Source organism: Eptesicus fuscus, chromosome 15, assembly GCF_027574615.1.
Source record: "Eptesicus fuscus isolate TK198812 chromosome 15, DD_ASM_mEF_20220401, whole genome shotgun sequence".
Classification (NCBI taxonomy): Eukaryota; Metazoa; Chordata; class Mammalia; order Chiroptera; family Vespertilionidae; genus Eptesicus; species Eptesicus fuscus.
In genome coordinates, this window is record NC_072487.1 from 75,523,632 (window position 1) to 75,646,019 (window position 122,388).

Consider the following 122,388-nt stretch of genomic DNA (forward strand, 5'->3'; position numbering starts at 1 on the left):
ACACTGGTGGGTGAGACCCATGGAGGACAGGGACAGGCGAGTGGACTGTCATTGGCAGCAACGATTGTTAAATGATTGGACTATTTGCCCATTTCCCTCACCAGGGACCCACCACTCATGCCTCGCCACCGTGCCCACCAATGCGAGGGTAAAGCCCGCCGCCAGCAGCCCGTCTGATTGTTCGATATTGTGCATGTTACCCCAAGTGCAGGGGCTCTGAGAGCTCTGAAGGGGGCGCCCCTGGCCTGGTGGGTGGGGAGGAGGGACCTGCAAGGCTCCTGGAGGAAGGGACCTTGATTTTGGTGACATCTGGGGCTGCAGAGGCCCAGGGCAGAAGGAGCTGGGAAGGAGGGAAGGAAGGGATGCTGAAGCTGGAGGGGAGGTTGGCGCTGGACCTGCAAGACCTTGTGGGCCACGACTTGGTTTATATCCCAAAAGCCAGAAGGGGTTCTAGGCAAGGGAGGGGCCTGGCTTGGTGGGAGGAGCCAGAGGGGGGCTGTGGCCTTGTCCAGGGGGCAGGTGGCGAGTGGCCCAGACCAAGGCCAGGGAAGTGGGGTGCAGAGAGGGGTGAATAGGGGTAAAATGGGTTGAAAAGTGCCCCTCCCTTTTGTCCCCACCTGTCATGGTCCTGTGGCCGGAAGCTCAGACACTTCCTTGGAGCCCCAGAGCCCCCCAAATAGAACTTTCTGGAACCTACAGCAGGTTCTGAGGCTCAGACCTGTACCTGGCAGGGCAGGCTGGTGTGAGCATAGCCGTCTCCAGGCCGGACTCCCCGGAGCACCGACTCAGGAAATGACAAGCGGAGGCCCAAGGAGAAGGCTGGGCGTGGGCACCTGTGCGCCCGCCTGTGCACGTTGCGGGGTTTGGAGGCAGCTGAGATGAAAGGGGGCCGCACGGAGGGGGTGCCGCCGGGCAGACCGGCGAAAGGCCCAGAGAAGCTGCCGAAGGAAGCTGCTGGCGGCGGGCAGCGAGCAGGAGCCAGGGCGGAGGAGGAAGGCCTCAGGAGCGGGTGGGGAGTCAGGTCAAGGAACAGCAAAGGCAAGTTCAAGACCAAATCGACACACATCAACACGGACCCTCACAAGATGAGCTGTGGTGTGGCCGAAGATGGTGTGTGTGTGTGTGTGTGTGTGTGTGTGTGTGTGTGTGTGTGATGTGGACTTTGAGGAGCAATTCAAAAGCCTCCAGCCCTTAGCCCATCTGAACACCCCCTTCTCTCTTCACCCCCAACAGCCAAGAAAAAAAAAAAAAAAAGAGCAAGAGAGAGAGAGCAAGAGAAAGAAGGAAAACAAAATATCTACAGTTGTCGAGACAAGAGGAGAAAAATAGAGGCAAACATCCGTAATTTTCTCTGTGGGGCTTTGCGGTAATTGAGCCATTTGGATAAAAATAAAGGCAGCAGGCCCCTTGGGTAAGAAGAGCTTTTGCAATCTAAGAAGCTGGAATTATGCGTCTTGTGTCACTTGAAATCCCCCGGCCTCCCCCTCCCGAGGGCGACCCAAACCACTTTCCCTTTTCTTATTATTTTTTTCAGTCCGCTGTCAAATGTCGTCTGTAGAGCAGAGAATTTCAGCTGTCACAACTAATTTCAATTTTTCCACGTGCTTTTCCCCTCGGCGTCCCGGGGGAGGGCCCGGCTGAGCCCCCTTTCCTTAGCTCTTGGCTCTCGCATCCACTCGCTCTTTTTATTTATCGTTGTTATTTCAAAAACAGATTTATATCATGCGTTTGTTTGCGGAGTGTTTAAGGGCTGCGGTTTGCTCCTGTGGGAGGCGGGGCCTGGCCCTGTCGGGTGTCCAGCTTCCCTCCCCCCACTGCAATCCCCACCCCCCCATCCATGTCCCCACCTCTGCCACCTCCCACCATTCACCAGGGAAAATCCAGGCCTCAGACACAACGGTTCTTTTTTTAAAAAATATGTTTTTATTGATTTCAGAGAGGAAGGGAGAGGGAGAGAGAGATAGAAGCATCAATGGTGAGAGAATCATTGATTAGCTGCCTCCTGCACGCCCCACACTGGGGATGGAGCCCGCAACCCGGACATGTGCCCTGACTGGGAATTGAACTGTGACCTCCTGGTTCATAGGTCGACACTCAACCACTGAGCTACCCTGGCCAGATACAACAGGGAGTCCTTCCTTCCTTCCTTCCTTCCTTCCTTCCTTCCTTCCTTCCTTTCCTTCCTTCCTTCCTTCCTTCCTTCCTACACAGCACTGATCCTTGAGGTTCTGTCAGAACCAGGGGAACCACATAAGTCTCCTCAGTAGAGGAAAAGGCCAGAGGGGGCAAGCATCATTGGTGTGCCGCCCTCTCCTGCGTCTCCATCTTTCTTTCCTTCTCAGTTCACGCCTTAATTCTATGGGCATTGACCCAGGGCCCCTCCTGTGCGGGTCCTGCCGGGTGCTGAGCACACCGAGCTCAGGAAGGCACAGCCACTGCCTTGGAGGAGATGACGAGCTAATGGAGACACAGGCCGACAGGTCGGTGCTAAGCATCTGCAGTGCTGGCCGGTGGCCCAGGAGGGAGGTCACTTACCTCAGCTACTTCCTGTGAGGCCTCTGCCGGGACGCGTGCTCCAGCTGACTTCGGAAGCAGCTGGAAGCTGCCTGCTGGACAACACGAGGAAGGGAGTTGCAGGCCGAGGGAACAGCATGGCCAAAGGCTGGTGTTAGGAGTTCAATTGTGCTCCCCCCGCCCACCCGCCAATTCTTATGTTCAAGTCCTAGCCCCCAGTACCTCAGAATATGACCTCACTTGGAAATGGGATCATTGCAGAGGTCATCAGTCAAGGTCAGACAGGAGCAGGAGGGGACCCTAATCCAATAGGACCAGACGGAGGCACACACAGAGGGGGAGGCCCTGCAAGATGAAGGCGGAGAGGAGCGGATGCTGCCATAGCCCACGAGCGCCAAGGGTTGCCAGCAAACCAGCAGAAGGCGGGAAGCAGGACAGGTCCCCGCCGCAGCCCTCAGAAGGAGCCAACCAGGCCTGGCCGGTTTGGCTCAGTGATAGAGCCTCGGCCTGTGGACCGAAGGTCCCAGGTTCAATTCCGGTCAGGGACACATACCTTGGTTGCAGGCTCCTCCCTGGCCCGGGCCCTGGTCGGGGTGCGTGCAAGAGGCAACCAATTGATGTTTCTCTCTGTCTTTCCCTCTCTAAAAGCCAATGGGGAAAGATCCTCGGGTGAGGATTAGCCAAAATAAAAATACAAGAAGGAACCAGCCCTGCGGACTCCTCGCTCTCCGCCGCGTAGACTCGGAATGGGAGACAGTGAATTCCTGTGGTCGAAGCCACGCGGCTGTGGTGCTTCATCACTGCGGCCCCGGCAACTGACACGCGTGGAGATGGGAAACGTGTTCTAGGAGCGCCTGTCAATCAGCAGGGCGGGCGCCTGGAGTTGGAGAGGGTGAGGCTGGGGTGCAGCGGGCAGACCCTGCAGGGTTGGGGGCGTGACGTGGGGGGCAGTGGGAGCATGTTAAGCAGGAGGGAGGGGGGACCGGCTGAGCATCGTTAAATGCACGCGCTGCTTACAGCACCAGAGGGAAGGGGCATCTGTTGCGCCCCCTTCCTCTGCTTTCCCACCCTCCTCCACACACACTGCGGCTCGGCTGAGGGTTCCGGGGGCCAGGACAGGGCCTGTCCATCATGGGCCACAAACGGGGATTGTTGAGTGAAGAAACAGGTGGACCAGTTCCTGCTTCCCCAGGGTTAGCAGCCCTCGCCGAGCGCCTGGTCGACAGACGCTGATGAGTCAGGGCACTGCTGCCTGTGTGTCCACGCTGGGACCCCACCCGGTGTGAGAGCCGAGGCTGCTGGGTGCCGCTTCCCAATGCCCTGTTCCCCTTGGCCGGCCCACGTTCCCGGGTGCCGCTTGGTTTTCTTCTGTGTGGTCCTGCCTTCCTCTCCTGCCTCTGCTGTCCCTGGGAGAGAGCAGGGAAGGTCCCAGAAAAGGCCAGGACCTTCCTGGGGAAAGGGCGGACCTGAGGCACAGAGAGGTTCCACGACCTACCCCAAGTCACACAGCGGGTAAGAGGCGGAGGCAGGGGACTGATCCCAGGAAGTGTGAGTCAGGGCCTTCCCTCTCCACACGCACAGCCCCCACGGGGCCTGGTGGGTGCTCCATTCCTGCTTGTTTAACTCGCACCCACTTCCAGGAGGGGGCGCTGCCCGCAGGTTAAGGGCGTGCTTCCGGGGTCAGAGTGACCGCCTGAATCCCACCTGCCCCTCCAGCCAGCAGCTGGACCGCTCTCAGCTCGGTTTCCTCCATGCAAAACTGGATGCTGCTGGGTCCTACCAGTGGCAAATACTGGCTGCTGCTCACCAACTGCTCCCTAATCCTAACCCTGACCGTGACCCTAACCCTAATCCAACACTAACCCTAACCCTAACCCTGACCCTGACCCTGACCTATTCATAACCCTAACCCTTACCCTTACCCTTACCCTAACCCTAAACCTGACCCTGACCTAACCCTAACACTGATACTAACCCTAACCCTAACCCTAACCCTAACCCTAACCCTTACCCTTACCCTAACCCTAAACCTGACCCTGACCTAACCCTAACACTGATACTAACCCTAATCCTAACCCTAACCCAAACACTAACCCTAACCCTAACACTTACCCTTACCCTTACCCTAAAACTAACCCAACACTAACCCTAACTCTAACCCTCACGCTTACCCTAACCCTAACCCAAACACTAACCCTAACCCTAACCCTAACCCTAACCCTAACCCAAAACCCAAACACTAACCCTAACCCTAACCCTAACCCAAACACTAACCCTAACCCAACACTAAACCTAATCCTAACACTAACCCTGACCCTGACCCTAACCCTAACCCTGACCCTGACCCTGACTCTAACCCTCACCCTCACCCTAACCCTAACCCTAACCCAAACCCTAACCCTAATCCAAACAGTAACCCTGACCCTAACCCTCACCCTCCCAGACACTCCCAGCTAGACTACATTCCCCTGCAGGCACCATGTACTTGAGTTCTGGCTGCTGTCACATTGGAGGAAGTGATGTCACAACTCCCAGGCCTGGCTCCCAAAGCTTCCTGCCCCCTTTTCCCCATGTGAGCAGGAAACGAGCTCTGGTTATGGGTGATTCGTTAAGATAGTCCCTGCTCTCTGAACACACTCCCCATTGGGCTCTCTTGGGCGAAGTGAAGAGTGAATCTCTCCAAATGCTCACCCAGCTCCCTCCTGCTACAGGGTGAGCCCCGCACATGCTGGTGCCCACGAATCCACGCCGGACGCCCCTGTGCCTGTGTCTGGTGCTGGGTCATGTTTCCCCCTCCAGGCTCAGTCTCTCAGAGCTGGGCTCCTTGTGCCAGGGACACCTCCGGCTGGTGGCCGTGGCCTCTGCAGTCCCCCTCCTCCCTAGAGCTGTAGACCTAGCCCTGCCTCGCTCCCAGTTAAGGCAGAAGAGCCAGCATCCACTTCAGGGTCCCCCAGCGCGGCCATGCCTCAGGCCCTGGCTCGGGTTCTTATGCAGGGACAGGGGCTCTCCTAGGACTTGGCTTCAGAGTCCGCACTGTCCCCCAGGTCCTGTGCCATAGCCTGGGCTGTGCTAGCTGCCCCCTCCCCCTACACGTCTCTGCGAAGGCCGCCAGGGCCCACAGGGCTGCACTGCTAGCCGGCCCTGGCTTGCTAGCTTTTAGGAGCCCCTCAGGGAAATGGGGAGACTTTGGGCCATCATCTCTCTGAGCTCCGAGGCCTGTTGGTTACGGTGCACAGAGTCAGGGCTCAGCCCATGCGTGGGGTCAAGGCTCTGCCCACCTCTCTCATGGCAACAGACACTGGGAGGACGGGTGGAGAGCGCCCAGGAGCTGCTTCTGAGATGACGTCGCCACGGGCAGCACCAGGGCAGCCCTGGGGCGTTCGCTCCGTGCCAGGGCTGGACGTTGTGTGGCCAGGAAGTGGCATCCGCCGGCCCGAGCCCACGCGCGAGCTGCGCTACCATGAGGGAAATTGCCCTAAATGTGAAGCCACGTATGAGCCCGCGGAAAGTGATTTGGACGCTCAGGAGCACAGCGCGGCAGCCCTTCCGTGCACAATGTTTTCAGCTTGTCTGCCTCGCAATCACTCCGGAATAACATGTTTTCCTCGCCGCGACTGCTCCCGGGCCCTGGTCCACCCGGCCGGGGAAGCACCGCATTTGGAACCACATCTGCTTTCCATTTGTGATGAACAAATGGGCTGCAGACTCCCACCGCCTGCTCGCCCGGCGCCAGGAGCAGCCTCGCCGGCATCGCTTTGGGCCCCTGGCAGGCCCATCGCGTGGTTCCGAGGGTTCGGGAAGGGGGGACCCGGGCCGCGGCTGGGAAGCAGCACTTCATGCCGTTCGGGCTCGAACCCTGCCTCCTCCACTTCCCGGCTCTGTGACCTCAGGCTGCTCTCCCTCTCTGAGCCTCATTTCCCCAGATGCGGGATAAGGTCTTTGCCAACCAGTGGTCCCCTAATCCCCATTCCCCCAGCAGGAACCAGTAGCCGGCGTTCTTGGTTTGCCCCCACCTTGACAATGGCTTCAAAGGCAGCTTCTATATGTGTACACCTTGTTCACGGGAGCATTATGCTCAGTGGCGAAGGGTGGAAACGGCCCAGAGGTCTGCTGAGGGGTGATGGGTAGAGTGTGGTCTAGCCATACAATGGGGTATTTCAACCTTAAAAAGGAAGGAAGCTCTGGCCGATATGGCTCAGTTGGTTGGGAGACATCCTGTTTACCAAAAGGTTGCTGGTTCGAGTCTCAGTCAGGGCACATGCCCGGGTTGCAGGCTCCCTCCCCAGTGGGGGGCAGGCAGGAGGTGGGGGTGAGGTGTCTCTCTCTCTCTCTCTCTCTCTCTCAAATCAATTTTAAAAAATTCGAACTGTCAGTTTCTATGACGGTCCATCTCGTGTAGAAGTAGGCGCCTCCATAGAGGCCCCTTGCTGCTCAGAGATAAGGCCAAGGCCGCAGAGATAAACCAGAAAATAGATTTACAGACTTGCCTTGTTGTCAGCGGAAATGCTGAGACCTCTGGGGGGGGAGGGGGGGGGGGGGGGGGGGTTGTGCGGACTGGGCTGGCGCAGAGAAGTCTCCATTTATTTACTCATTATTTATTTGTTCACATGAGAACATAATTGAGCACCCACTCGTCTTCCTTCGCTGAAAATAACGACTCAGCACCTGCTGTGTGCTGGGCTCTGCCGCAGGCGCCTGGCTCCAGGGCCGCAGGGCCTGAAGACTCCCTCCTAGCCCACCAGGAGGCTCCCGTTGGGTTGGGGGCAACAGATGTGGAAGGGAATTTGCAAAGCACATCTTGGGACGTGGCCTGCTCTCGTGATCCTGGGCAGGAACTGGGACAGTCACAGACTGCCAAGGGTGGGGAGAGGGTAGTTCTGGATACGTCAGGGGACAGGCTCGTCCTTGCTTATTGATGTGTGGCTCCACACATGCAACATGTCAATGTCACAGAACAGCTCCAGCCTGTGTCCCGGGCCTCGCATTATCCCCACAGGTGTCTACAAGCAGGACTGGGCTCCATGAAGACAGGGACTCCACCCCCGAGCAGCACTGACCGGCCAGCCCGTACCCGGCCCCACCTCCACAACTGCCCTGCGGCTGCCATCTTGTGAGGAAGCCCAACCCAGCCCAAGCTTCTCCGTGGGCTTCTTTCCTCTCTGCCTGGGGCAGGGTGATCGGCCACATGAGAGGCAAACTGAAACCACGGAGGGGTGGGTGGGAGGGAGGGCAATTCTGAGGTGTGCCCCACGCGGTCACTCAGGGGACCCCAGAACAATGGAGCCCTAGGTCCCCCCTATTCTATTTACATTGCTGCAGAACAAACTACCCCAAAACTTAGTGACACAAAACAACCATTTTATTATGCCTGCAGATTTATGGACCAGAAATTCAGACAGAGCACATGCGGGAACTTTGACTCTGCCCCAGATATCTGGGACTCCACAGATGGAATGATTGCATAGCGGGTGGCTAGGGGCAACTTTAGTGCCTGGGGATTAGCATCATCCTCAGTGTCTTTACTCACACGTCTGGCTCTGAGCCGGGAGGACTTGAAGGCTCAGCTCAGGGGCTGCTGACTGAAGTGCACACACGTGGCCTCTTCATGTAGCTTGGGCTTCCTCACTGCATGGCAGCTTCAGGGCCGTCAAACTTCTTACGTGGCAGCTGCAGGCTCCAAAAGTAAGTGTCCCAGGAGCCCAGGCAGGAAGGTACATTGCCTTTTATGACCTCACTTCAGAGGTCATATAGTGTCACTTCTGCTTTATTAGTGAAGTAGATCTCACCTCTTCGTGGAAATTTGTGACCATTGCCAACCATCACCAGCTCAGGGAGCCTCTATCGGCTCTCCTCCTGCCCTGCTCCCCGTGGCCTCTCCCTCATTCTATTTGCACCCAGATCTTTGTCTCAGGGTCGATTTCTGGGGCAACTCAGCTACTTACCTAAGTCCCTAACCTCTCCTAGCCTCAGTTTCCTCATCTATAAAATGTGGACACAAATGGTCCCTCCTCCTAGAGTCGTATGAGGCTTGGATGATATAGTGAGTGTGAGGTGAGTGAAGCAGCGTGTCCGGCATGGAGAAAGTCCTCTGTGGGGGTGACTGGTTTTATGAACTTGGCCAGAGCCAGCCCTTTCAGCCCCATCCCCACTCAAAAGAAATCACTGATGCTCCACTGCGTTCGGGGTCCCCAGGCTCACCTGCCGCTGGCTGGCCACTCCCTTGAGGAGGACAGCAGGTGGCCAACCCAGAGGGGGTAAGGTTATGGCAGGATGTCAGCCATTGCTTCTTCCAACCATGTCTCTCACCCGGTGCGTACTGACAAGGTGACTGACGCTCATCAAGAAGTGTGTCCCCTCTCCTTGGATCTGAGCGGGGTTTTGTTCCTGGTGCAGCTCATAGAGGAGGGCAGAGGTGAGCTTCCTGGCGAGTTCAAAGAGGTGTGCAGAGCCTACCTCACAGGGCTGCCTCATGGGCTCTCTGTTCTCAAAGCCTCAACCACCATGTGACCAGTCCAGCTGCCCTGAGGCTGCCATAGTGTGCGGAAGCCCAATCGAGCCCCTGTGGAGAGATGTATGGAGGAGACTTGAGACTTCATGATGAGAGGAGGATGCTCAGTAGCCCCCAGCCGTCCCAAAACCACCCCCCCCCCCAGCAGTGGCTCCTGTCCCCACCCCTGCTGTTCCAGCTCGCCAGCTTCTGACTATAGCTGCCTGCACAAGCCCCTCTCCCTCCCGCGCCGCCCCCCCCCCCCCCCACCACACACACACACCAGAAACATCAGCCTCTCCTCTCCTAGATCCCTGGCCTGCAAATAGTGAGCAAAACAAAATGGCTGTTTTAAAGTGGGGACATTTGGGGCAGTTTGTTACTTAGAGCAACCAGAACCGAGATGGGGGGAGGGGGCGCGGGGGGGCATTCTGCAGCAGGGACATTGGTCAACAAAATCATCTCCCCTTAGCTTGCTGCTCTCTGAGACAGTCTGCCTACAGGAAGCGACGGAGGCTAACCTTCCTAGGCCCAGGTTACCCAGCCAGGCACCTCCACGCTCCATGGCCACAATGGTGCGTGGCTTTATGGCCTCCAAAGGGTTAAAATGTGCCAGATCATCTGACACCCCTGCAATTTCTCAGTAAGAGCCAAGAAATTGTTAAGGGCTTAGCAACCTGGACTGCCTCCCACCCAAAGGGAATCCCTGGGCCCCTCGGCCCTCCTGTGATTGATGGGGACGCCGCTGCAGGGCCTGGCATTGGCAAAAGCTGCTGTCTGTGTTGAAGGATGGTGTTCGGGGTCTGGGCCTTGGCCAGGGCTGATCTGCCCTCAGGGCACCTCCGCCCAGGAAGCGCCCTCAGGTGAGAGGCAGGCCTGGCTGGGACCTGGGACTGGGACGGGAGCGCCTCTCCTTGCTCCCTGCCGCAGAGTGGAGGGACTCGCAGTTTGGTGGCTCAGTCGCCGGGACCCGGCCCTCAGCCTTGCCGGTGATGCCAATCCCAATAACAGGCACGTCCAGCTAGAAACCCAGCTCTGCAACGTACCCACCTTGAGCAAGCCCCTTTCCCTCTCTGAATCTCAGGTTCCTCGTCTGTAAAATGGGGATCTCTAAAGGTACCCGGTTCAGAAGGTTATGGGCTTAAATTAGATAATAGAGATGGAGGGCTTTCCACAGCGGCTGCTCCTAGGCAGTAAGTATTCCCTGCCACGTCCCCCCACCACGCCCACGGTCTCCATGCCTGTGCATGTATGTGCACCCATCCTCCGAAATAAGCTGAGGGGTTTGTCTGGGTGGTGCGCTGGGTTTGTTTTTGCACAAAAGGAAGGGGGGGGTGTGGGGATCCCAGGTCTGGGAGCTGGGCAAGCACGGTGACCTTGACGTAGAGCCTGTAACACACACTAGTTGTTAGTCCCCGGGGGCACTTGACTTTGGCGCACTCACCTTTGCTCACCCTGCGGCTTATCTCTGTTATCTTTGCAAACAAACCACAGCCCTTCCCTGCCCCAATCACCCTCAAGCCTCAGATTCTAAAACAACATCCCTCTCTCCACTCAGCCCAGCTATCCATCAACTCTGGCCACTGGGAGGGGGGCTCTGTGAGCTGCTGTTTATTTCTTCTCTACGAGATCATGGAAAGGCAGGCAGCTCAGGGACTGCCAGGCCTGTTGTCAAGGACTCTTTCCTTGAGCCCCGAGTCTTTGGCAGCTGTGATAATCAGCAGGGAAAACCAGAAAGGCGCATGCACCGCTTAGCGTGGCCTGCCCACCTGTCACCAAAGCAGCCTGAGAATGGATCCAGCCAGGGGAGCAGAGCCCAGAGACAGAGGAAGCAGGTCTCAGAGGTCTCAGCGACACGGTCAGAGTCCTCGCATCAGGCTCCAGGTCAGTTAAGCTGCCACATGGATGCCACCTTTCCTTGCACCTGTGCTCACGCGGGTCCCTTCACCAGGAATGCCCTGATGCCACGTCTGCAAATGTCCACGTGTCCCATCTGAGATGCCACCTTTTTCATCAAATTTCCTCTGCGCGCGCTTGCTCTCTCTCTCTCTCTCTCTCTCTCTCGTGTGTGTGTGTGTGTGTGTGTGTGTGTGTGTGTGTGCCCATGCTGAAGTGACTTCCTCCTCTTCTGGGTGCTAAACATTATGAATGTCTCTTAGCGTTACTTATAACCATGTACTATCCCTATTATGCATTATTTTAAAACAAAACTGTCAGCTCATTTGTGCTTGGATCCGTGTCTGATCTTGGCTTTCTTCTCATAGCATGGCCTCTGAGAATATGTACTGGGAGAGATCTCTAGAGGTGGGACCACAGGGCACCTTAGTTTTCTGCGTGAGGCATTCCTGGGACGATTTATAAAAGCCAGGTGTTGCTTTTGTATTCAGAAATATATATATAAAGACTTTCCAACTCATTGACTGAATGAAACACTGAGTGCATTTAGTAGCTTTAATTCCACTCCCAGATTTCTACAGGATGCAACCAATGTTATGTTCCCTCTTGGAGAGCCTTCCCACTTGCTCACATCCTTTTCACTTTATTTTATCCCCCGTCGAGTTGTCCTTCCCTCCTGACAGCACAAAGCGGCAATCAGGGGCGGCTAAGGGAGGCGGACTGGTGCCTAAGGAGGGTGATCTTCAGCTTTCACAGGTCTGTTTCTTCAACTCCATGAGTGACCAACTCATCCCAATTTTCCTAGGACATTCCTGATTTTAGCACCAAAAATCCCACATTCCCTAGACACCATTTCCAGGCAAACCTGAATGGTTGATCACCCTCTCTACTCCTCCCAAACCCACAAGTCTAATTTTATGACATGGAAGAGAAACTTTCATTGGTTCCTGTGGTGGATGGGATTCTAAGATGGCAGAGCTCCTGTCCCCTCCTGTAGGCATCCTGTGTGGACGTAGAAGAGACCTATGCATATGGTGGGATATCAGTCCTGGGATTAGTTTACCAATACCCTTGGCTTTGTTTTGTGTTCATCAAAAGAGAGATTCTGCTGGGTGAGCCTGACCTAATCAGGTGTGCCTTTAAAAGAAAATGAATTGTCAGAGAGATTGCTCCTGCGGGTCATGAACACCAGCCTCCACGAGTTCAACAGCCACAAAGAAATGAATCAAAAAACCACGTGAGCTTGACCCCAAGCCTCAGATTAGGCCTCAGCCCCAGTGAACACCTTGACTTCAGCCCAGCTACACTGCAACATGATTCTCATCTACAGAACGCAAGATAACAAGTTCATTTGAAGATGCTAAACTTGTGGTCATTTGTTACACGACAAAAGAAAATGTATACAATCCCATAAAGGACACTCTTGCCATAGAAGAGAAAGCTGAGTGGCTGTGGCAAGTTCCTCAACCTGTCTGAGTCTTGATGTCCTTATCTATAGAACTAGAGGCCCGGTGCACGAATTCATGCACAGGTGGGGTCCTTCGGCCTGGCTGGTGATCGGGGCTGATGTGGGGGACCGGCCAGCCAGGGGGAGGGACCTCGGGAGGTTGGCCCCAGCAGCAAGCTAACCAATAGCTGATTCTATGAGTAATCAGACTCCCTCCTCCCTCCTGTCTGGGTCCAAGGTGCAGGTGAACCACATTCAGGGCTGTCAGGGTCCCAGCAGCAAGGTCTGGGTCAGTGCCCGTCAAGCTATGGGCCGGTTGGCCAGTCGTTTTGGTCATTCTGGTCATTGGATTGTAACGGTTGCTTAGGCTTTTATATATAGAGAGGAGGAGGCCAGTACCTCATTCTGCACATATTCCTTGGAAATCCACTCCCTCCACTATCCCTGGCTCTCTGCTAAGCACTTGCAAATCTTGAACAGCCAAGGTCAAAGGTCAGTAGTTGGCTTTGACTACCTTCCTTTGATGAACAAAGGTCTTTCTATCGCAAGTGGCAACTATTTTGCTAGCAGTGAATAAGAACAAAACCCCAAATGGTCAGGTCTGGCTTGGGGAGCATGGTCCTTAGGACAATTCCTGTTGCTAAGAGGACATGGCATTCAGTGAGATCTATCTCAGAACCTCCCTGTGAATAATCATAGGGAAGCCTGCCCATCAGACACCTAACCATGCCTGGATGAGGGTGAAATATGACCTCTTTCTATCCAGGTGCCAGTCATTCTTTTCTGAGTGCATCTCAAGGGACCTACCTTCCCAGAGAGCTAGTATGTGCTCATCCTATGAAAAGAGCACAAATTAAAATTCATTTTTATTGAAATATCAGAGAGATATTTGTACAACATTATTCACAACCCAAATGTCCCTCAACACACAAATGCATGGACAAAATATGGTCTATTCATCCAATGAAATATTATTCAATCTGAAAAAGGAAGGAAATTCTGACACATGCTGCAATGTGGATGGAACCTGAAGATACTTGCTGAGTGAAATTAGCCGGTTACGAGAGGATAAATAGCGTGAACCCATTGATATGAGGTCCCGAGAGCAGTCAAATTCACAGAGACAGAAAGGAGAATGGTGGTCACCGGGCCTCAGAGAGGGGGAAGCAGAGAGTTCAGTCTTAGCGGGGACAGTTTCATTCTGGAAAGATGAAGAAGTTCTGGAGATGGATGGTGGTGATGATTGCACCGCAATATGAATGCACTTAACGCCACTGAACTGTACACTTAAAAGTGGTTAAAATGGTAGTTTTTATGTTGTCTATATTTTACCACAGTATAACTTTTAATTTTAAAATTTATTTTTAAAATTTTAACTTGTTAGATCTCAAGAAATAAAAGCTCAGTCAGCAAGGAGGAGGAGTAGCAAGAGCTCACTCCAGCTGGTGGGATGTGTGCCGCCCTTTGGAGATACTGTCCGTGCTGGAGAGCAGTCAGCTTCTCTAGCAAAGGGAGGGCATATTCCCTACTCACTCTCACTCCCAGCAACTTCATCCCTGGGCACATAATCCTAGAGAATCTCTCCCACAAGGACATAGGAGACAAGTTCAAGATAGCTTGTTTGCAACATCATTTATAATGGATAAAAAATGGAAACAATCTAAATGGTTATACACAGGAGAAAGGATACATCATTTCTGGTTTATTCAGATAGTGGAATAATGGAGCAAAAGCAACTGAAATATGGCTCCATATGTGAACTTAGATAAACCTCAAAACAAAACAAAACAAAAAGGACTCAAACTACAGAAGGATACATAGAGCTTGGTTCCATTTATATACTGTTTAAAAGTACCTGATTTTTATACACATAAGAGCAAGCACTAAAAACACACAAGAGAATATATCCCAAAAGCTCATTGGTAAATGAAACTGCAATACCAAAAAATTTTCAAATAATCTACAATAAGACATAAAGGGAAACAGGTGACAATACAGACAGGGGACAAACAGAAAACAAACAGTGAATGGGTAGCCCTAAGTCAAACCAAATCAATAATTACATTAAATGCAACTGATCTAAGCACACCAATGAAAAGGCAGAGATTGTCAGATTGGATTTTTAAAAATTCATAGTTAAAACTTTAAAATGGTAACAACAAAAACACAAACAAACAAAGCCTTCTGGGCCCAGATGTCTTCACTAGCAAATTCTACAAAAACATTTAGGGAAGTAATAAGGTCAGCTGCATCTTCCAGTAAATGGAAGAGAAGGCAATACCTCTTAACTCGTTTTATGAGGCCAGCATTACCCTGATACCAAGCCAGACAAATAAATTACAAGTAAACTATAGACCAATATCCCTCATAAATGCCAAAACGCTCAACAAAATATTACCAAATCGAAACCAGCTAAAAGGATAAAATGCAAAGAAAGGGATAGTCATCATGATTCAGTAGGGTTTATTATGGGAAAGACTGATTCAACACTTGAAAATCAATCAATATAATTCACCACATGAACAGACTAAAAAACCAAAATGCTTATCGTCATCTTAATAAATATGGAAAAAGCATTTTGATAAAAATTCTCAACTGATTAAGAATAGAAGGGATATTCTTTAACTTGATAAAGGATGTCTACAAAAATGTACGAGGAATGTCAGCATAATGGTGGAAGAATGAATGCCATCCCCCTGAGATCAGGAACATTTCAAGGATGTGCACTCTCACCACAGACAAGAAATAAGTAGTAAAAGACATGCAAATTGGAAAGGAAGAACTAAAACTATCTCTATTAGTAGGTGACATAATTGTCAACATAGCAAAGTCTCAAGAAATCTACCCCAAAAGCCACTAGAAGTAATAAATGAGTTTAACAAAGTTTTGTTTTTGTTTTTAGTTTAACAAAGTTTAAGGATAAAAATTTAATATAAATGATCAATATTTATATACCAGCAATAAACAATTGAAAATCAAAATTTTAAAAGAGTTCCATTTACAATAGTAGAAAAAAACATAAAAATGTAGGTCTATAGCTAACAAAATATATTCTGGATCTTTATGCTAACAACTGCAAAACAATGGTGAAAGAAATAAAAGAAAATGAAAATAAATACAGAGATACGTAATGTCAATTGATTGGATGACTTGCAATTGTTAAGATGTTTCCCCAAAACTAACCTATAGATTCAACACAATTTCAATCAAAATCTCAATAAGATTTTTGTAGATACCAACAAGCTAATGTTTTGCTAAGATAAGGGAGCTTAAATAGCCAAGCAATTTTTTAAAATATATTTTATTGATTTTTTACAGAGAGGAAGGGAGAGGGATAGAAAGTTAGAAACATCGATGAGAGAGAAACATTGATCAGCTGCCTCCTGCACACCCCCTACTGGGGATGTGCCCACAACCAAGGTACATGCCCTTGACCGGAATCGAACCTGGGACCCTTCAGTCCACAGGCCGACGCTCTATCCACTGAGCCAAACCGGTTTCGGCATAGCCAAGCAATTTTGATAAAGAATAAATTTGGGGAACTTATCCTACCTAATTTTAAGATTTACTATAAATCTACAGTAATCAAGACAGCATGGTGTTGGTGAAAAGATAGGCATATATGTCAATGGAGAGAACAGAAATAGACCTGCACATAAGTGATTTTGACAAAAGTATAAAGGCAATTCCATACAGAAAGGCTCATCCCATTTATAATTAGTGCAGAAACAATAGGATATTCTCATGAAAAGGAAATTCATTTGACCCATACTACACACCTTATGCAAAAGTGAACACGAAATGGATTAGTGCCAACAAAATGCCAGGCATTGTGCTAGGTGGTAGGGAGAGCAATGATAAAGGCAAGCACGGTGTGTCTCAGTAGAGGTTTTATTATAATAGAAAAGACAGCTAATAAACAAAAAATTACATGGTGACGTAAAAGCGGTGGTGATCAACATTAAGATGATGAAGTCCAGGGTGATAGTAGAACATAAAACAGCAGACTTGAAGGGGTTTGCGTGATCTTCCTCTTCTGTGCCCCAAGAAATAAGTGAGTTGCCCAAAGTTGGTCAACCAGTAAAAGAGGGAGAAACAGAACCTTGTCTTCCTACCCAGACATTCTGTGGTCTTTGGAGCAAACTTTAATGTACCTTATATTTGGGCCAATAACCCTGATTTCACTATTTATACTCAGGGAGAGAACCAGCTGGAATTTGGATGAATAAACATACGAGATTTTTAAAAAAAATATTCAAAACACAAGTCTCACTAAAATTGGGTCAGCGAAACCACCCCTGTTCCTGAAGGCTGATGACGTGTCCTTGACTTTTACAAGTAGAGCGAAGTTAAAACCATCTACCCACCCAGGCGGGGCCCCAAACAGATGTGCTGGCAGGTGCTGGTCCTGCCCAGGAGAGCACAGTAACAGCAACGAACCCACTACCTGCTTTCCTACATGGGCTGAAACATTGTGTCTATAAAAGGATCATCTTCCATGTTGCAATTTTCCTAAATTCTTTTATTTCCCCATAATCTAGGAACTATTGTAATTTGGCATTACTCAGTTCTAAAGAACTTTCCTACACACCTACTATGTGCCAGACTCTAGAGATACAGGGAGAAATAAAACTCAGACTCTGTTCCTAAGGAATTCACAGTCTGGTAATGAAGTCACTAACAAATGAAGAACTGCTCTTGATTATCGGACAGTTATTGGCCTAGCATGCTGACACAGGGATCAAGAGAAGTCACAATGGATTTTACTTCTTTTTTAAAAATATATTTTTATTGATTTCAGAGAGGAAGGGAGAGGGGGAGAGAGATAGAAACATCAATGATGAGAGAGAATCATTGATCGGCTGCACGCCCCATACTGGGGATGGAGCCCACAACCCGGGCGTATACCCTGACTGGGAATCCAACCGTGACCTGGGTCAGAGGTGGACGCTCCACCACTGAGTCACACCGGCCAGGCGGGTTTTACTTCTTTATTTCCCTTTCTCAGTGCCTATCTGCCTGCGTAACTTCAAGTTAGGTGTAAAATGCTTGACATGACTCTCCATTAAAATCCAACTCCTTGGTATCATACTTGCCTCCAACAAGATGTATTTAGAAACTTCTAAGCCTTGTTTCTTTTCTGGGCTTTTGTTTGCTCATTTCTGAGATCCACCTCAAAGGCTCAGCGTGTTCCTGCAGTAGGACTCCTTCCCTTGCCTTGAAATATCTATACCCAGCTACTGCCATGGGAAAAATGCTAAGCATCCCAAGAAGCCCTCTTGCAATAACGTCAGTCTTGACTCAACAGGCACGCAAGCAAAGGTGGTCCCGCGGTGGTAGTTCCAGCTTCCTCAGAGTCCCAGAGAAGTAACGTGTAAGAGGCCGCCTTGCTGGTTTTCCACTGGGAGCGTCCCCGCCCCCAGCTGTGTCGCTAGGCAACCCCAGCTGTGTCGCTAGGCAACCCCAGGTGTGTTGTTAGCCCATCCTCCAGCAAACCGATGACGGCGCAGGAGCTCAGACCTGGGACTCCCTGCAAACACGGGGCACTGACATTTGTGGCCCTGTGTCCTCCAGCCTCCCTTTGGGTCCTCACGGTGCCATTTCCAAAAGCTCAGCTCCCAATAGTCCCAAACCAATGGCCATGCCTGGGAGGGCTGCCAGGGTCAGGCTCTTCGGGAGCCAGCACGGCGGGGCGCTGTCTTGGGAGAGCCACGTCACCCTCTCTCAGTTTTCAAGCGGCCGACAGCCGGACGCCTCGGGCCCCATCCGAGCCTCAAGCGCCCGTTAGCATCACGGAGCAACCTGGACCAAATCACGCCCGGGGGGCGGGGCCGCGACCAGTCCTTCCAGACCCGACGGCGGCCTCGCGCGTCGGGCCCGCCCCCCGCGGCCCCGCCCCCCACTTCCGGCCGGACCGCGGTCACGTGGCCTGACCGGTCCCTCAGACGCGACGCGGCTTCTCTCGCGTCGAGTGTCCCGTCTTCCCTTCCGCCGGAAGTGGGGCGACTTTCCCTTTCCGGCTACGGGTCCCCAAGCGGAGGGGGAGGCCGGACCGGGAGCCGAGCGGCGGCGGGGGCGGTAATGGCGGAGCTGGTGCAGGGGCAGAGCGCTCCGGTGGGGATGAAGGCCGAGGGCTTCGTGGACGCCCTGCACCGGGTCCGGCAGGTACGGGCGCGGCCGGCTGGCGGGAGCAGGGGAGCCCGAGGCGGGGCCGGCCCGAGTCCGATGGGAGGAGGGGGTCGTCTGGGGGCGGGAGGCAGCCCGGCTGACGCCTCGGTCGGGGTTGGCGGTTCCTTGGGGCTCCTGCAGCCCGAGGAGCCCAGGCATGAGGCGCCTCCGCGAGGCCCAGGCCCAGCCTGCCGGGCGGGTCTCCCGGGTGCCGGCAGCCGCTGGGGAAGGGGCTGCCCCGGACGCCTGGCCCCATCGCGTGGGGCCGGAGCTGGACCTTCAGGGCAGCCAGCGCGGGGTTCTGAGGCTCCCGATTGGGGAGCCCACGGTGAGGACCCGGGTGTAGACAGAAGGCGGCTGTCTCAGGCCCAGCAGCTTAAGACTTGGGGAACATCGTCTTGGGACTTTCTCTAATTCAGGAGTCTTTCATTTTTGAGGGTCCTCTTGGAGAGGGAAGAAAGAATGTTAAGTGGATGTGGGTGGTCCACAAGAGGTGGAAATTCCTTATGGGCCATCGTTTCTCCTCTCCGGGAGAATGTGATAGGGACTCATTCCAGCAATGAAACTTGACCATCTGACAGTGTAGTGCATTTTGTCAGAGTTAAATAAACTGATTTTAAGAGGTTACATGCTTCCCTGGAGAATGGATATCGGGCCTGCCACATGGGGCTTGGGGCAGGGGACTTTGAATAGAACACATCCTTGTATTGCGGGTAAAGCTCACAAGTTAGCTCTAACACTTCAACTTCTGCTGTGTTCATCGTCTCTTCCTCTTTAATTGTAGGCATACTAAGTGACATTTTAAAAGTTGGGCTGTAACTAATTACTGCTTGATTCCTAACAGAAAGCCACAGGACTCATTGTGTTAGAAGATCCACTCGGTCGCTTGAAGATGTGGTCTTTACATCTCTTTCCAGTATTCCAGGGGAGGGAACCCTCCCTGTGGTCCCAGATACTGACTTTCCATTTTAATACTGATGCTCCTGTAGACATTATGTTGGATCCCAGAACTTTCCAAACCTATGGTTCCACCTAAAATTTTATCCGATGACCTGTCACTTACTGCCTAGGCACCAACCAGTACGGTAGTGAGAATCCATCTTAGACTTCAGAGCCAACCAGTGGCTGTCATGGATGAACATGCCATCCCGTTCCCCTTCCACCACTCTGCGTGCCAGCGTGTTACATGCTCTGCTCTCCAGCACAAGGTCCTGCACCTTGTTTCTCACTGGCTGCTAACATGTAATGGCTTTCGCTCTGTGCTGATGTGTGACAGGCACCTTGTTGGCCTCCTGTATCCAGGAAGAATTCTAGTCACTGCCCTAAAGAGCTCAGATCCTCAGTTTGCAGAATTGGCCTATGTAGTTGAACGTAAAATGCATGTTGGATCATTGAGAAGACTTGCTGCTTCTCTTGAGCCAGTGGTTGGACTCATATTCTTGGACAACCTCCTCAGGAGGGAGGGAGACCCTCTGTTAAATGCTGACCTGATGTGGATTGTTGGAGCAGTAGTTGTATTCCTAGCAGAGGAACTTCATTGGAAATGTTCCCAGCTCTGAAATGCGCCATTGACTGGAGCAGTATTAAGCCCAATGAAGACACTGCTGTAAGTGTATTACATCTGAATATTAACTGCTGGAGGTCGATACTATCTCCAAGGATTTGATGGCCTTTAAAAACTAAAGGAAAAAAAAAAAAAACAGGTTTGTGGGTAATTTTAGATTTATTTATAGATTTACGTTGGGCGAGAATGGCATGTTGGAAGTCTAAGATATTGTATGCTTATAGTAAAACTTACCTGAAAGGATCTCATATTATTTGGTCATCTGGGTGATGGTGGTTCTACTTCTCTGTTGTATACACAGCATGTTGCAGAGACGTGATTTTTCCCCCAGCAGTAACTGGAAGTAAAAACAGTATTTATTTAAATGATTGCAAAGCTTTTCCTCTCTTATGTGTCCTCATAAACACCAGCAACAATCTATAAGGCCCTCATCAGTTTGTCAGAGAGCAGGAAGCTCTATGGTGCTCAGTTTATCTAGATCATAATAGCATCTGAGTTGATCCTGCTGGGATTTGAACCTGCAGTTTCTATTAAATATGGGTATTTAGGGTTCAGTACCCAATCTACTCAACTTCCCTGCTAGCATCTAGAAGCTTCCTCGTGCCTTTACTTACTTAATATATGATGTTTCTGACTCATAAAGTCTAGTGTGCTGAATGCTCAGTCAGTTTCAGTTATACCTCAATGTTCGGCACAAATGGATAATCCAGCCATTCTGTAGGGACATACACAAGTGTGGCAATGTGATCTGATTCAGTCCCAAAGATGAATATTGAAAACTGCTGGGTATTAAAAAAACCCATCATATTGAGTTCTGTCATTGGCAGGTTAGCAAAAATAAAGTACTATTTTTTCAACTTGTTTAGAGAGGGCAGGATCCTAATAAGGGTGGGATGTGGACTCAAAGCCAAAATAGATTATCCTGTTCTATAGCTTCGCTGCACCTCTACCCTGTCTGTCTCAGTGGTCTGCAAACTGCGGCTCTCGAACCGCGGTTTGCCGCTCTGTTGACTAATGAGTTTGCCGACCACTGACCTAGACTCTCGATTCCAATAATTACAGGCTGTTGTTGTTCCTTGTGATTAAGCCCCTATCCCAGTGGTCCGCAAACTCATTAGTCAACAGAGCGGCAAACCGCGGCTCGAGAGCCGCAGTTTGCCAACCACTGGTCTGGGTTATAAGGGGACCTCGTGGAGGTTATGGATGAGTAGATAAAAGTCTGTTTTATCTTGTTTTCTAAGCATATAAAACCTTTCCAGAAAGCCCACTGCTGGTTTAGTAGCATCTGTCAAGTGTCCGCACATTTGCCTGTTAACAAGACAGTGCGAAATCCACAGAGTATTACAGACTCCCAGCACCTTCCATCAGCTCTACCAACTGCCGGTCATCAACTGCTAGTAAATAGAAGAAAGGATCTGGCCAAACTGCTAATGTTTTTTAGGACTTGGAGGTTCTATTTTGATCTAGACCCAGTCAGTGCCTCTGCATTGCGTAACTCCAGAGTATTCTATCCACATGAATACAGTGTAATTGGTGCCCCAGGGAGTTGATTGAACATTCTGTTGATTCTGCACCCAAATGATTTTGATCAAGCCATTGTAGAATCAGTAGAGAGTAACATTAGAACCTATCCTTTACCAGCACTTTAAAAATATATATATTGATTAGTGAGGGGCCTCCAGAGACTGCCTCCCAGGCTGCTGTTTCACACTTTGAGCCTCGGCAGTAGGTGATTTGGCGTGAGTGCTGTACACAAGCACCAGATCTTCAAGGGAATGTGCATCCACCATAACAAGAAAAAGCCTCTGCTCATTGGCTGTTGGGTACTCCCTGAGACATACTGCCTTCACTTAATATATGATGTTTCTGATTCATAAAGTCAAGTGTGCTGAATGTTCAGTCAGTTTAAGTTGTACTCCGCTGAGATCATCTCTTACATGTTCAGTGGCTCAGTCTCTCAAGTCATTTCACTAGGGACTTACTCCTGCATGTACGTTCCTTTTAGCTTTCTCAGACACCTGAAGAAAACCAATGCCTTCAGGAAATCTATGGGCTGCTTCTGTATCTTTGATAGGACCCAGCAGAGTACCCTGCAAAGAGCGAGCCCTTGTTAAAGAATTGGCAGTTGGATTGAGTCCATTTGAGTCACCACACTAATGCAAGCACTGAACCTCATGTTTGATATTGAAAGGTAGACTCCAAGTGAATAGTATGTGTGCCTCTAAGGCTTTTCTCATTTTCGTCTGAGACTATCTTTCTTTAAAAAAATTTTTTTAATATTTTTTTTTATTGATTTCAGAGGGGAAGGGATGGTTCTTTGAAGTCCCAATTATTTGTAGATACAAATTTACCTAGACCAGAGTTCTTAAACCCATGGCCCACGGGCTGGGGAAGGCTCACAGTGGGCCTGCAGGCCTGCTTTGTTTGACTCACACAGTGCCAGCACTTAGAAACCAGAATGATTTCACATAAAAACGGAGATTTCTGGCTTCCGCACTGCTCCCACATTTTGCAGTGGCTGTATTCGGCAGGAGCTGGGTGGCCTCTGCCCCTTTGCACAGGTGTTGACTCTCTCGTTGCCTTCCTTCCCACCACTTTGCTCATGTTTTACGCTGCCCATTGGGATGCCTAGTCCACAGCCCTTTTTTCTTATCCTTTTTCAATTGTGAGCTCATCGTTTCTAGGTTTTATTTGAAATTTATAATGGAAAAAACTGGGAGGAGAGTTGGGCAATCTAAGGCTCCTGCGGGCAGCTGTGTGACCTTGGACTAGGTTAGTCTTTCCCAACATTTGATCTACAGGCTGTTACTATGTCTTCCATGGGGAATACAGGGTTAAATAAGGTGAATTGTCTTTACTACAAGACTTCTTGGAGCCTTTAATATGCTTACGTGCATTAAGGCCTAAATGTCCTGAAGTTAAATCACTTCATACCCTCTTTTCATAAAACCAAATTCCGTTCTGTGGATCAAACTTAGGAAATGTTGAGCTAAATAATCTCAGTGGTCCCTTCAAGGCCATGAGCTGGATTTGAAAAAGAAAATTGGTCATATTTTTTTCACTCTTTTGCTTTGTCATACACTAGAGGCCCGGTGCACGGGAGGGGGAGGGTCCCCTCAGCCCAGCCTGCACCCTCCAATCCAGGACCCCTGGGGGGATGTCTGACAATCCTGGACCGCTGGCTCCTAACCACTCACCTGCCTGCCTGCCTGATCGCCCCTAACTGCCTCTGCCTGCCTTCCTGATCGCCCCTAACTGCCTCTGCCTGCAGGCCTGATTGCCCCCAACTGCCCTCTCCCCCATCCCCCCACCCCCCCCCCCCCCCGCCCCCCCCCGCCAACCTGGTCACCCCACGCAGCCTGCTGTTCAGTAGTTTGGTCGCCCCTCACTGGCCCCCCCTGCTGGCCTGGTCGCCCCACACAGGCTGCTGCTCAGCCATTTGTTCGTCCCTCACTAACCCCCCTGCTGGCCTGGTCGCTCCATGCTGCCTGCCGCTCAGTCGTTTGGTTGTCCCTCACTAACCCTCCTGCCGGCCTGGTTGCCCCACGCAGCCTTTTTGGTCATCCGGTTGTTTCGGTTGCAACGGTCACTTAGGCTTTTATATATATAGATTATACAGTAGGTTCTCAAATAACATGTTTTCGTTCAATATTGTTTTGTTATAATGTTGATGAGATGCCATAGGAATTTTACCCTTACTTGTGTCGATTAGTGTAGTAAAATTAGTTTCTTTATATGTTGTTTCCCTGCAGTTCCAAGAACCTTTTGATGACGTTAAGGGAGGACTTACTGTATTGGGTGTCTGTTCAAACTTTCCTGTCCCTAGCTTTTCTGTGCAATCCTTTTACTCTTAAGAACTGTCTCTCTTGAAAATGTTTTGCATTTTGAGTTTCGTTATAAAGACACTTGGAAAGAATAGCCGATGTTTCTATTGGAGGCACTTTTCTCCTAATACCAGGTGAAAACAAATCACTTGCAAGACTGAGTGGTGTTAATGGAAGTAGTGATGTGATTCAGATTACCTACCTGCCATTATTCGAGTATCTGCTGAGTCCAAGGCTTCTTGCTGGATGCTGGGACAGTGCAAAGATAAATAAGACAACTTTGCAGCTGGTTTTATCTTAACTGGATTAAATTCTCACAACAACCAGGTCCAATATTCCAGAAGGGTTATATTTCTCACTTTATATTTGAAAATAAGCCAAAGGGAAACAAAGCAGTTTTCTCAGAGGCACACAAATAATATATACATTGTTCTTGCACCCATGTCTTGTGCATTCTAAGAAGGATTTGGTTCCTTTGCAGAGGTAGTTGCATAGTTTTCATCTCGCTGAGACATCAGCAGAGTCTTTGAACAAAGCATTGAAAGGATGCTGGTGAATTAGAGGGCATGGAGGGGAGAAAACTAATGGACATGTCATCTTTAGGGCCTTTGGTGGGGGAATCCCAGCCGGAACAGTATTTCAGCTTACAGCCTCAGGTGGTCATCTTAGCATTGTGCCTACAGATGGGTTTCTCCGTGTGCACTTTAAATTTAGCAAATGTTTTGTTTGTTTTTTGTTAATCCTCACCCAAGGATATTTTTCCATTGATTTTTAGGGAGAGTGGAAGAGAGAGGGAAAGACAGAAATATCAATGTGAGAGAAGCACATCGATTGGTTGTCTCCTACGTGAGCCCTGACCAGGGCCTGGGCTGAGGAGGAGCCTGCAGCCAAGGTATAATATGCCCTTGACTGGAATCAAACCTGGGACCCTTTGGTCTGCAGGCCAAGGCTCTATTCACTGAGCAAAACCAGCTAGGGCAAATTTAGCAAATGTTTAATGAGAACCTTCCATGTGCCAAGCATTTTGCTATGCATTAGGGAAGCTGTTCTTTAACTTTGGTAACATGGGCCTTTTATTTTTTTTAAGATATATTTTTATTGATTTTCTTTTTTTTTTTTTTTTAGGAGAGGGTGAGAGAGGTAGAAACATTGATGAGAGAGACACATTTATCAGCTGCCTCCTGCACTCCCCTCACTGGGGATCCAGGCCAAAACCCAGGCATGTGCACTGACTGGGTATCGAACCAGCGGCCTCTTGGTTCATGGGTTGCAACCACTGGGCCACACCGGCTGGGCAGAACATGGACCTTTTAAAGACTATTGAAAACTTTGAACTCCTCAGAATATTTATTGGTTTTGTATATAAATTCAAGAGTTCTCAAGCTGAGCCCTAGAGCTCCCAGTTAAGGAATCTTTGTCCCAGGGTTTCCGAGGCGATTGAGAAGATCCACTCTTCAAAGAGCTCCTTGTGAGGAGACAGTGGAACCAATAACTATCTCGGTGAGATTCTGCTATTTAGAGCTGGGTTATCAAATGCTTTGCAATCACAGATAAGGGAGTATTTAATTCTCCCCAATGTGGGCGGCACGAAGTTGTCAGGAGAAGGTACTAAGAAGAGCTGCTATCTTACTTGATTGGTACATAGAATTCCTTGTTTTGGCAATGCCAGTAAATAGGGCAGGACCAGCCGGGGCCCCATCTCTGCCAACACTTATGCTACCATTTGTTGAGCTTGTGTTATGCTCGGTGCCAGGCACAACTTCCATAGATGTTCTCTCATTTGATAGTCACAGAATTCCCAGGTGGTAATATAGTGAAGTGGTTAAGAGCTTGACTTCAGACTATATGAGCTCACGTTCTGGTTATGCCACTTACTAGCTTAGTCACTGGCCAAGTTATCTATCTCCTTTAAGCCAAAGTTTCCTCATGTGTAAAATGGAGATCATTAATGTTGGTAATAATTTTTTTTTAAAATATATTTTATTGATTTTTTACAGAGAGGAAGGGAGAGGGATAGAGAGTTAGAAACATCGATGAGAGAGAAACATCGATCAGCTGCCTCCTGCACACCCCCTACTGGAGATGTGCCCGCAATCAAGGTACATGCCCTTGACCGGAATCGAACTCGGGACCCTTCAGTCCGCAGGCCGACGCTCTATCCATGAGCCAAACCGGTTTTGGCATGGTAATAATTTTTAAAAATAGCTAATATTACAAGTTAGGAGGTTACTAGAGGCTAATATTAGAAGTTGGGGGAGGTGGGGTGTGTAGTGACTGAAGGGGGCCTGAGGCAGGCTTCTGGGGTCCTGGTGATGTTCTGTTTTGACCTGGATGCTAGTTGCGCAGGCATTTTCGTTAGTGAAAACTCAGTGAGCTGTAAACGTATCCGTGTACTTTTCTGGAGCATTATTCTTCCATTAAAGGTTAAAATAGCAAACGGTTCTTGTTCCTTACCATGTGCCTGGCATTGTTCTACATTGTTACCCTGTCATCCCCATGGATACAGTTCTAGGCAGGCTCCAAACCCCACAGTAGTGAGAATAGTAGCTACTTTATAAGGTCACTGTGAAGATTAAATGAGGGCAGCAGCAGGCTTTTCGTCGTTGTGCTGTACATTTGATACAGTGCTGTCTTCACTGTGACCCACCAGGTAGTGGGATGCAGAACTAGGACTTGCCCCGTGCCCTGACTCCAGCCCCTGCCCTCTGGAACTTCTCTTAGCCCCGCCTCGGCCGCTCTGGCCACATCGTGTTCCTGCCGTGGGCAGCAGAGACTCTCAGTCCAGCCCGTGCATTCTCCAGGGCCCGAGCAGGCCACTCTGGGGAACTGTAGAGCAGAGGTTCCAGGGGGTAAGTCGGGTTCCTGCTCCCTGGGTGGTGTGAGCTTCCACCTCTACTTGCTGGATCTGTGAAAAGCATCAGTAGCTATATTGATAGCATGGACATCATATGTGAAGGACTTGGTGGTGCTCGATGGCTTTGCCCATTTCCATTTAGTATAAAGTTCTAATCAGTGTGGACATAGTCACAGCTTCCTATTTGGATTTATAGGAGGAACTACTTTGATTACAAAACCTGTCAACAGAGAAATTTAGTTCTAAAGGTGTGCACTGGGAGTAATAAATTGCCATGTTTATGCACTTCAGTAATCTGTGTCCTACCTTTGTGATTTTTGCCATAGCAGTGAACCCTCAATATTCTGTTAATTTAAAATCATCTTAAAATTTGGATTTGTTTGAAATATTTTTCAAAAGCAAACGAAATCACTGTCATAAATGAAAAACTTTGCCATTTATTGAAGGTAACTGTAAAAAATATATATATTCATCCATGCACCTTTCAAAATCACCTGTGTACTCCTCTGGAAAACACTGGTTTAGTTCGTCCCTGCGTTTCACAGGTGTGTACACCATGGAGCAAGGCCATTGAGGGTCTTGCCCAAGGTCATACACTGGAAGATCTGGCTGGAAAACCAAACTCTTGACTGACTCCTTGTCCAGTGCTCCCTTCCTTCTTATTTCCGCTGACTACTGGCAGTGGAGGTTAAATTTAGTCTATCATTTATATCTCATCTTTTACTGTGCTTAAAATAGCACAGGTAGTGAGATAACCCATTCTCTTCCCCACCTACCCTCCAAAGCAGGAAAAGTAATTGAAGTGGTAGAAAATGGGTAGCAGAGTCCCCTCAAGGTCATGCTTTCAGATAAGGACTGGAGTGGCCTTGGTTTTGTTGGTAGATTCTGGCTTCGGTGACTCTTATTTTCTGGCCTATGCCATTAACTGAGAATGTACCCCACTTTCCTTAGCAGCTGCTGTTCAGAATGACCCGTTGCGATGTGAGGAATTGCTTGAGGTCTGTGTACTGTGAACCACTAGGTTTAAGTCCTTGAGAAGTGAAATATGTTTAAGAAAGTATTAGGTGGAGGAAAGAGAGGTAGCTTAGAGCTGTGGTTATAGACTTGAGTCAGGCATGCCTGGGCTTAAATACCATTTATGCTACTTACAAGATGTGTGACTTTTGACAGGTCACTCAGCTTCTCTGAGCCACATTTTTCCTTATCTTAAAAATAGACCGTTTGGCTCAATGGATAGAGCATCCGCCTGCGGACTGAAGGGTCCCAGATTCGATTCCAGTCAGGGGCATATACCTGGGTTGTGGGCTCAGTCCAATGTGCAGGAGGCAGCCAATCAATGATTCCCTCTCATCATTGATGTTTCTATCTCTCTCTTCCTCTCTGCAATCAAAAAAAGATATTTTTAAAAAATGGAAATAACACCAGCTTCCTAGAGAATCATTGTAAGGAATAAATGAGATAGCATGTTTAAAATGTTCCTAGAGTACCTAGCACATAGTGAGCACTCATTAAATTTCAACTGGTTATTTTTTTTTTTTTTCTTATAGCCATTTTCAGGGACCTTAATGACTTCAATGTCTTTAAGGCTTGTAACATGGCTTTACTATTGCCAGCTTTCTCTAAATTTCTGCAGAACACATTCAGGTAAGCAGACTTATTGGCTGGCTTTCAACTGGTTATTTTAGTAGATATTTCATGTCATTTCCTAGAATAAAGTTACATTTATATGAAGAAACGAACACATTGAATTTTATGGTATATTGTAATATACAATGAAATATCAATGTAAATTGAGATGCAATTGTATATTTTAATGTTAAACTTGTATCTAACATTTGTTTAGCTAAAGTTTAAATGCAATCTATTGACTTCAGAGCTACACCTCTTAACCATTATTACAAATTTCCCTAGTTATAGATGCCTGAAGCAAACATGACTTAAGAACAAATCTGACCCTGGCCAGATAGCTCAGTAAGTTAGAACATTGTACCAACAGGCCAAGGTTGCAGGTTCAATCCCTGGTCAGAGCACATGCAAGAATCAACCAGTGAATGCACAAATAAGAGGAACAACAAATCAATGTCTGTCTCTCCCTCTCTCCGTCTCGCTGTCCCTCCGTCCCTCCTCCTTCCGTCCCTCCTCCCTCTCTCTCTAAATTTTAAAAAATTAAAAATAAAATAGTGGATTAAAAAAACATTTGAAAGTCTCAGTCACAAATTTGAAAGGACACTTATTGATATAATCACTATTAGGAACAGAAAACTATTGTAACATGTTTACCATATTGGCTTTGGGAGGAAAATAAGGAAGGCTGAGGACTCGGGAATAACATTTAGCTAGTTTGGTTGGCAGGAAGAAAGAAGATTTGGAAGATGAGGTATCATCAGAAAGGAGCAGGGAGAGTGCCTAATGTGCAGAGTGCACGTTTTGAGGCCCTGTCTTTGAGAGTGATGTCACATGCACACTGTTGGGGGACTCCACTGATAGTCATACCCTTTTGTGATTTGGGGTGATCATGTCTTCTGAGAATGTTTTGGTCTGTCTTTAAAAAAAACAACTAGACCAATCTTTTCTTTTTTTAATATATTTTAGTTGATTTCAGAGAGGAAAGGAGAGGGAGAGATAGAAACATCAGTGATGAGAGAGAATCATTGATTGGCTGCCTTCTGCACACCCCCTACTGGGGATTGAGCCTGCAACCCAAAACGTGCCCTTTTCCGGAATCAAACCTGGGACCCTTCAGTCCGCAGGCCGACGCTCTACCCATTGAGCCAGATCAGCTAGGGCAACGAGGCCAATTTTGAAAACCCTTACATTAGCCAGTTTATGTGGCAGACGAGAGGGTCTCTGTGGACACAAGCTCTTGCAGTGTTCTCACCTTTTTAACCCACCTGCTTTACCAGCTGAGTCCTTACAGGTAACTTTTGCATCTAAAATTAAGTAGCCAACCTCTACAAGCTTATCCAAAACAAATAAGGGGAGCAAGCTTGCAAGTAGATGATAGAATGCTGTTAGACAGGTTATATACGGCCTTTTGTTTAAGAGCAAATGGCCATTTGCCCTTAGAGACTTACTTGGATATAGGAGGTGGGGTTTCTATCAGCTGTCTATCTTTAGTATTTGAGATTGTCAAACTTTTTCTTTAAAGGTCCAAATAGTATGGCTTTGCACACTATATGGTCTCTGCAACTCCTTACCGATAACTAATGGGTGTGGCTCTGTTCAATAAAGCTTTCCTTACAAAAGCGGGTGGTTCACCAACCATACTTTGTTTACCCTTAGCTTAGAATACCTCCTATTAGAACACCTAATGGTGTTCCTATTCTTGACCACTTAGAATCTATTTGTCTTGTCTAAGAGCATCTTTTAAAAACAAATGAGCACATTACTTCCCTTAGAAAGCCTTCTAGTTGCTTCTGATCACCCTTTCTGTAAAATCCAAGCCCCTTACCATGATCAGTAAAGCCCTATGTGAGCTGGCTCCTGCCTACTTCTTAGTACACATCTAATTCCTTCTACTCTAATGACATTAACTTCTCTCTTTTAGGCTTATACTTACCAAACTTGCTCCTGCCTCAGGGCCTTTGTACAAGCTGTTGCTTCTGCCTGGACAGCTCTTCCTCAGATTTTTGTGTAGCCAGCTGCTGCTCATCATTTAGGTCTCAGATTACATGTCACCTCCCAGTGTCCTGCCCTGATCGCCCTATATATAGTAGCTCTCCCAAGCACTCTCTAAATGTCATTGTATTTTATTGGCATCATGCTGTTGCCACCTGAAATGCTCAGTTTATTGTGTACCCATGACTCCCCACCGACTGCTGACTCCAGGGAACAGGGGCTTGGTTATTCTTGTTCGCCACAGGAGCCTTGGTGCCTGGAACAGCCTAGCACATAGTAGGCAATCACCATTTGTTGGGTGATTTGCCTTGTTTTACAGCCCTGGTATTTGTGAAGTGCTTTTCAGTGTACAAAGCTCTTTTGTGTTCAGAGTATGTTGTTATCTTTTCAAAAACTATGAAGCAGATGGTATTATATCCAGAGGATCTTAAGCAGAGAAGGAACAGACTTGCCCAACATCACAGAACCAGTAAATGGAAGGCACAAGCCCTGACCCCAGGACATTTAAGTCTTGCCTGGGGTTTTCGTGATTGTCTTTAATTGTTTGTTTAAGGTAATTTATCTTTACGTGGGTCCTGGAAGGTCTCAGACTTCTGGGCACATTGGGACACGTTCAGAATTTCCACTAAAGGTTTTGCTCTCTGAGACAGGTGTGCTAGGCTTAATTCGGGGAGTAACATCAAGAGCAACTGCTATAGACATTGATTAAATCAAAGAGTTGATTTATTGTGAAGATCACAATCATTTCCTAATGAGAACAAAGTAGTTTAGTCTATGTAGCATTTGTTTCTGGGGGAAATTTTTTAATAGCTATGTTCTGTTCTTTAACTGATAATAAATAAAATATTAAAAGTTGAAATAGGTCTCAGATTATCTTACTTTCTCAAGTGCAGGAATCTTACAATAGTCTGGACAGACAGTCATCCCCTTCCCCCCCCCATTCAGACACTTCCAACGAAGAGCAGCTTATTGCCTTATATCTGTAGATTGCATCATCACTTTTATAGATGTCACAGTTAATAGGATGGATATATTCCTAAAGGGTTGTCAGTTGAGCAAACATGGCCTTTTAAATATTGTTGGGGAATTTGTTTCTTAAAGGAATCCTGTGATAAAACCTTTTGAGCAAAGTTTTTCTTATTGTTGGCCTGCTTTTTTTCTTCAAATGCAGTATGCCTGTATTTTAAGTGATGGCTTAGAAACACTAATTGCTTGTAAAAGACACATTTTTGGTACTATTTTATTTCTAAAGACACATGATTATTAAGACCAAAAGAAAACTCAGTTAACAGTGAAAAGTGTTTATCCTACCATGACATCTCCTTACATTAATGTAGGTTGGGGTGGGGGGAGGGTGAAAAAACAGCCCTCTAAAGAGGACTCTCATAGAGCCATGATTTGTTCCTGAATGTTTGAATCTGCTTCTTCTGTAGATTGCTGCTAAAATTGATTCAATTCCTCACTTGAATAATTCCACACCTCTAGTGGACCCCTCCGTGTATGGATATGGAGTGCAAAAGCGGCCCCTGGATGACGGAGGTAAGTTGTTGTCAGTGTCTGCCTTTCAGGTGGTAGTGAACCTGTCAGTGCAGTTGTGTCAGCCATTTCCTTAACAGCTCTCCAGCACACTCTGAAGAGGAATGGCTGAGGGAAGTATTTAGGATGATTTTTCTCAGCAATTCTCCAGCATTTGAGTTCTTATTTGCCTTGATAATACAGGAATCTTTTTAGCTGGGCTCTCAGGGAAAGACTTGGCCTTTGAGCGTCAGCTTGGAAGTAATTTGGCAGATTTGATAGTTTTGCTGGATTTAGCCCTCCGTTCTTTCAGTACACATGTAAGAATTGAAGTTTCCACTTTTCTCAAAAGAAAAGCTAAGTTTTGGTGCATAGCTCTGAGGAAGCCGTGGCTATATCTTGACCTTAAAGAAAGGAAAGGGGGGAGGGAGATGACCTTTCTCTGATCTATCTGCTGGTTTTTCATCATTCCCATTTATGACAAGTTCTTTCTAGAAACATTCCTTTTCCTTTCATTCATTCATTCATTTGTAATTTTGCTGGTTTGTTTATATATTCAACTCCACTCCAACCCCCCAAAATTTGAAACCAATTAGCAGTGCCTATCACCAGCACCCTGGCAGAGAATCTACCAAATGTGCTTCTGTAGAGAACTTGGCCTTTCTTTATCTGATTTGGTCTTCCACAAAGTATGACTATAACAGGGATTGTGAAATATACTAGATGGTACATGAATGTTCACACAGTGGTGGGCCAGTGTCTCCTTCTGTCCTGTCAGTCTGCATATGCACCCAACCATGTATGTGTGTACATATTTCTGTGATACGTTAAGTGAAAAAAATCAAGGTGTGCAACAAGATGTATTATATATGTAATCCCTTTTTCTAAAAAAAAATACATGTTTTTATATACATAGGAAAAATGTAATTTGGCTTGATTGATTTTTTTTCTGGTCCCCATGGGATTCTAAAAGAGGAGATTGCCATTGTTTTTAGAATAGAGGCCCAGCACATGAAATCGTGCGTGGGTAGGGTCCCTAGGCCTAGCCTGCGATCAGGGCCATCTTCCGCCCGCTCACCAGTCCCGCCCCGCCGCCACCCACCCTGGTTCCCTGTTTGCCATCCTGCTATCGGAGCCTGTGGGCTGAGGGGAGGGACCAAGAGGTCAGCTGTTCCACCCGCTCGCCAGTCCCCAGTCCCCCCCCCCCCCCCACCGCCACCCACCCCGGTTCCCCGTTCGCCATCCTGTGACCTGTGATCGGAGCCTGTGGGGCTGGGCGGAGAAGGGGACTGAGAGGTGGTCAGTGCACCTCATAGTGACTGGTCGAGTGGTCGTTCTGGTCATTAAGCCGTTATGGTCACTGGGCTTTTATTATACAGGATGTGGGGACCTTTTTGGAATAATTGTATAGATTCACACTGTGAAGATTTTAAGGGGATAACATTTGGATGTACAAGTTCTCTGTTGAAAACAACGGTTTATGTTTATGATCACGCACATAGAAAGTCTACTCCGGGCCATTGGAACTACGGTGACCATTTAAACTGCTGCTTCCAAATAATACGCCATGCGCTTCTTTAATTTGACTGGTGTTAGTGATTTCTTAGACCAAATATGACTAATGGCATTCTCTGCATTTTGCCTTAGCAAAAAGCTTTTTACCTTTTTAGGGCAATTATGCTTCTGCTTCTCCTGTGAGACATCGATAGGAAAGGAGAACTAAGTTGTCTGGCACTGAGCACGTATCTTGTTAATGGACAGCGTCTCTCTGGCCCACCGTTTCCAGAAATTGAGATCAATACGTTTCACAACTCTCGGCCTTGTTTTCACCCACGTGTGGAGTCGAGTTGCAGTGGAAACTGCATCCAGTGTCTGGTATTCACTGTGTTCTTTGCATGGGAACACCCACATATTTGCAAATGTGACCGTTGGCATTTTGCAGGCGTTTTTCCCCGTTAATCCTCTGATACCCATTTGAAAGAAATTAGCAGAAGGTTCTGAACTTAATGATAAGGAGACCTAGGAAGCCAGCAGCTGTAGTTAGTAAGTCACCAGGAAGTCCAGGATCTCACTTGAAAGTTCAGCGCATTATCATAGTTTATTTTCACATTTTGTTGTTGTTGTTGAACCTTTTACAGATTACCTTCATTTCCCCCCCTTTGCCCTCCTTCACCCAGCTCCCTCACCTCTCTTTTGAGAACCCTGATTTTTGGCATGCCTGCCTTTTGGGGACTAAGTCCTTGTAGTCAGAAAATGAACACAATTTCTCTCTTTCCTTCTTCTAAATAGTAAGCCATCTTACTAGTGTGGTAGGAAAGAACTGAGAGAGAACCTTTTGGCACCGTGTTCGGCCTCTGGCATCCCTGGATGCCTGTGTCTTACACAACAGATGTATTCGGAGAACAAGCAAAGTCACTCGGGCTTTTTGCATTCTGCATTACAGTTTGATGAAGTCAGTCCTGTTCTGGTGAGCACCGTTTAAATAACAGAATCACAGGAATTGTTTTCCTCCACGTTGGTCCCCCCATGTAGAGTTTGAGATTTGCTGTTGATCTTAGAGAAAACCCTGGGCAGTGGGCCTGCCTCAGCCTCTGTTGTCAGCTGTCAGCATATTCTGATGGGGATAGGTCACTGGGCCAGTTCTGTTTTCCTGAATAGATATGTGAATAAACAGATCCTGTCAAGGAAAGTGTTTGTGTTTGCCCCACAGCTTTCTAGGGGGCACAGTCTTGCTGTTTGTGAGATGAAAGGTTAGAAAAGCAGAGACAAACAACAAGCAGGAATTCCATCGCTTTTTCTTTGCAACAAAGATTTCCAAAGGCTTGCAGTGTTTGGTTTGGTTTGGCCTAGGGTTTTGTGACAGAAGTGCACCAGATCACCTTTAGCAATGTGAACTTTCTAACTTGCCAGTGAATCGGAGTTCTTTAACCTTCAGGAGGTTAAAGTTCAGTCCACTAGACGTTTTTGGAGGTGTTACTTAGGTCTGTTTGAAAGTATTTCAACTCTTGAAGTTGACCACAAAGAACCTTAACCCAGGGTTTGTTCGGGACACTGAGATAGACAGACAGGTGGATGAATAGGAGGATTAGAACAAGTGCGAGGCCAGAAAGCCAGGGGACAGGTTTATTCCTGGTGCAGACGGGATTGGCGTGAGTGGGGTTCCTGCAGTTAGGAGCCGTCTGTGAGACTGCCCGTCAGCAGCCGCCTGGAACCCAGCAGGAAGAGTTTGGAGCTCAGCCTTCAGAGCCTGCCTTGGCGCCCTGCCCTCCAGCTTTGGGTCACATAACTTTAATTGTTAGCATCTTCAGTCTTGGCACCCACGCTTTCTAACAGCCTTTGAGGTGTAGAATCTTCAATTCGGGAATCTCCCTGCTGGTGTCGGGTGTGGCACCCTTTCCATCCAGTACTTTCTTCTTGCCACTGCTGGAGCCAGTCTGACCAGTTTCTGCCTCTTCTGTAAGGCCTAGGGCAGGTTCCAGTAACCAGGGAGGCCCAGCCTAACCTGGCTGTCACCTACCTGCCCTTCTGGCCTCTCCCCCATTCAGCAGCCTAATCATCTGTTCTCTTTGCTCTCCCAGAAACATGTCCTCCATCCCAGCTCTTACCTGGCTGATTCCTACTCAGCCCATAGGTCTCCAAATTGATAGGTCAGACTTCCTCCTAGCAGCCTGTCCTCATCCTCATCTCCTGACTTTCTTCAGTGCCCGCTCAGGTGCCACCCAGCCTCTTCATCTTCTCTTGTCTCCTGTTCTCCTTCCTTCCTCCTCCTTTCCCTCTCTCCCTCCCTTTTTCCTACAGTCCCCTCACCAGTCCTCTCATTCTGCTCTGAACTTCTAAGGTTCATTTGTCCCTTAAGGTACATGTCATCTCCTGCTTTTTTCTGCAGATCCTAGGTGTCCCTCTCTGGCCAGACCCTACATGCCCTCACTCACCATAGAGGTGTTCTCTGTTTGCAGCCTGCCTTCAGCGGGAGGGAATAGATGCTCAATGCTAAATTCTCCTTTGTATCCTGTGATTTGCATTTAGAAAATTTTCTGAAAAGTAAGCTCCACATGTAAGAGAAGAGCATTAGCCACGTGTTTTAAAACTGTGAATGTCAGTTTAATCTAAATCAGGACTTGGCAAGCTTTTTCTTAAAGGAGCAGATAGTAAATATCTTAGGCTTTCCGGTCCTGGCCTCTGCCCCACCTGCTCAGCTCTGCCATGAGCCTGGAAGCAGCCTGGACACACGTAACCAAACGCGGTGGCTGAGCTCCAGGGCCTCCTTGTTTACAGAAATGGGCAGCTGGCCCTCAGGCTCGGTTTGCCAGCCTCTGATCTCAAACCAGCCTTGTCAAATGATTAACTCTAGCACTTTCTTAATCTGCAGTTAGAGAGGCGTACAGAGGGTTCCCCGCGCGCCCCCCCCCGCCCCTAATTTCCTTAAACAAGTCTCCCTGTCTCAGGTTCCACTATCTAACTGCCTCGCTGAGAAAACGAGTGATTTCTCCTGTTTAGCCCGGAGCTGGCTGACAGATGGCAAAGCCGCTCTTCTCATCGTCCCCTCCGTCTTTCTAGGGGCAGTGGGAGCGTCCTCTCCAGGTTTCTACCCTGGGAGGGTCTGAGGTAATTATTGCCTCTTGAGCTTTCTACTTGAACCTAATAAACCTCACTCTCCCTGCCCTCTCTGGAAAATGCGACACCAGATCAGAACTCTGGTGGATGCAGCACTGTGTCTGCCATTGCTGGGGCGGGGAGCGTACACACGCAGCTTGGAAACGTGCCTGCCTTTTCTCCCAAAGGCTTCTCTCTGGTTCGGGTGCAGTACCTTTTCCGTAGTCCCACCCCTTCTGCTTCTGTTCGATGATGTTTCTGTGGGGTGACGGAAGAAGAATTTTTGGGTGTACTATCAAATGAAGTCTTTACAGGAAATTGGAATAGAATTTTTTTTTTCTCTTAAAAAAATTCATTTTGCCCTAGCTAGTTTGGCTCAGTGGATAGAGCGTCAGCCTGTGGACAGAAGGGTCCCAGGTTCGATTCCCATCAAGAGCACATGCCTGGGTTGCGGGCTCAATCCCCAGGGCGGGGTGTGCAGGAGGCAGCCAATCAATGATTCTCTCTCATTAATGTTTCTATCTCTCTTTCCCTCTCCCTTCTTCTCTGAAATCAATAAAAAAAAATATATTTTTTTAAAAATCTTTTTACATTCTGCACATTGACATAGAGGTAAAAAGAAAATGACTGAAACATTTAGATGAAAATTCTTTTTTTTAAAATAAATCTGTATTTTTTATTTATTTCAGAGAGGAAGAGAGAGAGAAACATCAATGATAGAGAATCATTGGCCTCCTGCACACCCCCTGCTCGGGATGGAGCCCGCAATCTGGGCATGTGCCCTGACAGGGAATCAAACCGTGACCTCTTGGTTCATAGGTTGATGTTCAACCACTGATCCACACCAGCAAGGCAAATGAAGGATTCTTTACAATTAAATCCACAGTCCTATCTAATAAAGAGGGAATATGAGGATGGTGGCGCCCAGTCCCCTCAGCCCCGCCTCATCCAGCCAGAGTCCCCCAGTCCCCTCAGACCCGCCTCATCCAGCTGGAGTCCCCCAGTTCCCTCAGCCCTGCCTCATCCAGCCGGAGTCCCCCAGTCCCCTCAGCCCCACAGGGGAAGATAGTGGGGGCTATCGGGTCGGCAGGGGAGTGCAGTTGGGGACGATCATGCCAGCAGGGGAGTAGTTAGGCGTCAATCAGGCTGGCAGGGGAGTGGTTAGGGGGCTATCAGGCTGGCAGGCAGAGGGGTTAGGGGCAATCAGGCAGGCAGGCAGGTGAGTGGTTAGGAGCCAGCAGTCCCGATTGTGAGAAGGATGTCAACTGCCTGGATCAGACCTAAACTGGCAGTCGGACATCCCCTGAGGGGTCCCAGATTGGAGAGGGTGCAGGCTGGGCTAAGGGACACCCCTCCCCACCCCCGTGCATGAATTTCATGCACTGGGCCTCTAGTTTTATATATTTCTCTTACATGTCAGTGAGAAATCACCAACTATTATGAAATTACAAATTACATTTTAAAAACAAAAAGATCTCATAAAAAATATATCTACGGATGAAAAGTACTGTACTCTTGATGCTGTCACTTCCTCCTCTTCTGTGTGCTTATGTGTAACACGTTGTTTCCTTGGATAAATGCATCTCTATACTCATTCCTCAGTTGTCCGTTTTCAAAGTCTTCATCTACTCCAGGGCTATATTCATGTAGCCACCCAGGCAAGCCAGGGCCCCTGGATAATCCAGTCCAGAATTTCATTTTACCACTGATGTCCAGTGATGTGCTTTAAGACGATGCTGGGGGTTTGCTCCCACCGACTTACTTTAATCCTGATCAGAAGTCGGGGAGGCGGGACACCTGAGTTCTAATCCCAGCTCTGCCACTTAATAAGCTGTGGGCCTTAGGTGACCGTTTCACCTCTCAAGCCCTGCGGGTCCTCATCTCATGGCTGGGACCCAGGATTACTACTCTAGGCGCCCCCAAGCCCGGCCTCCACCACGTGGAATAGAAGATTTCTGTGGCCCTTTCCAAGTGTTCCCCCCCACCCACCCAGCACTTGTCATAGAGCAAAGACAAAAAGAGAGTGAGGAAGAACGTGTGTTTTTTTTATTGATTAAGGTATTACATAGGTGTCCTTTTCCCCCCAATGCCCCCCCCCAACCCCTCCAGGAAGAAAGATTTTTAAAATTCCAGACTTTCAAGGAGGACAGTAGTGAGAGCTGCCAGCGGTCGTGGGCGTCCAGACTGCCTGTAGCCCGCACCACTCAGGTGGGAGCCTGCAAGTACCAGAGCTCTGCTTTGGAAAGAGAGAAAAACGAATCTCAGAGATGTTGGTACTTTCCCTCAGTGGAGGGTAATGATGGGTGCTGCAGGGATAAAGAGCCAGGACGGAAACTCAGTTCCTGGGAGGTGGGAGGTGTAGGGGGAGGGGCAGATTGGCCTTTTACGAAGTAGATGAAGTAAACCAGGGCCCTGGCTCTCAAGCAGTGGTCTTCAGGCTGGGTGAAGGAAGACCCACCAGGGGCTAGGTGGGCCTGGTGTGGTGGGTTTAAAGCAACCTTTCCCAGCTCTGCACTTCCGTGCACACTCTTCCCTAAGGTGGAGCTCTCTGAGACTTGTGTCTGTGCTGGAGACGTGCCCTTTTCCCCTGGGTGTAGAACCCCCACACACCTCAAAGGCTGGGGAGTCCCACGGTCACAAAGCATGAGAGTCTTGTCAAGAAATATGGGCCCTACTCGATTTGGCTCAGTGGATAGAGCGTCGGCCTGCGACTGAAGAGTCCTGGGTTTGATTCCGGTCAAGGGCACATGCCCAGGTTGTGGGCTCGATCCCCAGTAGAGGGCAGCTGATCAATGATTCTCTCTCATCATTGATGTTTCTCTCCCTGTCCCTTCTCTAAAACCAATTTTTAAAAAAAAGAAATATGGTAGTGACAGGATCGGATTTTGATTTTATCCATGTAACTTGTGACAAAGGCTCATGCAGTCACCTCCCCTTTCATCCATCCATTCATTTTAGGATTATAATTCAGAAGTAAGTGGTCGTCAGGTGGATGCATATTAACACATATGTGAACTGGGAAAGGAAGTGAGGGGGTTTTTCTTGGCAGTGTATGATCTGACTGTTTGGTCTGACAATTGGCTTAGCCAACTAGGTCAAACAGTAGACATTTTCCACAAAAATGAATGATCTAGACCTGTTTGCAGTTATTAATCTAGGGGCTAATTTTAGATGTCAAATTAAAAGGGGATTCATAGTTTTTTCAAAATCCTTTTAGAAAGTATGTGACCCAGAGTGGCTTTCTACCCTGGCTGAGTGTTAGAACCACCTGAAGAGCTTTTTTGTTTGTACATCTGGTAAAACTCCTTTTTTTTATTTAAATTTTTTATTGTTTAAAGTATTAAATGAGTCTCCTTTTCCCCCATTGACCTCTCCCCAGCCACTCCCATCCCCCAGCACATGCCTTCCCCCGCTACTGTCTGCCCATTGGTTATGCTCATATGCAGCACCTGAGGAGCTTTTAAAACACATCAGCCTCTCTAGAAAATTTATGAAACGAAACATGCATTTACATTTTCAGTCCACAGTTCTACTCCTGGGCTTTTATTCCTGAGAAGAGAAACTTATGTTTACACACAAACTATCCACAGATCTTCATAGTAGCCCCACACTGAAAACAGCCCAGATGTCCTTCAGCAGGGGATGGTTAACAAACTGCTCCATCCAGTACTCCTCAGCAGTAAAAGGGAGCAAACTGGTGACACACACAAGAGCCTGGCCGAATCTCCAGGGAGTTGTGCCAAGTGAAAAAGCCAACCCCAATGGTTCGGACTGGATGAGCTCATTTATATAACCCTTTGGAATGAAGAAGAGGTGCGTGATGGCCAGGTTTGAAGATGGAGTGCTGGGGGCTCCTGTATGGATTAAGAATAGGTTAATCATTAGGTTCCTTCGCTGCTGGAAGGAACTGGGTGCTTAAATTCCTTACTGTATAGCTAAGGAAACTGATGTTGAGAAATGGTCTGACCAAGCTGATTCCCGATAAGAACCAGAAGGAAGACTTCAAACCTGGGGTCTCTGTCTCAAAGGCCAGGATAGTGTCTGCTTGCAAATGTGGACTCCAAAGTCTGGTGGGTTAGGGCTTGAATCCTAGCTCTGCCAGTTAACTGTGTGACTTTGGGCATATTGCTTAACCTCTCTGAGCCTTTGTTTTCTTACCTCAAATTAAGATAATATCTACTTAATGAGACTATCATCGGGATTATAACAGGTTATTTTCAAACTTTCTAAATACTACTTACCATGTGACAAGTGTTCATATTTCCACCAGAACTAGTTAGTAAACATATGTTGAAACATGTATAACTGAAGTAAAAGCTGTATTACTACATACGCTTATATTACTATATAAACACTTGGTTTTCTATTTCATTTTTTTATAAAGTTGGTCCTGACCCACATGAATGTCATAACCACCGGATTAAGTGAGAATAAGGCACGGTGCTGTAAATCAGACGTACTTTTCCTCTTATTTGACTACAGAGACCCTTGGGTCGGGCCTTCAGTAGGCACTTGAACTGGGGTTCCTGACTCCTCCACATCCCTGGAGGCCAGGTCAGGTTTCTGCCCATGGAGCTTTCTGCTTTCCCGGCTGGACTCTGAAGCTTCTTGAGGGCAGAGATGATCTTGCTCACCATTTTATCCCCGGGACCTGGCACGGTGCCCTCTCCCAGCACCTGGAAGGCGCGATGGGAACAGAGCGCACATGGGCCCAGGCACTCATGGGCACTGTTCTGAGGGCTCGGGTGTGTCCGCACCCTCCTGGCCGGGTACCGTGGGACTGCTGATACCAGCGCCTGCCTCTTAGGGCTCTGTAGGACTAAGGGGGTGCATGCCGCTGCGGCGCCTTGGGAAGTAGAGCTGGTGTTCTCAGCCACTCACAAGAGCATATTAGACTGCAAGTGAGGGGCATTCTTGAGATCAACTTGAATTTATTCTCACTTTTAAAAATAATAATTTGCAGAATTAGTAACAGATTACTTGTCTAGGGACTTGCAGCTGAACTCAGCATGTCAGTGTTTTGAGGCCCTGGGGTGAGAGTTGCTGCTTAGAACACAGGAAGCCTTTGTATTGTCCTTGGGAGAAAAGCTTTTTAAAATCGCTTGGAAAACTGCAGAAATGGCTGCAGCTAGCTTCGGAGACAGAGGAGTCTGGAATCCAAGCCAAGCACAGGAGGATTGTTTTCAAAACCTGAAGAGGAAGGTCTGGCTTATTTATTATTTTTGTCAGTTCTGCAAAAACAGCTGACATTTCTCTGCTGACCGCCACTCACCTGCCTCTGGTCCCTGCTGTGCGCGAGGCCAGCGTGCTGTCTGCGCTGGCAGAGGAGTGAGGGTGCTTTTGTTCCTTGGGTTTTTTTGAGGGGGGTGGCGGTTAACGATTACATTTGATACCTAGTATAAAATTGGGTACGTTCCCCAGCGACACTTGTTAGCATTTCTTTTGGGGGAAGAAAAATGAAGACTTCCTTCTTACTGATGGGTAAATATGTGTCCAGCTGCCGTTTTTCCCCAAAAAAAATCATTATTGAAATTGGCAGAGTGTTACTCTTCAGAAAGAATTTCTCATATTGTAGTGTGAATATTTTCTGTGGGGAGCTCATTTTTCCATAGCCCAGGGGGCTTCCCATTATATAGTGGGCAAGATAAATGAGAACGACACCTGTGTGTGTGTTTACGCATGTGCGCTAGAATTGAGCGCGCAGGTGAATTTTCGAGGCAAGAGGAACTGTTGTCAACCAGCATGCACCATTAGGGGAAATAGGACTGATATTTCAGCAGTTTTCTTTTTTGCAGTAAAATGATGGTAGTTACCATTAAATTGAGCTTTATAGGTGTTCCCATATGCCTCTCTCATTTGACCCCCTTCATCATGAAGACCGAGCAGAACCCCCCAGGCCCTCACCCCCCTTTCGTGGAGTTGGACATTATCTGTGCTGAGTGAGTGCCCGTGCCCCTTGCCTAACTGCTGCTTTTCATTTTTAAGCACCAAATGGGAATGTTTTTGAAGGGAGTGCAACTTTAAGTCAGGCGTTTCAGCATTGGCTAACATTGGCTTGGAGGATGGAGACCATTTATCCTTAAGGGTGCACTAACTGAGAGTTGGGTCTGGGTTTGAATTGATTTCCTTCCTGGGTGGTGTGGCTCTCAGCAGCCCATCTGTGTGCTGATGGTGTGTGCGCTCTTGTTTTTGGTTTCTAAGCACCTGCACTTGTCAGCAGAGCAGTTGGCCATCAGAAATGACACCGTGCGTGGTACCTGTGACACATACTTTGTCACCAAAAAGGAATTTCCTTTTCTGTGATGAGCACAAAATTTCCAACGGCTTTTTGACCAGGAGCCTTCGAATGCTCCCCAGATCTCATGGAGTTCTTTACGGTAGCCTTGCCTTTTACTCTGCGTTTCTGTCTGAAATAGCTGAAGATCATCAGCCTTTTGACAAGTTTTTTTTTTTTTAATATATTTGATTGATTTTTTTTTTTTTACAGAAAGGAAGGGAGAGGGATAGAGAGAAACATTGATGAGAGAGAAACATCGATCAGCTGCCTCCTGCACACTTCCTACTGGGGATGTGCCCACAACCAAGGTACATGCCCTTGACCGGAATCGAACCTGGGACCCTTCAGTCTGCAGGCCGACGCTCTATCCACTGAGCCAAACTGGTTAGGGCCTTTTGACAAGTCTTAACCGCACAGCATGCAGGCCAGAAGCCCCGGTCTGGCCGAGGTGCTCTGTTTAGGGAACAGATGCCTCTCCTCTGTTCTCATCATTTCCAGGCATTTTAGTTCCTCAGTCTGCAGTGGACTCTGTGCCCCTACGAGAAGAATTCTGGTGTAAGCAGGGAAGCTGAGCTTGACCCTTCACCGGGACAGCTAACCCAGCTGGAGGGCACTCTGGGCTGTTTCTTCCATTCCCACTGCCTTGGGTGATGGGCCTGCCTCTCTCACACATTCAGGGGTTGAGTGTGTGGTGAGGATTTCTTCCCTAAGCTGCTGATTGTCCAGTTTTCGTGTGGAGTGAGAGTCCCCAAGCCAGAGCGTTTGTCATATGCAAACTGGAAATGCAAAAAGAAAAACTTAAGAGTCAATGAAAAACAACTCTTATCCCCGAGATAAGCAGGTTAATAGTATATAATGTCAATATTTTGGCTGCAGACCATTATCTTGCTATTGATCCAGAAGAAATATGGTATTGACTCAGTAGCTTCATTTACTTTTTGCTGGCATTATTTCTCTAGGTGTTTTTCTTCTCCTTTTAAAATAGCAGCATCTGGCTTCTTTTTATGACCAGTTCCTGTCCAGTCAGAGAAAGACGGTCAAGTTTAAGCAGAAGGAAGAGCGATTGGAGTCCTGTATTTCAGATGCTAAACCATGTCACTCTTTGTTCTGAGGTTCATGTCATTGATCCTTCGCACTTATCTCCTATCTGTCCTGCTTAGAACTTTCCCTAGTCATGTTTTTGAATGCTCTCATTAGCACATTATAAGGCTCATTCAGTTTCTTGCAATATGTGTAGGATTTATACTGTGCACTGTCTGCTGACTGTGTTTCCTTAGCTGCATTTGCCAGGAGAGAAACACCACAGAATCGTTTTTGCTAAGCAGTGACAGGGACACTCGACAACAGCTGAAAGAGGAGGAACTGAAATAAAAAGTGGAGCTGAGGTGGTTCTGTGGGAATGTGATTACAGAGCTGGTTTTCACAATCAGAGGCTGTTTGGCACTGTTATCTCTGTGAAATGGGCTTGAAAGGCAGGAGTTGTTCATTCTGAGCGTCTCACAGATTGCTAGATGGGTCAGTGAAGAGGCCCGAGGAGGGAGGAAGCCAGATCCTCTCCTTGAGTTTATGCTCCTGGGAGGGTGGGGAGAATGGGGGCGCCCCATGGCAGGCAGGAGCATATGTGCACGGTCTTAGTGACTGCAGCTGCCAAGGGGCCGTCCCTAACAATGCTTCTGAGCTAGGGGGTCAGATCTTCTCATTTGTTTTAAAAAGAGAAAGAAGGAACCCTCGGTATCTTTACATTGAGTTTGGATCCAGAGCACAGGAGGGAGGTAGGAAGTGAGAGGGATTTAGGCAAGCAGGATTTTCTCCCAGGCATCTCAGCATGAGGACACACAGATCAATTTCTTATCCTGCATTCAGCTGGACACTGAGTTAGAGACTGTGCTGATCAAGACGTCCCCTCCTGTTTCATATCATATAACGCATTCATTTCAGCCACTGAGCCTAAATTACTATTTGCTTTCTTTCTGCCTTTCTTTTTTTCCCCTTGAAATGGTAAGAACTTGTGTAAGGATGAAGTTAGTTTATCCGTGCTAATGCTTTGATTTTTCTTTTCTCTTTCTCTTTGCCACAGTAGGTAACCAGTTAGGGGCCTTGGTACATCAAAGGTAAGCAGTGGGTTATGTTTTATTATTTATTGATCAATTCTAATTGTTTATTGATCCACCATCTGTACTAGAGTGTTAGAAAGTCAGAGGTTGAGAGTGTGGAAAACCATGGGCTAATCTTTAAGACTTAAGTTTTTGTAGCCCTTTTTAAGCTCAAAGGATAAACTAACACAACGTATTAAAGATCAGCCGTTAGTGTATGTAAACTTAAAAGACTTCTAGAATGTTGGAGCTGTTCTTTCTGCTCACATACATTTAATTTAAAATGAGACAATGGAATGTTCCCTCTTGTTTTAACATTTTTCCCAGTGTTTTATGAATCCTTAACCTCTTCACTTCAGAAAATAGGTCCTTTTCCCAAGTGTAGATACAGCTTTTGGTCCTCAAGGAATCAGGAGCCTGGGAGGCCAGGAACCTGGTCCCCTCCCCCCTCCCCGTCCCCCATAGTGATAGGGACTTGCCAGAGAACCTTGGATAAGTACCCAGTTGATTCCCTGCCTCACTTTCCCCTCATGGCCTTCCCTTAAACATTGAGGATTAGAAACATGAAAAGACCTCTGGGCTTAAAGACCAGTCTGTAAGATAGGGTATTGTGGTCACATAGTTACCCTTTAAAGAGGATAAAATGCACTGGAAACCATGCTTTAGCTTCTTCTTGTAATGGATGAAATTGTGTGTTTTGTATCCGTTACTGTAACATATCCTTAACCTTCACCAGCACCAGGCATCAGTTAATCAGAAGATTTATCCTGGGTTTTTTGTTGTTCCCTTGTTTGCTTTGTTTTTTAATGAATTAAAGTAATTTAAATAAGGTTGTTAGTATCAAATGTAACTTTCCTATAAGACCTTAATTAATCAGGATTTTACTTTCCAAAAAGATAATACTTTGTGCTTTAGACAAATTTCAGCCTTGCATTTAAAATAGAGCTTTGTTTTGCTGGAGGCCCAAAGCAGTTCATCTTAATATGTTTCCTCCTCAATGAGAGTCGGCGAAACTTGTTCCCGACGGCTGAGTTTTGTGACATTTTGTATTGTGATAGTGATAGTGTTGAACCTCTTCTAGTAAATTCCCCAGTATTATTTTTTGAGAATATAGATAGTCTGTGCTACACACGTGAGCAGCAGTCTCTTAGCTACAGGGACCCTGGCCTCTTGCAAGATGTTAGACCTGCTAAGGTTTAGCACCAGCATCCACAGTGTTACTGGTTAGGAAGCCCAGACTTGCCTGATTGGGGATGAACTGAAGATCCCAAGAGGCAGAGTGAATCCCGGGCATATATAAAGCTGAGGATGTAAACTCCACGAGGAAAGGACAGTTTGCTCTCCTCATAATGATACAGTGACAAGTGCTATTTATGCTATTGCATTTCTTCTAAGTGCTGCACTTTCCCTAAAAACATGCACTTTATCCAATTCTTTCCATGATGGGTAAAAATCCAGCTGTGTGCGAGATGTTTAAAAATGCTTACCTTTTTTTTTTTTTAAACTACTTGCATTTAGCTTCCTCCTAAGATAAATGTTTTGATTTAATTGCTTCCTGGGGTGCTGGGCAAATTGGATATTGTCCACAATACTCTATATGGCAAATTTGACGGTTTGTTTGAAAGAGCCAGTGCAATAGTTGTTAAAAAAAAAAAAGAAAGAAAGCAAGCACATAATGGATGGGATAGCATTTAACAGAAGTACCTTGCAGAGTAACAGGTCATTATTCTGTCCTGGTCAACACTGATTAGGCCTCCGCTAGGTACTGGTTCCATTTGGGGCGTTTCACCCTAAAAGACAGAAAAATTAGAGGGAGGCCAGAAAGCAACACAAAGATAGGGAAACGGGTGCTGAAGAAAAGTTGGGTATTTCTCCATCTAGAAAGGACACCAGAAGGAAGTCTAGCTTCCCCCCACTTCCCAAAGGATCTTTAAGTGTCCTGCCCTTGATGATCTTTCAGTGCTGAGCCACACTCCTGGACACTGTCGCTGTGTGAAGAAAAGGCAGTGTGAGAGGAGTTGATGGTTTCACTGAAAGCCCAGAGGTTTCTTCCACTGACACAAGGTGATGGAAGCTTGGATCTTTTTTCTTTTCTTTTCTTTTCTTTCTTTCTTCTTTTTTTTTTTTTTTTTGAGAGAGAAACATGGATTTATTGTCCTACTTATTCATGCATTCATTGGTTGATTCTTGTCTGCACCCTGACTGGGGATCGAACCCACAACCTTGGCATTTCGGGACAACCAACTGAGCTGCCTGGCCAGGGCGAGGCTTGATCTTTTCCAAGAGTGAATGACCAAGAGGTTCATCAGATGGTGCCCCTTGTAGATGGTTATGGACCTGTTGGCCAAGTTGGCACGGTTTCTTGAAGCCTTATCTTCCAACATGGTCAGCATGGGACATTTGGGGAACGTAAAGTGGCTTCAGAATTCTTCTATATAGTTTTCCAAAAATGTTCTTTGTTTTAGGACGGTAATAACAGAAGAATTCAAAGTGCCTGATAAAATGGTTGGATTCAGTAAGTATCCACGTGTTGCACTTTCCCCCATTCCTGTCTGTCCCTTTTATTTCCCTCTCTCGGCGTGAGCGTCACCTTTAGAGAATGCTTTTGCACACTCTTCTCCAGTCTCCTGGAGCTGCAGGCCTCTGTCCAGGCTGAGATCACCCTGCACTCTCCCACCACCCCACTCTCCTTCCTCGAGCTCGAGCACCCTCTGTCTGCTGTGTTTCACATATGGTTGCTATGAGCTTGCTGAAGCCAACCTGATTTGTCTAGCTGTGAGCCATGTGTGAGTGTTGGTTGAATTAAGTCATCCATGCATGGTTAAATATGGATGGGGGGCATATTCTGACCCTGTTCAATTTGTTTCAGTTATTGGCAGGGGAGGTGAGCAGATTTCACGGATTCAGACAGAATCTGGTTGCAAAATTCAGATTGCTTCAGGTAAGGGCTGCTTTTTTTTTTTTTTTTTTTAAATCTCAGTTTGGTAGAAATGAGTATTATGCCAAGTTTTCCAGACTCAGTACTTTGCTTGTTGCTAGAAGTGTAGGAACATGGTAAGTATGTGTGACTGCTGCTTTCCTGGCACTTCTGGAGCTGGACTCCCAGGAGGGAACCAGAGCAGAAGCAGGCTCAGAGGCGAGGCTGCCCCTCTGACCTTGTTGGAGACCCTCCACAGTTCTGTGGCCTGGCGTGGCCCCTCCCAAACACCCACCACTCTAGGACCTCTGTTTTCTGCACCAGAATGTTATGCCAGACACAGTGGGGCCTGCAGGGGGCCTGTGGCTTTGGGGTCACTCCTGGGGGTTGCTTACCGGCTCCCCGGGCTCACACCATCCCTGCCCTTTGTGGAAAGAGGCCACTGGCGGCTCTGGCTGAATTAGCTCATGTTGAACACAGTTGAGGACCTTCCCAGCTGGGTCCATTTTGCCTGCAATATGGAGAGAGACAGATTGAGAAGAAGAGTTTATATTTTATTTATCCTTTTATCTAATTTGAGTTCTATCTCTTTCCATAGTGGAGGAGGGCATTTAAAGGACATTTGACTAGAGAAACGTTTGTCATTTTAAAGGATGCTTACTAGTATAATGTCTTGAAGGCAGTAACTGCTGTTTCTCTCTTTTTTTTTTTTTTTTGAGTAAAAATGTTAAGAGGCAGTATTTTTAGGAACAAAGTAAAGTGTCATGTGTGGTGTTGGAAAGTAAAACTTCCCTTTCTTGTCAAAGGGCCCAGAACCAATTCTACATCGATGTCACTGGTCAGGATATTCACACAATAACTGGCAGTAGTTCCAATGTGCATACCATGACATTCCCCCCCCCCCCCTTTTGGTGGCAGCGGTGGGATACGAACCCATGACATTTCTTACTAGTGTGCCTCAGAGCTGTTTGCAAATAATGACCAGTAAACTACTCTGCAAATAGAGAAACTGGGGAATAGCGGGTTAAGTGACTCAAGCATTTACTAGCACACAGTGGGTCAGAAGTGAAGTTGAAACTGGGAATTAGGACCAACTCACAAACCTCTGCTGCATTCTCCCACCTTCCCCCTAGGGACTCGCTTCTACTCTGAGAATCTTAGGGTACAGCTACCAGCTTAACATTCTGTCCATAAGCGGAAGCAAACTGTCTTTTTCTGGGAGCCTGGGCTTCTGTGGGGCCGGCGTAGGCACCAGCCCAGAGACCGCCTTACACAGAGGCAAGGTGCATGGTTGCCTGATGCCCACCAACACACCTCGTCTTCTTGGTTCTTCTTATAGAGAGTTCTGGGATTCCAGAGAGGCCCTGTGTACTTACCGGAACCCCAGAAAGTATTGAGTAAGTTTATTTTATTTACTTTCTCCTTTCACTCTTCTTCCTCCTTCCCCAAACGGGGAGAAATGGAAGGGCAAACTGTTATTGAACACTTTTGATCTGTGCTACATACAGTCTGGCCACAAAAGCAGGTGCTTCTGTAGAGAAGGATCTAGGAGGCTGCCACACCAGGGGAGTTTTTCTGTTACCTAAACACACACGGTATCACCTTTTTAAAAACCCTGCATATTCCTCACAGCTGTCATAACACCTACTTCATACACCGGGTTCTAAAGAGTGTGTGTCCACCCGCCTGAATGCTCTAATCAGCCCACTTCTTCCTCATTAATACCTCCTTTACCTGAACAGGTGTGGAGTAGTGAGCCTCTCACTTTGCGAACCTTTGGGAATCCTGGTGCCAGGTCCTCTGCCTGAGTGTGATCCCATTGCATTGCTCTTCGGATACTTGTGAGCCCAATGGATTGACTTTCTGGCCATTGCTCCACTCAGAGGGCCACATGGACCGGCCAGGGGGTGTTTCGGCTTTTGGGGCCCTAGTGACCGCCTGAAATCTAGCGTTGCATTCCTGCGTGGTGGAGCCTCGTACCAGGTGGAGGCCTCATAAACCCAAGAGCCTCCTGGGGAGAGGGATGTACTAACTTCGCTTCTGCTCACTTTCCCCTTTCAGTCTACTGAGCAGCATTGCATTTGGGGTAGGGGCGCTGAGATTATGTCTAGCTCAATAGGTAGGGCTCTTTTATTGTTTCCATTTCTCAGCGAGTCTAGATGAGTTTAAACTCTCGTGTTTTGCTGTAACATTGCAAGCAGTGGACCAGAATAAATAAGTACGGCAGGTGTGCATTACAGGGCAAGCGAGATGGTTTTCTGGTGTCCAGGCACTTTCCTCCCAGCACAGGTTAATCTGGTACACAAGCGAAATATTAAGAAGCTGCTGTAACTGAGAAGACACACGAGGCTGATTCTGCACACAGAGGCTCAAGACCACAAAGGGCAACAACTATTTCCTGCCTTTTTCTTCTTTCCTCCTCCTCTTCCATTCCTGCTTCCTGTCCTGCCCAAGCAGTGGAGGCCACGGGATTATAACCTAAGGAAGAAACAATTTTGCTTTCTTCGGTGCACAGTACAGCCAGCCTGTTTAGTAGCAGAATTGTTTCCTATTAGAGGAACCAAAAAATAGATTGTGCCTGGTGATTTGAAGAGTAAATAACGCACGTCACAGCCAGGGGAGATTCTGGTGCAGAAAAGGAAATGGGCCTGACAGATGACCTCCGCAGGCTGCGATGTGCTGTTTCAACATTGTAGCTTTCCTCCACCTCCTGGTCAGTCCGCACACAATAGCAGTGCGTATGCAATGCGGGGCCCTGCACATCCAGCGGGAGAAGCGCAAAGCGGGTGTGTATGGCTGTGGAACTGCGCCAGGCACTGCCACCTCCTTTTTCCACCCGTGAAACCCACCTGGTGATGCGTAGCCTTAAAATCGGCTCAGAAATCAGGGCAGTCTGGTTGGTGATGGAGAAATTTGGCACTTGGGGATTCCAATGACTACTAACCCTTGCTTTCTTTCTTCCCATCTTTCTCATTTCTTTCTCTCCTGCCCTTACTTAACAAATATCTGTTGAGTGTATACGCTCTGGATTGGGGAGCAGCGAGATGCAGAGGGGTCAGAGGTGGTCTCTGCCACCAGTGCAGCTGACCTTCTCACAGGAGAAGAGTCGTGTTTGTGGCGTGAACACAGACCCAAGCACAAGCAGAGGGCACACTTGAAAGGGGCCGTGCCGGAGCGTTGGTATTGTGTGCGTTGTTTTTACATTCCAGCCCAGTAGCTTGGCGGATGGCAGAGACTTCCCGGGTGTGGGGGCAGGAGCTGGAGCTGGACGAGGGCTGCCTTGACTCCTTCGTGTGTTCCCCGGTGCTGTTCCCCTCCGTGGGTGCCTGCAGCGTTCACTTCATGCCGCTGTCCTTGTGGTTCTCTTCCCTCCCCAAGACAAGCCAAGCGACTCCTGGGGCAGATCGTGGACCGCTGTCGGAACGGGCCTGGCTTCCATAATGACATAGACGGCAACAGCACCATCCAGGAGATCCTCATCCCCGCGTCCAAAGTGGGTCTGGTCATCGGCAAAGGAGGGGAAACTATAAAGCAGTTGCAGGTATGTGAGCCCTGAGCAGAGGCCTTCGTCTTCCTCACCTTCCTGGTTTGGGAGGTCTGGTCATTACTGTCTCTTCCCCGGTTGACCTGGCTGTGCCTGCCATGGGCCAGAGCTCCCCTCCACCCCTGCCCGAGTGGTTCCACGCTTCCTCCCTTCGACTGCTGTGTTCTGGACACTTACTGTAGCCAGGCCTGGTGCCAGGGATGATGTCGGTCCTGGGGCTTCATGGCGGTGAAGCTCTGGTACCATCACGTGACAACATCCAGAGCCAGCAGCACTGCCTGCGCCAGTCGTGGGAGCTTGAATGTGTTCATGCACTTTTCAAAGGGCCTGAGTCCTCGTCTGTGAGCGCAGGGAAGTGCCAGCCTCACTTGTAATGAAGCTGAAGTAACACCCGTTATTTTATATTTAAATGAGACCCTTAGCACCGGGCCTCTCACTGAGCAAATGCTCATGAACATTAGCTGCTGTTGGCTGTGAATCCCTCATCTGAGACACATGGGGCCGAACACGGTTCAGAATTGAACACCCTAGCCAGTTCCGCGCTGCACCCTGTAGCCAAATGCTTATTTCCATAGCCAAACAGAATAATAGCCACGCTCAGGGAGAGTGACTAGAAATATGCTTCCATGAGTTCAGGTCAGTTTTGCTGCCAAATCAGTTATGAACAAACTTTTTATTTCCAAGCTCTTGGGCTTTTGAAGTTGCAGGGCAGGGGTTGTGACCCGCCCATGTGCTCTCTCCTAGCCCAGTCCTCGGACTGCGAAGACACTCTAGTGTGTGCTCGAAGAGTTCAGGGTTTGGACTCGCAGAATCCAAATTGTGGCCGCCACTCATCAGCTCCGGACAGCTCGTGGGCAGCTTCCTGTCCGAGCCTCCTCCCCCGGGGTGGCAGCACTGGCCTCCCGTGCTGTGCCCAAGCCCTTACCGGGTGATATTCGATCGAGTGCTCAGTTGAGGGCCTGGCGTTCCATAGAAAGGGCTCATTTGTATCGAGATGTTCTAGAGGCTGGGCAGGAGGAGAGTGGGGAGTGGTTTCTGTGTCACGCTTGGAAGCGCTCCAGCACGGTCTGTATGTCCGCAGTCTCAGAGGCCAGCCTCGTGGCCGGGTCTGAGGCAGTGCCCGGTGGTAGGAGGGACATGTCTTCTGTGGACGCGATCGGGCCCCCGGCACCGTCTGGTGCCCTCCTGCATGTCCATCCATGGAGTGAGGGGTGTACCTATGTGTGTCCACAGGAGCGGACGGGTGTGAAAATGGTCATGATCCAGGACGGCCCGCTGCCTACGGGAGCAGACAAGCCTCTTCGCATCACTGGAGACCCGTTTAAAGTACAGGTAGGAAAGAAGCGAGCCGGCAGGTCCTGGTGCGATGAAAGAGTCTAGGGTTGTGTTGCTCAATGCCAGAGCCACTGGCCACGTGTGGCTGTAATTGAAATTAAGTAGACACTGAGTTCTTCATTTACACTGGCTATGTTTCAAGTCCTGGCTACGTGAGGATCGTGGCTACTGTCGTGGGCAGTGCATACGCGGAGCATTTCCATAAGTGCAGGTTTCGTTGGATGGCGTAGCACTGCTCAGATGCCATTTTCCACTTGTTCCCTGTCAGCTCAGATGCAGGCTCCATTTGGCTTTTATTTGCTTGTTCTCTCAACTCTTAAAAAAAATTTTTTAAATTGATTTTAGAGAGAGAAGAAGGGAGAAGGATAGAGAGATAGAAACATCTATGAGAGAGAAACATCGATTGGCTGCCTCCTGCACGCCCCCCCCCCCCCCACACCACCAGGGATTGAGCCCACAACCCTGGGCATGTGCCCTGGCTGGGAATCGAACCAGCGACCTCTTAGGTCATGGGTTGATGCTCAGCCCATTTTTGCAAGAGCTCTAGCTGGTGTGGGAAGTAAGCAAAGGTGCCAGCACCCCCCGAGGCATGTGTGCCCTCCTAGCAAGCACCCTGTGTTCTGAGCTCCTGGCACCGAGGACAGTCCCAGTGGCTAACAGCAGTGAGGGCCTGGTTTTACATCACCTGGGGTGGTGTCACCCTGCTGTTAGCAGGACCGTGTGTGGGCTGTGGGTGTACTGTCTGTGCCTGTGAAATAGGAACACTCTTTTCTGCCTCTGCCACCTTCCTTGTCTTGCTGCACTTAGTGAAGCTCCAGGGTGACGCTCCAGGGTGAGCCAGTCCATCAGGCAGCTGTTCCTCTGCAGGAGCTTGGGGGCTGGGATGAAGTGGAGGTTACCAGGCTCAGGAAAATGCTTCCCCCAGTTCTTAACCCTGACAGTCAAACTCCAGTTGATATCATTGTTGCTTTTTCAAGGTTCATATGTAAAACAGTGGTTTCAAAACTGGGTGGAAGGCAGTGATTACAATGGCTTCTTCCCTTAGGCTCAGGCAGTGCTGCCGGCCTTCACCCCCTCCTGCAGGCCAGGACCCCCTGGCTTTCCTCCCCCAGGGTCCCTAACCTCTTTGAATGGGAACAGGTGGGCTTTTAAAAACTCAGATGGCATCTAACCTTTCTTCAGTTGGCTTATCCAGTCCGGCTGGCGGGCTCCAGCGTGATACGGGGAAGTGTGGAAGGAACTGGAGGGCAGGCCTTCCCCGAGAATGCTGGGCAACAGAGCCTCTCTCCCAGCAGCCTCCGCTGCCTTCTCTTCTGGAACCTTTGGTTTTATCTGTGGTAGAAAAAATACCCGAGCGAGGAGCTTATCTCATTGATGTTTCATGAATTTGCAGGAAAATAATTGTAACAAACGGTTTTTGGTGCTGGTGTTTTTTTAATGTACTCTGCATTTTGGGAGGGCGGGGAGCAGCTGTTGTAGTTAGGGTAAATTGTTATCTAGGGTGTTTTTTCTTTCTCCAACTTTTTATTATGAGAAACTTCAAACATCTAGAAAATTCGAAAAGCTAGTATAGCAAATATCCGTATAACCTCATCCTACCTATCATTTTGCCATTCATATGCATGCATTTGTTTATTTTGTTTTACCATTTATATGTAAGTGGCAGGTATTGGACTCTCCACCCCTAAATCCTACAGCATGTGCCTGCTAAGAATAAGAATATTTTGCTGTATAACCAGGCCAGAGAAAATGACAGTAACCTCATAATATCTCTTGAGCCAGTCTATATTCAGAGTTCTCTGAGTGTCCTGAGACCTTAATTGCTGCTTGGAGATTGGGCAGGGGAGATGGTTCTTTTGGTTTGGTTTGGTTTGGTTTTTCCAGAACCAAGACGCAGTCTGAGTTCCCACATTACCTTGAGTTTTTGGGTACAGTTGGTCCTTAGTGCAGATTCCTGTGGGGCTGAGGCTGGCGTGGACAGGATAGACTAACAAGTGCGTCCTTTGGGGGGAGGACATGGAGTGTGCCTTGGAGACAGTCAGGTCTGGGGGTCGTCTTGCCAGGCAGTAATTGGATATTTGATCTCTGAATGCTGGGAGGTACTCTGGGGCTCCAGGACTGGCCTTTTCCCTTGACCTTCCTGGAGCTCCGTTGTGATAGATGCCTTGGTAATGTCTTTCTCCTGGAACCTGCCCACAGTCAGAGCTCTCAGGAAAACCCTCCCCTCACTAAGAAACAGCTGCTGGAAATACCTCAGGGCGACAGGAAGCAAGTTCAAACCCAGCACAAAAATGCTGGTCCTACTATGATTTTTTCAAGACAGTGGACCCTTATCTGAGCATTTTGGGCAGTGTAAAAAGACCATGTCATTTAAGATTTGATTTATGCAACCCTAAGCAGCAGCCTGCCCATGCCCCATCTATATATATAAAAGCCTAAGCGACCATCACAACCAAATGGACAACCGAACAAGCTGAGGGGGCGACTAGGCCAGCAGGGGGGTTAGTGCGGGGCGACCAAACGACTGAGCAGCAGGCTGCGTGGGGCGACCAGGCCTGCGGGGGGGCAGGAGGGGGCGGTTGGGGGCAACCAGGCTGGAGGGGGGGGCAGTGAGGGGCAACCAGGCTGGCAGGCAGGTGAGCAGTTAGGAGCCAGTGGTCCTGGATTGTGAGAGGGATGTCCAAGGGGTCCCAGATTGGAGAGAGTGCAGGCTGGGCTGAGGGGACACCACCCCACCACCCCCTGTACGAATTTCGTGCACTGGGCCTCTAGTATAATAATAATAAAATAAGGGAGTTCTCCCATTGCTGAGCACCTTCTGAGTCTTTAAGCCTGCATAGAGGGTCTGATCTTGAAGTTTTATCTGGTGTCATGTCTTTTTTTAGGATTTTGTGTTCCATAACATCTTTTATCTGTGTTTACACAGCAAGCAAGAGAAATGGTATTAGAGATCATCCGAGAAAAAGACCAAGCTGACTTTCGAGGTATACGCGGTGACTTCACCTCCCGAATGGGAGGAGGCAGTATAGAGGTATGCTTGAATCACAGGTTAGTAGGCAAATGAGATTAGGATTAAAGTCGTAGGTCACACGTCTGTTGGCTCTTTAACCTTGAGCAAGTTATTTCACTTTTATCTGTGAAATCCTACAAGGACGCTTACTTCAGGGTGGGTGTGAGACTGAGACAGTCAGCCTAGTGAGGGGAGCTCCTGCATGCTCTTGGGGCTTGGGGTCATCCCCTGGTTTTGAAGTTTTGCTTCAAAGCTTATCCCACTGCCCAGCTGAAGACCAAAGTCCACGTTTTCTCAGTGATCTGTGTTGTGATTGTATTAAACTTGGGAACCATATTTATTGGCGAGATGGAATGGGATCAGAATCTACCCTTCAGAGTGAAATTTTGATAATATACTACAATATGGATGGACCTTGCCATCATTATGCTTATAAAATAAGACAGATACAGAAGAATAAATATTGTGTGATTCCACTTATACCTAGAGTAGGCAAATCTGTAGAGTCAGAAAATAGAATGGAGGTTACCAGAGGCTGGGGAGAGCAGGAGCTCCTATGTAGTGGATGGAGAGTTTTTATTGAGGATGATGAAAGGTCTAGGGTATAGATATCTGGGATGGTTACACAATATTGCGAATATACATTGAGTGGCCAGATTATTATGATCTCTGAATGCATAATAATCTGGCCACTCAGTGTATATCCTATATAATAAAAGGCTAATATGCAAATTGTCCCCTCGACCAGGAGTTTAACCAGCAGGCAGGCTGGCCAACCACCCATGTCCCCTCCCCCTGGCCAGGCTGGCTGGACCCCATCCATGCACAAATTCATGCACCGGGCCTCTAATATATATATGCACCAGTGCATGAATATATACTTCACTTAGTGGCCAGATTATTATGCATTCAGAGATCATAATAATCTGGCCACTCAGTGAATTTAATATCACTGAATTATGTAATTATAAATGGTTAAGATGATAAATGTTATATATATATATTTTTATTTTTTTTTTGGTTAATCCTCACCCGAGGATATTTTTCCATTGATTTTTTTTTTTAAATATATTTTATTGACTTTTCACAGAGAGGAAAGGAGAGGGACAGAGAGCTAGAAACATCAATGAGAGAGAAACATCGACCAGCTGCCTCCTGCACACCCCCCACCGGGGATGTGCCCGCAACCAATGCACATGCCCTTGACCGGAATCGAACCTGGGACCCCTCAGTCCGCAGACCGACGCTCTATCCACTGAGCCAAACCGGTTTCGGCATTTTTCCATTGATTTTTAAGAGAGTGGAGAGCCGGGGAGGAGACACAGAGAGAAACATCGATGTGAGAGTGGCACATCGATTGGTTGCCTCCTGCACACGCCCCAACCAGGGCCCTGATTGATCTTGCAACCGAGGTATGTGCCCTTGACTGGTATTGAACCCGGGGACCCTTCAGTCTGCAGGCCAACACTTTATCCCTGAGCTAAAGAGGCTAGGGCTGAAAAACATATTTTGAAGGACCACCATAAATGTTTATGACATACTTATGCTTATTTCATAGAGTTTAGAAGATAAATTTGTCATTTTTAATCTTTTATCTATGTATACAGTTTATTCTGGCTTTTCTTCATTTTTATAACTATTTTGATCAAATCTCAGACTTACTGGATGCATTTAGCAGACAGAAATGCAATCATTAACCACAAAATTGTTCTTAAAAGAGAAAAAATATGCTTTATTATATCACTTCCAGGAATGCACTGTAATACAAATCAAGTTACACACACACACACACATCCATTGAGAAAAGACAGGTTTGCCAAAAGCTCTGATGAGGCTGTTTCTCATTGCTCAGGTGTCTGTGCCTAGGTTTGCTGTTGGGATTGTAATAGGAAGAAATGGGGAAATGATCAAAAAGATCCAGAATGACGCTGGTGTGAGGATTCAGTTCAAACCAGGTTGGTTTTGATAGTTCTCAAAAATCCTTTAATTAGCTGGGGGGACGGGGGGGGTGGGGGAGGCGTTGCAGGAAGAAATTAACCGAAGAACTTATATGCAGAGGTGCATAACCCATGGACACAGACAATAGTGAGGGGAGGGGCGGGGGGGGGGTCAATGGGGGGACAGAGGGGACATCTGTAATACTTCCAACAATAAAGATAAATTTTTAAGAAATCCCTTAATTAGAAAACACCTCACAAAACAGGACTTTGTAACCAGCCCCTTTGTGTTCTTGTCTCTCTCCCTTTCTCTACCTGTTTCTCTCTGTCTTTTGCAACATTCTCTTACCACATGCCCCATCCTAGGCTTCTCCTCCAGGCCCTCGTTTCTTTCTTTGGATTTGCTGGTTTGGTTACCCTTGTGCCTGAACACTCTGGCCCCGGTTTTCCAGGGCTTCACCACACCCCCTCCCCCCCACTCAGACTAATAAAATTGGGGAAAATCAATATAGCATTTCCAGTTTTTAATTTTGCCAATTAAAAACTTTTTTAAAATCTGTTATTGTAATTTTATAAAATTAAAGATAACTTAACACCATAAAAAAAGGGACAAACATTTTGGAATAAAGGACACTTCTTTACATTTTATAAGTTTATCTTTATAAGCAAACTTATCTACAGTGTCTTTATTTTCTTTATTTCTCTAAAGATGGAAAAACATGGTGATGGGCTAATTTGGGGAAAAGATTGCCATAGCTCCACTCTATTTTCCTTGGAATTTTTATGTTTGTTTTTGTTTTGTTTTTTTTCTTTAATGATATCTCCTTTAAATGTCTGGAATTGCATAAGTATTGGCAGGGGCCATGCAAAAGGGCGTATTCATACACCTTTCCCCACGAAAGAGGCCCTGACCCTGGTGAAGGGCCAGCCCTCTGACACTGGGAGGGATATTGATGGCCAGTCAGACGGACCTTCGTCTCTGAAGCTGGGCTGTCCTAACCCCACCTCTCGCCTTGTTCCACAGACGATGGAATTAGCCCAGAGAGAGCCGCACAGGTCATGGGGCCCCCCGACCGATGTCAGCATGCAGCGCACGTCATCAACGAGCTTATTCTTACAGCCCAGGTGGGTCTGGCTGTGCGGGTGCACCTCACTGGCCATAGTGGCAGGTGCCACACGGGGCTCTGGCCTGTCAGGCGCTGGGCTGCTCCACAGCTGCTCTTTCCTGCTGGTGTATTACTCTGCTGCCTTCGCTGTCCCACAAGTTAGGTTTTCTGACTCGTTAACGGGGGAAATACAGGGCAGATCCCAAGTTTCAAACAGTTGAGTACTTAATTTAAGACTATAAGCAAAATATCATCCTGGCTTTAGAAAGCACTTCAGGACCCACAGAGTCTTAAAGCTGTTCTCATGCACTGGATTCCAGGCTCCTCATCTGGAAAGGGAGCGGCCTTGTGTGCTGTCATTAGCATCTCCACCTGTCCCCCTTGCTGTAGCTCTGGGAACCGCTGTAACTGACGGTAGATTGGTACGTCCCCCAGGTGTGTAGGGCTGAGGAAGTCTGAGAATGATTAAAGATGAAGAACGCATTAGAAATTGTCGTCCAGCTCTGCCATTAGCCGTGTGACCTTGGATGAGCCTTTGAACCTGTCTAGACCAAGTATTCTCAGCAGCACAGTTTCGCGCCAGATGGTTCCCTAAGTCACCTGAGAGTACAGGCCGAAGTAGCAAATTTGTAGAACCCTACCAAGATCTACTGAATCAAAATATCCAAGTCAGGGGCTTGGGTCTCAGCTGTAGCTAAATCCCAGGCAATTGTTAGGATTAGATAAGTTCTAGAAGAGTCACTAAGGGACCTCACATCCTTTTTGCTGGCAAGAGGGCATGAGCCCAGAACTGCAGAGGCTTGAGAGGAGGAGGACCCTGTGGCACACCCAGCAAATGGCTGTGTGCGTGTGTGTGAACATACGTCGCTAGGTTACCGTGTGTGTTTGTCCTCCGTCTCTCATAAAAGCAGAGTGCAGGAAGAAAGCACTCCAGTGACCCTGCTTTCTGCTGGTTTAGATTCTGGTTAAACGTTCAATTTTCTCGTAATTGATATGGGCAGGTTTTGCCAAACTGTTTCTTCCCCATGTTGAACCTCTGTTCAGCTTCTCCCTCCCATGAAAGGGGCTGGGCTTTTCCTCTGAGTTTAAAAGATTTAAAGCAGGCGTCCTCAAACTACTGGCCCGCGGGCCACATGCGGGTGTTTTTGCCGTTTTGTTTTTTTTACTTCAAAATAAGATATGTGCAGTGTGCATAGGAATTTGTTCATAGTTTTTTTTTAAACTATAGTCCGGCCCTCCAGCGGTCTGAGGGACAGTGAACTGGCCCCCTGTTTAAAAAGTTTGAGGACCACTGGTTTAAATGCTTCCGCTCCAGAGGGACTCGGGAATGAGATTTGTTGCCCTCAGATGAAAGGAAGCTTCCTCTGTTCGGTGCCCCGCCCCCCCATGTGGGTTTTGCTCTCTGGGGAGGGGGATGCGAGAATGAGGCAGACACTTCTCCAGCCCCAACCATGCACCAGCCTGGCTTGGTCCCTCCCTCCTCTGGGGAGTGGGACAACTGATTTTTCTTTTAAATATGTTTTTTTATTGATTTCAGAGAGGGAGGGGGAGAGATAGAAACATCAATGATGAGAGAGAATCATTGATCAGCTGCCTCCTGCACGCCCCCTACTGGGGGTCAAGCCTGCAACCCAGGCATGTGCCCTTGACCGGAATGGAACCCCGGACCCTTCAGTCCACAGGCCATGCTCTATCCACTGAGCCAAACCAGCTAGGGCCAGTTTTTCTTTAAAATCCTTTTATCCTTTTTGCTGGTTGGATTGCAAGGTGTTCTGACTCATGTAGCGGTGTCTGAAGGTTCCTTACAGCAGTCTAGTCAGGGAAGGTCAGAAGTCATCCATTGTCACTCATGTGTCACTGCAAATGGCCGTGGCTCTTCAGCATTTAGTATCTGGTTTCTGGTCGGCCCACCGTGTGTTAGCCCCTGGGAAAGGGCAGCTTCATTGAAAAGAAAATCACCTCTAACCCTGTAGGTTAGGGCCCAGTAATGCAAACTCCAGGGAAAGGGGCACTGGGCTTCAGACCTAGGAGTTCACATCTGCCCTGTTCGTCAGGTCTGTTTGTGCTGTGTATGTAACACATGCATTTATCGTCACGTGTGCTCCTTGAATACACCTGTGATTTGCGCTAATTCTGCTTTTAAAGAGCCTTCACAATTTGAAATGTGGAATGATGCTCAGGTCCTGATTTGTGGCACTGATTACATCCTGTCACTGCTCCTCCTCCCTGGGGATGAAAGTGGTGCTGGTGGCAATGGCAGGAAGCTTCACCTGAGCTTTGCTCCTTTCCCAGGAAAGGGATGGCTTCGGAGGCCTCCCAGTAGCCCGAGGCCGAGGCCGAGGCCGTGGCGACTGGAGCATGGGAACCCCTGGCGGCATCCAGGAGATAACATACACGGTGCCAGCAGATAAGTGTGGCCTCGTCATAGGCAAAGGTAAGAGGCAGCTGCTGGGGTTTGATGTTCCCTCTCCGCTGTTTAACCTGAGAGCACATGGGTCACATACCTCCAACGCCCGGCTGGAGGCTGGTTGCTGTGCTTGCCTGAAGGCACCAGCTGCCTTCCGCGGGGGCCCTGCTGTGCACGGGCCTTCTCGTGAATGGGGCAGGGCGAGCCACACGTGATCCAGAGGGCCCACTGCCTGGTGCAGCAGCTTAGTTGTTGAAAAGGCTGAATGTCTGCCTTTGGATGTTTGTGGATCGACTGGTCAGTAATGAATGCGCCTCCAAGGAACCTAGAGGACCAGTTAAGATGATCTCCTCGAGGGAAGATGCTTTCTGAGGTGTCTCTCACTGGGTTTGGGTATTGGCCTTTATTGACACGACATGTGAAAATGGTTTTTATCCTTTCAACACTTTTACTGCGACACCCTGTGGAGAGTAAAAATAGATTGTTAGTTGTTTCTAGGCACTTAGAGAGCATGAGGGGAAACCATCGTCACCGGCTGGTGTGCTGCTTCCCAGCTGAAGGTGAAAAGCGAAGGAGGGAGCAGGCGGGTGTCTAGGCTGTCGGGCTGGTTCATCGCGGCTGGCCTTGCCTGGAACCAAGAAAGGCCGCTGAGAGCAGGTCTGTGCTCACCAGGCCTTTCCCCGGCCGCCGGCTCAGCTTCTCTCTCTGCTCCATTCAGTCTCCATGCCAACAGGAGACTCGAATTCAGTTGGGTGTCGTTTTTGAGGAAATAATAGTCTTCTCCCGGAGTTCCTCCCGTTTCTGTGATCTCCGGCATGTGTTCGCTGTAGGAGGGGTGCTAGTATTCCACGGAATGTGACTTGGGAATGTCTCCACCAACGGAAAGTTGGGACCGAAGCGGCACATCCTCACGAGCTGGCGTGGGGTGGGCATTCCTCCTGCGCTGCCACTCACCTCCCAGAGTCTGCATTTGGCCCTGCCCTCGCCCTGCCCGTGGGCAGTGTGTTTTACGCTCTTTGCACACGTTTATCTCCTGTGTCTGTGTGGTTCGGAGATTCTCGGAAGTGGTAGGAACAATGTGGGCTTGTTTTCATCTTCGGTGGGTGTCCATGCTGAGAAGTGTTTGACAGATACTGTTAGCTGCCCAGATGCTGTGATAAGCCAGACACACACACGCCCACCCCCAGCCCTACACCTGCCTGCCTGAGCGTCGGTTCTGTGGATGCCGTAGGTTGAGAGTCAGCTCTGGGATTCTGTGCCTTTTTATCAACGAGGTTTTCCTGTGAGTGTGTCTCCTCTAGAGCCGGGCGGCCTTCGCTGGGACAGTCATAGTCAGGGGGGCCTCGGTGTTCACAGGACAGCCTCTGCCAGCTCAGCCGCCGCGGTCCCCCTAGTGACGCCCAGGGGAAAGCGCCAGCAGTGGACGCAGTCGTGGGTGCTGTGGCGGTGCTCCAGGTGCAGCCTGGACAAGCCCAGGAAAAGTTTGGTTGGGGGCTGGGGCTTTCTTTCCCCACAAGGGCTGGGTGTGAGGTGCTCCTCCTCCTTGGGAAAGATGCGTGGGGAGGAGGGGGAGAGCCGAGGGAGTCCCACTCAGTCGGGCCCTGCTCCCCCTGCGCCAGCCCTTGGGCAGACGCTGCGCCTCCCGGGCCCCTGCTGGATTTCCATGATAAACACAGCAGTAGTGACAGATAGTGTGGCCAGCCCTGCTCTTGTCAGCAGGCCTTTTAGCAGGTTTGATTAATTGCTTTACGATTTCACAGCCAGCCAGGGGGCCGCTGGGGGTGGCTTCTGCCCCCCATCAGGTGGAAGAATGAGCAGGCCGCTGAATGAGTCTATAGACAGCCACCATGTGCCAAGCTGGTGACCTCATTCTGAAGGAAGATAAACTTAAATTAACTCCTTCCGGCCCCATGCAGTTTTGTGGGGCCTCCTCACCTTATTAGCATGCTCCCAAGGCCTCGGAAGAGGGCTGTGGGGCTGCTGTGCCCGCCGGGCGGAGGGGGCTGCAGGGTCTCTGTCTCAGACAGACATGAGCGCCCTTTGTGCTCCTGCGCCACAGCCAAGCGGCGGCTGGGGTTGCGTGGAAAGGTCTCCGCTGAGTCTTAGCTCTTCGTTGCTCCCCAAAACGCTATTGCCGAGGAGCAAAGCTGCTCACTTTTCATGATGCCAAGATCAGATTCACCCCTCTGAGTGCAGGCCAGTAGGTACAGGCCTGGGACTGTCTGCATCGGTCACTGCTGTCCCGAGACAAGCATGTTTGCTCAAGGTAGAACATGTAAGGACACTTTCCTTAAACTGTCACAGCTTTACAAAAATCATGTATACAAGACCGGGGTCTGCTGAGTTCTTTATTTAACTTGCTTTTAAATTTAAAGCCTCCCCATACTACCCAAGCTGATGTTGAGCAAAGCTTTATCCGAATCCTGTTTCTTTCCCCTGTGTGAGCGCCTCCAGCCAGGACGCCTGGACCCAGCTCCAGCTTTGCTTCTTGAGCCCTGTAGGTCCCTCGGAGGGGACGGGTGTCCACTGCTCGCTTCCTCGGTGCAGGTTGTTCAGCCCAGGCCTCCCCTCAGTGCGGGGGAGGCAGGGAGAGTGATGAAGGGTTGTGGACGTGTTACAAGGAAATGACACATGTCATGTGAGGTTAGTTTTGACTCCGGGCAGGGAGGAGTGTCACAGACTGGCCTTTAGTCGTTGCTTTTGATCATTGGGGGCTCCCTGGTCCCCTGCACCAGATTTTCCACAGATTGTCTTTTTCCAATTTTGCAAAAACTCTACTAGGCGTTTTCCTTGTATTCTGGCTCCCCCCCCTTGAGCCGGGCTGATCTAGTTCTGTGAAATCTCAAAGGAAGAATCAAACCATTGTTACCCTGGTGGCGCTTTTGTTACACAAATTTCATTAAGAGACTGGGACTGTCACAGGTTTTTCAAAGAGTCCAACTAAATTTTCATTAGCCCGGCTCCACCCAGGCCTCTGTGACCCCCATCCTCCGGCTGCCTCTCTGTCTAGACCTGTCCCCCCCACCCCCATGGAGGAGGCAGGGACTTGAGAGTGACAGGATGAGATGGGATATTAAAGGCCCGAGTGGGCTTCAGGCATTGTCGGGGCCTGTGGCCGTCTGTTTGACCCGTGGAGGGAGGGAGGGAGAGCAGCAGTGCGTGGCCACGCAGGGGCTGAAGGACCCCATTGTGCCACGGCGGGCCATCCGGTCGCCATTCTTGTGCTGAGAAGGACCAAGTGCCTTTTCCTGCGAGGCCTCTGGCTGGGGTGGGAGCTGGGTGCTGGCCTCTAGGGGCGGAGCTCCATTGTGTGCAAATCCCTGGGCGTCCACCCGGGTTCCTGGCCTCTGCGAGGAGGAAGCCAGCAGGTGCAAGGGCCGTGGTGTCTGTAGTGTCAGCCTGACTGGAGAACAGGACCAGCTTCGCTGCCTAAACCTGGTTTTTGAGAAAGCGGGTGCAGAAACCCCCTCCTTTTCTCCTGGAGCAGAGCACTGCCCAGCGTTGGGTCCCACTCATCCTCTGTCTCGTGTCCTGCTGCCCACAGGGGGTGAGAACATCAAGAGCATAAACCAGCAGTCAGGCGCACACGTGGAGCTGCAGCGGAACCCCCCTCCCAACACCGACCCCAGCCTGCGAATATTCACCATCCGGGGGGTTCCTCAGCAGATCGAGGTGGCCAGGCATCTCATAGATGAGAAAGTTGGCGTACGTACAAGGTCCTTTCCCCACCGGGCTTACTAATAGCTGGATTTTCTGGTGGATGTCCAAGGTACCTGTTTTTCCCCAGAACCTTGTACTTCCTGAACCTTTTTCATCCTCTCCTCACGTGAGGGCCCCTCCTCTCACTTTGCCGAGGGGGAAGGTCGGGGCCCAGGGATGCCAGGGCCAGGCCCAGGCGATGAAGGAAGCCTCCTGGCAGATCTCACCAAGGCCACCAGCTCAGGCCCTAGAGCCATGTCCCTGCAGGCTTAGATGAGCAGCTGGGCAGCAGCCTTCCCCCAGTCCTGCCCCGGGACGCCCGTGGCCGCCAGCCCTGCAGGCAGCTCTCATTGACTCTGGCTTTAGTTTCAGGCACCTCAAAGCAGATAAAGAAAGGGAGTGTTGATGGAGGACAGATGGGCCACTGCTCACCTCAAAGGGGACGTAGAATGGCAGAAAGAGCCATGGGCCAGCCTAAATTGACGGGAGAGTCAAGCAGGTTGGTCCCTACCCCCAGGGTGACATGCCAGGGCAAATGTGGTGGTGCCAGTATTGGCTGTGTGGTGTATTGGTCACTCAAGGGGAAGGAAGGCTAGTGTGAGTGCCATAGGGTGTCTTTCCTTCACGTGGCTCTGTCTCCCCAAAAGCTGTGGTCTGCCTTGGGGGGCCTGGGCAGAGGGCAGAGATGCGCCCAGCAGGAAGTGAGAGTTCCCTCTGTGCCATGACAGGGTACCAGTCTGGGAGCACCTGGAGCCTTTGGACAGAGCCCCTTCAGCCAGCCACCTGCTGCACCTCATCAAAAGTGAGTCCTCACATCCACCCCGCCCGGAAGAGTGCCCTCCCTCGCGAGAGACCCTCCGGGTTTTCCAGCTGCTTGTAGGGCCGTCAGCCTGGAGTTGTGTGTGGGCAGGGCTCCTGCCACCTCCTCCCAGTGGTCCCTCCGGCCCATCCGTAGCTCACTGACCGGTGCTGGGGTGAGGGCCCCCCAGGAGCAGCATCCCTGAGGAGCACTCACCTTCCTGGGACTGGGGGGTTTTGTGGAAAGCCTTTGTGTTCGCTCGCCCTTTAACTGCGCTCTTCGCTTTCTCTAGCACCTTTCCTCCCCGGAGCTCAGGGTGCTTCCCAAACATCGCTGCTAAAGTGAACGGAAACCCCCACAGCACCCCTGTGAGGTGGGTGACCTGCTCCTGCGCGTCTGTCGGGTATTTCCTAGTCAGGACTGGGGTCGTGGGCCCATGGCCACTGTTGGGGGGAACATTGTGCTTGTCTGGGTGGAGGGTGAGTGACAGAGACAGACAGCGGGATCACGGGGGTGGACGCCGGTGGAGGGGATGTGTGACCTGCGCTAGAAAAGTGCCTCCTTCTGTTCCCCGCAGCGGTCCTCCGGCCTTCCTGACCCAGGGCTGGGGCAGCACCTACCAGGCATGGCAGCAGCCCACACAGCAAGTCCCAAGTAAGTGTCTCCGGAGGAGGTGGGACTGGGTACCCCCCCGCCCCATGGAAAGGCTCGAGGGGGGATGGGCCTGAAATGCTCTCGTTCCGACTCTGCCCACGGGCCCAGGGTGCCCCTTCCCGGGGGTGGCAGGGAGCTTCCTGGGGCATCGGGAGCCGTCGGCAGAGGAGGCTTCTCTGTAGATGGCACTGGCTTCCAGCTGGGCAGGGCCGAGGGGGCTGGCCCACCTTCTCAGACCTTTCTCTCCCATCCACTCTCCTCAGAGCTCTGGGTCAGAAAGCCTGTGGGCCATGGGCATGGTTTGTTGAGCCCCTCGGTTCCTCCTACCTGCAGCTCTGCCTCTCGCTCTGCGTTCTCCTAAGCAGCCCCCTGCTTGCTGGGTGCCCTTCCCTCTCCCCTCCTCTGGCCGCAAGGTGACCATCTCCCTCTTTTTCCAGCACCGCCTCAGGGGCTCTGTCTGTCTCCTGGGCGGGCGTTTGGGAAGCACACCTTAGAGAGCTCTGCGCAGTGGCGTCTGGGAGAAAGCGGGTTGTAAGAGAGGAGTTCTGTGGGAATGAGGCCCGGCCCCACTCTTGGTTCGGAGTGATTCTTAGGTCTTATTGCTGGTGGAGCCCATCTTGCACAGCCTGCAGACAAAACACAGACCTGACCTTGGGTCTTTCTAACCCTCTCCGGGCCCGATGTGCCTGGAAGGCAGTCTCCAGTCTTCGGTGTCTGCAGGTGTCCTCCCCGCACACCTGGCTGCAGGACCGGGCATCGCAGCTTGGCTCACGGGGACCGAGCCCGGGCGGGGCCTGGTGTGCCACGTCTTCCCCTTGAGCAGAGTGCTGCCTGACAGCGCTGCCCCAGACCCTAGTCATGGTCACAGTTGGATGACACCCACGGGGTCTGGAGGCCAGTGCTGTTCTCTGAGCTCCAGTCTCGTGGTCTGAAGTGAAGAGTTTGGATTTGATTTCTAAAGTAACAGCAAGCTCTGAATTGCATGGTTGTATTTTTCCTCCTCTGCAGTGTTTTCTTAGGAAACATATTAAATATGCAGAATGTTTGAAAGAGCTTCACCATGAACACCTAACACTCCCCGGACCCTACCGGTCCCGTTTTACTGGGCTCACTACCCTGGAGCTGGTCTGGTTGGTTTCCTCCTGTTCTGACCTTCAGAGGGCGACCCCAGGCTGTGAGGTGACCTGGGGTGGGCTCACATTTGTCCCATTGTCCGGGGCAGGACGGGAATATGTCCTTACACTGAAGCCCAAGAGAACACGTCCTACTGCCAAGGGGCCGTCGACCCTGGGGCTGTGGTTCTCAGAGGCCCAGCCTGCTGCTTGCCCACCCCAGGCAGCCCGGAGGAGCTGGAGGAAGCAGCGGCCTGAGGAAGAAGACAGGGCAGACGCCTGGTTTCCTCCTCTGTTCACTAGCCTGCATCTTTTTTCTTTTTTTTTATATATTTTTATTGATGTCAGAGAGGAAGGGAGAGGGAGAGAGAGAAAGAAACATCAATGATGAGAATCATTGATCGGCTGCCTCCTGCACACACCCCCACTGGGGATTGAGCCCATAACCTGGGCATGTCCCCTGACTGGGAATTGAACTGTGACCTCCTGTTCACAGGTTGACGCTCAACCACTGAGTCACGCCGGCCGGGCACCAGCCTGCATCTTGTGTGGAGCTTTGTTGCTTTACTCGGGGGATTTAGGAATTGAGAATTGGTTTTGGTCAGTGAAATCTTGTTCGAAAGAAAAACCCTGCTTGCCCACATTCCTCACGCCTAGCCTTCCCCCCAACCAGGTCCTTCTACCCCTAGTGTCCTGGTCTGAGTTTCTTCCTGCCCTGGTGGGAGAGGAGGAGGAGGGGGGCTTCTCTCCTCTCTTACCCTCCCCCCTCTTTTCTGTCCCCAGCCCACACCCAGCCCCATGCCCCTCTGTCTTCAGTGAGTTCACTGGCAGGAGGGATGCTGGGAGATGGCTGCTGGCAGGCCCTCCGTGCTGCTGCAGGCTCTTCCCACTGCAGACAGTGAGAGGCCTCAGGTAGACACGCAGCCAGCCTGGCCTCGGCACAAAGATCCCAACCAACTGAGCCACCGGGCGGGGCTTGCTGAGTTCATTTAATGCTCTTTATGCACCTGGGCAGGCAGAGTCTGCTCTACCCCAGCCCATCTTTACTGCCCCTGCTGCATAGAGAAGGCACCGGCTTGTGTACTGAAGAGGAGGGCGGGAGCGAGCCCACACATCCCCTCCCGCTCCTGCCCCAAAGGCAAAAGGCTGGCCTGTGTCGGATGCACGTTGTGGCCACAGCCCCTTGCTGTGTGGGCCTCACCTTTGTCATCGCCTTGAGCTCAGTGTCTGGACAGTTTCCTGAGTGTCTGCTCTCTGGCTCTGCTTGTGCAGAGGTGCAGCCGTCAGTCTGAACAGAAGGCTCGGCTCAGGTGGAGAGTGTGCTCAGCACCATTTGGACTCTGTGTCCCGTTTGAAGCCCCTCCAGGAAGCTTCGACGACAGTCTGGCCCTCGGGCTCTGCTCACCCACAGCACCTGTCTGAAGGGTGTGGAGTGTTCCCGATGGTCGCCCTGGAGGGGCATCAGTCTGCCCACCCCCAGCCTCACGGGGATCTTAGTTGCACACACACCTGGGGCCTGAGCAGAGGCCCTCTTGGGTGTTGACATATCTCCACAGCCATCTGCTGCCACCTTCTTCCCAGGCCCAGGGCCTGGAGCGGCTGCAGAGCGGTGTGCGGCCCAGGGGCGAGTGAGCCAGCGTAGAGCAGGGCCTGGAGTCCCGGCTGGGGCCTGACTGCTTTTGTGTTCTTCGCACAGGCCAGCAGAGCCAGCCGCAGAGCAGCCAGCCCGACTACAGCAAGGCCTGGGAAGACTATTACAAAAAACAGAGTGAGTGCAATGGCCGTCCTAACACCAGGTCCCCAGCCACAGAGCCCTCGCCTGTAGCCTTCACTGCTCATGGTTCCCCGGCCCTGTCTGGCCCTCTGCGTCTCACAGAGGAGACGCGGTGTAGCCATTTGCTTTCCCCTCCTCCCCCCTTTCTCCCCCTTCTGAACTCCAAAGGGCGTGCACCTGCACTGGGGACCAGGGACCGCTGTCCTGGTCCCTTTTAGAGCTGCGTGGCCAGGACAGACCAGCCGTCTCTGTTCCCTGTCGTGCCGTCACCTGGCTCTTGCTGGCTACTTCAGAGCCGGTGCAGAGAAGAGAACGGTGGGACTCAGGGATGGGAGCCCACAGTTGGAGTGGGTGATGAGATGTTTGATTTTCTTAAGAAACTAAACCAGTCTTTTTAAAAAGAGGAGGGGAAAAACTAACAACAACCAAAAAACCCCAGGCGAATGATTCAAATGAGTACCATCCTCCGTGGGTATTCCAAAGCGCTGAGCCGGGTGCCGGCGCTGGGGGAGAGCTGTGTCGTGTGGCTTGCATCTGAAGGATGTTACTGGCTGGTTGGAAGAGCTCAGGTCAAAGGCCATCAAAGAAACGGTCACCTGGTGTTTGAGTCATCACTGGGCCAGGAGGTCATCATCACCTGAGGTGCCTGGTGAGAGTCCAGGTGCCCGTCTCCCCCACACCTCCCAAATCCAGACTCCCAGACTCGGGGGCCTGGATACCCTGGGCAGTTGCACACACACTCAAGCCAGGCACCCCTCCTCCCTCTCCCTCTCACTGGGCGCTCACGAGTCAGGTGACCAGTGCAGAGAATGTGATTCTGAAGAGACAGCCGGGAGAGTCGCAGGGATGGAGCAGGGAGCAGCAGTGAAGAGCTAACCGTGTTTTTTGCAGCCAGCACTCGGGCCCCGCCTCACGGACATCCAGTGGGCACTAGTTCCGGATGCCCACGTCTTTAGGAAGCGTCTCCAAGCACCCTTCACGTGCCCTAGCACATCCCGCCTGATGAGCTGTTTCCCTCTGTCCCTCAGGTCACGCTGCCAGCGCCGCTCCCCAGGCCAGCTCCCCGCCGGACTACACCATGGCCTGGGCCGAGTATTACAGACAGCAGGTGGCTTTCTACGGGCAGACGTTAGGGCAAGCTCAGGCCCACAGCCAGGTGTGTAGCCAGTGCCGGCACTGCTGAGACCTCCCAGCCCAGCCCTACCCTACAGCCCTTCCTCCCAGGCCTCTGCGCCTGCTCCTGGGCAGAAACACCAGCTCCAGGCTCGGGGGGGGGGGGGGGGGGGGCAGCGCAGGCCCAGTGCTGCTCAGCATGGCCGCCATCTGCTCAGAGCCCAACGGCAGCCGCCGGCCCCTCCTTGCCCCTGAGAGTGAGTGTGGGCCAAGTGGGAGAGGAATTGGATGGGAGTCCCTCCAGGACAGATCCAGGCCCCAGCCCGCAGCGCTGAGTGGCCTCAGTTTCCCCAACTGTGAATGAGAGCACCAGGCTTGGATGGTTCTGGGCAAGCTTGGCACTGCGAGTAGGGACTGGAGCTCACGCCCAGGGCTGTTCGTGAGGGTGCAGGGGCCAGGCTGTCGCACTGCGGGGCGGGGCAGGGCCAGGCCACACCCGCGGAAGGCTGGGCAGGGCAGGGCGCCAGCTCTTCGTCCTACACAGACACCGGGAGGGCTCTGTCCAGTCAGAGGCCAGAAACGGACTTCTGGTTAACGGAGGGCGGAGGCCAGGTGCTCCCGCAGGGCGTTTCAGGTGACCTGCTGCCCTCAGGTCCCCACGGACCGCATGGCAGTTACCAGAAGCCCTGGACCTAAAGTGGACTGGCCATCTCACTACCAAATTGGCCCTTTTGTGCCTGGGCGCCGTGGAAACGGGTGTCCAAGGCTGGTGGGTGACCGAGAAGTATCGCGAGCTCACTCCCCTCTCCCCTTCCCGGTATCCCCCACAGGAAGAGATGGCAGGGACCTCCTTCAAGGGAGGGTCTGTCTGGGCCAGAGACCCTGGCGGGGAGGCGGGACGTGCTGAGCCGAGGGGAGGGGTGACCTGCCACCTCCCATCAGCAAGCCCTTGAGAGCTTGCCACAGGCTGACTTCTCTCCCCTCCCTTCCACAGGAGCAGTAGGACAGTGACCTGTGACCCCCTCCCCGAAATCATCGTGAGCAAAAGCCTATTTGTAACAGGTTTTTAGATTTGCAAACCTTTTGATGAAGAACCTTTGTTCTGTGAAACACTATATTTAGATTAACAGAATTTTTCTAAAAATCGGGAAATTAGTTACTAAAGATTGCTGATCATTTTTGTTTCATTACTTTTGTTATTTCAAATGTGGAAGCTCTGGGATTCTTTTTGGAGCAATATCTGCAAATGCAGGCACCAGAGTGCCTCTAGCAGTGACATTTCAACTGGTGTGTTTTTGTTTTGTTTTGTTTTGTGTCTTTTTATTTACAGTTGTTTCTGTTGCAACAGAAAGTGGCTTGGAAGTCTTAGGAGGTGTGTAACAAATTATTTTTAAAAAATTTTAAACAGTATTTAAATGTGTAAATTCATTAAATGTTTTACTTCTAATTTCTTGTATCTTGGCTGTCAATGGTTTTATTGCATTTTTTAAAAACTGAACTGTATTGTAATTATGTGAATTCTGAATTGAGACAGAGAATTGTATTGCTGTCCAAAGGGATCGGGAGGGGCATTTTTTAGGGTTTGTATAATTTCTAGAGTTCTAAAGGGTAATATAAAAATGTGTTCATGTGTCTAGCATACGTTTTTTTTTTCATGTCTCATTACCAGTTGCAATTGTGTATCTAAGACCTCCAAGCTTGTTTTAAAAACAAAACATAAAACCTTTCTCTATTCTCTCAGAAATATAAATGCTGTTATTTTTAATATTAAGAGGAAGTTGATATAACTTTTAACAAAACACTGTGGAACATTAAACCGCATAAAAATGTAGTAACTATTTTTTAATTCCGAGGCATTTTTTGCTTTTTTCTTTTAAATATTTTTTAATATTTGTCAAATTAACTAGATGAATAAATAAATCTAGTATTAACCACACTATGAATTCAATGATTTTGATTTAATAAAAGGGATGCTATGATTTCCAGTGTTTACTGTAGTGTGTCTTGTACAGATAACATGTATTTTTAAAGGAAAGAAAACGGAATTAAAGCTATTTTTTCTTGCATTTTTAATTGACCTGGGGGACATTCCGTTTGAAATGTGCTAAAGTTACCTTTCTGGTTTTTTCTCCTTATTTTCTTTATAATGCTTGAAATGTCTAACTATTAAAAATAAATATTTGGAGAATGTTATGCATGTTGTTTTTAAAAAGAAAAGTGTTCTTTTTATTTGACTGACAATTCATTTTACACTCTATGTAATAAAATTTCCACAAGACATCTTGTGGGTGAAATATTTTGAGTCTGTTTGCTTTCCATTCGCTTGTCCCTCCCTCCACCCTCTGCCCGCTGCCCCCTGAAATCAAAGCAAGAGTTCATAGCCGACCTCCTTGCTCTACGTCAGCCCCACTTGGTGCACACCTAGATCCCTAGCTACCTGGTTAAGCTCCTTTTAATGGTTTTGTAGAATTTGACAGTTGGCCTTGAGAGCTTGGGTCCTGTCAGCCCCTCCCTCTCTCACCTGTCACGTCTGAGCATCTCTGGCCGTGGGTGTGGCACAGGGAAATCGATAGCGTCTCCTCCCAGAGGCGCTGTCATCTCCAGTGCAGCTGGAAGATGCATTTAAGGGAGCCTCGATGAAAAGGCCGTGATCAGCTCTGCCGCGGGGTGAGCGCACTTCCCGGTAACTGAGTCAGCACCGCGCCCCTCACCCCTCAGCACTGCGCCCCCTCACCCCTCAGCACTGCTCCCCCTCACCCCTCAGCATGCTTCCCCAGCACCCGCCTGAGAAACAGGGCTGCTCACTTGGGCAGCTCATACACTAAAATTGGAACGAGAAATACGGAGACCAGCATGGCCCCGCTCAAGGGTGTCCTGCAAACCCATGAAATGTTTCATATTTAAAAAGTAAGTAAATTAGGACCAGACTGGTCGTGGCCTGGTGCGTGGGCTGCTGCCTTCCACGGTGGCAGGTACCTGCTTTGGCTGCAGCTGCCTGTGACCTGCTCAGCCTCTGGCTGTGTCCTGGGTGGCATTTGTTCTGTCAGCCCCGGCCTGCTGTGGGCCACTGGGTGCTGGGAGAGCTGGTAAGGGGCTCATTCTGTTTTTTCAATAAGGAAACAAAAAGGGGGTGTCCTTACCCACGGTTTAAATTCTGGAGGGTCCTGCGGTTTCAGGACACATGACAATGCGGGCCCTGGACTAGGATATTGAGGAATAAAGATCAGCCTTCAGCTCTTTTTCCCCTCCTTCCTTCCCTGTTGATGGAAGCAACTGGCTTTGGACCCGGCTCTCTGCTTTAATATTTGAACACGCCTGCCTCTGCCGCTGGCCGCACGCGTGCGTCATCCCTTCGTTTAGATGCGCTTGTGTGGGTCCTCCTTACGGCTCATACTCGTGTGTGTTTCCAATTCTGGTCCTTTTTCTTTTCTCGGCCCCAAGCTCTAAGAGGAGGGGAAAAAGCATCTGTGGCTCCTTTAGGCCAAAAAGGGGTGTGGAGAGCAGCCCATCTGCAGCCATTCTGAGGCCTGTGAGAGCCGGAAAACAAAAAGGAGATAGGGCATCTTTAACTACACCTCTAGAGAATCGAGTTTGACGTTGAGAAATTGAATAGTAAAAGCCACTTGAGAAGAAGGAGGGGGTTGAGCCAGAGGAGGGCATAAACGCTGATGATGGGGGTGGGAATTAGGGAGAGGGCATTACAGAGAAGACTTCCTTCTAATTCATCTTCCAAGCTCTGTGCCAAAACAGCATTTGGCATGGTTCACAGGGAGCGATTGTGTGATAATGAACCCTAAGGTGTCCCTTAATTGAAGACTGAGCATTGCGGTTTGTGCCAGGAGTCATAAATGGTGCAGGCTTGCAGGAGGATGCATTTTCTTAAATGTATCGGTAAGTACAGATTAGCGCTTGTCCCCAGTGAAATGCCCATACTATAAATTATGGAAATCTCTCTCTCTCTGATGCAACCTTTTATTGAGGGGGAAGGCGGGGTGTAATACAGCAGGAGGCAGGGGGGGAAAGTTTGCAAGCGTATGAAATTCGGCCTCTCATTAACATGGCGCCCTCGGAAGATGGTTTTCATCAGCAGTCTGGTGTCCTGGAAGGCTAAAGTGCTTGAAATGTACCAAGTTCAGCGATTGTGTTCCATTAGGAAAGCTGCATGGTCATCACTGGAAGGACAGTGTGTGTTTGGGAGGCAGGGGGCGGGGCAGGTGCCCAGTCTGTCTGCCCGAGTTCTTGCCCCACCTCCCACTCTCCACCGCACATGCACACTTGGTCTCTGCCAGCTGCCCAAGTTCACTAGTCAAGGTCCCAGCTGTGTTGTTTCAACCCCACTTAAGAGTTTGGGCCAGGGGTAGGGAGTTTTCTAGCCAGTGTGCCTCATCAATACCCCTGGCCTATCAGGAGCTAGGAGGCACTGTCTTTCCAATGTCCCTCTCCAACGGTGACCATCCATGATGTCCTACAGCCCCATGGTAGGGTTGGCTGGGGCACAGATGGCACATGGCAGGGCCTGGTCCATGAGGGCTTTGGGGCACCGTGGACTCCGCTTCCAGCTGGCTCCAGCATGCAGCTTCCTGAGCCCCACTTCTGGCCCACTAGGGCCCAGCTGGGGTTTTGTAAGAGGGGCTAATGCAAATGGTCCTGATAGACTCTGAGAGATTAATGGCCAGAAAGTGACACTCAATTCCGCAGAGAGTGCTGGCCCTGGGTCTGCGCCTCGTGTGGGGTGGAAAGGGAAGTGAAAATGAGCCATTGAAACGATGGAAATCCTGCTGGCCTTCTGAGGAAGCATCTACCAAGGGAGTTCTGGCCTTTCTAGGCATCTCCTTTGGTGGGGGGTCTCCACACCTTGGGAGGTAGATGGGACTATTCTTCTCATTTTACAAATGAGGGTTCAGAGTCAGAAGCTAAGTGGGTAGGGGCCAGTTTTGTGCCAAGTTCTGTGCTGCACGTTGGGGCTTCCATCGAGAGCAGAATGGCTGCCCACAGGAGCTCACGGCCAAATACGGGGTGCTACAGTCACCACCAAGTGTAGTTGACAGGACGGAGAAGCGGCTCTAAAAAGTTAGTGTCACGTGCCCTTGACTTAGACCCGTGGTCGGCAAACCACGGCTCGCGAGCCACATGCGGCTCTTTGGCCCCTTGAGTGTTCTAACGCCACTTCTTCAAAATAGACTCGCCCAGGCCGAAAACCGACTTCTGCGCATGGGCCACGAAGTTTCGATCGCACTGTACGTGCGCGCCCGCACGTGGTATTTGGTGGAAGAGCCACACTCAAGGGGCCAAAGAGCCGCATGTGGCTCGCGAGCCGCGGTTTGCCGACCACTGACTTAGACTAACGTGAGGAAGGCTGCCAACTTGGAATTTCCGTTCAACTCTCTAAAGTTCCTCCAGTTTTTACTTTTCTTTTTTCCCCTCCAGTTTTTAAATATAAACCTTGAGTTATGCCAACACCTAAGGTCAAGCCCACTTCACTCAACCTTCGTAATGTACAAATACCTCCGAGCGCCCGCCGATTAAATACTCCTAACGCGTTACAAAGACTGAAGCACCGGCGTACACATTTCAAATGGACTTCGAATGAGTAAGCCAACGATGGAGATGTTAACAGTCGTGGTGAAGAGTCCTCAATAGTAACAAACAGTGAGTAACGACGGGAAACAGTATCCCATGAACAGATGTGAGGTGGGGCATCAAGAAAGTATAACCCCCGGTTTCAGTTCAATGGTCGGGGCACTTCTGTCAAAGCCTCTCTTCTTAAAGGGCCTGGACACAGCACCTCTCTTGTAGGCTCTCCCATGCCTGGCGTTCACGTTAAGTCGTCTCATTGCGAATACCCATTTCCTTCTGACGTTTTCATCTGTGGGCAACCATTAGCAGCGAAGGCAGTGACTAACGTGAACAAAGCTTTCCACTCCCTTCCTTCCACCACGTGGCCCCCAGGACCGGAAATCCGGCTGCCCCGAGTCATGTGTTCTGCCGCCATATTGGCTCTGGTGGCAGCTGCGAGCCTGGGAGGGTGTGCTGGAGCAGTGCTGCTTCTCTGGGCGGAGTTTTCCTCCTGGGAGAAGGCCCACAGGCTGTGAGGGCAGGTGGAGGAGGTGGAGGGGCTGTGGGGGCAGGTGGAGGAGGTGGAGGGGCTGTGGGGGCAGGTGGAGGAGGTGGAGGGGCTGTGAGGGCAGGTGGGGGAGGTGGAGGGGCTGTGGGGGCAGGTGGAGGAGGTGGAGGGGCTGTGGGGGCAGGTGGAGGAGGTGGAGGGGCTGTGGGGGCAGGTGGAGGAGGTGGAGGTGATGGAGGAGGTGGAGGAGGTGGAGGGGCTGTGGGGGCAGGTGGAGGGGCTGTGGGGGCAGGTGGAGGAGATGGAGGGGCTGTGAGGGCAGGTGGAGGAGGTGGAGGGGCTGTGAGGGCAGGTGGGGGAGATGGAGGGGCTGTGAGGGCAGGTGGAGGAGATGGAGGGGCTGTGAGGGCAGGTGGAGGAGGTGGAGGGGCTGTGAGGGCAGGTGGGGGAGATGGAGGGGCTGTGGGGGCAGGTGGAGGAGGTGGAGGGGCTGTGGGGGCAGGTGGAGGAGGTGGAGGGGCTGTGGGGGCAGGTGGAGGAGGTGGAGGCCTCCGCGAGGGCCGCCGGGCTGCGGGCTGAGAGCATGATGAGAGAGGATGCCTCCTGCAGGTGAAGACATCATGGGGCCTCAGCCAGTCATTGCCTCCCGCGTATGCAAATCACCCTGAAAGGTAGGTATCACCCTACAACCAATACTCTCCGCACCTTGCGGTCATTCAGGGCTCATTTCAGTTGCCTGATGTGGGTGTTCCTCCAGAGGCGAGCCGGACCACCCTGCCCTCTGGTTTCAGCGCTCACGCTGTACGCAGGCTCGATTTTACGCTTTCTGTTGCTGATTTTGCTGTTGAAAATGGCCCCAGCATAGGGCCGTCCGTCCGCTGTCCCTAAGAGAAGCCCTTGCCGTGAATTCAGTGTTCATGAGTGGACAACACGCACTAAACTAGGTGTGGGAGGACACGCGCACGTGAGCAATGCTGTGTACCGATGGGTTGACGAAAACGTTGTGACCACAGCGGGAAGGAGCGCCCCCCCCCCCCCCCCCGTGTTTCCCTCGGAGCCGTGATGGTCCAGTATTTGCTGACGGGTCCACGGGACTTGGCAGAACACAGCTCCCACAAACAGCAGGCGTCGCCCGTGTTTTGCTTTCCGCTGAGGGCCCACGACTCTTGAGACCCGTTTTCGGTTTGAAGAGGCTCTTGCCCGCGTCCTACCAGGACCCTGTAGCCAGGGCTCGGCCTCAGTCTGCCCCCTTGTCCCGTGGAAGGGACACCTCGCTTGGTTCTGGAGGGACCTCGCAGGTCCAGCCCACCTGGGCAGCAGAGTGGGGGGAGTAAAGGTTCGGACACTCAGGCTTGGGTTGGAGTCCTGTCTTCACCCCTCAACAGCTCTGAGACCTGAGGCAAGTCGTTTGCCGCGCTGGGCCTCCATGTCCTTATCTGCAGAATGGGGATAATGACGGCCTCCCTGACCAGAGGCCTGAGGTAGGTTCAGGGACCTGCATGTAACGGGCTTGATGCCTGGCTCACCATGAGCACTTAGAAAATGGCAGCGTGCGGTAACCACTGAGCGCAGGGCTGCCGGCTGCTTGGGGCTTGTCCTGCTCCACTGTGAGCACGAGGACAGCCTGCGTGGTCTGCAGAAACCGTCGGCCTCACCACTGACCCGCTCGCTTCTCCTGGGCTCTTCTGCCCCCCACCCCCACCCCCCCATACACTGGCCCCAGGTCCAGCTCGTTTGTCCGCTGAGGTCAAGGCAGCTAGGCCATTCGTAAAGAACAGCCCAGCCCCCGGGGCAGGCGAGGCGACTGCGGGAGAAGCCAACATGCACACGGATCCGTGGGGGATGACCCGGGCCCGCCGTTGGGCGGGTTAAGGCTGCTCAGTTCCAGCCACGTGGTAACACGTAAGGAAATCCTGTTTCAAGCACATTGCCGAGGAGTCTGTGATCCTGTGGCCTCCCCTTCTTCCATCAGATTCTCTCTGGTGCTTTCCTTCCCTGAGTAGGGTCCCTGCCCTCACTCACTGCGGCCACTCTGCCAGTGACACTCAGCCCAGAAACCCACATCCCCTTCCATTCGGGGGTGCTCTCAGCTGCAGCTCTGTGTTTAAGAAAAGGAGGACGACAAAGGTTGGGTGGTGACAGGACTGGGATAGTGGTGGTGATCTTCGGATCGGTGCCGCCCCCTAGCTCAGTGGTCGGCAAACTCATGAGTCAACAGAGCCACATATCAACAGGACCACGATTGAAATTTCTTTTGAGAGCCAAATTTTTTAAACTTCAACTTCTTCTAACGCCACTTCTTCAACATAGACTCGCCCAGGCCGTGGTATTTTGTGGAAGAGCCACACTCAAGGGGCCAAAGAGCCGCAATGTGGCTCGCGAGCCGCAGTTTGCCGACCACGGCCCTAGGTCATCTGAGGGTATATGGGGGAAGGTTCTTCCCGAGCCCTGCCTTTCCTCGAGTCAAGGGGAGAGGACAGGCACCTGGGGAGTCCAGAGGCCTGGCTTTTGTTCCCTATTCGGACGGCTAACGTCCTCTGTGCCTTGAACAGGTCACATCTCTCCCTGTCCGTTTCCCCTCCTTGAGAATTGGACCACAGCAGTGGTTTCCAAATTGTGTTAGGCTGGGGTCTAGGGTTCCACAGCTGTTTGATTCAAATTCCAATAAAAAACAATAAATGTTTTTAAAGCCTTTTAATTTTTTTTAAAAAAATACCATGCACTCACGGTTTCTATATGCTGCCTTGAAAAAAAATGTTTTTAATTGATTACAGAGAGGAAGGGAAAGGGAGAGATAGAAACATCAATGATGACGATCATTGATAGGCTGTCTCCTGACACCCACCCCTGGGGATTGAGCCCACAACCTGGGCCTGGGCCCTGACCAGGAATCGAACTGTGACCTCCCAAGTTCATAGGTCAACACTCAACTACTGAGCCACACCAATGGGGCTATATGCATCTTTCCATTTTTCAATCTGCTCGTCTTTGTGCCAATACAACACTACCTTAATTACTGTACCTTCACAGTAAGTCTTTCAGCTCTGTTGTTCTTCAAGATTACCTTGGCTCTTCTCAGCCCTTTGCATTTCCATACAAATTTTAGAATCAGTTTATCAATTCCTTACTCCTCACAAAAGTGTTTTCAATCTGGGATTTTTATTAGGATTACATGGAATCTGTTGGTCAATTTGGTAAGAATTGACAACCCAATACGAGTCTTCTAATCCATGAACATGGTATATCCCTTCTTTTGTTTAGTTCTTTGATTTCTTTCTATAATTTTAGTAGTTTTCAGTATAGAGGTTGCACAGCTTTCTTTCCATTTATTCGTGGGTTTTTGATGTTATTGAAAATGGTCTATTTAAAATATTATTTTTCTTTTTTTTGTTACTGGTTGTAGAAATACAATTTATTTTTGTATAGTGACCTGATTCCAATGGCCTTACTTAAATTCCTTTTTAGTTGTAATAGCTTATAGATTCATATGGATTTCTAATATTAAGAATCATATCATTTATAAATAATGATGTCATTTTCCCTTCCTAATCCTTATGCTATTTGTTTCTTTTTATTGCACTGGCCTAGACTGCCAGTACACTGTTGACTGAGAGTAGTGAGAGAGGGCATCCTGGTCTTATCAGAGGGAACACTTTCAATAATTCACCATTAATTATGTTTGTTCTACAATTGTTGTACATACCTAGTATCAGATAAGGGAGTTCCCTTCTGTTTCTAGTTTGCCACAAGTTTTATCATAAGTGGGTGTTGCAGTTTTCGGGTGCTTTTTCTGCATCTTACAGAGATCATCACATGATGTACCTCCTTTTTTATTTTAATAACTAGAGGCCCGGTGCATAAAATTCGTGCACGGGGGTGTGTGTCCCTCAGCCCAGCATGCACCTCTCCAATCTGGGATCCCTCTTACAATCCAGGACTGCTGGCTCCCAATTGCTCGCCTGCCTGCCTTCCTGATTGCCCCTAACCACTTCTGCCTGCCAACCTGATCAGCCCCTAACCACTCCCCTGCCAACCTGATTGATGCCTAACTGCTCCCCTGCCAGCCTGATTACTCCTAACTGCCCTCCCTTGCAGGCCTGGTCACCCCTAACTGCCCTCCCCTGCAGGCCTGGTCACCCCCAACTGCCCTTCCCTGCAGGCCCAGTTGCCCCCAACTTCTCTCCTCTGCTGGCCTGGTCACCCCTAACTGCCCTCCCTTGCAGGCCTGGTCCCTCCCAATTGCCCTCCCCTGCTGGCCTGATCACCCACCACTGCCCTCCCTTGCAGGCCTGGTCCCTCCCAACTGCCCTCCCCTGCTAGCCTGATCGCCCACCACTGCCCTCCCTTGCAGGCCTGGTCCCTCCCAACTGCCCTCCCCTGCTGGCCATCTTGTGGTAGCCATCTTGTGTCCACATGGGGGCAGCCATCTTGTGTGTTGGAGTGATGGTCAATTTGCATATTACTCTTTTATTAGATAGGATAGTGGTTACATTTTGTTTTCCCAAATGTTAAATCAGCCTGGTATTCCTAGAATAAACCTCATTTGGTTGTAAAGAATTACCTGTCCTTTTTATATATCATTGGATTAGTTTACTAATATTTTTGTTTAGAATTTTTGCATGTATATTCATGAGAGCAGTTGGCCTGTAATCTGTACCACAATCTAACCCATTGAAGACCTGCAACATGTCAGCTGGTGTTACTAACTTCACTCATTTCTGTTCATATATGTTATCACTGTTCACATTCCTGATGAGGAATGCTGTAACTCTGGACTGGCATTTGAATTCAGGCCTGCATGCAGGCATCTGCTCCAGCCAGATCGCACCAAAAAGTTCATTACTCTGTTCCTTACTGAATCCCATGCTTCGTTAGATGCCACTGTGCAGTTCAACCCACAACTAAGGTTTCTGGAGCACCAGCCATAGTCCAGGCACTGTGCTCAGAGCCGGGGGGATGGGGCGCAGCCACTTCTCCGCGAGTAGAGCTCGCCTTCCAAAAGAGGGGCTTGCTTATGCCAGGGAGTGGCCACTTAACAATTCAACTTGTAACGAAGAGCTCCTCCTACATCTTCTCTCTGAATCTTTGGAATTATTTTTTGTTTTAAAGTGTTAAACAAGGTAAGTAGTTCAAATACTGTGGTTGTTTACAACTGTTGATTTGTCTGAATTGGGATGATAGGCCTACTGTGCATACTGTGATTTAGAAATAACCCAGATGCTGAGGCTCATGGGAAACTGTCCTTGCCAAACCCCTTGTTTTGAATCTGCCATCAGCCTCACTGCACCTATTGATTGGCTGACTATCCAGCAAGTACACTGTCCACACGAACTTTCAAATCTATTGCGATTCCAAGGCCCTCCTCCCCAGGAGCATGCCAGTGCTTCCCCCCCATCTCCCCACTTCCTCTCTTCTTACCGCCCCTCCTCCATTCCCCCCCCCCCGAAAAAAAAGAAAAGTAAATGCCACCTGTATCTGTTTCCTTTTATTTTCTGCAGTTTGAATATATTATGCCTAGATGTGGTACGTTTTGTGTGTTTTTTATTGTTTTTTTTTTTCTTTTCCAGGGCTTTTAAAATTTATTATTCTTTTTAAAAATATATATTTTTATTGATTTCAGAGAGGAAGGGAGAGAGAAATAGACACATCAATGATGTGACCACAGGGGACCGAGCCCACAACCCGGGCATGTGCCCTGACTGGGAATTGAACCATGACCTCCTGGTTCATAGGTTGCACTCAACCACTGAGCCATGTTGGTTGGGCAAAATTTATTATTCCTTGTCCTGCATGGTGTTCTCTGAGACTCCTGGATATGTGGTTTGCTGCCTGTCATTATTATTTATTTTTATTTTATTTTTTTATTATTATTTTTTTATTTTTTTAAATTTCTTTATTGATTAAAGTGTCACATATTTGTCCTCATCCCCCCATTCCCATCCCACCCCTCTCCCCACGCATGCCCCAATCCCCTGTTGAACTTAACCGTTGGATAGGCTTATATGCATGCATACAGGTCCTTTGGTTGAACTCTCCCCCTCCCCCCCACCCTCCCCCTACCCTCCCCTATCCTCCCTCTGAGGCCCGATAGTCCGATCGATGCCTCCTTGCTTCTGGTTCTGTTCTTGTTCCTCAGTCTATTTTGTTCATCATTTCCTCTAGATGAACGAGATCATATGTCACTAGATATATACTAATAAGAACTGAATGTGAGACGAGCAATAATATTTATGCTGACAGGCAAATGAATCAATCTGTAGCGAGCTTCCCCCTGGACCAACAGTTCTTTTGAGACCCAATTTCGATGTCCAGTAGTTCCTTATGTGTACATGTCAGCACTGACCCCTCAGCTCTGGATGGTGGACAAATGGTGGTAATGGAGGTCCGACTCCCTCTGGTTTGGTCTCGGCCGAACCCAGGGGCACGGCGTCACCCGGACTAAGGGCACGTGGCCTCACCCATACCCAAGGGGCGCGTGGTCTCACCCGGGCCTGGGACCCAGCCTCACCCGGATGGATCCAGGGGCGCACGGCCTCACCCGGACCCAGGATCTGGCTTCACCCGTACCCAGGGACGCTTGGCCTCTCCCAGACCCAGGGGCACGTGGCCTCACCCGGGCTTAGTTGCACAAGGCCTCACCTGGATCCAGGGCCACATGGTCTCTCCCGGACCCAGGGACGCTTGGCCTCTCCCAGACCCAGGGCCACTTGGGCTCACCCGGGCCTAGGTGCACGAGGCCTCACCCGGATCCAGGGACACATGGTCTCACCCGGACCCAGGGACGCTTGGCCTCTCCCCGACCCAGGGCCACTTGGGCTCACCCGGGCCTAGGTGCACGAGGCCTCACCCGGATCCAGGGACACATGGTCTCACCCGGACCCAGGAACGTTTGGCCACTCCCAGACCCAGGGCCACTTGGGCTCACCCGGGCCTAGGTGCACGAGGCCTCACCCAGATCCAGGGACACATGGTCTCACCCGGACCCAGGGACGCTTAGCCTCTCCCAGACCCAGGGCCACTTGGGCTCACCCGGGCCTAGGTGCACGAGGCCTCACCCGGATCCTGGGACACATGGTCTCACCCGGACCCAGGGATGCTTGGCCTCTCCCAGACCCAGGGCCACTTGGGCTCACCCGGGCCTAGGTGCACGAGGCCTCACCCGGATCCAGGGACACATGGTCTCACCCGGACCCAGGGACGCTTGGCCTCTCCCCGACCCAGGGCCACTTGGGCTCACCCGGGCCTAGGTGCACGAGGCCTCACCCGGATCCAGGGACACATGGTCTCACCCAGACCCAGGAACGTTTGGCCACTCCCAGACCCAGGGCCACTTGGGCTCACCCGGGCCTAGGTGCACGAGGCCTCACCCAGATCCAGGGACACATGGTCTCACCCGGACCCAGGGACGCTTAGCCTCTCCCAGACCCAGGGCCACTTGGGCTCACCCGGGCCTAGGTGCACGAGGCCTCATCCGGATCCAGGGACGCATGGTCTCACCAGGACTATTTTTATTTTTAAAATTGTTTTTAGAGAGGAAGGGAGAGGGAGAGAGAGATAGAAACATCAATGATGAGAGAGAATCATTGATCGGCTTTCTACTGCATGCCCCCCACCAGGGATCAAGCCCACAACCCAGGCATGTGCCCTTGACCGGAATCGAACCTGGGACCCTTCAGTCCACAGGCCGACGCTCTATCCAAACTGGCTAGGGCTCATTAATTTTTGAAAGTTCTTGGCCATTAGTACTTCACATATTTCTTGTGCTCTGTCTCATTTTCTTCTCCTTCTGGTAATCCAATCATGTGTGTCACACCATTGACACTGTCCCACATTACGGGCTACCCTCTTGTTTCTTTCCATCTCTTTTCTCTTCACACTTCAGTTTGGGACATTTCCATGAACATATCCTCAGGCTCACTGATCCTTTTCTCAGCTGTGTCTGGTCTGTTGCTCAGCCCATCCAAGGCACTTTTCAATGCTGTTACAGTGGTTTTTGTTTCTAGCATTTCCCTGCATTTTTTCTTAGCGTTTCCATCTCTCTGCTTACATTACCCATCTATTCTTGCATGTTGCCCACTTTTTCAATTAGAGGCCTTAACATATTAATCATAGTTATTTTAAATTCCCTGTCTGATCATTCCAGCACTGAAGTCACATCTGAGTCTAGTTCTGATTATTGCTTTGTCTCTTTGGAGATTTTTTGTTTGTTTTGTTTACCTTTTAGCATACCTTGCTATTTTAGTTGAAATGGGAATGTGTTGCATCAGGATCTGTGGTAAATTGGCATTTAGTGTGATGATGTATGTTAATCTGCCTAGCATTTAGGCTGTGTTGAAGTTTGCTGTAAGTGCCAGAGACTTCAAATTCTCTTTTGGTCTCCCCTCTTGACTTCGCTGAGCACTCCTCGGACCGAGTCTGAGTCCTGCAGCTCTTTCGGCTCTGGTCCATGTTAGCCTGCTGGGCCCTGCTGCTGTGGTGGTGACGTGGGGTCGATGGACAGCACAATGGGCCAGTGGCTCTATGGACCCACACACAAGAGCTGTGGGGAACAAGAGGACCTCCTGACCAGCTGGAGAACAAGGATGTGAGCCTTTTCTCCTTGAAATTCCACAGAGGAGAAATCTGTGACTCTGGCTAACACCCTTCAGGGTGGCCTGGGTATGGTGGACATGCCAGCTTGCTCAGGGAGCAGCAGTGTCTCAAAGAGACCTGATGGCTCCTCCTTGGCGTCTCCTCGGTGCTCAGACAAGGCTGGCGCACTGCAAGCTCTCAGTAGATGCTGCCTGAACTAATTCACCTTGAACTGCTGTTCCCAGGGACCAGAAGCTGCCAGGGCTGGGCTGAGGTTTCAAGGCATGACTTGCCTTTGCTCCGTGCCCCCACGCTCCAGGTCCAGTCTGGCACATTGTGGGTTTGCAATCAATATTTGCATAATGAAAATAAATGCGTGATGATCTGAGAGTCTGGAGTGTCCAGAAGGCTCCAGAATAAATGCATCTTGCGACTTGTTGGACATTTGGAGCGTCAAATGCCCCCTTCATTGTAACTACAGCTCATGTAAGTGGTCTTCCAGTGAGTCTGTCTTCCCTGATTGCCCAAAGTCTGCCTCTGGACAGAGGAGGGGAGGGGTAGGCACAGGTAAAGGTGGGAGGGGTAAACGAGTCTAAAATTAAGTCTTTATTCAGCCCAGTTTGACACATTGCCTGACACCTGTTCAGAACTGGGCTTGCATAGGGGCACATGGGTATGAAGATACAGTGTCCGAGGGTTCTCGTCTCAGACTGTAGAGAGCCACGGAAGGGATAGAGGGGACGGGCACAGGCTTAGAGGGCCTTCATTACTCTCACTGGGCCTCACTTTCCTTTGCTGTAAGACGGGGTGAAGGTTGGAACGTATCTCGCAGACTTGCTATGCATTGTCAATAGTCATATGTACATGTGCGTGACCAGTGCTCAGCATGGGAGCAAAAAGGGGTTCTCAGAGAGTGGGAGCCACCGCCCCTTTATCCTTGGTGCTGTTGGCGGCTTTGGAACCAGGACTGCAATGATGATAAAGGTGCTATCGGAGAGGCACCTTGCAGTGTGGACGGCATACGGGCTGGAGGCAGGGAGGCCTAGCGAGTCTGAGGCCCTGGCTGGGACAAGTGGGAGGGAAGAAGGGCCTTGAACAGGCCGGCCTCCTGCAGGGGGTCCCTCTGGCTCTGGCTTTCAGGTCTGAGAACATGTCCCACTTGCTCATGTGACTGTGGGGGCAGCATTTGGGGCTGGACCTTAGCATCTCTTCCCACACCTTGACTGGGCCCCAGGGTTTGGAGGTCTGGGCTGCCCTGGCCTGTTGGCTCTGCCCGGTTGATAGGGGCTGGAGGTCCCCAGATGCCACTTAGCTGGGACACAGAGGCTTCCTCCTGGCACCCAGAGGAGGTAGGCAAGTCCGGAGGCCTTGTTGTCCTCCACAGCCTGTTCATGCCATCGTGCCTCTGTCCACCCCGTTGTTCACTCACTGGCTGGGCACCCACTGTGTGCCAGGCCCCAGAGCTGACCATGGAGACAAGGAAGACTAGGACAAGGTCTCTGCCCTGAGAAGCTCCCAGTCCTATCACCAGGCTGCTGAGATGGGTCAGAAGGGACCACAGAGTTCATTTCTGCACACCCCATGCCTAAATTCTCCACAGCAAAGGAAAGCTGCTCTCCTGCCCACTGGAACAGCCTCTTGGAGTCGGCAGGCCGTGTATAGGTCCTCCTAAGTCCCAGGTCCTTCGTCCGCAGCAGCCCCAGCCCGGAGGCTGGACTGGACGGTGGTTACGGCCTTGCCCTGGAGTCAGGTTGCGGGTTGCGTCTCAGCTCTGCTCTTTGCTCACTGTGTGTTACCATGGGGATGTCAATGAAGCTTGCCCTTCCTCCTTCCTTTCTTGGTTGTGGTGGTAGGGCTGCAGCAGCCATTTTGTGATCATGAGAACAGAGGGCACCTCAGGCCTCTCATCTTTGAACTGCTGAGCCAAGGCCCACAGACACATACCTCTATCTCTGTAGTCTTTTATGTGAGAAAATAAACCCCTTGCTGTAGCTGGTGTTGCTCAGTGGGTAGAGCATCAGCCTGCGGACTCAAGGGTCCAGGATTCAATTTTGATCAAGGGCACATGCCTAGGTTGCAGGATCGATCCCCAGTAGGGGGTGTGCAGGATGCAGCCAATCAATGCTTCTCTCTCATCATTGATGTTTCTATCTCTCTCTCTCTCCTTTCCCTTCCTCTCTGAAATCAATGAAGATATATATATATATATTTTAAATATATTTTATTGATTTTTTACAGAGAGGAAGGGAGAAGGATAGAAAGCTAGAAACATTGATGAGAGAGAAACATCGACCAGCTGCCTCCTGCACACCCCCCATCGGGGATGTGCCCGCAACCAAGGCACATGCCCTTGACCGGAATTGAACCTGGGACCTTTCAGTCTGCAGGCCGACGCTCTATCCACTGAGCCAAACCGGTTTTGGCTGAAGATATATTTTTTTAAAAAGGAAGAAAATAGCCCTAGCCGGCTTGGCTCAGTGGATAGAGCGTCAACCTGCGGACTGAAGGGTCCCAGGTTCGATTCCGGCCAAGGGCACATGCCTGGGTTGCGGGCTTGATCCCCAGTAGGAGGTGTGCAGGAGGCAGCCGATCAATGATTCTCTCTCATCATTGATGTTTCTATCTCTCTCTTCCTCTCTGAAATCAATAAAGAAATATATTTTTTTTAAAAAGGAAGAAAATAAACCCGTTACAGCAGCCATTGAGGTCACTTTTCTGTGGCTCAGTTTCCTCTTCTGAGAAATGGGAATAATTATAGCAGCTACCTCAGTGTGTTGGATGAGGATAGACTGAGAAAATCCTTGTGAAGCACTTAAAAGTACTGGTACTTAGTGAGTGCCTAGCAAATGTCAATAATAATAATAGTAGTTATTATTATTATTCTGGGTTGTTTTTTTTTCCTTTCCAACCACTCCTTGTAAGACATGGCCCACACACTCTTTAGCATACTGGTCAGCTTCTTTAGCATATGGTTTTGCTTTTCAATATCCCTTTGTAGGCAATATTTGGTACCTACCTTCCTTCATACTTTCATATTTCACAAATTTCCAAGCATGGTCATGTGTTACTTTTTAAATGTAATAACTTGCTAATATTTTCCATATTCCAAGTATATTCACTGTCCTATGAGTTTTTCATGCTTTATTGGTTTTTTTTTCCCTATGACATCCCTCCCAGTGGAGGTTCTATCATTATTCCCATTTTGCAGATAAAGAAACTGAGGCTCAGAGAAGGGAAGTGGGTGCCTTGGCTCCCAGCAGTACTTCCTGGAGCCAGGATTGGACTCATTTTTTTAATTTTTATTATTATTATTATTATTAGTTTTATTTTTAAATCCTTACCCGAGGATATTTTTCCGTTGATTTTTAGAGAGAGTGGAAGAGAGAGGGAGAGACAGAAAGAAACATCGATGTGAGAGAAACACATCAATTGGTTGCCTCCTGCATGAGCCCCGACCAGGACCCAGGCCAGGGAGGAACCTGCAACCCAGGTATGTGCCCTTGGCCGGAATCGAACCCGGGACCCTTTGGTCTGCAGGCCGACCCTCTATCCACTAAGCAAAACTGGCTAGGGCAGGCTTGGCCTCATCCTAAGGTCTCCTGGGCCGGGGGTGCCTCCTGACGGGATCAGGGGACCTTTACACGTGGGCCAAGCGCTCTTTGGAGAGGAGGCGATAACAGGAATGAGAGCCACAGGCATCCCTTCTGTGGGGGCTTGCTCACCGGCATGTCAGGCTGTATGAGGCAGGCAAGGCTCCTGTTTCCACTTCACGGGGAAGAACCCTCAGAGAGGCTGGCCTCGGAGGGGCTGCCACCCCTCTCGCCCCACCAGGATGCACGCCTGCACTCTGGAAGCTGGTCTGAGAGGGCAAGGACTGGGTCTGGCGCCCGCAGGGCCTTGTACAGGGCCTGACACACAGTAGGTGCTCAGTATTTGTTGAGCAAAGGAATCTAGTCAGAGCCTCCAGGATCCCTGAGGAGCGGTGATGGCGTGGGTGGCAGCAGCGGTGAGTCCAGAATTAGGCTGTCACTCCTGTGGCCACCTCCTCTCTGCTCTGGGGACACAGCAGGTGGAAGGATGGGCAGGAACAGGGCTGGCGGCAGGAAGTCCGGGCAGAGGAGATGGTGGAGGAGACCAGGCAGGCAGTGTGGGGTGGGAAGGACCTCCGGAGAAGGAAGGGGGCTGAGTGATCGGAGCTTTCTTCTGGCTGCCCCAGACTCACAGGAAAAGGGGGCAGGGAGGGATGCCGCCCATCACTCCCCTACCCCCACCCCCCAAACTCTTTCCCTCTTCACCCTCCGGCATGTTTCTCCCTACTCCTTCTGCCCCCCCCCCAATCCCAATCTCTGTGCCTGAAGCGCCCCCATTCCTCCCTCTCCCTCCCTGCCTCTGGGCCACCTCTAACTCTCAAAACTCTCCTCAGGCCTCTAGGAACCCCTGTCTCTGACTCCTTCACCTCAGACTAAGACTTCCATCGGGACCTTCCCCCTGGGCCTCTCTCGGCCTCAGTCTCCCTCTCCCCGCCCCCTCTGCCTCCAGAAGCCTGCGCCCCCTTCTCCCCGGGCCGCGTCTCTGCGGGCTGCCGAGCCTCCCCAGCAGCGTCTCCCCCTCCGTCCCGCCGCATTGATCGGCCGGGACGTTGGCGCTGGCACCTCGGAGCCGGGGGCCCCGTGCGTGGGCGACGGGGTGGGGAGAGGTTCCGGGAGGCTCGGCTCCGGGAGAGACGCGCGGGCCAGCCACCTGCCCGACCCGGAGCAGGCTCCGCGCCCACGAACCCGACGTGGCGCCCAGGGCGCGCCTTTGTCTCGGGCCTCGGAGGCGGAGGAGATCGCGGGAGGCGCTGTCCCCGTTCGCGCGGTTGCCGCCGCCGCCGCCCCGCGCGCAGTCGCGTCTGTGGAAGCCGTGCAGGCGGCCCGCGCCCCCGCGCCCCCGCCGCAGCCGTCGAGCCTCCGCGGCGCCCTGCAGCCCAGAAACGGCCTGCGAGAACGGGGGCGGGAAGGACACGCGGGACCCGGGCGGGAAGGCGCTCCCCTAGGGCTAGGCCCGGGCGGGAATGGGGGCCGGGAGGACCGAGGCCGGGCCCCGGGGAGAAAGGGCGGAGGGGCTGAGCGGGCGCGGAGGGCTCCCGGGGAGGGAGGGTGAGAGGAAGGACGAGTGGGGACGGCCACGTGGAGAGCGCGGCGGCGGCGGCCAGCGAGCCGAGCAGGAAAGGGAGAGGGGACACTGGGCCCAGCAGGCGGGCGCGGGGAGGGCCGGGGAAGGGGTTGGGCAGCCCCCAAGCAGACGGACGACGGGACGCAAGGACGGCGCAGGGGCCCCACTCCCGCCGCCAGGCTGGGGCGCAGTGGTGGGGTCCAGGGGCGGGGCGGGGGGTCGGGGCGCGGTGCATCCACATTCTTCGCCTTTTCTCCCTCCGGCTCATTCCGGCCGATCGATGCCTGCGCCCCCCCCCCCCCCCCGCCCCGCTAATATCTTTTTAATGAGTTCGCGGGGCTTAGAGCGAGCGCGATCTGCCCTCCAGGGTGGATTTTCCCCAGCAGATGTTTCGGGAGGAGGCGGCGAGCGGGCCGGCGCGGGGGGGACAAATCTCTCCCTCCGAGGGCAAGGGCAGAAGATCTTCTAAAGTTTAAAAGAAAGACGGGCTTTCACTCGGCCCCCAAAAATGTATTTCCCAGCGGACAATGGGCTCCTTTCTGCGCCTCCCAGGGCCAGCGGGGCGGAGGAGCGGGGATCTGTGAGCCTTGGCCCCGCCTGGCCGACTCGCACCCCCTCCGCCAGGGAGCCCTCCAAGCTCCCCACGGGAGCGCGCGACCCAGACCTGGGCGCACGGGCAGGGACGTAGGTGCCCTGCGGGTCTGGCCGCGGGGTCCGGGGAGCCCCTCACGCTGTGCGCCAGGCCTCGGGGGTGCGGCCCCTCAGCCGAAGGGGCGCGCACCGCTGCCCGGAGGGGAGGCCGGACGGCGCTCGGGGCTTAGGCGCGGCCCTCGTTCTCTCCGCGCTCCGCCCTGCGCGGGGCAACAGGTAGAAATCACCCGGTCCCGGTGGCCGGGGGACCCAGAGTTCCTCTTAACCTGCCGGGGCCGGCACACCCCGCCGGGGGCTGCCCTGCGCCCCACCCCCGTGCCCCCTAATCCGCAGGTCCGTCAGCCTGCCTCAGCCTCCCTCCGCTCCCGGGGGCTCGGCGAGAAGGGAGACAGGCCATGAGGATGACCTCCGAAGAGCCGCGGCCGATCGATTCGTTCTGCCCGGAGCCCGGGCCGCGTGAATGGGGGCCCGGGCGGCGGCTGCGGGGATAAAGATGTTCCCTCTGCAAGGGGGTGGGGGCGCGGGGCGGGAAGCGGGGCCATTCACTCCTGGCCCGGCCCCTCGGGAAACGGCACCGAAGAAAGGGGGCCGGAGCCTATTCAAGCCCTACGAGCTGCCCACAAAGGACCGATATACTGGGGCCTCTCTATTAACGCCCATGAATATTAAAGAGCGCGCGGAGCGGCGGCCCGCGGGGGCGAGGGGGGCGGGGCGGCGCCTGCGAGCTCTGGCCCGGCCCGGGCCGGCGGAGGGGGCTTCCGTGCGCGCGCACTGGCCTCCGTGGAAAACGATAGGGCTCGTCCGCGGAGAACCCCCCGAAGGTGCAGTGTTTTCCCTCGCAGTCTCGGCCAGGGGAGATGAAAACGCAAGGTTCTTGGCTCCCCAATTTCGAGGGGCCCTGAGCCTGGGGCGCTTCCTATAGGACTCGCTCCTGGAGCGCGATCCAGGTGGGCCTGCGGCGAGACCAGAGGCGCAGAGTTGAGCTCACGGTGGAGACCCGTGGGGCCGGCGGGCGGGCTGCGTCCACCCAACCCCCAACACCGCTCCCCGGATTTGTGGGTCTCCGGAAAAGGAGCAGGGCTCCCTGGCGCTCGGAGCCCTCGATCCTTTCACCCTCTGACCCCTAGGCGGGGTTAGGACCCAGCTGTTGCTCGCCGGCGGACCTTTCTCAGTGGGGTGTGGTCTGGAATTGGCAACATCCTCAGGGAGTCACCTGACCCAAAGCCAGACCAGGCGAGAGAAACCTCAGTTCACAAAGTGCGGCCCGAACACGGGCACGTAGCCCAGCGCGGAGCAGGGCCGCGTCCTCACCCGCCGGGGTCTCCCCGAGGCGCTGAGGCCGGCTCCCCGAAGTAGTCTCCTCTGCCTCGGGCGCAGTTCCTCCTCTACCAAGTCTTCGCAGAAGCCAAGTCCTTGGCGCCGGTGAGACTCCCGTGCCAGCCGCCTCGGCTCCAGCCAGAGCCACCGTGACTCGCTGGAGGCGTCTAGAAGGGACCCTCACTCTCTCCTCCGCAGCGCTGCCCTCTGCTGGCGCAGGCCCGAAGGTCGCGCCTTCTGCCCGGCGCACCCTCCCCAGGCATCCGCCTCCGGGCGGCTCGGGGCCCCGGGTCTGAAAGCCGGCGGTTGCCCACGTCCTGGTCTACCCCCCGGATGCGACCTGGGATGTCGGAGATCACTGGCCAGAACCCAGCAGGCGGAGGCCGGGGATCCAGGGCTGCCGGTGTGAGGATGGCTTAGTAACGGCCGGACCCCCGTGGCGGAGGGGGCTCTTTGCCAAGGGGCCTGCGGACAACCACTCCTGGTGGAAAGGCCTGTCCCCCCGCCTCTCCACCCGAGTTTCCACCCTGCGGAGAAGGCCCGGGAGCCGGCTTCCTCCAGCTCACCCGATCCCGTTAACGGAATCTGAAATCATGTGGGCGGGGGAAGGCGCGGAGGAGCTCTGCAGGTTGGGGGAGGTGTCCCCCTGCCTCCCTCCCTGGTCTGGCACTGACCCCCGGAGTCAGCAGTGCCTGTAGGAGGCCATGGCCTTCCCGCCTTGGCCGTGGGCTCAGCAGCTCCCGACCCGGAGAGAGGCCGAGAGAGAGGCTGCTGCTGGCACTCGGGTGCCTCGGAGGCCCGGAGCAGAAAGCCTCGTGGCGGGGCGGGGGCAGAGGAGTAGGGAGGAAAGGGGAGAAGATGGAGGCTGAAGGAGAAAGAGAGGTAGAAGGCAAGAAGGAAGGAGTGCGGGGGTGCAACGGGTTTCCCAAGATCACAACTGAGCGAAGGAGCCATGGGGCCTGAGCATGGAGCCCCGTGCCCACGGGCCTGGCCAGGGGCGGCCTGCAGTTTCGGAGGACATGGCCCTGGGGCACGGCTGCTCCCGCTCAGGACAGTCCGGGAAACCCTCTCCACCCCACCTGCCCTGTATCCGGCTGGAAAGCCTTTTGCGTGCAACCCGTGGCTCCTGCAGATTTCCGTCTGCCCCTCCGGACCTAGCCCCCGGGCTCCGGGCCGCCGCCCATCCGTGTCAGTCACGGCCCAGCCGGGACAGCGACCGCAGCCGCGCCAGCGGCCCTCTGCACCCGGGACGGTTCACACCGACTGAGCGGCAGAGGGACTGGAGCGCCCGTTTGAAGCGAAGCGCTCAGGCAGATCCATCTGCGCCCGGCCTGCGGTTCTGGGGCGACTACACAGCCCAGGACGTGGTGCCCCGGAGCCCTAGGTCGGGCCAAGGAGCTGAGGACCTGTCCGGGCCTGGGACAGGGAGTGAGCCCGGCCCGGCCCGGGGCCAGCGTCTCCTCCTGCCCAGCAGAGTCTCTGGGGTCCCAGCAAACTGAACTTCGCTGAGCCCCCTCCCCAGCTCCGCGCCGTCCTCTCTCGGAGGCGAGCGGAGCCTCCCTCCCAGCCCGGCTTCCCGAGGGGAGAGGAGGAGGAAGAGGAGGGCGGGGGAGGAAGGGCCGGGGAGGGGCGGGAGGAGCGAATGGGGAGCGGCGGCGGCTAAGGCTCCGGGAGCCGGCCGGGTACAACAAGTCTGTCCTCCGACGTCAGGGCGTCATTAATAACCAATTAGGAGGGTCACCGGGAGTCTTATAAAGGCGCTGAGGTTTTGCCAAGGCGAAGACCGACCCGGCCCGCGCGCAGGAGGCGAGCGCACGTCCGAGCGCCCGTGGCCGCCGCTGCTTCTCTGCAGCCGCCCGCCCCCCACCCGCCCGCACCCACCCGCCTTCGCTTCCATCCCCGTCTCTGCCGCCCTCCTCGCCGCCGCTGCCATCCCCGCTGCTCTCTCCATCGCCTGGCTCCCCCTCGTCCCCCTTCCTCCCAGCCACCCCCTCGCCGCCCTCCGGCACCTCCTCCCTCCCCTGCTCCTCTGCCGTCCTCTCCTCTCGCCCCTCCGCTCCCCTCTCGCCCAGCACAGCTCCGCGTCTGCCCGGCCGTCCGTCCCCGGCGCCGGCGAGCCCTGGGCCGCCCATGATGGGCTCCGTGCTCCCGGCGGAGGCCCTGGTGCTCAAGACGGGGCTGAAGGGTCCGGGGCTGGCGCTGGCCGAGGTCATCACCTCCGACATCCTGCACAGCTTCCTGTACGGCCGCTGGCGCAACGTGCTGGGCGAGCAGCTCTTCGAGGACAAGAGCCACCACGCCAGCCCCAAGACGGCCTTCACCGCCGAGGTGCTGGCGCAGTCCTTCTCGGGCGGTGAGTCCCGCCGTCGGGCCGGCCGCGTCCCCTCCTCCGGGCGCGCAGACCCCTCGCCTGGCGACGCGCGGGCTGCGGGCTGCGGCGGGGACCGGAGGCGGTGACGCCGCGCGGGTCCACCTGAGCGTCCCCGCGGCTCCGTGTGCCTCGGTTTCCCAGAAGCCGAACCCGGACGCGAGCAGCCCAGCCCGGGCGGGGCGGGGCGGAGGACAGCTCCCCACCCCGCCGCTCCGGGAAGGATCGGGAGCCGGATCGCGGCGCCGAGGCTGCGGAGCCGGCGGCCCCCCGCGCTCCCCTGCCCGCCCCTCGCCCCTTGGAGCCGGCGGGCCCCTGGCATTGAAAGCCTTACTAGGCGTGTAATAGCACTTGACTCGAGAAGAAGGGGTTTTAAATTCATTTGGTTAACTTGGGCTTGACCCGCTGAAGTTCCCACTTAAACCGAGCGCTTTAAAAGGCGGCGGGGGCCGGGGCGGGGGCGGAGGGCGGGCCGGCGGGGAGAGAGCGCGGCGGAGGGAGCGGGGGAGAGAGAGAGCGAGGAAAGTTTCTTTTCTTCGGGATGTCTCAAGGTCTCCCTCCTCATTCATCACCCCGCAAACCATCTCCCCCGGCGCCGGCATCCCCGCGCGGCGCCCTCTCTTCCCCCGGGACGATCTCTGTTCCTCTCTTAATTTACCGTGCAGACTAATTCCACTTCCATTCACGCTATGTCAACCATCTAATCCCCCCTTTTTGTAAGGGGAATTCCTCGGCCCCTTTTAAACAAGTCCCCTCCGCATTGAGCTACAATTTACTGCTACAGCATTCTTCCCGGGCTAATGAATTTAGAATTAGCCATTTCTTTCGAATGGAGCCCAGTGAATGCGGTCGCGTTAACAGCGTGACAAATTGCCGCCGCGCTGCAACCGACACCGGTCCCCCCCGCTTCCAGCCGGCCGGCGCGCGGGCATTTTCCCAGGTAGCTTAGGGGGGCATCTTGGGAGACGCGGAGGCCGCCCCTGTGCGCCTCGCCGTTCCCACATCGGCTGCCGGGCCCGGCAGGGGGACCCCCCCCCCACCCCCCAGGGACGGCGGGTCGCCCCAGCTCTTCCAGGCCCGGAGAGGCGGCGACTTCAGGGCTCGCCTGGGTTCGGGAGCCGCCCTTCCTGGCACCCCCGATTCTGGATGCGCCGAGGGACACAGGCGCGCCCTGCCCGGGGTCACACGGGGAGCGATGCGTCCCGCGTTTCTCTGGAGCCCCCTTGGCCTCGCAGGCCGAGGTCTGTTCCCAGCGCTGCCAGCCCATCCCGGGGAAGGGGCCTCCCGCACCGGGCAGGAGGCAGGACTCAGAGCCCCTGACCGCACCCTGGGGCCTCCGCGCCCGGTGCCCGAAGCGCTGTGAGCTTGCAGCGCAGTGAGCTCCGCGGGAGTGAGGGGCGGAGGGGTGGGCGGGGGCGGAAGAACACAAAACCAAAAAGTGTCGGCTCGGCTTGGCCATCGCCTCCTCCAGGGAGCTGGCCTTAGTTTACCCACGAGTGGGACCACTCACTAGATGGGTTCAGTGGGTCTTCAACTTTCCCGGGGTGAGGGCAGGGGAGAAGATGGGTGCTTTGAGACTTCGTGGAGAGACTAAAAAAAAAAAAACCAAAAAAAAACACACACACAAAAACAAAACAAAACTAGAAATAAGCCCCAAAGCACAGCTTTAAAGGGCACGGAGGGTTCCGGGGTTGCAAACAGCACGCGGAGCCTCCACCGCCGCAGCCCGCCTCCCCGCACCGTCCCTGTGCACGCGCGCGCGGGAGTCGCCCGGGCGGTTGGGGTTGGGCGGGGGGCAGGCGGGAAGGGCTCCTGGGCGCTGACCCTGCCCTGCGGCTACAGAGGTGCAGAAGCTGTCCAGCCTGGTGCTGCCGGCGGAGGTGATCATCGCGCAGAGCTCCATCCCTGGCGAGGGCCTGGGCATCTTCTCCAAGACCTGGATCAAGGCTGGCACCGAGATGGGCCCCTTCACCGGCCGCGTCATCGCCCCGGAGCACGTAGACATCTGCAAGAACAACAACCTCATGTGGGAGGTAGGCGCGGGGGTGGGGGAAGGGGGGAGCACGGGGGAGGGGTGGGGGTGGGGGAGCGCGGGGTGGGGAGGGGGATGGGGGTGGGGGCTGGGGAGGGCCGCCCAGCAGCTGCTTCTGCCCTTGTTGGGAGCTGCGGCCTTTCCGGCCCTGCCGCTCCTCAAGGCAGAACCCTAGGCCGCTGGATCCCCCCAACCCGCCCCAGTACCTCCCCTCTCCCCCCCCCCCCCACCAAATCCAATCCTCTTTCCTCTGGCCAAGTCTATGAGTATGCCTGTTGTTGGCTCACTTCACAGAAGAAGGCACTGAGACCGGAGAGGCCATGTGCTTGCCCAGGGCCCATGGAGACTGCAGCCTCCTCGCCCCTCTTAACCTCGCCTCCTCCCTCCCCTGGAGGCACCAGCCCTGTGGTTACTCTCTCCTTGCTGCTGGGTTAGGAAGTTGGGGTCCAGGTTGAGCTCTGCAGATCCCTGGCAGCTCTCCCAAAGGGGCTTAGGCCAGGCCAGGCGCCACGGTGAGCCAGCCTTGCCTCTCTGGGCTCCTGCGTGCCCTCTGGGGTGTGGCCAGCGCCTTCCGCTGCTTTGGGGAACCCTCTCCATCCCCCCAGAGCTCGCGGGGTGCTTCTTTGTCTCATCCGGGATCCCCGGAGACCCTTTTCTAATGGGGATGGGGAGGACGTGGCAGCCGGAAGGAGCTGTGGCCCCTAGAGATGGACTCCCCATTGGCCACTCCTCGCCAGCTGGCCTCAGGCAGGTCACTCTGAGCCTCCCTGTTCTCAGCCGGAAAACTGAGGTGGGAAGAGCCGTGTCCACTTCCTGGGGCTGCTGTGAGGATGGAGAGAGAGCGCCTGGCCCGGAGCCTGGGCTGGACACAGGTGGCACACCTGACAGAGCGCTGCCTCACCTGGTCCCCGATTCCCCTGTGCCCAGGTGTTCAATGAGGATGGCACCGTGCGCTACTTTATCGATGCCAGCCAGGAGGACCACCGCAGCTGGATGACCTACATCAAGTGCGCACGGAACGAGCAGGAGCAGAACCTGGAGGTGGTCCAGATCGGCACCAGCATCTTCTACAAGGCCATCGAGGTGAGCGCGCTGCTGCCGCGGAGGGCGCCGGGGAGCCGCTGGGTGCGGTGCGGGCAGCTGTGCCTGAGGTCTGCTCTGCATGGAGGGGCACTGCCAGCAGCCTGGCAGCCGCCCAGGCTGTAGGGCTGAGGCCCATGCACCCCGTCTTCAGGAGCAGGACCCCCAGGCACGCTTTCTGCCGCAGACCCGGGAGGACGGGACTTTGGATGTGATGCCGTTGGGAATGTCATGAGCACCTCAACAGTGAGGCCCCTGGGCAGCTGCGGAGGGTGTCCTGGGGTTCAGAAGCCATAGCAGCACAGAGAGCCAGGCAGGAAGGCAGCCCAGGGCAAGCGTGCGGGTGGGAGAGGGGGTTGTGTCTGCAGCGGCTTAGCGGTGTGTTGTCCCTCATTCTGCATGCGTGGGACACTGATGACATGTGGGTCACCATCTAGTCTCAGCTGTCACATACCGGTCGCTCCGGGTGTCAGGCTTCTCCTAGCTGCTGTACCGCATTATCCCACTTAATCCTCACGTATTTAATCCACAAGGGGGGGATTCTGTGATTGCTACAGTTTACAGACATGGGAACTGGATCGCAGTCGGTGGCAGGCAGACTCAGGAGCTCTGACAGGGCATCGGGGGCGATGTTAACACTAACGCCTGCGGTGGCGGAGCTTCTCAGAGGAGCGAGAAAGGGGGAGTAGCAGACAGATAAATATCACCTCCCATGGTCCTGTGGGGTGGGGGGAGCTAAGCCAGGCCCAGGGCATGAGAAGGTTCAAGAAGATGGGAGGAAGAGATGCTTGGGCAGACGCAGACAGGGTCAGTGTTTGGGGAGGAGCTGATGGCGAGCTGAGGGGTGTAGCCAAGGAGGGCCAGCCTGTCGGGACCTTCCTGGGCAGTGTCCCTCGGTAGGAAATTCACTCAGCATCTGGCCCAGGACGGGGCGTGCTGCCTGGCCTCCTGGGAGGGCAGGCGGCAAGTTGTCGGGAGCGCTGTTCAAGGGTGATGGGGTTGTTTGCCCCCCACTTTTCCGGACCTCCTGCTTCTGCTTGCAGGTGGGGAGAGGCACAGTGCCCCTCGGGTGGGGCGGGGCTTGGCTGAGTTGTAGGGTGGTCTGAAGGAGCGCCCCCAGAGTCCGGGAGTGACTTCTTGTTAGCCTACGCTCCCTTTTCTCCCGGGGACTCAGATCCCCAAGTCCTTCCAAGGCCCAAGGGGCATTGGGGCCTAGAAGCTTCTGGAATTGAGGTCCGCTTGTCCCTGAATAACCAGGCCTCAGGGAATCTCCTGGGGATGACCCCAGAATGGTATTTGCCTGGTGTGGCTGGGGCGTGGGCCCCAGCTGAGGTGTGTGTGGGGAGCCCTGGGAGGACCCGGAAGTGGAAGATAAGGAAGGTGAGCATTCCTAGACTGGGGTTCAGGTGCTGTGGGACAGTGTGAGGCAGTGTGACGGAGGACTGAGGTGGCCAGGCCCAGGACAGAGGTGGTTCTTGTGACCATCCAGCGGGGCTAACACCCTGAGAGAGCAGACATCCTAGAATCGGCCTCAGGGGTGGCCGAACCCCACTTCTGATAGAGAGCACCCTTCCAGATCCTCTCCCCTCTCACCCTCACACATGCACCCTCACATGTGCACACGGCTACCCAGCCATCCCGACTCAGATGCACCTGGGGACCCACACCCACACGTCCCTCCCCCGCAGACACGCACACGCACCCAGGAGGCCGACAGGGGCGCCGGGGTGGTTTGGGCTGGAGGGCTTCTGGCTGGGGCAGACGCGGGGCTGGTCTCATCTCGCTGTGCACCGTCTCTCCTCCTGCGGGCTGGAAGCTGAACGGAGCCAGGACACGTTAACAGACATTTATACAGGCGTTCAGGGTCAGAGGGCCGGCCGCCCAAGAGCTCTCCAAGGAGGACCTGGGTTTATGAGAGTTTGAAAAAGTCATCCACATTCGATCAGGAGTGTAAGCTGATAAAAGAAGGTCAGGAAGAAGTCCCATCATTTATGATACTGGTAGCTAGTAGCACCCTTGGCCAGGAATGCTCTAACTTCGTCCCGTAGCACATCTACAAAGACGGGCCTGGTTGAGGGAGGGGCAAGGAAACACAGAACATCACCCATGTTATTTTTACTAGGTTTGGCTTTTTATTTGGTTGAGAGAGAGATTTGTTGTTCCACTTACTTATGAATTCATTGGTTGATTCTTGTACGTGCCCTGACTGGGGATCGAACCTGAAACCTTAGCGTATCAGGACGACGCTCCAACCAACCAAGCTACCCAGCCAGGGCTTCCTCATTTTATTTTTACTGCGTGAAGTTGGGCACACTTTTCCGTGGTGACAGCCTTCTCAGGTTGTGTTGTAATGTCCGATTCCACCTACCAGACTCCGTGAGAGCGTGGGCGTGTGTGGCCCTCGTGCTGCGGGTCCAAGGCCGCAGCTCACGCGGCCCTCCGAGGCTCCGCCAGAGGACACGGGTGCACCCAGACCTCCCCCCAGACGCCCCTGGGAGAGTCGGCTCTTTGTTCTGGGCCCGCGTGCAAGTTAGCAAGGAGAGAGGCCTCTGCGTGATCGGCTTTCTTCATCTTCCTGTCACTCAGAACTATTTATGTTTCATAACAGTAACCCATTACTTGCCAAAAAATAAATAAATAAGAAGGAAGATCTTTATTCAATAAGTGGGATATACTGCTGCTGCTCCCCAGTTTTCAGCCGTCCACACGGAGACGGAGAGGAGGGTGTGAGTGTCAAGGCCGGGCGGCCCGTGGAGAGCGCCCAGGCCTGTTTTGCATCCGGCTTATCTCCTGGCATGTTATCCCTGGGGCACCCTCCTTGCGCATTGCGACCAGGAAGAATTCACTATAACCTCAGGTGCCTACAGTGACACTTCTAGAAAGTTCCCAGCCCATGGCGAGTGGGAGCTCGGTGTTGAACGAATACTTCTTTCTGTAGGTGAGGGGGGGCTGAGCTGAAAGGGGGACACATGGACCCAGTTCTCCCAGGAAAACACCCCCACCCCTCCCCCCGGAAGCAAGACCTTTGACTCCAAAGCTCAGCACAAGAAAAGGATGTAGGAATAAGAGATGGTGGGGTTTTTGGGTTTGGGAACGAGGAAGAGAATTCCCAGTCTTGCCCCTCCCCGTTTTTTGACAAGTTACTGGCCCTGAAATGTGGGCTTGTCTTTTTGCTACTTCCCTTCTCATCTCAGGCAGTTGAGCTTTTCCCCCCTGGAGTGCATACCCCACCTCTCCTTTCTGTGGCCCTAGGGGGGTAAGCTCGGTTTCCCTTTGACCTTGTTCATCGGTGGGTGCAGGTAAGGTGCTCTGATTACTAATGAGCAACGTTAAGCACACTGTGTGAGCCTTTACCACGTGCCGGTGCCTTGCTAAGGCTTAGCGGCTTTTTAGAAATAGAATCCCCTCCGCCCCGTGAGGTGCTCTCCATCACTCTCCCCATTTTAATGACGATGGAAGTGGGGTTCAGGGAGACTGAGGGGGGTTGCTGGGCTGTGATGTGAGTCCAAGCCTGTCCGACCCCAGAGCCGAGCCTTTGGCCACCACGGGGCCTCCCTGGCCACTGTCTATTTGCTGGAACTCTATTAATTGGCGTGTCAGGACATCTGTGGTACAATGGAAATTGATATCCGCCCAGATGACACGGAGATCCTTCTAGACCAGGGCTTCTGCACCGCCTGGGGGAGGGAGGGCTGCGGAGCCCCTGGGAGCATGTTCGATGGTGCGGCGGGAATTTGTGTTAGGAAAACAAACCCCAAACCCCGTCATTTCCATTTATAAAAATTCAGAAATGGAAATGGGGCAGGACAAACCTTGCGGGCTGATAGAGAAGGTTAGGAAGCATGAGCTGAGAGATGGTGTCATTTGTCCAATGAAGACTCAGGCACTGATATTCTGCCCTCCCCTCCAGTCTGGGTGATGGGTGTGGGACTCAGTTGCTCTGGGAACTGTGTGGTTGATTGCATGTCCCGAGCCAGTCCCTGCTCCCAGAAAAGTGAAGGAGCGGCTGATTCTGGTTCTCTGAGCCCCAGGGAGAGCCTGGCTGAGGGTTGGCCTTAAAGAAACAGCGCGAGTGAGGGGACGAGGGGGCCTGCAGGGCACTGTGGCTGGTCTTTGCTCTTAGGTGGGCAGCTGGTGGGAGCTCGGGGGCCTCCAGACAATAGGACCAGGATCTCAGGAAGAGGCTGCCTGGGAGCAGGCAGAGACCAGACGTCCAGGCCAGGGCGGCTGCCGGCTTCCCAGGGCTCAGAGGGCTGGTGGCTTCTTGCTGCCTGGGGATGTGCGTCATTCTCAATTCCAGTAGGTTCTTCTTAGCAGATTCTCTTTCTTTAAAAAATTTTTTTTTGTTTGGTATAAAAATAGTATGAGAGCGGCTCATTTTTTAAAAGATCAGATGCGTCATGTAGAAAATGGAAATCACTCCGCCCATCACGCTGCTCCCCAGGAACCTAAATCAGCGTTTGTTAATTGTCTCAAAATGACAGGCCCTTCACTGCTAGAAACCGCTAGTGACTGGCATCCAGAGTGGGAGAGAGGCTGCCTGCTCCTTCTCTACCCTGTTACGTGTTTGCACATTTTTGTCCGGGGGTCCGCACCACTATTTTAACCTTGTAATTAATTTCAGTAAAACTACTTTGAGTACATTTTAAAGATTGATTTTAGAGAAAGGGGGAGAAACATCGATCCTGTATGGCTCAGGGGAAGACTCATCCAGCTGCAACCAACTGAGCCACACCGGCCAGGGCCCATTTTTGTACATGTGAAAAATGTTAGTAAGTAAACGCCTCACCGTTGTATTGAAACGGTTAATATGGAAGCTCTGGGATAATCATTTTCAAATTTTGTGCAGTCTCAGAGTTCTTGGCTCCTCAGTCATCATCCCCCTTTTGGTTGTTATGTTTAATTAATAATTCTTACTGTCAATTAAAGGAAAAAGGCCAGCGCTGACTTAGTCTGGAGGTGGAGCTGCAGCTCGGGGCTCAGGGTGACATCACGGGGGAGGGAGAGTTGGGGGGCGGCTAGCTGAGCCTCTCATCCCTTGTCTGTGGGAAGTAGTGGGGGCCCGGCCTAGGCTCTTGTCAGACGGTGAAGGCACAGCCACGGTCACGCTGGGCTTTAACGGCGCCAGGTGCCAGCGGCCCGCGCCGCACTGCCAGCTCTGCGGCGGCGCCTGCGGGACTCCCACGCGCCTGAGATCACTGCCAGCTTCTCTGCGAGGCTGGCGAGCTCGGGAGTGGGGGTGCGGGGGGGGGGGATCACAGCACGCTCTCCTGTGTATCGATCGCGTAAAGAGCTTTGTGTGCCCGGCTCCTCTGCACCCCGACTAGCACCCGGGGAGGCCGGGGCAGGGCTGCTATCCCTGCGTTCTGGTGGAGGAAACCGAGGCCCAGAGACTTGCCCAAGGTCACATGCTCAGCAGGTGGGGAGCCCGAGGGGACCCCAACATGACTGAGCAGGAAGCCTGTGCCGTGCGTCTCCTGAAGGAAGAGGCAGATCCAGGCCGTCTGACGGGGGCTGGTTGCTGTACAAAATCCACGATGGAGACATGTCAGTCCATCTGAGAATTGCAGCCAGGCGTTGGGGCGATATTGCAGGTGACTTACAACCAGAGTCCTAAAGTTGGGGGACCTCAGAGACCCCAGTTCCCGCATTTGAGGCAAAGTGGCTTATGCAAGGTCACCCAGGGCCCTCATAACGGAGGTCCCGTGTGCGCTGTCTCGTGGCGAGTGGCTTCTTTCACAGTGAGTTTATTTGAAATATTTCAGTTCCATCCTCCGGTTTCCTAAGGGCTCACAAAACCCCTCTCTTCGCCGCCCCTTTGCCAGCAGGGCCTCTAGGTCTGACCTGCTGGCCTCCTGGACAGTGGCCACGGCTGTGAATGACCAGAGAGGCCTCCAGAACTTCCGCTGTGGTTCCTGCTTCCTTTGAGGCACCACCTACTTGTCCGTGGGTTCAGACTGCACTCGGTGCTTCCATATTCCGCCCCTGCTCCCTCCCGTGAGCTGGCGCCACCCTCTGCCTGTTCTCAGCGCTCACTTTCCCGGAGGCCATGTGCTCTGGGCCTGTGGCTGGCTGAGAAGGGGCACGGGGACCCCTGGCTGCGTCTTAGGAGGATTCAGTCACAGTGGCCCCCTCGCACCTGCACTTCCCTCTCCCACCTGCCGCTCCCCGCATCCCTCTGCTTCCCGGAACAGAGCTGGCTGTGCTGCCTGAGAGTCTCCCTGTCTCTGACCAGAGGAAGGAGGTGTGCGGGACAGTTAGGTTCACAGTATGATGGGGGCCTGCAGGCCAGAACCGCATGGAAGGGGTGGGCCCTCGCTGTGACCACAGAGGCCACGGGAGGGCCTGCACGGCTGATACCAGACACCCCTACACGGAATCCCATCGGATCTTTTGCGTCACTACAAGGCCAGGGCCCTGGCTGGTGTGGCTCAGTTGGTTGAGTGTCGTCCTATGCACCAAAAGGTCACCGGTTCGATTCCGGATCAGAGCACATGCCCAGGTTGCAGGCTTGATCCCTGGCTGGAGTGCATGTGGTAGGCAACCAATATCTGTTTCTCTTCCTCCCTTTCTTTCGCTATAAAAAAAAAAAAATCAACAAAAACATTTTTTTAAAAAGAGGACCCACCGGGAAAACAAACCAGGTGTTGCCTGGGGTGTCCATCTTTCTCTGGACAGATCAGAGTGGCCCCGGGGTGGGTGCCAAAGCCAGCTCTTCCGGGGTGCAGGCCTCAGGAGGGTGATGGGCCGTCCCCTCTCTCATTTGGGCCCGACGCCTCCCCCTCGGCTGGGGGTACTGGTGGCCCCTTGAGATGTCCCGGAGGGTGGTGCGGATGGTCAGCTCCACTCAGGAGCTGGCCGCCCACAGCTCCCTGGATTAGCGCTGCAAGTCCTCCCCCTGACGGCCACTCCCGGGGCAGGGCCTCCCCTGGAGCAGAGAGCGCTGTGCTGTCTCTGGCGTTGTATGCCATCGGCCAGGACACGGCACAGTGGATTTCGTGTATGGCCGAGTGGCCCAGTACTTCCTCAGGTGGCAGCCATACAGAGCCCTGTGATGGGGCGGGGATGCCCTGTGGAGTGGTGCTGCCTTGGGGTGCTTTGGATGAGAGAGAGCTGTCTCCAGATGAGAGCATTATGGGGCAGGGCGTAGCCAAGTGCCACGGGGTACCCCACAACGCAGGCTCCCTGGGAACATCCAGCTCTGCCCTCAGACTTGAGAGCTGGCTGACTGCTTCCCCCAACCCCCAACGTAAGAAATGGAAAGTCTTCTAACTTTGGGTGTCTGTCACGTCTGCTCACTGTGAGGCTGCTGTTCTGTTGCCATCCGCATGGGAGCGCTTGTGAGTCTGGGAGGCAGCAGATGGCGGGAAGCCTGGGCAGGAAGAGGGGAGCAGAGCACCCAGGGTCTCTGTGATGGTGCAGCTGGTTGGGAATGGCCTGTGGAACAGCCCACTGGAGCCACATCTCCATGGCAGGTGCCAGGACAGGTGCCTCCTGGCTGTGAGGCAGTGTGCAGAGTCCTCTCTCTCTCTCTCTCTCTCTCTCACACACACACACACACACACACACACACACACACGCCACTGCCTTCCTGACCCCGCCTCTGGCCTCCTTCTCTGCAGATGATCCCTCCCGACCAGGAGCTGCTGGTGTGGTACGGGAACTCGCACAACACCTTCCTCGGGATCCCCGGTGTGCCCGGGCTGGAGGAGGAGCAGAAAAAGAACAAGCACGGTAGGTATTCTCCACGAGGCCGCCATGACAAGGACCCTGGAGCCCAGTGTGCGTGTGTGTGTGTGGTGTGAGTGTGTGTGTGTGTGTGGTGTGCGTGCGTGTGTGTGTGTGTGTATGTGTGTGTGTGGGTGTGTGTGTGTGTGTGCGTGTGTGTGTGTGTGTGTGTGGTGTGTGTGTGGTGTGTGTGTGTGTGTGGTGTGTGTGTGTGTGTGCGTGCGTGTGTGTGTGTGTGTGTGTGATGTGTGTGTGGGGTGTGTGTGTGTGTGTGGTGTGTGTGTGTATGTGTGTGTGTGTGTGTGTGGTGTATGTGTGTGTGTGTGTGTGTTTGTGGTGTGTGTGTGTGTTGTGTGGTGTGTGTGTGTGCGTGTGCGTGCGTGTGTGTGTGTGTGTGTGTGTGTGTGTGTGGTGTGGTGGGGAGGCACCTGGCTCAACCTCCAGCACCACTGAGCACAGGGGACCTACTGGTTCGAGGAGGCCGATGCCTCGGGAGCCACCGCCTTGGCCCAGGCATGAGTGAGAGGCAGTCCTCCTGTTTTCTGGCCAGAACAGAGTAGGGGCAGGGGATCGGGGGGGTGGCCCCCCAGAGGCAGCCTGGTTTGGCAGGAGGAGCGAGGGCCCAGGCTGCGGGAGCCTGGATGAGGTTCCAGGGCTGCTGTGCAATCCTGGGAATGGCTCTGTGACTCAGTTTCCCCATCTTTAGAGGAAGGAGGTTGGGTAAGATGATCTCTTAGCTCCCTCTGGGCCCTGAGGCTCTGTGCCTTTCTCCGCTCTGCCGCTGGTGCCCAGCCTGGCACTGAGTGGGTGCTCAGTGTAAACCTGTGGAAAGGCGGAGGGGCAGTTGCCTCGAGTGTGTTGGAGGGTCGCTGATCAGATCTATTTTGTGCCAAGTATTGGGCTAAGCATTTATCCCCTCCGGTCCTCAGGAAATCCTTGTGGACTCTGATTACCCTTATTTCTAGAGGATGCATCCGAGGCTCCTGAGCTGTGCTCACTGAGCCCTTACGCTGCAGCCGCTGACAAACAGTCATTTCTCTAGTCCTTACAGCAGGCTCAGGGCGGTGATGCTATTATTACCTCGGAGGTGAGGAAAGTGAGCGCAGTTCCCTGGTACATAGTAGGCCTCAGTAAATGTTTGTGGGATAATAAATGAAAGGAGTTTTTCTTGGGGGGGGGGGCGGGGTAGGGGTTATAATAGTTATTTCCACTTATGGAAGGCTACCATGGGGCGGGCTCAGGCAGGTAAGTGCCCAGCACAGAGTAGCCTTCAGCTTTTGGTGACCGTCTCCTCTAGTCCTGCAGAGCGCCCCTGAGGTGTGGCAGGCTCCCATTTTACAGATGAGAAAGTTGAGGTTTGGTGGGCCAAGTCACTAAGTCTCCGAGTCTCACAGCGTGGTCTGGAGTCCAGCTCCTGCCTGACCCCACGCCAGGGCCCTTGCTGCCCCTTCCAGCGCCCTGCCAGCGCTCCCCATCAGTGGCCCGAGAACCATCCGAGGATTAGAGGCGGGCAGATCCGGGGCAGGACCGCGTGCGTGGGGAGCGTGGGTGTTGGGCGTCGGCCGCGCGGTTCTAACGAGGCTGCTCTCTCTGCCCCCGCCCCCCCCCCCCCACCCCGCTCTCCCCCGCGGCCCCCCGCGGCCAGAGGACTTCCACCCGGCCGACTCGGCGGCGGGCACCGCGGGCCGCATGCGCTGCGTCATCTGCCACCGCGGCTTCAACTCGCGCAGCAACCTGCGCTCGCACATGCGCATCCACACGCTGGACAAGCCGTTCGTGTGCCGCTTCTGCAACCGCCGCTTCAGCCAGTCGTCCACGCTGCGGAACCACGTGCGCCTGCACACGGGCGAGCGCCCCTACAAGTGCCAGGTGTGCCAGAGCGCCTACTCGCAGCTGGCCGGCCTGCGTGCCCACCAGAAGAGCGCGCGCCACCGGCCGCCCAGCGCCGCGCTGCAGGCGCACTCGCCCGCCCTGCCCGCGCCGCACCCGCACGCGCACGCGCCCGCGCTCGCCGCCGCCGCTGCCGCCGCCGCCGCCGCGCACCACCTGCCGGCCATGGTGCTGTGAGCGCCCGCGCCCCGGCTGCCGCTCTGCGGGCCGAACCTCCGGGCCGGAAGCGGCCGGGGGACCCCGCAGGGCCGGTGCGCTCCCACAGTGAGCCCCGGGCGCACGCCTTTCGCCCGAGGTTCAGATGAAGACGCTGGGGACGAGGGTCCTTTCCCGGGGCCACCCATGGGTTGCAGCTGCTCGGCCGCCTCCTCTTGGGGTGGGTGGTCCCCAAGCCCTGTCTCACTTCCCAGCCTCCCTCCTCCTATCGAGCCGGGCGTCCAAGCGGGCATCCCCCCTCGTGGGTGGCGGGAGAAGGGACTGCAAGTCTCCGAGGGCCCCAAGGGGGGAAGGGACCTCCACCTTCCCCGCCCAGAACCACGTGTTGGCAGTGGAAGGAGGCCGACCTCCCTGTCCCAGGGTGGCCTGGCGTTCGCCCATCCGTCTCCCCGCCCTGCCTCTTGGGACTCTTGTCCTGCAGTGTCCGCAGTCACTTGAGAGTAATGGCCGCCCGAAAGGCCCCCAGAGACCCGCACTGCCCTTGCGGGGTGGGGGTGGGGTGGGGGAGGTGGGTCACGTTTAGGCCACCTTCCCCCTCCAACCCCAACGCGGCTCCCTGAGGATGGAGGAGGCACGGATACTTTGCAATGTGGACGGAGAGTGCAGGCAAACGGAAAGCCACGGTGGGACCCGGGGAAGACTCTGCCCCTCTCGGGCCTCAGTTTCCCCTTCCTCTATTTATAAAATGAGAGAATTGGACCGAGGCCCCCCCCCCCCCTCCCCTTCAGCCCTGACATCATGGTTGGGAAAGGGAAGTTTTCCTGCCCGTCCTCGCCACACTCCAGCAAGAGGAGGGACAGACTGGCTGGCCGTGCGGGATGGGGGGGGCGGGGGGGCGGGGGGAGGGCCCACCCTGCTGCCCACACTCTCCCTTGCTCTTTCCCAAGTTCCCCCGAGCTCGGCCCTGAGCGCCCTCTGGTGTCACCTCTTCCCACCTTCCAGGCATTTACCAGTGTTTCCGTAGGGCGTTTTGTAAGATAAAGAAACTATAATAATATTAATGAAAAGTATAAAATGTATAGAGTTTTCAAGAAACTGTGTTCTACTTCCAGAAAATGGTCACTTTAACTTTGTAAATATTTACCTAAAAATGATATTTACAAAACTGTGGTATATATTATTTGATTGTATATGTATAACTGTAAATACATTTGTACCTCTCTTGTATTCTAAAATAAAAATTACTTGGAGCATTTATCACTTAGCATCTGAATGGGCTGACGCTTTTGTCTACATGAAGAGGAAATATGGAAAGTGCCTGGAAATCTTCCTCTCACAAATGGGGTGTCAGCTCCCAAAGAGATGGTCACAGTGCAAAGCAACTGCCTCCAGATTGTACGACACCTCAGAAGGGGCTGGGCTGACTCCGACTCTCCAGCTGACTCAAATATAGGGTCCCATTTAGTCACTTCCCCAAAATTTTTACTTACCTTTTCCCCCCCCCCATTTTCATGGACAACTTGAAAGAATTCAAGCAGCCAGTGGGGGTGGGGGGAGGGCAAGATGGGCACAAGTGCCCTCCCAATGCATAGAATCCCCAAACGCTCAGACACCCACTTCAGACTTCCTTGAGGAGGACCCAGGAGCAGAGGGGCCATCGATGCAGGGCCAGGCCCTGGCTCCACCCTCCAGGGGGAGGTGTGACACCGGGCAGTGTGAGTGTACACCTGTGTTCCAGTGCACGCCAGCCATGAGGGTGTCACCCTTTCAGGCTACCGGCATCCTCCTCTAGCCATACGCGTGCGCACATATACACACACAACTGTAGACGCTGAATGCACACTTGCTCACACAGGCCACACCCCGCTTTGGAGCTTCAGGTGTATACTCCCAAAGATCCCCATACTTTGGGGGACTGCACCCTAGCAGGTGGAGGCATGGGCAGAAATGTACACTTAATGTGTTCATTTGCATATCCCATCTGGGGTTTCCTTCCAGGGGGGCCAGTGGGGGAAGTCACCCTTGGTTCTGCTCCCGCTCCCATCACAAACCTTGCCTTTGCGTTGATACCTCACCACTAGGTTTCTGATGCCTCTGGTGGCCCCTGGCATTACCATCCTCCCACTGCAGCCCCCACCCAGGCGTCTCACCAAAGCTATCTGTCCCGAAACCCATTCCCTCGGGATGCAGATGGGTGACGTAGCATTCGGCACTCTCCTGGCCCCTCTACAGATCACAGGGACCAACAACCCAGTCTCCAGAACCCACCTGGTGGCAGTAGGCTGTAATTGCAGACTAAATGCATCTGCTAAGCCAGCTGCAGAGATTTCCCCCTGCTGGAGGTGCAAGGATGAGCGGGCAGGAATCTGGTCATGAAAAATTTGCTGTACTCACAATTCCCTAGAATCTGGAGGCAGGGCGCAGCACGCAGGGCCACACGGGGAAGAAGTGGGGTCAATTAGGAGGCGGAGGAGCAAGGAGAACATATGGAAAGAGCCCTCATGAATTCAAATAGCGTCTATAAAAGAGACCCCAGAGCACCCCTCACTCCTTAAGCCCAGTGAGGACACAGTGAAAAGACCAGGAAGCGAACTCTCACCAGACACCAATCTGCCAATGTCTTGATCTTGGGCTTCTCAAACTCCCAAACTGTCAGAAGTAAGTTTCTGTTGTTTATAAGCCACTCAGCCTAGGGTATTTTGTTATAGCTCCAAAACAGACTAAACAGTATTCATCATTCATTCCATCGTGACAGGCTCTGTAAATGCGAGTGCTGTGAGGATGGGAGGCATTAAGGTTATGTCTATCCCACCCAGGATGAAACTGAGAAATGTGAAGACGATACCTCTTCCTTGGTCAACTGGAACTCCCAGGCCTACCTCCCTAGCGGGCTCAAAGGACACTACCGCCCTCTTATGGCCGAGGCTGGACTCAACAGATGCACCTTTCTCACACTTGCAGTCATGAGCTTTGCTTAGGACCTAAGCCTTAGGTGAAAGAGATGCTGTCTTTTGGGAGATTTAGCAAACAATTAGTCTATGGGTCTTCAGGAGGCAGCAAGCCTGATTTTGTGAACACAGTGTACAGGACTGATGCAACTTATTTCATTCAATCCCCTTTAGGGTCCATGTGCACGGAGAATGATCATCTCCAGTTCCCTGAGGTTTGTTGTGAATGCTATAAACCACGCAGGGCAAGGGTGAGAGGAAGGGTGGGGAGAAGGGAGGGGAAAATGCTCCTGTTAAACAGGACGTGAAGATAGAGCCACACGTGCATCTATCCCTCTACCACTGAATCCTTAGAACACAGAGCACTCCATTCATGTTTGAGGAAAGATGAGCGAAGATCTTTGTATTATGTGCCCACTTGCCTACCAGATGTACCTGCCTGCCTTGCTAGGTTCGAATGTCTTCTCAGACAGTTTCGTGCTTTTACAAAAGAAGTGTTAAGAGTAAGTCAGCGCCTTCAAAAGTCGCTATGAAAGAACGGAAGCAGCACCCCGAGCCCCGTGTGTGGGTGCAGATGACGGTGGGTGCTGAGCCAGCCCCACGGGGCGGCTGTGACGTGGAATACTGGCGGCACTAGGAGCAGCAAGAAAGGGGGTCTTCTTTCTGTCCAAAGAGTGTTTTCCTCCTGCGCTCATTCACACAAGGAGCTGGAAGGAAACCCAGAGGGCCATTTCTCATTTACCTCTGACCCTGGTAAACCATACATTGGACGATGACTGCGAGGCAGTTTTGGTAAAAAAAAAAAACCAACAAAAACCCAACACCATACATGAGATTTTATAACCCCGGTGCAGACTTCCCGTAGTAAAAATGGCGACGCTGCTCCCTCCTTCCCTTAATGGGAGCCTAAGTGTTGCCAATAGTGATCATGGCCGCCAGACCACGAGTTCCCATTGGCTGCTGCTCTGAGGCCCCGCCCCTCCGAGCGTTGGCCGGGAATCGCGGAGCGGGGATCTCGCGGCTCTCGGCCGGGCCGCGCCTGCGCAGTTCATTGGCGCCAAGATGGCGATGGAGATGAGGCTCCCGGTCGCTCGCAAGCCTCTTAGCGAGAGTCTGGGCCGCGAGACTAAGAAACACCTGGTGGTGCCGGGGGACACCATCACCACGGACACGGGCTTCATGCGGTGCGTGGGGACCTGGGGGCTCGGGGCCACGAAGGGCGGTCGCAGGGCTCTGCACGTGGCCCGCTGGCCGAAACCTGGGCCTCTGTCCGCGGTGATACAGCGCCCGCGGGACCCAGAGCACATCTCAGGAGCGTCCCTGCTTTACAAGGCCTCGGGCTTCTGCTCCCTGCGTCTTGTGTGCCCCCGTGTGCGTTTGTCTCGGACCCTTGAAGCCCTTCTCTCCCGTCCTCTGCTGGCCGTGGTTCTTGGTTCCTCTGCCTGAGGCCCGATTTTCTGAGCCTTCCTGGTTGGAGACCTGGAAAACGGGGGGAGGGTGAGGAGCAGGGACCTCTTAGTGGGATCAGTGGGTTCCTCATTTGGCCTCCTCCTCCTCCTGCGTCATCTCCTAGCCAGGGCACAGTTTTGGAATCAGTAATTGTTTGGGCTACAGGCACCCAAGTGTACATCTTCGAATCTGCGCCCAGTACAATCTGTTGTAGTTAAGAGGGCAGGCCCTGGAGTCAGACAGTGTGGGTTCCAGTCCTGCCGTCACATGAATTGTACTTCCTCTCCAAAGTCAGTTTCCTCATCTGGAAAATAGTGATGATAACAGTAACTATTTGATAGGGTAACGAGGATTAAATAAGATAATTATGTAAAGAAGCAAGACCCACCATTATATCACCATCATAGATAAACACTAGTGGTATTTCATCTTTTTTTCCTGGGGAGGAGAAGCCCACATGTAGATATAAGAAGGGTACAGCATTTACAGAATTGCCCATTCACCTTTTAGTTTGAGCTTATTGGATCCTGAGAAATCTGGTGGCGTTTATAGTCTAACCGGGAGAGACAGACGATAAAGAATGAGCACAACAAACAAGTTATTCAGGATGTTTGGTGATGAATCCAGTGGGGAAGAATTAAAAGTTGAGCAGACTAAGTGGAATGTGGTTGGGAATATGGTGGGGGTGGTAGCAGAGGGGTAGGTGACTATTTTAAATGGGGCAGTCAGCGTAGGCCCGATGGAAAAAGTGACATTAGTGTAGACGTGAGTGAGATGAGGGGGATGTCCATGTAGCTCTGTAGAGTAGGAGTGTGCTAGGCCAGTGGTCGGCAAACTGCTGCTCTCTAGCCACATGCGGCTCTTTGGCCCCTGGAGTGTGGCTCTTCCACAAAATAGCACGGCCTGGGCGAGTCTATTTTGAAGAAGTGGCGTTAGAAGAAGTTTAAGTTTAAAAAATTTGGCTCTCAAAAGAAATTTCAATCGTAGTACTGTTGATATTTGGCTCTGTTGACTAATGAGTTTGCTGACCACTGTCAGCTAGGCAGAGAGCAATTGCACAAAAGCCAGGCTCAGAGGGAGGAGGAACCTGTTGGAGGAATACACTGTTCTTTTTTATTTTTAAATATATTTTATTGATTTTCCACAGAGAGGAAGAGAGAGGGATAGAGAGTTAAAAACATCGATGAGAGAGAAACATCGATCAGCTGCCTCCTGCACACACCCCACTGGGGACATGCCCGCAACCAAGGCACACGCCCTTGACCGGAATCGAACCTGGGAACCCTTGAGTCTGCAGGCCGACGCTCCGTCCACTGAGCCAAACCGGTTTCGGCAGGAATACAATTGTTCTTGACGGGAGAGCGCATCTCAAGAGTTACCCTGGTATCCTTTGTGTCTTCCTCTTGCAACAGGGGCCATGGGACTTACATGGGGGAAGAGAAACTTATTGCATCTGTGGCTGGTTCTGTGGAAAGAGTAAACAAGTTGATCTGTGTGAAAGCTTTGAAAACCAGGTGAGAACAAAAGGTGTGTATTCTCTTTCTTGTGGCGTCCACCTTGCACAACCAGGCCCTTTCTGCCACGCCATACCTCCCACCTCCACCCGCCTGCCCTGTCATTCTGTGGGTCTGCGATTTGGAACATGTATAGGTGGCTAGGAAAGTGTGGGCTTCAAAGATATCCCCACGTTACCTGGCCTTTCCAAACCTTTGTTACCGCCTCTGTAAAAGGAGGATAATATCACAACCTAGTTCCTACGGTTTTTTTTGTGTGTGTTTCTTTTTAATGTATTTTTATTGATTTCAGAGAGGAAGGGAAAGGGGGAGAGAGAGAGAGACATCAGGGATGAGAGAATCTTTGATCAGCTGCCTCCGGCACGCCCCTTACTGGGATCCAGCCTGCAACTCAGGCATGTGTCCTTGACTGGAATTGAACCCGGGACCCTTCAGTCCACAGGCTGAAGCTCTATCCACTGAGCCAAACCAGCTAGGGCGCTCCTACGGTTTTTATTAGAATTCATTGAAAAGGTGCATGTAAAGTACTTAGCACAGGGCGCAGTATAGGCTAGCCCCAGAAAGGAGACCACTGGGGTTGGAACAGTGAGCAAGGGAGAGTAGGGGCTGAGCTGGTGTCGGCCTGCCCTGCAGCCCTGATAAGCATTTTGACTTCCACTTGTGTGATCCAGGAAGCCCCTGGAGGGGGTGGAGCAGAAGAGGGACCTGATCTGACTTCTGTTTGCATGAAATCACTCTGGCTGCTGTGGGACAGGGACAGGCTTACAGAGACAGATTAGGGGACTTACCGGCTGAAGTGATGGTGGCTTGGACTAAGGTGGTAGCAGTAGAAGTGGAGAGTGATTAATTCTGCATATATTTTGTGTCCTGGGTGTTTTATCATGAAAGGGTGTTGGATATTTTATTTTTCAAGTTTTTTTTTTTTTAATATGGGACCATGTCTGTGAGTAAAGATAGTTTTACTTCTTCCTTTCCAAGTGGGATGCCTTTTATTTTCTGTGTATATTTTGAAGACAGAGCCAGGATTTGCTGGACTTGTCCTAGAGCGTGCGCGCACGAGAGAGAGAGAGAGAGAGAGAGAGAGAGAGAGAGAGAGGGAGAGGGAGGGAGACTGATATTGAGATTCCTATCTTTCAAGAATCCCTCTAAGATTCTGAGGTTTTTGGCTTGAACAACTGGAAGATGGAGTTGTCCTTTACTGAGATGGTGACCACTGGGAGAGGATCAGTTTGTGATGGAGGAGGGGGCTGCTGGGAAGCTTTGTTTTAGGTTTGTTACGTTTGAAAATGCCTATTAGTCAGCCTATCCGAGATGTTGGTGCCAGCAGTTGCCTGGAGTCTGGAATTCAGGGGAATGGTACAGCCTCGTGCCTTTAGGTTGGATGAGCTCACAAAGAGGTGAGTGTGGGCTGAAAAGAGAAGAGGCCCAAGGACTGAGCCTTCAGCATGTCACTGGAATTGGGGTGAAGAGCTAGCAAAGGGCCTGGGACGAGCAGCCAGTGGGTGCGGGAGACAGTGGTAGACTGATTTGGGTGGTGTGCGGTCTCGCTCTCCTTTCTCCTCTCTTGGCTGATGCAGAACCTGCCTGTGTTCTGTAGCCCACCAGAAAATATTCCATGTTTATCATTGTCGTGTAGTTAACAAAATAGAGGTTCAGGCTTCATGAACTGCTGTAGTAAATGGTTTGCTTAAGAATAGTTAACGAAGACTGTGTACTCGTAGGAGTGTTTGAAGTGATCAGTGCCTGAGGATAAGTCCCAACAGCATAGTTGTTTGAAGTCACTAAATGTGGTACCTACTCAAGGCCCTCATCCTGTTCAACTGAAATCTCAAATAGCGCTTGGTTTTGTACTAAAGTCTTACTGATGGATCCCCATTTGTTTTATCTTTCAGATACAATGGTGAAGTAGGTGACATCGTAGTGGGGAGGATCACAGAGGTAAAGTCGATGTCATCTTGGTCTTTACATAGTGAATGGGATAGGCATTCTGGGTGTAGTTACGTGAACAAAGCAGTCACTGCATTTGGCTCTTGCGTGTGACCTGGGATGTAAACAGTTGGCTTGTTATTTGGTCACTCGTGTTGTGAGGTCTTGGCCCTGGAGTATGTGTCCAGGTGTGGAATTTCTTTCTGTTTCTAGGTTCAACAGAAGAGGTGGAAGGTGGAGACGAACTCCAGGCTGGATTCTGTCTTGCTTCTGTCATCCATGAACCTTCCAGGAGGAGAGCTGGTGAGGGGCTGCGGCTGGGACTGTGTAGTTTGCTGCCGAGGGCTCTGGGTCTTCTGCTCCACCAGAGAACTCTGCTTTCCATCGAGGTTGCCCCGCTTACTCCTGTTTGTCTGTGGGACGTTTGCTGCCCGATGTACACGTAGGCTTTCACTTGGTCCAGGCCTCCCCACGTAGGCAGCAGTTGGGGTGTAGTAAGATCTGGAGTGTCCATGGGGGAGGAACCCCCAAATGGGAGTTGGAAAAAGAAGCTCTCAGAGGCTCGGTGCTAACAGTTTTCCTTCTGGCTTCAGCTTTGCACAGAAGTGTTCCTTGAAAAGTGTGTTTTGCATTTAGATTCGATTCCAGGAATTGAGTGGCATTGGGTTACTCCAGGCAGCTGCAGCCTTTTGTAAAAGGCCATGGTTTCCCTTTACCTTCTCCCTGTGCGAGGTTCTGTGGAGAATGCAGGACAAAGGAGGCACGACTGAGTTCCTGAAAGCTTACAGACTAGCAGGGGTGTGAGATAACATCCAAATACCTGGCAGTCGAAGAACAAACAAGTGTGGGATTGTACAGAAAGAGGATTAATTTCAGTGAAAGAAACTCACAGGAAAGGTGGGCACTAGAGTTGGTCCTTGAAGGATGGATAGAATTTCAAGGATGAACTCGGCATATCTGAGAGGAAGGGGAATGTGTGAGCAAAGACACAGTCAGGCTGGAGGCGGTCTGGTCCTGCTGGAGCAGGCAGGGCTGCCCCAGAGGTCATTGGGAAAGTAGGCTGGGCTATCTTCGGAGGGTTCTGAACATCATGTCCGGAGCTTGAATACTTTCCAGAGGCGGGAGAAGGAGAAGAGCTGTGGGAAGGTTGTAAGTGGTTGTCGCTCTCATCTCCTTGAGGGGCACAGGTTACCTACACTAGTGTTTGGGAACGGTGACTGCATGCAGAGATCTCGAAGTGAATGAGAAAAAGGAAGCAGAGGCCTTTCCGGAGGAGCTGACTTAAGTAACGTCATGCCTTTGTGTGTTTCAGAGGAGAAGATCCGCAGAAGATGAGCTGGCCATGAGAGGTTTCTTGCAGGAAGGGGACCTTATCAGTGTATCCTGCACCGTGCACTCCAGCCTCTGTGCTTATGTGGCGCTGGGAAGTGGGGCTTAAACTGTCTGTCTCCCACAGGAGAAACATCCGGGTGCCAGATCCAGTGTCAGGGGCTCTGCTGCAGCCCTTCTCCAGATCCTTAACGCAGGCTGACTCTCCAGCTCTTGTTCACCTCTGGGCTGCTAAGTCATGTCTTTGGGTCTTGTAACTAATGGTGGCCCATGCTTTAAGCTAGACTCAGATTTTCCTAATGACATTAACTTTTACCCCAGGGAGTAGGAAAGGTGGTGTTCATATCAAGATATTCATGACAAGTAAGAGGGAGAGGTTAGGTCACGGTCATGTCCTTCCGGTCCAAGACTGCCCAGCGGGACTGTTGGGGTGGGAGGAAAGGATGGAGAGGGGGCCAGGGACACAGGGGATGCAGATGGCATGAAAAACGTTTGTTCCTTCATCACCCTGGCCAGGCTGAGGTGCAGGCAGTGTTCTCTGACGGAGCTGTTTCCCTGCACACGAGGAGTCTGAAATACGGAAAAGTAAGTTGGGCTCTTGCTGTTCCTGTTTGCTGACCGAGACTTCAGATCCATTTCTGAATCCTCGGAGCTCTCTGGAATTCTGACCTAAAGAACCCCAGAAGTTAGGGCCCCAGACTGGCATCCCACTAATGATTGCCTCATACAGTCATGGGCCAGTAGTGTTGTGGTGGAGGATAACTTTTACCTTTTTATTTTACTGATGGGATTGTTCTGGCAGGAGCCTTATGACCGAGGACCCTGAGGCCCTGCTGTCTGCTCCCTCCCAGTGGGTACTGCACTGGGGCCAGGGCTGAGAGGCAGTCGTGGAACAAAGGGAAGTCTCGGACTGATGAAACAGGACAGTCTAACTCAGACAAACGTCTAATCAATAAAATGGATATTATCTCTAGGAACGATTGTTCACTTGAGCCTCTAAATGAAGTTTTGCTGCTTCTCTGAGGTTACATTATTGAGGCTATTTTTTAAAATGACAGCTTACTTCCCAAAACAAATTATGACTTGTTAGTGTCTTGGCTTTATCTGAAGGAACCTTTTCATTTCCTTCCCTTAATGGAGTGGCTACAGCCAACCACGCTCATGTCCTTGAAGTAGGAGGTGAAACGGTTACCCTGCATGCGCTGACCTTTGGGCCTGGGTGCTGCGGAGCCTCGCTCAGCCGGGTGTGGGATCTGGGCCGTCCTGTCAGAACCAGGGGTGGATGTGCACCCTTGGTCGGTCCCTAGCCCAGTGTTGCACATCTTGTTGGCAAGACAGGTGGTTGGGGTCAAGGTGCAGCAGAACAGTGCTCCTTGGCCTTCAAGAGGCTCGAGCCAGGTCCTCATTGGCTCCAGCTTCTCTAGCAGTCAGCGCGCCAGCCCTGGCTTAGAATGTGGTGGTGATGATTGCAAAGGAAAATGGTAGAGAAGGATATTGAAAGTCACCTTCTCGGGATATGTCAACAGCCTATGCACTTTTAAAGACCCAATATCGTGTTCTCTGTGAACAATTACTGTGGATGTGCAGATGGTGACCAGCAGTTACTAACAAGAAGGACTGATTCCACTATAACTGGGACATACATTCTGCAGTCTACTTTTCCTTCACCTCACTGACCATCCCACAGTGACTTAACGTGTGTGGCATTTCTCTAGCTAGGCCAGGGTGTTCTAGTCCAGGTTTCCCCCTCCCTGGTGAAGCGGCAGAAGACTCACTTCCATGACTTGCCTTGTGGTGCCTCAGTGATTCTGGGTAACAATGGCTTCATCTGGATCTACCCTACGCCTGAGCACAAAGAAGAGGACGCAGGGGGCTTTGTTGCAAACCTGGAGGTGCGTAAACACCTCTGTAGCTGTCGGGATGGAGTGGTACTCAGTCCCCCTTCTGCTTCTGTGGTGGGTGGGGCTTGCTGTTTTTAACTATATTATTGCTGTAGTGTGTTAGTTTGAAGTGTTTTGTGAAATTGTATTGCCCTCTTTCTGAAGAGATGAGGTCAGCAACAGATGGCAAAGTTGTAGGGTAGTAGCTGAAGAGCCACTGAAGAAGCCATCCTTTTTTTAAATCCTTGCCTGAGGATATGCTTTAAAAAACAAAAAGATTTTAGGAAGGGGTGGGGGGCGGAGGAGGGAGAAAAAGAGAGAGAAACATCGATCGGTTCTTCCTGTACTCACACCCTTAGCAGGAATAGAATCAGCAGCCTTTCGGTTTATGGGATGATATGCCAACCACCTGAGCCACACTGGGCAGGGCCAGAGCCATTTTTGTGAATCCTGCTTGGAGTTAGCCATTTGATTGGTTTGGAGTCCCAGAGTGATAACTGAGTTATAAATTATAAATGATTTCTGTGGTTTGCTATGACTGTTCACTTATTTTTGTCCTGTTTCTGTTCCCCTCCCCTTCCTCTTTGCATCCCCTGGCAGCCTGTCTCCCTTACTGATCGAGAGGTGATCTCCCGGCTTCGGAACTGTATCGTCTCGCTGGTAACTCAGAGGATGATGCTGTATGATACCAGCATCCTGTATTGCTATGAGGCATCCCTTCCACATCAGGTACTCCTCCCAGGGCTTCCCTTTTCCTCATTGATCTGGGAGCAGGTATTGCATATTTATCCATTTGCTCCAGTGTTTACTCCGTGTCCATCAGGATGAACCGATCGGATGGACAGCCTTAATGAGTGTCTGGGAGCTCTTTCCCCAAGATACTTGTAATAGTCTCAGTGTGTCTAGTGTCAGAATAAGGGTTTGGGGCCTGAAGGTTATGACAGCAACCCTCTGGACTTCATCTTGCCCATTCCAATTTCAGCTCTCTGTTTAGTGAGTGCTGGGAACCTATCTTATTCTTGTCAGCTGTATCCCAGACTCTTCTAGCCCATCATATCCTGTAATACTTAACCTCTGATAAATGAAACAGAAAGAAAGATAGAAGGCTTATGTTAACCATGCTTGCTTTCTGCATTTGGCCTGATTTGATGGCCTGCTTGTGGTTGGTTTCTTTTCTGAATACTTTTTTCTTTTTCAGATTAAAGACATCTTAAAGCCAGAAATAATGGAAGAAATTGTGATGGAAACGCGTCAGAGACTTTTAGAACAGGAGGGATAAGCAGAAGCATCTGAAGGACAGGACTGTGTACCTGACAGAGCAGTTCTTGAAAGTGAAGAATCTGAGTTGTAGTTCCGTGTGTGGCTCCGAAACTCATCATGGACCTACATTGGGCTGCCTCCAGCCACAGACCTGCTTTCTTCTGTTCGAAGGCCAAACCTGGGAGAGGTGAACTGTGCTGCTGGTCCCTTGGGCTGCCTGCAGATCCTAGCACTTGGGTGGTTTTGGGTCTTTAAAAGTACACAGTGTTCCAAGTGGACTCCCATCCTGGAATAATACAAAGAATCTTTCCTTTTCTACTTAACCATCAATTCACAAAGCACAGTGCCTCAAGAAATTGCCTTTATAGCTTGGCTGGTATGGCTTAGTGGTTGAGCATCGACCCATGAACCAAGAGGTCCCTGGTTCGATTCCTGGTCAGGGCACATGTCCAGGTTGCAGATATGATCCCCAGTAGGGTGCATGCAGGAGGCAGCCAATCGAAGTCTCCCTCTCTCATCAATGTTTCTATCTCCCCCTCTCTCTAAAATCAATAAAGTAAAAACAACAACAAAAATGGCTACTTGACCCCAAATAGTCTGTTTTGGTTTCCATTCCCACCTCCTCTGCAGTACAAGTACAACATTGAAGAATATAGTTGGTAAGGTTAACCCAGCAGTCAGAGAATAAACTTAACCAAGCAGCCTTTTGCTGGGTTGGAATCTTCCCTTCGCATGTTCCTTCTGGTGATAGATTCAAGTGCAGCCACACCAGGCTGCCTTATTCTGTCCTGCCATTGAGGGTGATTTGTAAGAAGTTGAATTATCGATAACAGAATGAATGTTTTGGATGTTCCTCCTATAATTGAAGTAGCAATGCATTAACTTTTTTTAAAAAATTTGATTTTGAGAGAGGAAGGGGGAGAGAAATACTAATGTGAGAGAAATGTCAGTCTGTTGCCTCCCACATTTGCCTCTACCTGGGTATGTCCTGACTGGGAATGGAACCTGCACCTTTTGGTGTATGGCATCCCCCAGCAGCCTGTCTCCCTTACTGATCGAGAGGTGATCTCCCAGCTTCGGAGATCACCAATTGAGCCACAGGGCAAGACATCTTAAATAATGAAATAATGGAAGAAATTGTGATGAAAACGCGTCAGAGACTGGGCAAGATGCTGAAGTTATTAAGAAATGCAGAATTCCTGTGCATTGGTTTGTCTGATGTCAAAAAAAAAATGGTTTAAAGGCACTGTTTCTGTTCTTGTGTTCTTTGTAATACTTGAGAACTGAGTACAATTGAAGGAGGGCATAGCAGATATACATTCTGCCAGAGGCTCTTAACTACTCTACTTGGGTCACCTAATAAAATTTAAACCTAGGATAGTTTCAATGGTAGTAACGTGGAACACTGTTTTTGACAATTTTGAAATACAGTTTGGCTGTTTTTCACTTAATGAAAAACAGCCAAACTGTATGTATGTGTATATATATATATATGTATATATATATATATATATATATTCATTGATAGGCTGCCTCCTGCACACCCCCTACTGGGGATTGAGCCCACAATCCAGGCAAGTGCCCTGACACGGAATTGAATGGTGACTTCCTGGTTCATAGGTCGACACTCAACCACAGAGCCACATCAGCCAGGCATAAAGGGTATATTTCTCGTTTATAATACTCAATAGACAATTTAAAAAAATCTCATTCTTTTTCTGTTCCAAGTGTATCAGTTGTTTTGAGGAGTTTGCAGACAACTGAATATTCTATAGGCTGTTGCAACTTAGATTTGCTTACCTGTCATTTTTGAGAACACAGGCCAGGCCGTATGCCTCTTAAGAGAAGGGAATAAAAGATGGGAGCCCGAGTCCCTGGTTTGGTTTGGTTTTAACCAGGGCCATATGTAAGCTTGTTGAAAGTTATCCTTCTCAATGATCTCTCCCAAGCTGCCAGCCTATGCTGTTCATTCAGTATCTGCTGAAGGGTGGTACCTACAGAGTAGAAATAACAGAGGGCTAAAAGCACCTTTTAGTGGTTATTTTCTGCGGCCCACTAGAGGGCGCCCTTGTAAAGTGTATTCCAGCGGGCGGAAGAAATGGAATAAACTGAATGGAATAGGATAGATGAATTACACTGGTACTGAAGCCCTTTAGCAATTTGGTGGATCTATTGTCAGGATTTCCTGGGCTCTGGATTCTAGTTTTAAGTCCTCAAAAATATTCTACACAGAGTAAAAAAATATATTGAATCTCTAAAAATATAGACTGGGCTTGGGGCTCACCTAAAATTAGAAAATGGTTAAAGTAGAAAATGGAGATTTGGGATAAGTGTTTAGATTAAGTACAGCTGGCCTCTATACTGACTTTCATAAAGCATAATTTCAATCTTTGTGGAAAACCAAGATCTCATTTGATCCTCCTGATAACCTTGTAAAGTTGGCAGATATGACTCCACTTAAAAGTGAAGAAAATGATTCAGGGAGTTAAAGTGACTGGATTAAACCCATTAACAACTGAATGAGGAATAGCTTTAAGCTCTAGAGAGGTATCAGAGCAATCCAGAGAATGGGCTGGGCTGATTGTGAAAGGTATGGGTCTAGAAATTTTATTCCAGCATTAGGACATACTTTGGATTGTTACTCATTTTGCTTATTTTCTGTCATTCCTTCCCAGTGTGCTCTTGGAGAACAGGGATGCGCTGTCATCTCCCCTCTACGCCCCTGCATTGTATCCTAGCACCTAGAACAGTGCTTGACACACAGGGGCTCAATAAATGTGTGTCCTGAATGAATTGTTAGTTCAAGAAATGTGT

The 122,388-nt window shown here is 51.7% G+C and overlaps 3 protein-coding genes, 1 non-coding gene and 1 pseudogene across 7 annotated transcripts; 3 read left to right on the forward strand and 2 right to left on the reverse strand.

Moving 5' to 3' along the window:
• The first annotated feature begins 18,369 nt into the window (after window positions 1–18,369).
• FUBP3 (far upstream element binding protein 3) lies at window positions 18,370–72,551 on the forward strand. 4 transcript variants are annotated; one of them, XM_008152713.3, is made up of 19 exons: window positions 18,370–18,509; window positions 31,806–31,911; window positions 44,835–44,868; window positions 47,316–47,365; window positions 47,720–47,791; window positions 49,107–49,164; window positions 51,146–51,308; window positions 52,545–52,643; window positions 55,573–55,677; window positions 57,509–57,611; window positions 58,618–58,718; window positions 60,992–61,133; window positions 64,651–64,811; window positions 65,534–65,607; window positions 65,897–65,977; window positions 66,182–66,258; window positions 69,067–69,138; window positions 70,173–70,300; window positions 71,252–72,551. In XM_008152713.3, the coding sequence occupies exons 1-19, from the start codon at window positions 18,426–18,428 to the stop codon at window positions 71,258–71,260; spliced, it is 1,719 nt and encodes a 572-aa protein (XP_008150935.2). In that variant the 5' UTR covers window positions 18,370–18,425; the 3' UTR covers window positions 71,261–72,551. The 4 variants fall into 4 exon arrangements, with proteins under 4 accessions (XP_008150935.2, XP_027982882.1, XP_027982883.1 ...); XM_028127081.2 differs by having other exon boundaries at window positions 44,838–44,868; XM_054727218.1 differs by lacking the exon at window positions 18,370–18,509 and adding an exon at window positions 26,058–26,085.
• On the reverse strand, window positions 28,294–28,422 carry LOC114226800 (small nucleolar RNA SNORA33). The gene has a single exon (XR_003612911.2). It is a non-coding gene; the product is annotated as a small nucleolar RNA SNORA33 (small nucleolar RNA).
• Window positions 38,005–41,117, reverse strand: LOC114226782 (U6 snRNA-associated Sm-like protein LSm6; annotated as a pseudogene).
• A 21,593-nt stretch (window positions 72,552–94,144) lies between the features above and the next one.
• Window positions 94,145–107,289, forward strand: PRDM12 (PR/SET domain 12). The gene is made up of 5 exons (XM_054727667.1): window positions 94,145–94,367; window positions 96,225–96,415; window positions 97,342–97,497; window positions 105,117–105,228; window positions 106,868–107,289. Exons 1-5 carry the CDS (start codon window positions 94,145–94,147, stop codon window positions 107,287–107,289), a joined length of 1,104 nt encoding a protein of 367 aa, XP_054583642.1.
• Window positions 107,290–111,278: 3,989 nt separating this feature from the next.
• EXOSC2 (exosome component 2) lies at window positions 111,279–120,461 on the forward strand. Its single transcript, XM_008152515.3, has 9 exons — window positions 111,279–111,400; window positions 113,078–113,179; window positions 115,072–115,117; window positions 115,319–115,408; window positions 116,418–116,483; window positions 116,951–117,019; window positions 118,150–118,326; window positions 118,915–119,043; window positions 119,513–120,461. Exons 1-9 carry the CDS (start codon window positions 111,279–111,281, stop codon window positions 119,591–119,593), a joined length of 882 nt encoding a protein of 293 aa, XP_008150737.1. The 3' UTR covers window positions 119,594–120,461.
• Window positions 120,462–122,388: the final 1,927 nt, after the last annotated feature.

Bases quoted from the DNA above. Each gene is read 5' to 3' on its own strand.
- EXOSC2 (XM_008152515.3), top strand. From the start codon at position 111,279: ATGGCGATGGAGATGAGGCTCCCGGTCGCTCGCAAGCCTCTTAGCGAG. The intron at 115,409-116,417 runs GTGAGGGGCTGC...TGTGTGTTTCAG, and splicing joins ACCTTCCAGGAGGAGAGCTG to AGGAGAAGATCCGCAGAAGA. The intron at 117,020-118,149 runs GTAAGTTGGGCT...GCATTTCTCTAG, and splicing joins GGAGTCTGAAATACGGAAAA to CTAGGCCAGGGTGTTCTAGT.
- PRDM12 (XM_054727667.1), top strand. From the start codon at position 94,145: ATGATGGGCTCCGTGCTCCCGGCGGAGGCCCTGGTGCTCAAGACGGGG. The intron at 94,368-96,224 runs GTGAGTCCCGCC...CTGCGGCTACAG, and splicing joins GGCGCAGTCCTTCTCGGGCG to AGGTGCAGAAGCTGTCCAGC. The intron at 97,498-105,116 runs GTGAGCGCGCTG...CCTTCTCTGCAG, and splicing joins TCTTCTACAAGGCCATCGAG to ATGATCCCTCCCGACCAGGA.
- FUBP3 (XM_008152713.3), top strand. From the start codon at position 18,426: ATGGCGGAGCTGGTGCAGGGGCAGAGCGCTCCGGTGGGGATGAAGGCC. The intron at 44,869-47,315 runs GTAAGCAGTGGG...TCTTTGTTTTAG, and splicing joins GGGGCCTTGGTACATCAAAG to GACGGTAATAACAGAAGAAT. The intron at 65,608-65,896 runs GTGAGTCCTCAC...CGCTTTCTCTAG, and splicing joins CCTGCTGCACCTCATCAAAA to CACCTTTCCTCCCCGGAGCT.